This window comes from Peromyscus eremicus, chromosome X, assembly GCF_949786415.1.
Source record: "Peromyscus eremicus chromosome X, PerEre_H2_v1, whole genome shotgun sequence".
NCBI classification, from domain to species: Eukaryota; Metazoa; Chordata; class Mammalia; order Rodentia; family Cricetidae; genus Peromyscus; species Peromyscus eremicus.
In genome coordinates this window covers 72,265,399-72,409,577 of record NC_081439.1, presented here as the reverse complement: position 1 = coordinate 72,409,577, position 144,179 = coordinate 72,265,399, and positions in this window count along the sequence as shown.

Sequence of the window (144,179 nt, the reverse complement as noted above, 5' to 3'; positions counted from 1 at the left end):
TAAAAAAAAAAAAAAAGAAAGAAAAGAGAAAGTGCTATGGGATGGTCTGTATGTCAAATTGCTCTGATTGGTCAATAAATAAAACACTGATTGGCCAGTGGCTAGGCAGGAAGTATAGGCGGGACTAACAGAGAGGAGAAAAGAAAGAACAGGAAGGTGGAAGGAGTCACTGCCAGCTGCTGCCATGACAAGCAGCATGTGAAGATGCCGGTGAGCCATGAGCCACGTGGCAAGGTATAGATTTATAGAAATGGATTAATTTAAGATATAAGAACAATTAGCAAAGAGCCTGCCACGGCCATACAGTTTGTAAGCAATATAAGTCTCTGTGTTTACTTGGTTGAGTCTGAGTTGCTGTGGGACTGGCAGGTGACAGAGATTTGTCCTGACTGTGGGCCAGGTAGGAAAACTCTAGCTATAGTATGCCACAATTGTTAACACAGATGTCAAGTATATATTTCTTTCTAAGGCAAGAGATATAAGTTTATAAGTTCTGCTTTCAAAAAAAAAACAGGAACTACACCTTTATTCATTTATATGCATCATTAAGAAAATTAGCAACTCATCCACTGAAGTCAGAAAACCTTGAAAATTTCTGTGAATTATAGAAAATATATTTGTACACTAGGAATTACTCTAACAGGTAATCAGAATATCTCATCTCATATTTTATTGGAGAAAAATAATTGCTTTGGCCAATTATTTCTTTTCCTATTATAACAGGTAAGAAAAAATAAAGTCATTGTTATTGTTTAAATCTTAAAGACACCCACCCCACCCAACTATGGTACATCAAGGCTTGTTTGGTAAAGGTTTAGTCTCCCATTTGATACTATTGGGGCTGTGCATGAAAATATTAAGTTCTAGGACCTTATGAAAACTTTAATTGAGGGAAGGAGGAAGAAAGGGAAGGGGAGGGATAGAGGAGGCCTTGAAGCACAGCAGTATCTTAGCCACTTGTACTTTCTCTTTTACATTCCTGCCACAAGGTATTTTTCCTATGTTCCCTGCCATGATATGCTGCCTCACTGCAGTCCAAACATTGTGTCATAAAAAAATAAGTTTTCTATAAATTTAGTATAGGCGTTTTGTTGTATTAATGTAAGATTGACTAAGTTACCAAATATTGTGGAATCTTATGATACAAATAATTATGCTCATATAGCTCCATTCATATCATTAAAGAGTGGATGAGTGAAATAATGGGATATAATATGTAGCTTATGGAACTCTGAAAACAGGTAAAATTGCATGAGCAGAAGATTGATAGGTGTGGAGATATATTGTGTACCCTAATAAACTTATCTGAGGATCAGAGGACAGAGCCAGCCAGTAGATTAGACATACAAGCCAGACAGTGGTGGCACACATCCTTAATCCTATCACTTAGGAGGCAAAGATCTGTCTGGATCTCTGTGAGCTCAAGGCCACACTAGAAACAGAGTCAGGCAGTGGTGGCACATGCCTTTAATCCCAGCACTTGAGATCTCATGCCTTTGTTTGTAAAGCACACATGCCTTTAATTTCAGGAAGTGACATGGCTGGGTGGAGAACAGTATATAATGTGTGAGGAGACACAAACTAAACAGCTCAATTGAAATCTTCAGGGGTGAGGACTCAGAAGCTTTCAGTCTGAGGATTCATGGAAACAGGATCAGCTGAGGAGTTGGCAAGGTGTTGTTGGCTATGGATTGGTCTGCTTCTCTGATCTTTCAGTGTTCACCACAATATTTGGCTCTTTTTTATTATAAGACCTTTAAAGATTCATGTTACAAATAGGTATGATAAAGTTCTGTCCATCACAAGGTATAAAATCTTTATTTAGTTCTTCAGTTATTTTATGCATGCACTCTGTTCATCTTTGCTTATGAGTCTTTTCTCTGAAATTTAGCTTTCCAGCATCACTCTTTAAAGTACAGCTTCAATTGCATATTCTAGATTTTTGCAGATCTTTCTTTAACTACAGCAATCTAAATGACTATCTTTAAAAAATCCAACTAAGGGAAATTTCAGTCTGTACATAGGAGAGTATGCAATTTCATATTGCATATTTTTCATATTATTGCACAATCTAGCTTCATCTGCAGCTACAATGTAAACTGCTAAGGAATGTGCTTGAATAGTTTTATTATCATTGTCTTCTACAGCCACAAAAACAAAATCACAAAATGGGAGTTAAAGATATTTCCTAAGAAAAGTGTTTGCACTGTTTATTCTACCATGAAAACTCACTATTTTTAATTACTACTTTGAGACTTTATTTCACATGACAGACCACAGTGTCAAGAAGGACTTGCAGTAACAACATATAATGTCTACTTTTAGAGTTCATAAGTTTGTTAAGTACTTGCAGAGCTCTTACTCTGTTTCTGATCTTACATTAAATAATTAAAAGGGGACAAAGCAGATGTGGCTCATGGCTAAAGCACTTGAATAGAATGTGTGAGACCATGGTTTTAGTACTCAGAACTATAAAGATACTTGTGTTGAAAATAAAAAAAAAATGGCAAACAATCCAAGAAACCACAGTACCTACTGTAGCTGAAGGTTTTCTCTGGTCCCACCAGGCTCCCATGGCCCTGCAGTCCTACAGTTGCTCAGACCCAAATAAACACACAGAGGCTTATATTATTTTTCAAACTGTATGGTTTATGATAGGCCTCTTGCTAGCTAGCTCTTACATCTTAAACTAACCCATTTCTATTAATCTATGTTTTGCCACGTGTTATATGTCTTTACCAGTCTGTTGACATGTTGCTTCTCCTGTGGTGGTGGTTGGCGTAACTCTGCTTTCTTCCCATCCCTCTGGTTGGAATGTCCCGCCTAACCTTATTCTGCCTCACCATTGGCCAAACAGATTTATTTATCAACCAATCAGAGCAACACATATTCACAGCATATAGAAAGACATTCATAGCACTTCCCCTTTTCTTTTCTTTTTTTTAAATGCTGTAGGATAATGCACTTGTACACTGGTTTAATAAAACTCTGATTGGTCAGTAGCCAGACAGGAAGTATAGGTGGGGCCAGCAGAAGAGGAGAATGCTGGGAAGAGGAAGAGCAGAATCAGGAGTTGCCAGCCAGACACAGAGAAAGCAAGATGGGAAGGCAGAATTGAGAAAAGATATCAAGCCATGTAGCTAAACATAAATAAAAATTATGGGTTAATTTAAGTGTAAGAGCTAGTCAGTAATAAGCTTGAGCTAATGGCCAAGCAGCTATAATTAATATAAGCCTCTGTGTGTTTACTTGGGTCTGAGTGGCTGCTGACCAGGTGGGACACAGGAAAACTTCCAACTATAAATGATACCAAAACGTGGGGCAAGGGTTTCTACCTAAAACCCGAGAAAGCTAAAGATTCTAAAATGGAGCTAAAAACAGCTTCCTACTTGTCTTTCTCAGACCAGCCACAGCCTGTGTGCTTGAACTACTCTATGGTGGGTTCATGGCATGCAGATTTGACCTGAAGCATGGAAGATTCCTGCCAAGGTACAGAGAGGCATCTCCAAGCTGTATAGTATGGTATATGGTGGATTTAGCCTTTGCCAGTACAGACAAAAAAAAAAAAAGGTTTCTGGGCTACACGCTGCTTTAATGGAGGTATAGATCCACTGCTTCTGAGAGTTGGTGGTATATATAGCTTCCAGAGTCAGAGCTGATAGTAAATGTACCACTGCCATGTTGGAAAGCTGAGGTAGGCGGAGCCAGAAGCCAAAACTGACATTTCAGTCTTAGTAATGCTGCATTTTAAAGCAGTGGATTCACAATAAGACAGATTCAAATAGAATAAGAGTTTAAATGGTTTACAATGTATGTAAACATGTATGTAGGCTTGGAAGAGAGAAGAAAATAAATATAGACAGTTATATAAAGAAATAGTTTTAAAAATAAAGTCTTTAAAGAGACAGTAAAGGTAGTATAAAAATAAGTCATGTAAAGATGGATATTACACAGAGAAACTGGATTGTGTCATCTTTGATCATTTTAATTGCAGAAAGACATTTGATTGTAAAGGCTGCTCAGTTAAACCAATATGTATATTTTAAAGGTATTTTGACTTCAAAATTTGGATCTAAAGATATGTTGCTTTGGAAAGGAGGCTCTGTTTTTGTTTCCACAGGAAGCAAGAGGCTATGGATTTGTTCCAGGTTAAAATGAATCAGACTTGATCAGTCCAGACCTCCTGAACCCTAACAGATGGTAACTATCAACAAAGGTTATAGCTAGTATTCCCAGGACTAGACCATTATCTCAAATTTTCTTAGGATCCCCATAAGACTACCAGCATGCCCCATCAGCAGGAAGTAGCCTAGGACACTATGCCCACATTCCCAAAAAAATGGAATATGGATGTTTGTCTTTGTTTAGGTTGTTGGTTACAAATTGTTATTGGTCATAGTCAATCTCTTTCTAAAAGAAGAAAAGGGGAGATGATATAGAAATATAGGATATAGATATAATAGGATAAAAGGGTAGATTATTGAATCTACTTTTAAAGAGCAACAACTTGCTTAAAATATTTTACATTACTATGGATTTCAGTTTATTGATACAAAGTTAAATTTAATTTTTATACTACATGTATATTTTTACTCTTGTTTAAGATATTATATTTATACAACCCAATTAAAATTGGAATATATCATTAAGGAATATAGATTAATATTTAATCATCTATGATAACCAAACTTGTAGTCTTATTAGTTAAGTTTTCTAGATTATACATAGATATATTTCAGTTAGGTAGTTAATCTTCAAATACTTCAAAGACCAACAGAACATGGCATTTAAAATGTTTTTAGAACTTTGACTTCCTGGACATTGAGGCATGTCTGCTCCTGGCAGCACTAATCTACTTCAGAGAAGCTTATGGGCATTGAAGATACTCATTATGGAGTCTGGTTTCTTTGTGGCAAAAGTTAACCACTGGGCAAAAAAAGTGCCCTTTTGTCAACTGCTTGACAGTATATTGCATAAAATAGACATTCAGGACCCATAGGCAAGTGACCACTGAACTTTGCGAGATGAAATGGTTCTTTATGTTCCTGCTTCACAGAGGAGACTGTCAAATATTCTACAGGACACAAGGAGAAATGATTGAAAGACTCTATGCCTATAGGCTGAAGATGGATGCCCCCAAAATGGCAGAGGAACTTTGGGTGACTGTTCAGGCAGGCAGCGGTCTTCCATTCTAGATTTTTGGAAGTTGCTTATAATGAATTTCCTGTTCACTTAGGTAATAATATATCCTCCTGGGGTCTTTGATATGGTTGAAGACTAGATAGTTATAATAATTTTCCTTGGTTAAGGATATAAGATAAATTAGATATGAAACTTTAGACTCACAAATGTATGATCAATAGAATATTTTCTTTAATTTTGCCAATAACAAGTAGATTAGATATTATAACTATAATTCTTGCTTGATAATTGTTTTTTTGTATATAGTTTTACTATGTTAAAGTTAAAAACTTCCTTTTTGATTAGACAGAAAAGGGGAAGTGCTGTGGAATTTCTTTTTGTATGCTATGAATATGTGTTGCTCCCATTGGCTAATAAATAGTTTTGGCCTATGGCAAGGCAGCTTAGAGGCAGGTGGAAAATCTAAGGGGAGAGACAGGTAGAGAAAGGCAGAATGGGAGAGACACCAGCCAGCTGCCCAAGGAGCAAGATGGCAGCAGAGCAGTAAAACCATGGAACACATGGCAAAACACAGATTAATAGAAATGGGTTGATTTAAGATGAAAGAGCTAGCTAGTGAAAAGCCTGAGCCTTTAGGCCATACAGTATATACGTAATATAAGCCTCTGTGTACTTAGGTCTGAGCAGCTTTGGGACTGGGTGGGACAGAGGAAAACTTTTGACTACATATATACATACATATACTATTAATATCAACTAGAAACATATAAGTAGATTCAACTCCCAATTTTTGTTTTAATATTACATAAAACATAGGCTAGCTAAAATGTCCAGGCATAAAGTCTCTTTTTGAGATTATATTCAAATTACACATCACCATCATGGTACTGGGTGTATGTGACTTTGAATGCACATTTAGGGACTTTCTAACCACATAGAATTCTCCTCTTATCAAATTTATGAAATTATATCACTCTAGTGATATTCCACTCATTTTAACAGATATCACAAAGTTCCTAAAGTTCATCTTAAAATTTAAAAATATCTCAGAGTGCTAGTAGTACCCTACAGATATTTTCATGTTGCATTGTTGGCCATGAGCATTGAAATCTATAAATTTTGTTAAATAAAACTGCTAAAGGAAGTAGCTTGCTTATAGACAGAGGCAAGTTAAAAGACTGGCTTGGTTGACTTACCCACTTCAGATTGCCAAATATGTATTCATCAAATACTTGTTAATTGACACTTCAGAATAAATTTTACTATCAGTGAATAAGTTCTTGTATACCTCTTTTGTTTAGACTTTAAATTAAACTAACTTAAAGCATATGCTAAAGCTATCTACTTTAATATAGTAGCTTTCATTTTGTCACACAGCCTTTAGTTGACCAAAACCTATGTAGTGCAAAAGCTGATGCCTTAAATAAATTAAGTTTAAATGTTTCTATTTAGGATTTAATTGGACATCAATGTGGATCTCTTTCCTCATTGTTCTTCTTTTTATGTCTTTACACATAGTTCAGGGCTATTCAATCTTTTGTTAAAAGCAGAATATTCAAATTTTTTTCTCATTATGGTGGGGTTACATATTTCTCTCATGTTTTGAATTTTATAAATTCTTCCCCAGTGTACACATCGAGTGCATATAATCAGTATTACTCTGCTTGAAATACCTTAATGTCTCTAACATGAATTGCTAAACTGTCTTATTAATTAAAAAAAACCCTGGAGCCAGATATTGGGGTGAAAGCTGAAAGATCAGAAAAACAGAACAAGCCACAGCCAACCTCACCTCAACAACTCCTCAGCCAGTCCTGTTTCCATGAATCCTCAGGCTGAAAGCCTCTGAGTCCTCACCCCTGAGGGTTTCAGTTGAACTGATCAAAAGCCTCTAGTTCCTGGTCCTCATGCCTTGCATACTTTTCTGCTTCCTGCCATCACTTCCTGGGATTAAAGATGTGTGCTACCTGGTTCTGTTTCCAGTGTGACCTTGAACTTACAGAGTTCCAGATAGATCTCTGCCTCACAAGTGATAGGACTAAGGGTGTGTGCCACTACTGCCTGGCCTCTATGTCTAATTTAGTGGGTGGTTCTGTCCTCTGATCCCCAGGTAAGTTTTGTTACAGCACAAATAAAGTATCACCACAAATATCTTTGCACATCAGAATTAATGTTGATACTTTATTAGAAAGAAAAGGCAAGAATGCAAGAAAATTCTACTGAATATCATCAGATCTTTCAATAATTTTTGTCCTGTTTTTCCTTTAAAATGTATTGATAAAGATTAAAGATAGTGTTTTAAGATGAAAGAGCTAGCTAGTGAGAAGCCTGAGACTTTTTTTTTTTTTTTTTTTTTTGGTTTTTCGAGACAGGGTTTCTCTGTGTAGCTTTGCGCCTTTCCTGGAACTCACTTGGTAGCCCAGGCTGGCCTCGAACTCACAGAGATCCACCTGGCTCTGCCTCCTGAATGCTGGGATTAAAGGCGTGCACCACCACTGCCCGGCAGAGAAGCCTGAAACTTTAGGCCATACAGTTTATAAGAAATATAAGCCTCTGTGTGTTTACTTGGGTCTGAGCAGCAGATAGTGTTATATAATCTTTTAAAATTATAGCTGTTATAATGTTAAACATGCTATTATCATTTTATTCAAAATTTCAAAATCATATACAAGCAACATTAATATATTTGTGTTCCCAAATAACTCTAAATTGACATTTTTTTATTTTACCCTTTCTAAAATATATACTTAAACATTTTAGTAAATATAAAAAAGGTTCATTAGTTCTTATGGCTTTACTGTGCACACTAATGATGATAAGGTTGATAAGAAATTGAATTCCCTGATATACACAGCTGTATTTTATAAAAGCCCATTACTATGTCATAATTTACAATGTAGTAATATGAACATCATTAGAAGTTTTGAATTCATAATTTTGATACTGTTATTATGTATTTGTATTTAATTTGCGTACTCTAGTAACACAAAAATTGAAATACCAGAGCATAATTCAACTGTCAGGAAAATATGGTGGTTATTGAATGAAAAAATGAGGACATGACTGCTCCTAGGTATGATTAAGCATAAAGTTTACTGCAGATAGGAGGGAGAGAACAACCAGAGGCACCTGGAAGAATCTAGGATGAAACCAAGCCATGAGAGAATGTCAGGGGAGAGTGAGAAAGAAGAGAGGGGGCAAGTGGACCAAAAGAGATTGAGGAGTGGAATATGCCAGGATCAAAGAGAGCATATAATCTAAATAGCTGTGGTTATAAAGTGATCAGAGGGAAGTGGAAGCCCAACCCCTAGGAGGGAGAAGTTTAGGGTAGGGGCCTGGGTGAGAAGTGCTGGGAAGTGCTGGGAGGAACTAACATACTGGGTGAGACTTGTCCCAGGTTTCTTTGAGACCTAACAGTTATCCCAAGTGTATGAACAAAGATTCCAATTTTATTGAAAAGATTGCAGAAGAAATTCAGATACCGACAGCCTAACATTACACACACACACACACACACACACACACACACACACACACACATACACACAAACATAAAGAGATACAGATATATATATATATATATATATATATATATATATATATATATATATATATATATATATATAGAGAGAGAGAGAGAGAGAGAGAGAGAGAGAGAGAGAGATGAAGGAGGGAGAGGGGAGAGAGGAGCCTTGGAACCCATAGCTCTAAATGTGGTGTCTCCATCAAATCCCTCACTTCAGGGCTCAAGGAACACCTCTAAAGAGGAGGCAGAATGTCTGAGAGCCAGAGAAAATGGAGGAAAGCGGGAGTAGATGGCCCTCCGAATCAACTGAGAAACGCTCGTATGAACTCAAAGAATTTGATGCAGCATGCACAGGGCTGACATGGGTCTACACCAGGTCCTCTGCACATATATTAAAACTTTCACTTTAGTGTTTTATGAGACTTCTGACTATGAGAACCAGTGGGTCTCTGATTTTTATGCCTTCTCTTAACCTCTTTTCCTTATGTTGGTTTGCCTTCACTTAGAAGTGATGGTTTCTGCTTCATCTTACTATATTTCATTTTGTCGTGTTTGGGTATTATCCCTCAGAAGCCTGTTCTTTTCCAATGAGAGACAGAAAGGGAGTGGATCTGGAGAGGAGGTGGGGAAGAACTGCTGGGAGTAGAGGAAGGGGAAACTGTAATCAAGATACATTATATGAGAAAATAATTGATTTTCAATTAAAGGGGGTTGGCAGATAATACAAGTGAGACTAAAAATAAAAGAACTGTGCTATAAGTGATAAGGTTTTCTAAATTTTGTTTTGACCATTTGAAGCATGTAAGATCATGTCATTTATCTGTGAAAGATCTTCCAACAATTTTTCATTTTCACAAAAGTGAAAGCCTGAACAAGATTCTTCATTCTGAACCCCTTCAATTTTAAATTTTTTGCTCACTCTATCTTTACTGGATTCCTCGATTTTCTTTCACTGGCTATTCAAAGCTGATGTGCTTTCGGGAAATGCTGTTCCTGCAAATAACCATAAAACTCCCTTTCTTGCCTTCTGATCCTTTCTCAGATGGTATTATGTCAGTGAAATTTTCACTCACCGTGTTATAATTAAACACCCAATTCCTCTCTACTGCTTCATTTTGTTTTTTTCATACTTATACTTTCTAGTAGACTGTACATATATATGCATATATGTATATACAGTTTATATTATTTTCTTCAAGTATGTAATCTTCATAAAGACATGTTTTCTGGTCTATGTTTAGAAATATAGTAGGTGCTCATAAATATTTCTTATATGATTCAGTGAATCAGGATAAAAAAGACATAAGAAAATATTTCTATTTCACTAGAACTCTATTACCTTGAATGTTGCTTTCAGTGAAATATGTTCTTTTTACCTGCTCCTTCTTTATTTGACAGAGCTTCTTATTTAGGTTCTTAAAATGAAATGTGATATTAATATGCATTTTTCATTAGTGAAAAAATGAGAATGATTTTAAAGAGAAAAAATATTGTCATAAACAAAAGTGCATGTGAAACTCAAAATGTAAATAGCATTTCAGTATTCACTGATAAGAAACAATATTACGAGAACTAAAAGTTAAAGTATAGAAGCTCTTCCCTTCTTGTCATATAAGAATAAGTTTGAAAACTGAATATCATTTGAATTGTAAATGAAACTTCCAGGAAAATGCATGCATATTGAGGGAAGAGCAAATAATATAAAGGGATGATCTAAAAAATAATAGAGGCCATGACATCTGATCTGAGACCAATTATTTTTATTGCTATAATGTTTAATGTAGAATTTATATGAAATATTTACTTAGAAGTACAGCATTAGCAGATAGGGACTGGTAAGTAACGTAAATAATTAATTTATAACCACTTTCAACAAAAGCAAACTTTTTAGTCACTTGACCACTAGAGAACCGCTCAACATAGAATAATAGGTACCCCAGCCAGGCTGGAAAATGTCAGAGTATTTTTAAAAATATAGTTCCATCTTTGCCTACATTTTTTCAGTCAACAACTCCCATTCTGTCTTTGAAACCACTTCACCCACTATCAGTGACATTTGCTAATAGGAAGATTATAAAGTAATTGTATGAGTGAAAAGGGATTATCAGTAACACATGAATGAATATATTCCATGTTATTAAGGTGAATTATCCTAAATTGTAATAACATTTTTCATGATAAAACTTTATTATCCTATATACTATACTATTCAAAAGATGCTCCATGTTCCTACTAGGCAGCTAGCACTCTACCTAATAAATGAAATCCCCACCTATAGTTCTACTTTTTCCATAATTTTGAGATAGGGCATTGCTACTGCATAGCCTAGATTAATCTGGAATTGAGGAAGGAGGCTTGAGGGTCCCCTTTTTGCATAAGTCACTTTTTAAATTAATAATTTGTTGGATTTGGTTACTTGTTTTAATTGCTTCACCAGTAGGTTATGCTATACTGAACTACTACTCATACAATAAAATGGGCAGGAAGAGATTATAACTAATTTTCTATTTTGATATTCCAAATAAGACAGAAATTCAAACATATTGGAACTCCCTGGAGATGAAGTTCCAGGAAGTTGTGAATTACCCAGTATGAGTGCTGGGAAGTGAACTTGGGTTCTGTACAAGAGCAGTACTTTCCTTATGACCATTTCATTTCTTAACACATTTTTTTCACTGCTTCTCATTAATACCACTGCATTTAGAGAGTATGGAAAAATAGAAACTCTTAGTTTAAGTGTTGTATTGTCTATTTTTTTCTAACTCAGAGAATCAATGAATTCTGTGACTGAAAAGCTTCCAATCCCTATGGAAAAGTAGAAATAAAAAAAAATTGAATGGGCCAGTAAATGTAAAATATGGTAGAGACTCAAAAAAATGAGTGATCATTTCTACCTTAGGTCATTTCTCATTTCTTACTTATACTAGGAGAAGATTCAAAAATTAGTCCCTATAATATTTTACATTATAAAATAAAATGATCAGATGTCCATTGTATATTGTTTGCTTTGACGGATATATGAAGATTGAATAAGGTGATTAATTGTGTCTTTGAAGACTAGCCAGGAAATAATTGTCATAATTTAGGCAAATAAGTAGAAAAACGGCTGGCCAAAGGCGCCAGAAATGGAAAAGGGAAGAATGAAAAGAACGTTGGTTATATTGGAAATATGGAGCTGAGGCAAATTTATTTGGAATTTTTCCCAAACTTCTGACTCAAAAAAGTATAACTATTAACCAGGATATAAGATTAGAGTTTATAGGTATGGGGAAGAAGGATATAATGATCAATAATATCAATATTCTAACCACAAAGAACCTATAGGACACCCATGAGGAACAGAGATGAAATGGTTTTTATTCATATCATCTGAGAAAACAATTCTGTGTGGAAGGAGAATTTTGATTCCTGAGTACCAGTGTATTGCTGGTAATTGAACCACTGTTATACAGTAAAGAAAGCATAGTGCATGAAAAGAAAATAGAAGAGAAAATCTTATAAAGAATTCTTTAAACACATAAAGTAAAAATACAATAGTCATAAAGAGGAAACTTCACCTATATTATAAACTGTAGGAAAAGAACCATAGCAGTGGACTGTTTTGAAACATAGAACAGAACACTGAAGACAAAAAAGAACACTTAGTTTCATCAAATATCATAGGATGATAATATTCTATGTGATTTCATTCCATTAGAAGTTATACAGGGAAATTTGCACTTATTTTTTTTTCATAGCTCAGTTATCAAAAAGTGAAGTTAAAATAAAAAAAATATTAAGCCACAAGGTAATACCACCAACTTACATGAAAGGAGTGGAATTGGAACAATTTTCAAGCTGAATTGTAGTCAGGCATACGTTTTTCTCTATAGCATCTAGACTAATCACCCAACTCCAATTACATTAGAATCCACTGGAAACTTAAAATAATGTTCTCCAAACTATCATTTTCTCATTATTCTTTTTCACTTCTACAATCCAAGATTTTTTGTCTAGGTTGAATGCCATAAAGTGATATATTGGCATTAAAATGAGTTCATGAAACAGATAATATACTAGACCCATAGCAATGAAAGCCAGGAAGATTTGTAAGAATATTCCAATGTTAAGTCAAGTGACTTGATTAAAACAGGTTTTGAGAACATTTTTGCTTGTGGTTGTTTTCGTAACACTGGGGAATTTCATTTCTAATCTTGTAAATTATTCCTTGGTTAAACATCTGGAATTCCTTTTCTCTGTCTTGTGTTTCTGGCAGCCATCTATCCTTGCTATCTATCCCCTTAATTACTCATCTAGGGAAGTATTTTAGATCACTTCTGTAGAGGTTTTTACTCTATTATTTATTTCCATTGGATGTGATTTGGCAGACAGTGTTTCAAGGAGAAAGTTATTTTTATTTATTATGCCAAGGATTAAAAGGTGATTTTATTTCTGTATTGTTCAATGCACCATTTCCTTTAGAACATGGAAAAATAAAAGAGAATTAATATACATCCAGTTGCAGTTTAATATGAAACCATCTATAGCTTGAACATGGAGCTGTAAAAAGGGAAAAATAATCATTTAAATGAGGGTAAGTATAAATCAAGTAGGAAAATGAAGTTAACCATTATGCTACACCAAGGTAAAGGTAAAACTATCCATCCTTATATGGACAGTTTTAACCATATTTTTTTCATTTCTAGATATGCTTGTAAATTTGGGGAAAAACCTTTTTATAAAGAGTTTCAGCTATAATTTCCAAGCCTTTGAGGATAGAAAGAAAAAAAAAACTAGAGTTGGTGCATACTGAGAACATGAAGCAGGAGCACTGCTAATCATTACAGAGAATATTCAGTGTATTCTCAGAGGCTTGTTCCAATTGTCCTTCCAAATCCTCAGGAAGGGTGTTGGAGAGAGAGATTAATTGAATCCTGATTTCTACATGTTAGGAACTGTAAATCTATGTCTACAGTCTCAAGTGTCTACTTCACTTTTTTACTCAAAATATATTATATTCATTTATTTAAAACCTAGAAGCAATTATATTTTCTCATATGAGTTATGATAATTTTACATTAATGATAAGTATCATTAACACATATATTTATGTTTCTTTAATTGAAAAATCAGAATAGATAAACAAGTGATGTGTTGGAAAGAATAGTAAAATTTCATGCTTATTACTTTTATTGATGTGTGTATACGTGTGCTTGTGTTTGTGAAAATGTATGTATATACATAAAACTCTTATTAAATTTGTTAGGAATATCTACCCATCTTTTAACACTAACCATGTTATTTACAATGTCAGGAAAATGCTTGTCGCTTAATCACATATACTTTCAGAAGTAGTTAGATTACAATTAAATGTAAATATTTAAAATATAGCATCAGTAAGAATGATATTTTTATAAAATTAATTCTTAACTAATTCTGTTTGTTTTTAATTCAACTTAGAGTTCACTGTATTTACTTATTTCTCTTTAGACAATATGCAAGCCGTGTTCTGAAAATTAGGTCTTATTGCACTTGGTAATATTTATGTACTGAGTTTTTTGGTTTTCATACTGAACTATTCCTTTCATCCTTTCTTTGAGTAAGTCCTTGTAATTTGCAATTAAAGTAAAATTTCCTTGTGAAAACCTTCCTAACCAGGTAAAATTCTCATCGTTAGTTCTGAGCATACACCAGCTTTTCCTTGATTGTAATTTTATAGTTCTAATATTCCCATTATCAATGTGTTAATATTTACAATATCATTAGATGAAAGAGATTAATTGTTTGGTCTCCCTATTAATTACTTCTGCTTTTGCTTTTATAGCATGCAATAATAAGGAGGTATGCAATAGCTGTGGAAGAACTTGAGAAAAGAAAGAAGAGAGGAACAAGAAAGAAGTGGAGAGAGAGGGAAGAAAGAGACAGGGGGAGAAGAGGGAGGGAGGAAAGGATAGAATTGAGATATCAAAATGCCAGAATAAATCTTTCTGTTCAATTGAAACACAAGTGATCAAATTTCTTTTTCCTTTTTTGAAAATAGAGATTAACATTATAATGACTTTATTTCCCTTTGTAGGTATCATTGATTAATCTGTGTTAATCAGTAGAGTTGACCAGGTTCTCAGAGAGACTTAAGCTAAGTAATAAAAAATAGCTTACATCTTGAACTCAGAACTGCTTGAACAGGAATACAAATGAAGTTTTATATGTGTGGGTACATTTTAATAGAGTATACCAAGAGTGAAAATCATGTTCACATTTAGATGAAATTGATTATTTTTACATGAAATTGACTCGAGGTATAGAATTATACAATATTTCTAATACTCATTTAGTGCAAATATTATGGAAATTTATCAATGTAAACAGATAGATGAAAATGAGTTCTTTTGTACATATTTAGCAGTGCTTTTCCTTTGGTGTAGTTAATTGGTTGTTCTACTGGTAATCTCAATTCAGGTGAATATTGTATCATGTTATCTGTTATTTCTGAATGTTACTAAAGCACACTTATTGTTTAGAAGTTCTTACTCAATTTTTATCCTGACACTGTTATTTTGCTATTATTCTTTTCCTTATAGAAATTACAAATCCTATTGCAAGATGTACTTAAACATTTTTGGTTATATACTGTTTCTATTTGGATGCAAAGTTTCCTAACTTTGTTAATAATTACATCTTTATTTCTCTTAAAAATTATATTACAGGACTGATTAAATGCAAAGCTATTAAAAAGACAGTGGTGGCAGCAAAGATTAAAGTTGTATGGTGTATATGTAATTGATAATCTGATTAAATAGAACTTGAGACTGATGTGTCAAGATATGTAGCTCATTTCTTCATATGGTCCCTTTCTATTTTAGATATAATGTAACAGAGATGGTTGCAAATTGCAGGAAAGCAAAATCTCCCTGAGCAGAACCAAACCATATTGACTAAGTGTTGTGTCACGGGAAGCAGACATTCAGACTCCCTGATGTTTTAATTTTTGATTTAATTTTTTGATAATGCAGCACAGTTTCATCTCTGTCTCAGACAGGAAAGAAGAAAAAATGACAAACTAAACCATTAGGGATTTGTATCTACTTACCAGTTTTTTTTTAAATACTTTCTCCATTTTTATTATCCTAAATCTAGAAGCCTCCCTGGATAATAAGAGAAATGTGATTGGGTTATTATCTGTCAAAGATAAAATACAGTGACTCATACAAAATTAAATCAAAGAGACTTGTAAAGCCTAAAATGATATCATTCTCCCCACATTCTCATAACCAAGTTCACATTTACCTTGGGTATATAAATATGCAGTTAGATGTTAAATCTTTCCTATTTCCTGCATTCTTATCAATGTTTCTATGACCTACTGCTATGAGAGCATATCTACTTCATGAACATTTATAAGTTTTAAAATGAAACTTATAGAAAGGTTGTTTTATTCTAAAAGCATTCAGTTGGTCTTTTTTATTTGTATATGTTCACTGTAAATATAGTTAATCTTTATTGATACAATTTACATAAAGTATAACAGGTATTTTGACCACACTCACCTCATACCCTCTGCTTTCTTCTTCTTCCCATTGCCTAGTCCACTACTCTATTTTCTTCCCTTAGTCTTCCTTTCACTTTATGGTTTTATGTTACTTATCTAAAAGTTAGCATCCACTAACCAACTGTAAACCTTCTAATTGTCCTGCTTTAAAAAAAAATAGGGGCCAGCGGATGGCTCAGCAGATAAAGGTACTTTTTGTCTGGTTGAATAGTCCTGATTTTCAGGACCCACTCCAGAAAGGAGACAATGGATTTCTGTAAATATGCTGACTTCCATATGTGTGTTCATATGTAACTCCCCCCTCACAAACACATAAAAGAAATAAAAGCAATAAATGATTTAAGAAAGGCTGTTGAGATGGATCACTGGGTAAAGTCCTTGGCACCTAAGTTCATGACCTGAGTTGAATCCCTAGAATCCACCTGGTGGAAGGAAAGAATCAACTTCTTCAATGCTGTCCTCTGATATTCCTACTCATAGACACACAAATCCACACACAAAATAAATAAGTAAATGAAGTTCTGAAAATAAGGCCATGTTCAACTCCTCTCTACCTTGAAAATTTTAATTCTTTTTTATTTTGTTATCAATTTGAATCTCTTCAGTTTATAACTCACATTCTTAAAATGGTAAATTATATGCTTATGCTATTTTTATTTCTACCAATATTCATGGCATTAAGTATCAACTTCACAAGTATTAATCAAAATAACTCTAGTGGCTTTAGTACCATATCTACACAGTGATGAGAGGGAGATAGGAGATACAAAAAGGAATAATAGTTTCTTAAATATGTTTTTTTTTTGTTTTTGTTTTTGCTGTAAAAAGACACCATGACCATGGCAATACATGAGAAAAACATATAATTGCTTACATTTTCAGAGGTTCAGTCCATTTTTATCATTTTGTGAAGCATAGTAGGATGTGGGCAGACATGGTGCTGGAGGGATAGCTGAGAGCTCTAGATCTTGCAGGCAACAGGAAGTTGACTGATTCACTCCAAGAGAAGCTTGAGCAAAAGAAACCTTAAAGCTCACCCCCACAGTGCCACACTTCCTCCAAAGCCATAGCTCATAATAGTGCCACTCCCTTTGTGGGCTATTTACTTTCAAATCACCACAAACAGCCAATTATGAAATGTTCATGTACACAAAACAAAAATAAAAAAGCTTAGAATCATTTTTCTGCCTATAGCAACTGTAATCAACATTATTTAATGGTTATTGTACAGTATGTGTTGTATACTGAGTATCCAAATAGACATTTTTTATAGAACAAGGATCTAAGTAATTAGACTCCAAATCCTCCATTGAGCAACTGATTAAAATTAAACATTACAGATGTCAAAGCCCCTTTTATATTTTCTACTCTCATCTAGCATAATCAACTGTAAATTTACAATGTGTATAAAATCATCTTTCTTTGGATGGCATTGCATATTCTAGTGAAAGACTCTGCTCTACTAACACTCTATTAACATGTTCAATAGATCAGAGTACTTTTAGAGTTGGTGGATATAACAGCCTCCAACATCAAAGGAGTTTGTTTAAACCACTACAACACAGACCATATATGCATATATATCTGGGCTGTAACGATTCAAGAGGTTAGGATGGGATTTTTCTTACTAAGTTATAGAAATACTTTGCAGCATTCATGATCAGATGCCAAAGAATATAATATAATCTATGTAGCACATTACTCTTTGCTGTAAAATTAATGTTGCAGGAAAAGTTCAGAAACAACACACTGGGAGGGCTGTGCTTTTGGTGGCACTGAGTATGGAATTTGATATCTCCACCAACTTGCAAGTTATGTTTTATTAAGTAACACCTTAATAACTGTTAGTGACTTATGAGTACCTCAAGCCCCAAGGCATCTAGTAATCTATTAGGAAAAATAAGGGATAAGTGATGACTGACTCAATAAGAATTGAAAAGGAGAATGTACAAGGATTTTGGAAGACCTACATTAAGTTCTCCTATTTAGATTCTGTAATATCGCATGACTGTAGTAATGGTGATAAAGATGATTTCTGCTCTGTTATATCCCCAAACCAATGCAGAACTCATTCTGAAATTTCCTCAATAAAAGAAATTCAAATTTGGTTAAACTGGAACACTGTACTGTCTTAGTTAGGGTTCAACAAACCACCAGTACTAAAAAGCTAGTTGGGATGAAAGGTTTATTTGGCTTTCATCTCAACATTGCTGTTCATCACTGAAGAAAATCAGGACAGGAACACAAACAGGGAAGAATCCTAGAGGCAAGATCTGATGCAAAGGCCATGGAAGGGTGCTGCTTACTGGCTTGCTTCCCCTGGCTTGCTCAGCCCACCTTCTTAAAGAACCCAGAACCAGCAGCCCAGGCATGGCTCCAATCACCATGCACTGGATCCTCCCCCACTGATCACTAACTGAGTAAATGGCTTAAAGCTATATCTCATGGAGGCCTTTCCACAACTGAGGCTCTTTCCTCTCTGATGAGTCTAGCTCATGTCAGTTTGACACACAAAACCGTTCAGCACAACTGACCCTTTGTCAACTTGACAAACAAAGCCATCACTATTAAGCCACAACCCTCCCTTTCTTTTTCTTCCCTAAGATCTCACATTAAAATCATAATCTTAAAAGACCCACAGTCTTTACAAATTCAGACACATTAAAAATTTCAGTCTCTTTTAAATATCCACTCTCTTTTAAAAAAAATTTGATTCTTTCAGCTGTGGGCTCCTTTTAAAAATCAAAATTAAGTATCTTTTTCAAGAGGAAAGAACCAGGTTACTGTCACAATCTGATCCAAGCAAAGCCAAACTCCAACAGTATAAATAACTCAATGTTCAATTATTTGGGATCGACTCATGATCTTCTGGACTCCTCCAAAGGCTTGTGTTGCTTCTCTGGCTCTGCCTTCTGCAGCACACACAGCTTGTCCACTAGGCTCCAGCGAGGTCCATTCCACTGCTGCTGTTGTTCTTGGTGGTCTTCCCATGGTACTGTCATCTCTAAACTGCTGGATACTTTGCTGTAACTGGGCTGTATTTCACCAATAATCTCTCATAGGCTCTCTCCATGGAGCCAAACCTCAACTTCTTTGCATGACCCCTTCAGTCCTGGGCCTTCAAATGCTACTAGGCTTCACCTTTACCAATGGCCTCTCCTGGCCTCTCATAGTGTCAAGCCTCAGCTGCTCCTCATGAGCTCTTCATACCTTCAAAACCAGTACTACATGGGTGATGCTTACACATTGCCAAGTCCTGCTGCCAAAGCAAGGTAGAAACATGGACACCTGTGGTGGTAACAGCTTCTCTGTGCTCTTAGGAAACCCTTCCCAGAAGATTTCATCTCAGTGATGTTGGGTTCTTTTACTTTATTTAAAAAAAATTGTTTTTATTTTTCATACCAATCTCAGTTCTGCCTTCCTCTCCTTCTCCTGCCGCTGCACCTCCCCCTTCCCACCGCTATTCACTCCTCAAAGAGGTAAGGCTTCCCTTGGGGAGTCAACAAAGTCTGGCAAACTAAGCTGAGTAAGGATCAAGCCCTTCCTGCCTGTCAAGGCTGAGCAAAGTGTCCCACCCTAGGGAATATGTTCCAAAAAGCCATTTCATGCACCTGGGATAAGTCCTTATCCCACTGCCAGGGGCTCCCCAAACAGATATAGCCATATAAATGTCACCCACATTCAGAGGGCCTAGTTTGGTCTCATGCAGTTTCCCCAGCTATCAGTCCAGAGTCCGTGAGCTCCCACCAGCGTGGGTCAGCTGTCTCTATAGTTTTCCCTATCATGATCTTGACCTCACTTGCTCCTGTGATCTCACCTCCCTCTCTTCAACTGAAGTCTAAGTGCTCATTCCAGTGCTTGGTTGTGAATCACTGCATCTGTTTCCATCAGTTACTGGATGTAGGTTAGGGTAGTCATTAATCTGACTATAGGGGAAGGTAAGTTCATGTACTCTCTCCATTATTGCTAGGAGTTACTCTTAAATGGATATTAGACACAAAGCAAAGGATAACCAGGCTACAATCCACAATCCCAGAGGAGCTAGATAAAAATGAGGACCCTAAGAGGGACACACATGGAGGGCCCCATGAAGGGAAAAAAGTTAAGATCTCCTGGATAAACTTGGAGAGGTGTAGAAGGGAGGGGATGGGGGATGGAAACAGGAGGGACTGAGATGGCTGAGTGGAAGGAGAGACAAAGAGGGGGAGTAATGAAAGAGATATTTTGGTAGTGGGAACCATTAGGGGGTCAGGGAGAAACCTGGTGCTAGGGAAATCCCCAGGAATCCACAAGGATGCTGGTTTTTTTTTTTTTAAACATGGCTAATTTCTTAGTTCCAGCCAGCTAGTATCAACTATCCCAGCAACAAAGTTTTGCTTTAGTGATTCTGACATCTTGTTAATCGTAGCTGATTCTTCAACTATAGCTGACCAGGACCACAGAATCTTAATTCAAAATAACAAATGGCCCTGATAGAGTCTTTAAACTTCTCTCTGAAAATTCACAAGCCAGCCTCCATCCTCTATCCTGTTCTCAATATTTTTATCTTCCAAGTTCCCACAAAACATACCACAGAGCTCTTAACACTCAGTGGCTCTTCTAGCCCCAAAATTCCAAAATCCTACAGCAATCCTCCAAAAACATAGCCATGTCTGTCATAGCAAGACCCCACTATGCTGGTACCAACTTCTTAGTGTTTCTATTGCTGCAACAAAACACCTGACCAAAAAACAAGTTGAGAAAGAAAGGGTTTAGTTGGCTTACAACTCAACACTGATGTTAATCATTAAAAGAAGTCAGGACAGAAACTCAAACAGGGCAGGATCCTGGAGGCATGAGCTGATTCAGAGGCCATAGAGGGGAGATGTTTACTGGTTTGCTTTATACTTTTCATAAGAATTGCTTGGCCACAGAAGAAGCTGCCCATACTCTGCATGAAGAGTTAAAGGATCAGATCATCCAAGTAAGTGGTAGGAACAACAAACACGATTTTCCTGTGAAGCAGGATTTTTTGATCCACAGCATATGTTATTGAATAAAGGATTTTTTTTTTAAATTTTCTTGCACCAAGAGAACCAAGCAAACCAAAGAAAAGCACTAAGGACAGATTACCAAGCAATGAAGTTTGTCCTTCATGAGAACTTCTACTTCGGTGTCTAAATCCAGTCAAAATAAGTTTCTAAGAGTAACAAATACATAATCAGAACTTAAAAATCTCAATCAACAAGCACCTATTTGATAAAATATTAAGGCAACTCTACGTAGTTAAAAGGGAGGTTTATTTTGTGGGGTAACTTACAAGTGAAGGGATAGGTTACAGGGTCTGGGAAAGGTGTAGCACAGTCCAGTAGTGTTCTCTGGAGAACTCTGCTTGGTCTACCTCCAGCATCCAGGGTCCAGGAACCAAGAGAGCCAGCCCATCCGGATCCCGGGTCTTCAGGGGTCCTCTCTTGCCTCCGCCTTGTAGGTGTGACAGTTATTGAAGCCTCAATGGGGGTGGTACTTCCAGATCAAAGCTAGAACAGCTACCACTACAAGCACCACCCTAAAAAATAAATAAAATGTAGTAAAAAGAAAGGGTTCATTCTACTTTCAAAATGCACCAACATGATTTTTACAATCGGCCTCTTCTGCATTTTATGTTTCATTTTCTTTCACTTTCCTCAACATAGTAGAAACTATAGTATTGTTTTCTCAAATACTTTTCTTCCCCTCCTCCATTTTACATTTTGTTTTCTGCAATAGATGGATTATGAAACAATAAAGCTTTTGCAAGATTCCAAACCCCTCAATCTTGGACTTTTTAACCTTTAGAACTATGGGAGAGTAAATATTATTATTTTTATCATTATAAGTTACCTGACCTGTTGCATTCTGATATAGAAACGAACAAAGGATTTATACACTTGGTTTTGTAAAAGGGCTTTATTTAATGAAGAATGATCAGATTACTTGGGCTGCCTTGTGTAGCTAAATGAAGGTTAGAAAATGCTGGTTTTGGATCACTCTATTACTTTTCTAAATTATTAGAACAAATTTCCAAAAACACAGTGGTTTAAAGCAATAATGACTAATTATCTTACAGTTAGAGAAGAAAGAAATATAAAATGGATTACCTGGGCAGAGACCAAGGGATTGAAGATTTAGCTCCATGGCTAGATTGCCTGGCAAATAAGAGGCCCTGGGTTAAGTCTCCAGCACTGAGAGAAAGAAATTTTCAGAAAAAAAAATGTATATATAATAGAGGCTCTAAGAGACAGCATACTCCTCTATTTTGGAATCTAGAATTTCCCATATTCCTTGACACATTGCCCTACGTCTTTCCCATCTGTGTTTCTGTTGCTCCATCACCTTCTGTGTTTTGCCCACTTGCATCATTCCTATAGGGACTTTGTTGGAATCTTAATTTACTCACATCTGAAAACTTGTGCACAGCAACATAGTTACAGGTTCAGGGATTATTGTGAGAAAACATTTGAGGAGAACAGCTGAAAAAAATCTATTTATAATTCCTTTCTTTGGGTTAAAATCTTTATAAGTGCTTTGTCAGTCTGAAGTCTTTAACTACTTATCATCTTTCTACTTTGCATAGACATTTTGTTGTCTTTTTCCTTTGTATTTAATAGAGAAAAAGCATAGATAAAATGAGATAATACTATTTTATTCATATTAGAAAGAGCTCTATTATATTTTATCAATCTTGATTTACATTTATGGTGACTTAAGTCTGTGCAGTTTTTGGCTACTGTATATTTTATTACCTTCTATGCCAGTACTATAGACTAAATTACCCCTACTATGGCTTTGAGCACTTTGAAATGACAAAATTTTATCAAATAAAATAACCAAATGAAGTGTCCCTCATCTATTATGTGTCATACTAAATCAAAGGGGACCTTAACATTATTAACTGGCTTTATTGTTGAGGATTTAGAATGAGCTCTATAGGATATACTTCAATATATTTTTGTTTTCCTGTTACTTTATAATGTTTCCCTCTACACCTGGCCTATATTAGCCATGCTTTGTCCCTAGACATCTTTCATCATTATGCATTTGAATTTTGATCATATGCTTTTATCTTTATTTAGCAGAATAATATTTCTTATTTCTAAATCTATTATCCTACTTGTTTGTTGATTTATGACATCAATTTTTATAAACATGCATAAAAGTCTTTATGTCCTAAAAAACAAAACAAAAACAAAACAAAACAAAATAAAAACATTTTAGGATAGACAGAATGATAGGAGCTAAAGTAAAAAACCAAGGTTTGCTATAAACTATTTCTAACTTTGTAAATGCTGACTTTTAGTACACTGTTAGTACTTTGAAATATCCATGTTTTTATAGTCACTGCTTTCCACATTTGAAAATTTTTTATTTCTTTGTCTGTTATGGGAATTGAAAATGATCAAAACACATGGAATGTGTGTATGAAATTTTCAAAGAATTAATTATAATCTATAATTTAAAAAAATTACTAACTTCTCAAGGGTCAGCTCCAGTTATCACAATGATATCAACAGATTTTAATTAAATATTCATGAGTAATTTTTTTTATTATTAATTTTTTAAATTCATTTTACATACCAACCACAGTTTTTCCTCCCTCCTCTCCTTCTGTCCCTTCCCACCACCTTCCTTATAACCCAGTCCACTACTCAGAAAGGGTAAGGCCTCTAATTGGAGTCAACAATGCATGGCATATCAAGTTGAGGAAGAACTAAGCTCTTCCTGCATCAAGGGTGAGCGAGGTATCCCACCACAGGGAATAGGTTACAAAAAACAAGCTCATTTACCAGGGACAGGTCCTGGTCCCACTGCTAGGGGCCCCACAAACAGACCAAGCTACACTACTGTCAATCACATACAGAGGACCTAGGTTGTTCCCATGCAGGCTCCCTAGCTGTTGGTCTAGAGCCTGTGAGATCCTACAAGATCAGGTCAGCTGTCTCTGTGGGTTTCCCAGTCATGATCCTGACTCCTCTGGTTCTTATAATCCTTCCTCCCTCTCTTCAACAGGACTCCTGGGGCTCAGCCCAATGTTTGGCTGTAGATCTCTGCATCTGTTTCTGTGATTATAATTAGGGTAGTCACCACTCTGATTACAGGAGAAGGCCACCTCAGGCACTCTCCCCACTATTATGATGAGTCTTAGCTAGGGTCATCTTTGTGGATTGCTGGGATTTTCCTTGTCACCAGTTTTCTCCTTAACCCCATAATGGCTGCCTCTATCAAGATATCTCTTTCATTACTCTCCTTCTCTATCCCTCCCTCAACTCAACCTCCCAATCCCCCATGTTCCCATCCCCTATCCCCTCCCTTTCGCCCCTCCCCCCACCCCCAGTTTACCCAGGAGATCTCACCTATTTCCTCTTCCCAGGGTGATCCATGTGTCCCTCTTAGGGTCCTCTTTGTTACCTAGTTTCTCTAGGGCTGTGGATTGTAGTCTGGTTATCCTTTGCTTTACATCTACTATCCACCTATGAGTGAGTATAACCCTCAATCAAAGAATGGATGAAGAAAATGTAGTACATTTACACAGTAGAGTATTACTCAGTGGTACAAATCATTGACATCATGAAATTTGCAGGCAAATGGATGAAACAGGAAAAAATCATCCTGAGTGAGGTAATTCAGACCCAGAAAGACAAACATGGTATGTACTCACTCATAAGTGGATATGAGTAAGTTCATATATATATTGCTAACAGATTCTGGGAGAAAATAACTTCTGTTATGCAAGAATTTGTGTAGATCACCTTAAATTATTTACACATTCATAGCAGAAAGGGTTTAATCATTACCTAATTTTGATCATTCTGACTGATCAACCAAAGGAAACATTTTTGTTTTTTCAGCCAATAGGCCAATATCTGGTACAGAATCAAATACCTATGTATTAGATACTTTTAGGTTGCTGATACCAAACAATTAAGAGAAGCAAGTTAAGGAAGGAGATGTTTGATTTGGCCTAATTACACACAGTAAATTCTTCAACCTGGCAAGGAATCCCCGGTGGTAGAAGTGTGTGGCAGTTATAGTAACAGGAATGTAAAGTATTTTGTCACATGCAATTGCAAACAAATGCAGAAAGTTATCAGTCTAGGGGTAATGCCAGGATGAATATGTGTCTCAAACAAGCCACCTATGCCAGCCCGGCCTCATCTCCTAAAGTTTTCATAACTGCCAAAGGCTATGTCATAAGCTGATGATCAAGTTTTCAAACACACAAGATTTTAAGGCACATTTCTCTTTCAAATAATAACTTGTATTAATTGTGCCAGGAGTCTTCTCCTTAATAGACAAACTCTCAGTGATATTGTGGCAAAACTCTGCTTCTTATAAACACAAGAATTAGAAGCAAACATTGTTGTAGGCCTAAAGATCTTCCCGGAAAAAAGTTGTTGATAGTGGTGTAGAGACTTGATCTCATCTGTTCAGAAGGGCATGGCATTGTATTCAAAACTAGTCAGATAGTTGTCCTAAATGAGTCATCTCTTAACATGTATCTTGCCAAGACACATCATGCTCCTCCTCATCTTGTAATATGTGGTGCATCTGTTTCTAATGAACAAAAAATTTAAAAAAAAGTATCCGAATGTTTGAATTCCTGATTTAGTTCAGAATAATTCTAAGGATGATACTCCGTGCTCCATGAATATTTTGGATTATTGAGAGTTTGTTGCATGAATTTTCAGAGAGGTTTCTATAAGAACTTTGTTCTTAGTGTGTCAGATGACATGTCTTAAAGTAGAAGCATGGCAGCCAGTACATAGTATAGGAAATCATAGTATAATCAATGTGATTATAATTGTGTGAAAAATCTCACAATGAACAAACAACAAACATCCCATTATAAACTTGCAACATAGGCTAATTTGTAACATAAATGACACTTTTGTTATTGATACTAAGGCAATAAATAGCTAATATGGTCTTTTCCTTACTCCCAACTGTATTACAGCTACAGCTGTCTCAATTGCTTTTGCTATTTCACTGTCAGCCTATTGAACTATTGAATACACTGCATGATAGGAACAGCTGGACAACTGCTGGACTGTTGTGTATAATTATGCTAGCAGATGGCTCTGACATGACAATTAGTCTTGAAATATGCAACATGCTGAGGAAATAAATTTTATCCAATATTCTTTTGTAGTTCTACAAAAAGAAAAATAAAGAACAACTCAGACAGATAAATATGTGTTGAGGTAAAATAACAAAATATTCTGGTAATGCAATTATATTTTAAAATTTTTCTTGCTAATGATATCAATGTTATTACAACAGATCTAGCATATTACCATCTTTTACACCTCTAAGGTAGATTATCATGAAAATTATTTTCTGAAAAAATATATTTTCATACAAATAAAAGCTTCAATTTGAATTCATCAAGTAGATTAGCTTTTAGGAACAAAAAATAACAATAAAGACTTTCGGAAAAAGTAATATGAAAACTGACTACTGTAAAATCATTCATTGCTTTATCTTATAACTGCATTATATACCAGAGGCTGACAAATAAAAAGCCAGAAGTGGGTTACTTATATGTGTGGGCTGCTGTACAATAAGGTCCCATAGACCCCAAAATATTATAGGCTATTGTAACTTTCCATTCTCCAGAACTTGATGACAAGATTTTATTGATGAATAAAGCATGCACTTATGTCATAGAACATGGAAACATCAAACTGTTACTGACCTGGGAGCTTCATCTCTAAAGACTAACTTTCATAATGCTGAAAGGTGCTATGTATGCTATGAGAGGAGAAAAATAATTAATCATAACCAGCTGTGAAACCTGAGTACTACAATAATGAATCATCTGACAAGATAGGGCAACAACTGCTACAATAGTGGCACGAAAATGATGAGAGGAACCACTTTCTGTAATCTGCCATTTAATATTATTGGAGCAGTTCCTACCCTCAGCATATGACTGACCCTGAAACTGTTGCTTTAGGGAAAATTATTAAAGCAGTTAAATTTCAAAGCAATTGGCCCTTTGTTCTATATTAAGCACCATGATGAATTATATTGAAGATAAACATGTGAATTTCATTTTTACTTGCAGAAATAAAAACTACTTCCTTTGTCTACATATTGTTTCTGGATCTATGAACTGAGGATTTTTGGGGATGGTGCCTGATTCAAATATTATGTTGTTGAGTGAAGCGATGATCTATCTATGATGTAATCTGTTACTGGGTCTGAGGTCAGAAAATTCAGACACTCAGTCTTCTTCATTTGTTCTGTAGAAAATGGTGTGATGCCATGCTGCTGTGTTTTTCCTCCAGGTCTAGTGTCTCAAACCAATACATCTTCTCAAAACCGTTTCTTAGTTCTTTGACTGTCTCTTGTATTATATGTAGAGATAAGAGTTGTATGTATTGGAGGGAAAGTAAAAGAGATCCATATCATCTTAGCCAGACTTGAACATAATGTATTAGTTTGATTTTTATTTACTTTCTACTGTTAAAATTGTATGTTTATTATTATTAATTATTATTCTTCATTTGTGCTTCTCTGTGACTTGTTTGAACATTATGAGTTAGGCATCATTTCTGTGCACTTGGTCTAAAAGTACTATATCATGCTGTTTCATGATAAGATTATTTCTTTGAATAGTCCGCTGAAGACTTTACTGGCAGAAATTGTGTCTATTTTCCTTTTTAAGTTAAACCAACTTTTACACTAGTTCAGTGCTATCTTATATATTCATTATATTCTCTAAATATTTTGTCAATGAAACAATGTAATTAACAACAAAAAATCTCTATTATGCATTCATATTTTAATCACTACAGTACAAAAACCATATATACACTGAAATTGGGTAGTAGAAGTTATTTTGCGACAATTTGTTACATCAGAATTGGGAGCAGAGTGAATAGGAAAAATACAGTACTTCTGTGAAACAACAACTGGAACAACACAAATGATGTATAAAATTAGTACCCTATAATAATTGTCTGATAAAATAAGGGATAAGGTAAATCATGGAAGACAGGAGAAAGCACATGAATGTTTCAGGTACTCCCAATACATGCTACCATACTGATACCTTAAGCTCCTTAAACTCTGTTCTTTTGGAGTGGTATGGAAATTTTATTATGAATGTATTGTTATTTAAATAACTAATCATGTTGATCCACTTTACATCTGTGCCTCTATACTCTTGAAGGCATGGGGTCAGGACTGAAAGTTTTCACCTACTAGTTGTTGGTCCTCTTGACAGTAAACTCCATACTGAATTGCTCCAGGAACCCCCCAAAACTGTCTTATAATTAGCATGTAAAATATTCTTTAAAAGACAAGATTCTAAGCCTTTTAAGAGCATTGAAGTATGATGATTAAATACTTAAATTATTTCATTTCACATCTGTGTTTATGTTTATTTTTCCTTTGCTTTCCTTAGTTTGTGGTGCCTATGCATACTAGGACCTCATGAATACTAGTTCCATATATACCACTGAGCTGTCCCTGTAGTGCACATAACATCACATAGGTTCTTATATGTTAACAATATATAATAAATATATTATTTTGCAAATTAAAGAAAAAGGTAAGGCTTGCACCTTTCCTCATTTTAAGTCCATTGTAATAAAGCAATAAAGACAATACAATAAAAAATGAGATGCACAGCAATTTGATAAGTACATGTTTACTATCATGATGATCAAAACATACTGGTTTTTCCCTTTATCTACAGTGAAAATCATTAGTAAATAGGTTAACAATGCAAATGATAGCATGAGATGCTCAGCTTACTTACTCAAGTGCATTTTCATAAATTATTTAAATGTAATGTTATGTTTAATCTTTGTTGCCAATTTGGCTGAATTTAGAATGCCTTAGAAGGCATACCTTGGGTATGTCAGTAAGGGTATTTCCAGAAGAATGGTAGACAGAAGATATGGGCAGAATGTGAGTGGCACTATCAGACAAGCTAGAGTGTCAGACTGAAGGGAAATGGACGAGGGAGAAAGCCAGACGAATGTTTGCATTTATTTTTATTTGATAACTGATCTATTAGAAGTTGAGCAAGTTGTAGCTGGCATAGCTGGTAGCAGTTACTGGGTCCCTGGTTTCCTTGCTAGGATGGGCTGTGTCCCAGAATTATGTGACAAAATAAATCCTTCCTCCTTTAAGTTTTTTCTAATCAGATATTTGTCACATTGATTAGAAAGAAATTATGTATTTCTTAGATAATATACATAGATTGAGAGAGAGAGAGAGAGAGAGAGAGAGAGAGAGAGAGAGAGAGAGAGAAAGAGAGAGAGAGATTCATTTTAAGTCACTGGAAAGGATACCATGAGCAAATAGCAAATGAAAACATATCTACCTGAGAAAATAATTCTATTTTAAAAAGTCTGTAAATAGTGAAAGTATACTATATGTAAACCACAACTCATTTTCTATTCCTTTACTGTTGTTGAATGAGGCAGTAATTATGTTGTAAATGTCTACAGCAAAGAATCTTTGTTATCACTCCTCCCAATTGCCAGCTGAAGGTATTCTTCCCCAAAAAAACATGAACAGCATTTTTCATCCTGTCCTTGATGCTTGTTACTTAGATTAGATACCAAATGAATTTAGCAAAAGATGGTAGTTAGCCTTCTCTACCAATAGAACACAGGTTCTAACTTGGATAAGATCCACTGATCTTATCTGGCTTTGCTAGTGAAGTACTGACTTTATAGTAGGACTAAACTGAGAATTTCAAGCTTATGATTCTTATGATTCTTCAATCAACTGAACACTTTATCCCTATAGCTGAGAGATGGAGCAGGTTGACATTTTCCCCATCCCCAGCTCTGCAAGCCTGGCTTAGAGATTTTGCCTGGGGTGAAAGCAGGCTGTATATCAATTGATTCCTAATCCCTTCTCTGAGGATCTGACCTCATTTGCAACACAGTTTAGTGAAATTTAAACCTAAATGTGCTCTCCCTGAAGAATAGTGGAGGTGTGGTAAAAGCAATTTGAAGGAGATTCATGGACCTAATGACTCTAAATCAAAGACTGGAGGCCTAATTTTCAGTAGAACAGGAAAATAAGATAAGCAGGGTAAGCCCTCCTGGTGAGAGAACAATAGCAGCTCAGAAAATACCATGTAAGTCGAGTTTAGATTGGAACACTTCATTTTAGAATTTATATCTCTGAAAAACAGTAAAGTAAGTAGCCAGCATTTGATGCAGTAATGTAGTCAGGGGAGACTTAGAAAAAAGCCTAATCAGTACTACTGTCCTTGTCAGTATCATAAAGGTAAGTGTGAATATTCATGAATCTCTATGTTCCTGAGAGAAACATCAGGAATTTAACAGTCTGCCTAGGATGTGTTAGAAGAATTATGGTATGGATAAGTATCATTCTAAGTTCCAATAAATAAAGACTTTTTTTATGACAACTCACAAAGTAGTAGAATATTTAGGAGATGGAGCCTATGGATTCATACATAGGTCAGTAGAAGCATGTCCTTAAAGAAAATTGTAAGAGTCTGATGACTTTCTCTTCAGGCAAATAGTTTTGTTCCACCACAAGTTTCACCAGGATTTCTTGCTTCTCAAGAGGCATAATTGGTCACTTGACCTCTAGCTGTAATATATATTCTGAAATACATACACACACACACACACACACACACACACACACATATATATATATATATATATACAGCATGGCAGATTTGCATACTCTTGTCCCCTGTTTTTAGTAACCTGATAAATATTATTTTAGTAAAATGTCACAATTGATTATATTATGAAAAGTTACACACATATACCAGAAAAGTAGCAGGTAGCAGAAAATACATTTAAACAATCAAATTTCTCATATAATTTGAAAGTAGCTGCTATAAATATATTCACAGACTTAATGAAAGAATGAATAAAGTAAAAGGAAGTGTAAGAACAATGCTCAATCAATTACAAAAATCAATAAGTTATCAAAAAAGGGTCAGGTTTTGATTCTGGAGTTAAATTGTGTAATAAATATTCATTCAATGGAAAAGATAGCTATAAAGGAATGCTGTGTTACAGAGACTTTTTGGGGGGAGGTGCGGTAAAATACCAGATAGAAACCTATCTATACCAATAACATTGAGAATAAATGAAATAGTTAACTCAATCCAAAAGGAAACATTCCAACACCAATAAAAATAACATATATATTTTGTCTTGCTTAGAAGATACACATTTTATGTAAAAAAATACAAATACATTGAAAATAAGATGACAGAAAAGTATATTGTACCAAATACAATAATACACTTTGAAATACAAAATCTAACTAAAAAATAGACTGAATACTTTATAACAATAAAGATTAATATAACAATAAAGTAAAAATCATCATATGCATATAAGTGATGACAATATAGCTTTAAAATACATAAAACAAGTGCTGAGAAAAACGGGAGAAGCAACACACAATTTAATAGTACAGTTTGAAAACTCTACTACTTTCAGTAATGGATATAATAACAGGGAAAAAAGATTCATAAGTAAGTAAAAGACTTAAACAGGATAAAGGTTCAAGTAGATTCAAAAGACAGTTAAGCAACACAGCATCACTAAAAATATAATACACATTACTTCAATGCAAATATGGCACTCTCCATTATATGAAACATATTAGATGCTATAATAACCCTTATGTAGTATTACTTTCTACCAGCCCACAAATAATGACACACAGATATATTATTGGTTATGGAAGCTTAGCTTTAGCTTAGGCTTGTTCCTAACTAGTTCTCATAACTTAGGTAAGCCATATTATTTTAATCTATGTTCTTCTATGAGGCTCATTAATTTATCTCCATACAGCTCATCCTATTTCATCCACATCTGGCTGGGAACTCCACCTTTCTTCTCAGTATTCTTTCTCTGCTTGAAAGTCCCTCCTATACTCTCCTTCATAGCTATTGGCCATTCAGCTTTTTATTACAGCAATTACAGCAATACATCTTCACAGAGTTTAAAAATTTCCTATAACACCCTTACTAAATTAAAAAGATATAAATAATCAAATCTAATCACATAAGAACATAAAATTAAATACCATTTGTTGAATTTTTGGAAAACTCACAAATACATGGAAATTCTGTCACACATTGCCAAATAATATATGAAAGGGGAATTCAAACAGTTAACACAAAATATTTATGTCTAAGGATATGTTGATTTGCAAAAGAGGTTCTGCTTTTGTTTACACAGAAGAGAAGAACCTACAGATTGCTTCCAGACTAATATGGTTTGACCAGCCAAGACCCCATAAAAGGTCTCCAATGACACCATGGCCCAGATGACCCTAGATCCATAATGGCTTCAAGGCAATTATTCAGCCTCACAGACTATTCCCATCAGGACTTAACTATAGTTTTTAATTCTCTCAGGATCCCTATAAGACTACCAACATCTCTTATCAGCATGTAGTAGCCTAGAAAACTATGCCCACATTCCCAAAAACTGAACTATAGATGTTTGTCTTTCTTTGGGTTGTTGGTTACAAACTGTTATTAGTGATAGTCAATATCTTTCTCAAGAAAAAAAGGGGGCTAGGGTATAGATATGATCGAATGAAAGGGTAGATTATTGAATCTACTTTTAAAGAGCAAAAACTTGTTTAAAATGTTTACATTGCTTTGGATTTTAGCTTATTGATACAAATCTAAAGTTAATTTTGTTATAATGTATGTATATTTTTACTATTGTTTAAGGTATTATGTTTGTGCAGCTCATTTGAAATTGTAATGTTTAATTAAGAAATACAGATTAATTATTAGTCATCCATGATAATCAAACTTATAGTCATATTAGTTAAGTTTTCTAGGTATACATAGATATATGTCAGATAGATAGGTAATTGTTAAATACTTCAAAGACCTACAGAATATGGCATTAAAATGTTTTAAAAACTTAGAATTTTTGGACATTGAGGTACATCTGTTCCTGGCAGCACCAATTTACTTCAAAGAGGAAGATGGCCATTGAAGACACTCCATATGGAGTTTATCTTCTTCTTGGCAAAAATAGCCATTTTGGCAAGAACCTATTCTTGCCTGGACTGCTTGACAAAATGTTATATTGACTGGACTTGCAGGACCCATTGGAATATGACCACTGAACTTCACAAGATGAGATATTCCTTCAGGTTCCTTCTTCACAGAAGAAACTGCCAGACATTCTACAGGACACAGGAAGAAGCGACTGAGAGACTCTAGGCTTATGGGCTGAAAATGTATGCCCCAATGTTGCAGAAAAACTTTGGGTAATTATCCAGGTAGTCAGCTGTCTCTGTCATTCTAGATTTTTGGAAGTTGCTTACAATGCTCTTCCTATTTACTTAGGTATTATTATATCCTTCTGAGGTCTTTGGTGTATTTGAAGACTAGATAGTTATAATTATAATTTTTCTTGGTTATGATAAAAGATAAATTAGATATGAAAGTTTAGACTCACAAATACAGAATAAATAAAATATTTTTTTTTAATTTTGCCAAATACAAATAGGCTAGATATTATAATTGTAATTCTTGCTTGATAACTGTTTTGCTATGTGTAATTTTACTGTGTTAAAGTTAAAACTTTCCTTTTTGATTAGACAGAAAAGCAGAAATGATGGAGATGTCATTCTGTATGCTGTGAATATATGTGTTGCTCTGATTGGTTGATAAATAAAATGCTGATTGGCCAGTAGCCAGGTAGAAAGTATAGGTGGGATAAGCAGACAATGACAATTCTGGGAAGAGAAAGGCTGAGTCAGGAGTTGCCAGCCAGGCACAAAGGAAGCAAGATGTGAAGGCAGAACTGAAAGATGGTACCAAGCCACATGGCTAAACATAGATAAGAATTATGGGTTAATTTAAGTGTAACAGCTAGTCAGTAATAAGCTTGAGCAAATGGCCAAGCAGTTATAATTAAAAAAAAAAAAGGATAGTGGCTCAAATTAATGGAATACGAAATGAGAAGGCTAACATTATTACACCAATAAAAATAATTGTGAAGAAACACAATGAAAAATTTACCTTACCTAGAGAGATATCACTAGTCTTTGATTTCTAGGCACATGTAATATCATTATGTACAGGTAAGAGTATCTTAGTTTACCCAAAGACTTTTGCCACCACATAGTCTAGCATTATGCTTTACAATGTGAATTGTAATTTCAAAAGTTCTAGAATAATCATATTATGCTAAAACAACAAAAGGGGTTAGAACCTAAGAATGTGATAAGTGCGCATCATATGACCAACCTCTAATAAGAACTGAAAACCAAATATTAGTATGAGTTTCCTACTTGAAAATAAAGTATTTGCTGTCACAAGTTTGTTCAGAATGAATTAACTTCAAGACTCTTCACCAGTGGTTCTCAACTTTTCTAATGTTGTGACCCTTTAATACAGTTATTCATGTTGTGGTGACCACCATCCATAAAATTATTTTTGTTGCTACTTTGTAACTATTGTTTTGCTACTGTTATAAATAATAATATAAATATCTGATACACTGGATTTCTGACATATGACCCCTGTGAAAGAGCCATTTGGTCCCCCAAGGGTGTCAAGAACCATGGGTTGAGAACTGCAGCCCTATAGGGATATGATGGCCAAAAATCATGAGTTCAGAAATCTCCAGAACTCTGTAAAACAGTGCCGTAGTTTATCTACCTTTAAATTTTATTATTTCACTGCAGTAAATTCAAAGTATAACACTTCACTGAATTCCCTACATCATCCTAGTGAATTGTCAAACCTAAGGATGCTTGAGAAAAAAAAAAATAACTTTTTTCTTTGTCTTTATCTTTGTTTATCTTCTTGACCTTATTACTGTACAATTTTCTTAAATTTCTGTATAGCCATGAAGAAAATACTCACTACCCACATAGCTTTTGGATTGACCTGACTTGGGCAATAGGGAATGAAGAATGGACAGGCACACAGAGAGGAAAGCTTGGATTGGGTGGACAATGTTATTTATGATAGTGATGCATCAACAGCCCCAATACTCTGCACATTTATTATATACAGCTGAACAAGGAAGAAAGTGTTGAGTCTTTGAATGTGAACAGTCTCAGGATGCAGTTATCTAGAAGAAGGAAGCTGTAGTTAGTACTTTGTGCAACCTCTATCAATATCCATATTGGGACCAGGGGAAGTCTTGCCATTACCATGAGCCTGATCCAGTGAAGGTGTCCCCATTACCATTGGTCTGAGACCCTGGGATTCTTGACATGGCTTTCCTCGTGTTATGGATGCTCATTCATACAGGGTACACAGTCTCCACAACCAGATTGCTTCACAATGGCATTCTGTAGATGTTCAAAAGTTATTAATTCTTAACAAATGCATAATAGGAATATGTATTTCTGAACTTTTTTGAGCAGTTTTACTTTGGTTTAAAATAAAAAGGCATCACAGAATTATTCATATCAATCATTTCTATGAATGTGGATATAAAAATCCACAGCAAACCGAGATTAAATTGAATATGCTAAATAAATAATTAGACATGATACGGTAGATGAATTTATGGGAGAATGAAATGATGACTCTGTAGTTGCTGTTTTTTACTCTTTTGGCTCTTTGAGGGCCCTTTACTCTTGCCTGACACCCAGCTCCAAAGTAAATCACACACACAGAGGCTTATTCTATCTTATAAATCCACGACTTTAGCTTGGCTAATTTTTAGCCTGCTTTGCTTATCCCATCTATCTTTTTCCTCTAGGCTTTTACCTTTCTCTATTTCTGTATATCTTTTCTTTCCTTCTTATTCTGTGTCTAGCTGTGTAGCTGTGTGTCTGGACACTTATTTTCTTGCTCATTGATTTCCCTTCTTTTTTTCTTTTTCTCCTCCTGTCTTTCGGTCTAGCAGCCAGTCTGACCTTTCCTTTCTCTTGCCTTGCTATTGGCTATTCAGTTCTTTATTAGACCAATTAGGTGTTTTAGATAGGCAAAGTAACACAACTTCACAGAGTTAAACAAATGCAACACAAAAGAATGCAATATTTCTTTGTACCATTAAAGCAAATGTTCCACAGCATAAAAAAATATTCCACAACATGACTCTGCATCTGGAAATGACCTAGTAAAATATGCATGCCCATATGATTTAAAAACAAAATTCACAAGACATTGTCAAATTTAGAAAACTCTTTTTCATGAAAAAACACTAATCAAATTATCAAGAAGAAAATCTCCAAGTAACATCATATTTAGCTGTTAAAGACTAGATATTTCCCCCTAACGTCAAAAACACTACAAACATGTCCAATTCGTCCACCCATAGTAAATTTAATTACCTAGGCTAGTCATGGAAGTTAAACTGAAAACAGCATAAAATACATTAAGATTAGAAGGAAATACTATTTCTCTTAACATATGATAAGAAAATCATAAGGAAGTCACTAAAAATTTTAGCAGCTTAGGTAGGCTACAGGATACAAGAGCAGTATACAAAATAAGTTACATTCTTATATAATATCAATTTTAAAAGAGGAAAATTAAACTAAGGAAATATTTCAATTCACATTAACAACAAACCCCAAAATTAAAAAAGTACAAATTTCATATGATGAAAACTATGAAATATTACTGCTATAAATCAAGAAAGACCTAAACAAAAGGAAAACTATTCTATGTTCCTGGTTCAGAAGAATAAACAATGCTATAGTGACAATACTAAACCAAATTGTTCTACAGATACTGTAAATCAAGTTGCATTGCCATCTGGTTTCTTCAGAGAACCTAAAATCCTAACATTAAAATTACTAATAAAATGGCTTGAGACCCAGATTATTCTAGAACAAACCTGTAAAATAAAAGTTGGAGGAATGAGTTTTCCCTTTTCAAAAGTTCATGAGAATGCAATGATGATGGTGAAAGCATGATGTGGGCACAAGTACTGACACAGAATATTTATAAATGAGAATATTTATGACTGACTATTCATGAGGGTACCCAGACTATACAATATGATAAAAATGAACTTTTCAATAACAATAGGTAAAACTATAATGATGAAAATAAAAATATAAATCTATAAAAGAAAGTAATAGTAAATATTAAGGTGTAGCAAGGAATTGAAGCCTACTGTGTGATATAATATCAATAAATGTTTATAAAATAATGGCAAGTTAAAAAAGCCAGTTACATAAGAACATACATCAAATGAATCTTTTCTCCTCTATGAGATACAGTGTGCATTAATTATTATTTAAAGGTTAAGTGTAAGAGAGGGAAGATAAATTGGCATAACATAAAATGTTTATTTTGTCAAATATTCATTGAAAATTGTATAGTATTATATAAGTACAGTTCATATATACATATACACACACACACACACACACACACACATATATATATATATATAAAATGTTGAGCATATTTTTCCGTGCTACCTTATATTTCCCTTTCTCAACATTTTCTGCTCTTTCTAGTCTCCCTTTCCCCTTTGGTCAGTTTTGTTTCTGCTTTAGTGTCATATATATTTGTCTGAAAGTAGTTCAGCTACTGTGAAATTCAGTATGAATGTTCCTTAAAAAAATGTATCACTACATAACCCAGTGATAGTCACACCTGAGTATTTATCCATAATCCTCCAAATTAATATCTCACAGACATTGTAGCATAACAAAGTTTATTTTTACAATATAAACAATATAAGTGACCAGCATCGAAGGACTAAATAAAATCTGTTATATACAATGGAGTTTTTCTGGATAAAGAAGAACAGTATTAATTTCACGGCAATTGCTCTGTCTAAACACAGTCCAAAAATGGAGTCATATGAGATTTCTGAATGCTTGTGAGAAAACTCCAATAAACCAAGATAAGCCCCATGTGACCTCAGTTTCTTCAAAAATACAAAATCGTTCTTGGATTATGCATTTGTGACCTTCCTACATGTAGCAGATGGGAAATGAGTTTACTTCAGATTATTCATTACAATTGGCTATTGTTATATGTTTATATGCCTTTATGCAAAATTTTCTTTTTGCTACATGCAGCTACAGGCAGAGTTTACCTGTCCCAACTGCCTGCTCCAAGTAATCTACACAGAAGATTAATATTAATTGTAAATTAATAATTACAAAATTAATTATAAATTATAAATATAATTAATTATAAATTAAACATAAATTGAGTTAGCTGATAACTCAAGGTTATCACTACCCATGACTCATGGCTTGTTACCTCATTTTCTACATGCCCTGCTTCCTCCACAGCTGGCTGGCACCTGCTCTGTCTTCAACCTTCTTCAGTTTGGCTTTCCTGCCTACCTTTATCCTGTTCAGCTATTGGCCAGTCAGCTTTATTAGATCAATCATATCCAACATACATTAACACAGTATACAGAAGGATTATTCCATAGCATTTCCTCCTTTTTGTCTAATTAAAAAGGAAAATTTTAACTTTAATTTAGTCAAGTTACATATAAAAACAGTTATTCAGTAAGAAATATAGTTACAATATCCAGTCTATCCATATTTGGCACAATAAAAGACCATGATAAATGAAGACCACATGAGAATACGAAGAAGCAAAGTACTAGAGAGGACAACAGAAATCCACAAAGATACTCCCACAATAGACTGCTGGCAATGGTCGAGAGACAGCCTGAACAGACCTACTCTGGTGATGGGATGGCCAAACACCCTAATTGTCATGCTAGAAACCCCATCCAATGACTGAGGGAACCAGATGCAGAGATCCACGGCCACGCCCCAGGTGGAGCTCCAGGAGTCCAATTGGCAAGAAAGAGGAGGGTTTGTATGAGCGAGAATTGTTGAGACCAAGGTTGGATAAAGCACAGGGATAAATAGCCAAACGAATGGAAACACATGAACTATGAAGCAATAGCTGAGGAGCCCCCAACTGGATCAGGCCCTCTGGATAAGTGTGACAGTTGACTAGCTTGATCTTTTTGGGAGGCATCCCGGCAGTGGGACCGGGTCCTGTACTCATTGCATGAGTTGGCTGTTTGAAACCTGGGGCTTATACAGGGACACTTGGCTCAGCCTGGGAAAAGGGAACTGGACCTGCCTGGACTGAATCTACCAGGTTGAACTCAATCCTCAGGGGAGTCTTTTGCCCTGGAGGAGATGGGAATGGTGGATGGGCTGGGGGAAGGTGAGGGGTGGTGGGAGCGGGGAGAACAAGGGAATCCATGGCTGATATGTAAAATTAAATTAAATTAAATTATAAAATTAAAAAAAATAAATACTATATTAACTATCTTGTCTTGGTGAGCCTAAAGTTTTATAGTTAACCTGCTTTCTATCATAACTAAGGAAAACTATAAGTTTAACTATTTAGTCCTTAGCTCTATCAAAGACCCCAGAAGGATAAAAAATGCTACCTGATGACAGGTATATCAGACTGCCTGGACAGTCATGCAAAGTTTGTCTGTAATGTGGAGGCATCCAACAGTGCCCTACAGGCCTAGTACATCTGACAGACTTTCCTGTGAAGCAGGGAATTTTGAAGGACTATCGTACAAAGTTAAGCAGTCAACTTTCTTGTGTCTTGCTGGTCCAGTTTGGACAGTACGTTGTTAGCAATTGAGTCAAGGACAGTTTCTTTATCCATATGGCTAGCTTTTCCCATAAAGAAAACAAACTCCATATGGAATTTCTTTGATGCCCATCATCTTCTCTGAAGTAGATTGGTGCTGTTAGGAGCAGACATGTCCTTGTCATGAAAAGCCTTAGGTTATTAAACATTTTAAATGTCATATTCTGTAGGTCTTTGAAGTGTTTGAGGGTCATCTATCTATCTAAATATAGCTGTGTAGGACATTGAAAACATACCTAACATTACTTTAAGTTTACTACTATAAATTACTATTAATCTGTATTTGTTAATTGTTGGAGAGATTTAACAGAATCACTGTATGGGGTAGATATTAGAATGAATAGCTATGTTTAGAACTACTTTGACCATGAAAAATCCTAGGGGACAATAGTTTTGCTGAAGGGCCTTTGCAATCTCTTATGACTTTGGTCACAAGATGCCTCAGGCACACCTGAGGTTCTTGTATTATTGTGTATTGCAAACAATACATAATAAAGGACTAGAGTTTTGAGGGCTTGATGCTCTCCTTTAGTAAGACTTGTAAATTAAGATACAGAACTTGGTATGAGGAAATAACTTGGGTAACTTTCAGTAAATATGCATTTGTATGACTGTTTGAGGTTCAGCTCATCAAAAAAAAATGGACTTTTCTGCTGCCACATAAGTATTAAAATTTCATCTTGGAGTGCCTTCTTTCTTCAACTGGCTCATGCTACATGGTGCAACCTGATAATAATTATACATTACATTTTTAAATGAGCTGCTTAAATGTAATACTTAAACAAGAGTAGAAACATACATTTAACAAAATTAACTTTAAATTTGTGTAGCTGGAGAATTTTCTCTCTGGGTCCCGCCAAGCCCCGGCAGTCTGACAGCCCACTTATAAAATAAACACACAGACGCTTATATTATTTAAACTGTTTGGCCTAACGGCTCAGGCTTCTAGCTATCTATTTATTACATATTAGATTAATCCATTTCTATAAATCTATACCTTACCATGTGGCTCGTGGCTTACCGGCATCTTCACATGCTGTTTGTCATGCCGGCGGCTGGCAGTGTCTCCCTCTGCCTTCCTGTTCTCTCAGTTCTCCTCTCTGTTAGTCCCACCTATACTTCCTGCTTGGCTACTGGCCAATCAGTGTTTTATTTATTGACCAATCAGAGCAATACATTTGACATACAGACCATCCCACAGCAAATTTGTATCTATAAACCAAAATCCATACAAATGTAAACTATTTAAGATTAATAATTGTTTTTTTTTTTAATTTGGACAGGCAGAGATGAAGTTTATTGAACAAGAGTTTCAGACTCTAGTGACTCACAAAGGGACATGGAGTCTGAGGCTCTCTCTTCTTTTTCTTTCTTTCTCCCCCACTCCATAGCTTTTTTAAAAAAATTGTTTTTTTAAGATCTCCTGATCCCAAGTGAATGTAATAGATCCAGGAGTATAGTCCTGACAATGAGATTTTAAAGGGGGTACCAAGTCCCCAGGGCAGGAAAGAGAAGAACTTGGATAATCATCCCAAAGGACCTTTGAGGAAATCTTTTTTTTTTTTAATTTTTATTTTGCAATACAATTCAGTTCTACATATCAGCCACAGATTCCCTTGTTCTCCCCCCTCCCGCCCCCCTCACCTTCCCCCCAGCCCGCCCCCCATTCCAATCTCCTCCAGGGCAAAGCCTTCCCCACAGACTGAGATCAACCTGTTGGACTCAGTCCAGGTAGGTCCAGTCCCCTCCTCCCATGCCGAGCCAAGGGACACTGCATAGGCCCCAGGTTTCAAACAGCCAACTCATGCAATGAGCACAGGACCCGGTCCCACTGCCTGGATGCCTCCCAAACAGATCAGGCCAATCAACTGTCTCACCCACTCAGAGGGCCTGATCCAGTTGGTGACCCCTCAGCCATTGGTTCATATTTCATGTGTTTCCGTTTGTTTGGCTATTTGTCTCTGTGCTTTATCCGACCTTGGTCTCAACAATTCTCGCTCATATAAACCCTCCTCATTCTCGCTAATTGGACTCCCAGAGATCCACCTGGGGCCTAGTCATGGATCTCTGCATCCAGATCCCTCAGTAGTTGGATGAGGTTTCTAGCACAACAATTAGGGTGTTTGGCCATCCCATCACCAGAGTAGGTCAGTTCGGACTGTCTCTCGACCATTGCCAGCAGTCTGTTGTGGGGGTATCTTTGTGGATTTCTGTGGGCCTCTCTAGCACTTTGTTTCTTCCTATTCTCATGTGGTCTTCATTTACCATGGTCTCCTATTCCTTGTTCTCCCTCTCTGTTGTTGATCCAGCTGGGATCTCCCACTCACCCAAGCTCTCTTTCCCTCGACCCTCGCCCTTCACTACCCCCACTCCTGTCCAGGCTGTTCATGTAGATCTCATTCCATTTCTCTGTCATTGGGCGATCCCTGTGTCTTTCTTGGGGTCCTGTTTTCCAGGTAGCCTGCCTGGTGATGTGAGTAGCAGTCCAGTCATCCTTGTTCCACATCTAGTATCCTGTTATGAGTGAGTACATACCATGTTTGTCTTTCTGAGTCTGGGATACCTCACTCAGGATGATTTTTTCTAGATCCATCCATTTGTCTGCAAACCTCATGATGTCATTGTTTTTCTCTGCTGAGTAGTATTCCATTGTGTATATGTACCACATTTTGTTTATCCATTCTTCAGTTGAAGGGCATCTAGGTTGTTTCCATGTTCTGGCTATTACAAACAACGCTGATATGAACATAGCTGAACAAGTGCTCTTGTGGTGTGGTTGAGCATTCCTTGGGTATATGCCCAAGAGTGGTATAGCTGGATCTTGGGGGAGATGGATTCCCAATTTTCTAAGAAATCACCATATTGATTTCCAAAGTGGTTGTACAAGCTTGCATTCCCACCAGCAGTGGAGGAGAGTTCCCCTAGCTCCACATCCTCTCCAGCATAAGGTGTCTTCAGTGTTTTTGATCTTAGCCATTCTGACAGGCGTAAGGTGGTATCTCAGAGTTGTTTTGATTTGCATTTCCCTGATGATTAGGGATGTTGAGCAATTCCTTAAATGTCTTTCAGCCATTTGAGTTTCCTCTGTTGAGAATTCTCTGTTTAGTTCTATAGCCCATTTCTTAATTGGACTGTTGGGCATTTTGATGTCTAATTTCTTGAGTTCCTTATATATTCTGGATATCAGTCCTCTGTCAGATGTGGGATTGGTGAAGATCTTTTCCCATTCTGTAGGCTGTCGCTTTGCTTTGTTGACCGTATCCTTTGCCCTACAAAAGCTTCTCAGTTTCAAGAGGTCCCATTGATTGATTGTTTCTCTCAGTGTCTGTGCTACTGGTGTTCTATTTAGAAAGTGGTCTCCTATGCCAATGCATTCAAGACTACTTCCTACTTTCTCTTCTAGCAGGTTCAGAGTAGCTGGATTTATGTTGAGGTCCTTGATCCACTTCGACTTAAGTTTTGTGCACGGTGATAGATATGGATCTATTTGCAGCCTTCTACATGTTGATATCCAGTTTTGCCAGCACCATTTGTTGAAGATGCTTTCTTTTTTCCATTGTGCACTTTTGGCTTCTTTGTCAAAAATTATTTGTTCATAGGTGTGCGGATTAATGTCAGGGTCTTCAATTCGATTTCATTGGTCCACATGTCGGTTTTTATGCCAGTACCAAGCTGTTTTTATTACTGTAGCTCTATAGTAGAGCTTGAAGTCAGGGATCGTGATGCCTCCAGAGGTTGTTTTATTGTACAGGATTCTTTTGGCTATCCTGGGTTTTTTGTTTTTCCATATGAAGTTGAGTATTATTCTTTCCAGGTCTGTGAAGAATTGTGTTGGTATTTTGATGGGGATTGCATTGAATCTGTAGATTGCTTTTGGTAAGATTGCCATTTTTACTATGTTAGTTCTGCCTATCCATGAGCATGGGAGATCTTTCCATTTTCTGACATCTTCTTCAATTTCTTTTTTCAGGGACTTAAAGTTCTTGTCATATAGGTCCTTCACTTGTTTGGTTAGTATTACCCCAAGGTATTTTATGTCATTTGTGGCTATAGTAAAGGGTGATGTATCTCTGATTTCCTTCTCCGCTTTTTTGTCCATTGTATATAGGAGGGCTACTGATTTTTTGGAGTTGATCTTGTATCCTGCTATGTTGCTGAAGGTGTTTATAAGCTGTATCAGTTCCTTGGTGGAGTCTTTGGGGTTGCTCAAGTATACTATCATGTCATCTGCAAATAGGGAAAGCTTGACTTCTTCCTTTCCAATTTGTATCCCCTTAATCTCCTTATGTTGTCTTATTGCTCTGGCTAGAACTTCAAGTACTATATTGAATAAGTATGGGGAGAGCGGACAGCCTTGCCTCGTTCCTGATTTTAGTGGAATTGCTTTGAGTTTCTCTCCATTTAATTTGATGTTGGCTGTTGGCTTGCTGTAAATTGCCTTTATTATGTTTAGGTATGTTCCCTGTATTCCTGATAGCTCCAAGACCTTTATCATGAAGGGGTGTTGGATTTTGTCAAATGCCTTTTCAGCATCTAGTGAGATGATCATGTGGTTTTTTTCTTTGAGTTTGTTTATATGGTGTATCACATTGACAGACTTTCGTATGTTGAACCATCCTTGCATCCCTGGAATGAATCCTACTTGATCATGGTGGATAATTGTTTTGATGTGTTCTTGGAGTCTGTTTGCCAGTATTTTATTGAGTATTTTTGCATCAATGTTCATGAGGGAGATCGGTCTGTAGTTCTCTTTCTTTGTTGTATCCTTGTTTGGTTTGGGAATCAGGGTAATTGTAGCCTCATAGAAGGAGTTTGGTAATGTTCCTTCTGTTTCTATTGTATGGAACAATTTAGAGAGTATTGGTATTAACTCTTCTTTGAAGATCTGGTAGAATTCTGCACTGAAACCATCTGGTCCTGGGCTTTTTTTGGTTGGGAGACTTTTAATGACTGTTTCTATTTCGTTAGGGGTTATTGGACTATTTAAATAGTTTATCTGGTCTTGATTTAATTTAGGTATGTGGTACCTATCCAGAAAATTATCCATTTCTTTTAGGTTTTCCAGTTTTGTGGAATAGAGGTTTTTGAAGTATGACCTGATGATTCTCTGGATTTCCTCAATGTCTGTTGTTATGTCCCCCTTTTCATTTCTGATTTTGTTGATTTGGATGCTCTCTCTCTGTCTTTTGGTTAGTTTGGATAAGGGCTTGTCTATCTTGTTGATTTTCTCAAAGAACCAACTCTTTGTTTCATTAATTTTTTGTATTGTTCTCTTTGTTTCTATTTTATTGATTTCAGCTCTCACTTTGATAATTTCCTGGCATCTATTTTTCCTGGGAGACTTTGCTTCTTCCTGTTCTAGAACTTTCAGGTGTGCTGTTAAGTCACTAGTGTGAGATTTCTCCAGCTTATTTATGTGGGCGTTTAGTGCTATGAATTTCCCTCTTAGTACTGCTTTCATAGTGTCCCATAGGTTTGGATATGTGGTGTCTTCATTTTCGTTGATCTCTAGGAAGTCTTTAATTTCTTTCTTTATTTCTTCCTTAACCCATTGGTGATTCAGGTGGGTATTGTTCAGTTTCCATGAGATTGTAGGTTTTCTGTAGTTTTTGTTGTTGTTGAAATCCAACTTTAGACCATGGTGGTCTGATAGAACACAGGAGGTTATTCTAATTGTTTTGTATCTGTTTAGATTTGCTTTGTGACCAAGTATGTGGTCGATTTTAGAGAAGGTTCCATGGGGTGCTGAGAAGAAGGTATATTCTTTTTTGTTAGGATGGAATGTTCTGTAGATGTCGATTAAGTCCATTTGAGTCATGACATCAATTAAGTCCTTTATTTCTCTGTTAAGTTTCGATTTTGGGGATCTGTCCAGTGGTGAAAGTGGGGTGTTGAGGTCTCCCACTATTAATGTGTGGGGTTTTATATGTGATTTAAGCTTTAATAATGTTTCTTTTACATATGTGGGTGCCCTTGTGTTTGGGGCATAAATGTTCAGAATTGAGACTTCATCTTGGTGGATCTTTCCTGTGATGAATGTAATGCCCTTCTTGATCTCTTTTGATTGATTTTAGTTTGAAGTCTATTTTGCTGGATATCAGGATGGCTACACCCGCTTGTTTCTTAAGACCGTTTGATTGGAAAGTCTTTTCCCAGCCTTTTATTTTTAGGTAGTGTCTATCTTTGAATTTGAGATGTGTTTCTTGTATGCAGCAGAAAGATGGGTCATGCTTTTGTATCCATTCTGTAAGCCTATGTCTTTTTATAGGTGAATTAAGTCCATTGATATTGAGAGATATTAATGTCCACTGATTGTTCATTCCTGTTATTTTTTGGTGGTGATGTGTGTGTACTTTTCTTCGTTGGGGTCTACTGCTGTGGCTTTATCTATTGCCTGTGTTTTCGAGGTTGTATCTGACTTCCTTAGGTTGGAATTTTCCTTCTAGTGCTTTCTGTAGGGCTGGGTTTGTGGATAAATATTGTTTAAATCTGGCTTTGTCATGGAATGTCTTGTTCACTCCATCTATGAGGATTGAAAGTTTTGCTGGGTATATTAGTCTAGGCTGACATCCATGGTCTCTTAATGTCTGCATTACATCTGTCCAGGACCTTCTGGCTTTCAAAGTCTCCATTGAGAAATCGGGTGTTATTCTGATAGGTTTGCCTTTATATGTCACTTGGCCTTTTTCCTTTGCTGCTCTTAATATTCTTTCTTTATTCTGTACGTTTAATTGTTTAATTATTATGTGGCGAGGGGACTTTTTATGGGGGTCTAGTCTGTTTGGTGTTCTATAGGCTTCCTGTATCTTCATAGGCATTTCCTTCTTTAAGTTGGGAAAGTTTTCTTCTATGATCTTGTTGAATATATTTTCTGTGCCCTTGAGTTGGTATTCTTCTCCTTCTTCTACCCCTATTATTCGTAGGTTTGGTCTTTTCATGGTGTCCCAAATTTCTTGGACATTTTGGTTCATGACTTTGTTGACTTTAGTGTTTTCTTTGACTGATGAATCTATTTCTTCTATTGTATCTTCAACGCTAGAGATCCTCTCTTCCATCTCTTGCATTCTGTTGATTATACTTGCATCTGAAGTTCCCAATCGTTTTCTCAGATTTTCTATTTCCAGCATTCCCTCTGTTTGTGTCTTCTTCATTTTTTCTATTTCCCTTTTCAGGTCTTGGACTGTTTCCTTCATTTGTTTCATTGATTTTTCTTGATTTTCTTTCAGTATTTTATTGTTCTCTTCCAGGACTTTTTTGATTTCTTCTAATTTGTTTGCCCTTTCCTCTAGTTGTTTACAGCGTTCTTCACATTTTTTTGTCTTTTCCTCTACACGAGCCTCTAGCTTCTTCATGATGACATTCATAAGGCTATTTTCTTCTGCTTCTTCCAATTTCTGATGTTCAGGTCTAGGTGTTGGAGGAGGGCTAGGGCCTGGTGATGGTGTATTACTATTCATTTTGTTGTATGTGTTTCTGCCTTGACGTCTGCCCATCTCCTTGTGGTTCGTTCCTGGCCTTATCCGCACACTTGGTTCAGACAGAGCTGACAGATTCAGGAAGTCTCTCTCTCTTGTCCAGATGGGAGCTCTCTTGTTCAAATTGGAAGTCCGGGGCAGGATGGGAGCTCTTGTTCAGAAGGGAAGTCCGGGGGAGGATGGGTGCTCTCCTCTCTCTCTCTCTCTCTCTCTCTCTCTCTCTCTCTCTCTCTCTCTCCTCCAGATGGGAAATCCAGGGCAAGATGGGAGCTGGGGGGCCCGGCACTCACCTGTGCTTCAGAAGGGAAGTCCTGGGCAAGATGGGAGCTGGGGGCCAGCCTCTAAGTCTCAGGAAGAGGCTTGGGGCTCAGGCAGATGGGCATGGGGGCAGGGCGTGGAGACTGCAGGGTCTGCCAGGGGTCTTGGAGAAGGGGATCCTTCCCGGTTGGGGTAGAAGGGCACCTGCCCGGGGACCAGAACCTGGGGCCAAGTTGGGCAGGTCTTCCCCGGAGTGGCTGGTGCCCAGGGATGGGGTCGGGGGCAAGCTAGGGCACTCACCTGTGCTTCAGAAGGGAAGTCCGGGGCAAGATGGGAGCTGAGGTGCCGGCCTCTAAGTCTCAGGAAGAGGCTTGGGGCTCAGGCAGATGGGCGTGGGGGCAGGGCGTGGAGACTGCAGGGTCTGCCAAGGGTCTTGGAGAAGGGGATCCTTCCCGGTTGGGGTAGAAGGGCACCTGCCTGGGGACCAGAACCTGGGGCCAAGTTGGGCAGGTCTTCCCCGGAGTGGCTGGTGCCCAGGGATGGGGTCGGGGGCAAGCTAGGGCACTCACCTGTGCTTCAGAAGGGAAGTCCGGGACAAGATGGGAGCTGAGGTGCCGGCCTCTAAGTCTCAGGAAGAGGCTTGGGGCTCAGGTGGATGGGCATGGGGGCAGAGCGTGGAGACTGCAGGGTCTGCCAGGGGTCTTGGAGAAGGGGATCCTTCCCGGTGGGGCTAGAAGGGCACCTGCCCGGGGACCAGAACCTGGGGCCAAGTTGGGCAGGTCTTCCCCGGAGTGGCTGGTGCCCAGGGATGAGGCACCATTAATAATTGTTATTTGAATTAAAGTAGATTCAATAATCTACCTTTTCATCCTTTCATTTCTATATCATATGCTGCTTTTTACTTTAGAAAGAGATCTTTGAAGTTAACTTTTATGTTTAGCTTTTTTCTTGACCATGATCAATAACAAATTATAATCAACACCCCTAAAATAATAATAAACACCTATGACTCATTTTTGGGGAACATGGGTGTACTTCTCTAGACTACTTTCCTGTTGATTGGGGGAACTGACATCTTTGGGGAAACCTTAAGAAAATACAGATAATTGTTAAGTCTTGGTTATAATATTCTGTGAGGATGGATCATCTCAGTCAGCAGCCTTGAATCTGTTTTGGATGCTGCATTACCTAGGATGCTTTTATTGCTGTCTGGTCCCCTTGCTGTGAAAATACATAAACTTTTAATGGTAACATACTGTTAGAATTTAGGCATCTGTACTGGACTGCCCTTACGATTCTGACAGGATATATCTCAGCTGCAGCTACTAAGAACACCTCCTGTGTGCATTTGCTATGTTTTCTTGTAAGAGGTGAGCCTTGCCCACTTCCCGTCTCCTTTCTTTTTCTCTTCCTCATCCACAGGGACCAGTCCCTGTCCCCTTCTCTTTCCCCTTCCCCTCAACAAACATCCTACATGGGTCCTGCTGTATGGTGTGACTCCTTCCCACCATTTTTAAAATACAGCAATACATATCTGCATTAATACAAGTATAGACTATGCATTGTACACAAGTCAGCCAAAGGTGAATTTTTTGTTATATGTTTTAGCGTGTAAAATATACATCATGTGTCTTGTAGTTCTTCTAAATTTATTTCTTTATTCTATAGTCAGGGTTTCTGGTGGTCTTCATCAATCAAACCTGGAAATAAAGTCATAATCTCTCCCCCAAAGTAACACATCTTTTGACTTAAATTTTGAAGTCAAGATACATCTCAATTATTTAGGTTGGTTAAATATAGCAGTTTGTGCAATCCAGTCCAGTGTCTCTTAGCAACCAAAATATTCAAAGACAACAAAATAACATACAAGATTCAGACTCTCTGTGTATTTCCCATTTTTACATGGCTTATTATATTTTTATCACTCTATTTTTTAAGGACTTTTTTTCTACCCTTTTTCTTTTCTCCCCCAAGTCTACGTATATTTTAAAACACATTGTAACCCATTTAGAGTTTTTTTTTTCATTTCAATATGTCTTTAATGTACATTTCTAACCTTTTCTGTCTTCATGAGCAAAAGCCCTCAAGTCAGCAGGCAGTGGCTGGGAGAAACCTCTCTTTACTGTGGCCTGTGCGAGAGACTGCAGGAACCCACCATACCTCTTAGCTCATGGTGATTGGTGACCGGCTCCATTTCACAGATGATAGGTCTCTGCATTTTGTCTGCCATGAGACTGTCAGACTTAGAAGCTGCATCTGTCTCTGTTTTTGTGTGTTTAGAACCTTTTAAAAATATTTTTATGTTTTATGTGAATCTAAGCCAAATGGTGGGAGCCATTTGTAGATGAAGTTTTTTTCTGTCCTGACTACTTGCTCCCAAATACACAGAGGATTAATATTAATTATAAATGCTCAGCTGATAGCTTATTGGTACTACCTAACTCTTACAATTAAATTAATTCCTATTTATTTTCTATGCTTTGCAGAGGAAACTGCCAGACATTCTACAGGACACAGAGAGAAGTGACTGAGAGACTCTAGGCCTGTGGGCTCAAGACAGATGCCCCAATTTTACAAAGGAACATTAGGTGACTGTCCAGGCTGCCAACTCTCTCTGTCTACCCTGCAAAACTCCTGAAAGTTGCTTGAATCCTTCTCCTGTTTCTCAGGTAATAGTATATCCTTCTGGGATCTTTGATGTGGTTGAAGACTAGATAGCTTTAATTTCCTCAGTTATGATAAAAGATGGGTTAGATATAAAACCTTAGACTCACAAATATAAGATAGATAGGATATCTTCTTTAATATTGTAACTGTAATTCTTGCTTGATAATTGTTTTGTTATATGTAGTTTTACTATGTTAGAGTTATAACTTTCCTTTTTGAAAAAAAAGGAAAAGGGTAAGTGCTGTGGGTGATTGATTGATAAATAAAACACTAATTGGCCAGTAGCCAGGCAGGAAGTATAGGCAGGACTAGCAGAAAGAAGAATTGAAAGAACAGGAAGGCAGAGAGGAGGAGATGCCAGCCTGCTGTTGAAGGAACATCATGTAAAGGCAGCAGGTAAAGCCCCGGAACACATGGTGACATATAGATTAACAGAAATGGGCTGAGTATAAGAGTAAGAGCTAGACAATGGTAGGCCTGAGCTAATGGCTAAGAAATTTAAATAATATAAGCATCTGTATGTTTATTTTATAAGTGGGCTACAGGACTGCCCAGGCTTGGCGGAACCCAGAGAGAAAAACTCTAGCTACAATTATGCTTCAAAGTTTCCCATTCAGAGAAGTTAAATTGTTACAAACATGCTTCTGCTTAAAATTTGCTTAGAAAAAGGTGTTTGAAACAATGAAATGCATTTACTTTATCTCAGAGACGTAGCAATCAAAGAAACATACTCATAGTAAACTATAAAAATGTTCTTATTAACAAATCTATAAATTTTTTTTTTCATGAATACTTTAAAAACAGAAAGACTATGTGGTCACTAAGTTACTTTAAACATGTAAATTATATCTTTGGTACAGTCTTGATTTCTTTTCTTTTGAGATTCTCTTTCTTGGGTATGTTACAAGACCATGAAGCAATCTTGAAATGAAAAATTGATAGTTCCTAAAAATGTAATCAAAGTCTAATGTTTTGTACAATTTGTCTATTACAAAATGAACATAAGAGAAGGAAATATAATTTAGAAGTTTACAAAAACAAATTTGAATTGGATATATCACATGCATATGTATATATGTTTGTGTGTGTTTTTATATGTATATATATATGTGTGTGTATGCAGTTGTAATTATTTAAACATGAGTGTCTGAAAATAATGCAAAATAATTAAGACATTCTGACAATCAAAGGAAACAATGGAAAATTACTACTTTCAACAGCTTGGTGATTTTATGTCACCCACACCCCTAAACTACTAAATTAAACATAAAGTGTTAATTTTGCATGTAAAAGTATTCCTAGGAATTCTTGGTTTAAACATTAATAATGGGAAATTATAACTAACTAGGATATTTTTCAGATCTACTCAATATTCTAGTAAGAAAAGCTAGAGATTTTCAAGGACTTTTTTCTGTACATGAAAAAGTTATGTAATTCCAAATATATTAGTTATATTTAATTTAACACCACAATTATAGAACTTTTATTGATGACTTTTTAAAAAATGTATTGCCTCATTCATCTCTTCACTCTGAACATTGTACTGATCACTGCTCATAAATCTTAGTTTGTGGAGATACAATTACTACCAGAGTTCTAGTAAAAAGAATGTTACACTCTGAGTAATATAACACAACTTCCTGAGCAAGCAGGACATGAAGATGAATTAGGAGATAGAGAAGTGAAGAACTAGCACTTTGTGGAATTAAAGTATAATAAAAGCCACTCAACTGGGAGCCAAATTGTAGAACTAAAGATATGCCTATGGCCTAGGGTATATTTCTCATAACATGAACATTAACAATCTGCAAATGTTTATGTCTAAATTTAGAAGCCCAACCTCTTGCTGAGTCATAAAGGATACAATAAGTAGGATCTATTCTTGACTCTTGTGGCAGTTGAGATTTCAGAATCAACACTCTTTTAAGATAGATAGCTGAGAAAGTAGATTATAACTGATACATTAAGTATTATCCACACATAGCTCAGATCAAAGTGGTAATTGGCCTGGAGAGAGAGTATCCATTGAAGACAAATATGAGAAGACTACGTTATTATGTGTTCTTTTATGTGGGTTAATGAGGTGTTAATAGGATTCCATATGGCCTAGGCTATCCTCAAAATCTCTGTGTCACAAAATATTACCTGAACTCATGCTCTTCTTGTCTTTAGTTCCCAAAATTTTAGGAATGTGCTAGAATATTCAGCTTTCATTTTTTGTTGCTCGTTGCAAAATATTGATAGTAATACAAGTGTAAAAAAAAAGAGCCACAAGAATTCTAATGCTTTCATGACTTCCTCCCTTTTTGGGCCTCCTAACTTTAATGGAACAGATACATCTTTTCCTTGTTAACACATAAATATAAAAAATATGTAAAAATAAAAAATTTTAAATGAAATAACATTCACTTTATTTAATATTTCTGGAATCTACTGAGGAATTTTAAGCTGGACTGAAACTAGTCAGATAGTCAAATCAATTTATCTGTACTAGAAGATTTATCAAATCTAAGACATAATATATATTGCACCAGGAAGTTTGTCTGTAGGATGCAATATTGACAGAATGAATGCTTTCAGGCATTTTCATTTATAAAAAAGAATATCAAATCAATAAATGAATTTACAATCTTATCTCATATTCTTCCTTATACCAAGCCCAGAAAAATGACATTTAAGAACATTTCAGCAACTTGCATTCTGAAAAAAAAAATATTCAAAATAAAGAAATAGAGTTTAATGTAAGAAGAGAATTGCTGTGCTACATTAGCATATTTAACAATGATAAGAAATAAATTCTTGTGATATATATTTTTGACCGTTTCCCTGTTCAATCTTGACATTTGACATTTAAAAGAAAAGTAATCTAGTATGCCATTATCTTGGCCAACAGGGTTCATGAGCTACTATTATGGACTTTCATAGACATAAGAGAGGTGATATCTTCATAAAATTCACTATCAGTCTGTGTGAAATATTAAGAAGAGTGTCCTTGCTGTTTCTTGTGGTTTATTTGTTGAAATACTTCTTTAAAGTGTTCATAGCACATGTGAATTTTTTTTCCTGAGCCATATACATCACTCTATGTTGATCAATCATGCAAGAATCCAGTAACGTTTAATATCAATGTGTGATTTACACTGTAATGAGACTTTAGCTATTTTTCTGTGAAATGTATGGAGAAATATTCCTGTTTAATTTAAAGAATACAATCTATGTATTTGTTTTTAAATAAACAGTAATTTCCCTTTTATATTTTGCTTAGTAGGTCTATATGTATTTTAAATAAAAAAGACTTGGCTATACTTTATTGTATTATTTAATTATACATATCATAATCTTGGGAATATTTATCTCACATATCTAGATTCAAAGCCAAAAATGATTGTAGAGTACATGACCTCTATTCTTGTGGGCACAGAGGCCTTGCATTCACAGGGAAGCACTAAAGACCCAGGGATGTTAATCACTCCTTAATGGAGGAGATAAAAACCAAATACTTGCATTCCATCCAGAAAAGTGAGAGTGGAAGCTGTTTGTGACCTGGTAATCTTTTTGTTGTCTGTGGAGGGAGATCTCACCCACATTCTACTATGGAGATAGACCTTACCCAATTTCCCCAGAATGATTATCTCAGACTCTTCCCTCCCTACCCATCCTTAGGGGAGATTTCATGTGTACTTAATGCTTGCTGACCTCTATGCTATTAGTCAGAGACCATATTAGATTCTAGGCCCTCCTGGTCACACGTACATTATAAAAGAGGCTCTATGTAATCACATCTTCAGCTTTATTGTGAACCTGGATTGGACTGACTGTTGCCTGGTAACTTTTTTCCAAATTGTACTGTTTTAAATATGTTGGCAGTGAACCACCTGGCATTAAACTCCTGAAAGTCTGATCCAGGATGACAAAGTCAATATGCACTGGGCTTTCATGCTTATTTCTAAGTCATTCACTTCCTTGTCATACACTAGCAGGGACCCACTCATTCACTCTAACTGTGGTGGTTTTCATAAAAATGGCCCCAATATGTCCATAAGGAGTGTCACTCTTAGGAAGTGTGACCTTGTTGGAGTAGGTAAAGATTTTTATATGAAGTGTGTCACTAAGGGTAGCCTTTGAGATCCAGATATAGAACTCTCAGCTACCTCTCCAGCATTATGTCTGCTGGCATGCTGGCATGCTTTCTCCAAGACAGTAATGGACTAAGCCTCTGAATTGTAAATCAACCTTAATTGAATGTTTTCCTTTATAAGAGTTGCTGTGGTCATGGTATCTCTTCACAGCAATACATACATTAACTAAGATATAAGTTCGTACCAGAGACTGAGGTATTGTTGTGATAGGCCTGTCTGGTTTTTTTTTTTTTTTTTTGAGTAATGTGGGCCTTGGGTTTTAGTATTCAGAAAGCAGTTGAATGCTTAATGGGCTATCCTAGTAAGAGCACGAAAGATAATGGTGCTGAGGCTTTTGAACTATGGGACATTGGCCTAAGAAGTTTTAGAGAAGAATGTGATAGTATGTGAAGAAAGTTAGTATATGGCCTTGAGACTGTTCTTATGATATTTTGGTGAAGAATGTAGCTGCTTTTTGCCCTTGTCTGAAAAAGCTGGCTGAGGCTAAATTAAAATGTTTTGAATTAATTGCATTGACAGAGGAAATGTCAAACAGCCTAGTATAGACTCTTTTGTGTGGTTATCAGTGTTTACTCTTGTGCAGATCTATAATGAAAAGGAGCAAGCTGAGCAAGAAAAAAATACAAAATATATGATTTGAGGATAAAGCGGCACTATGAAATGAAACAGAGCTAAGTCCTGCATTCAAGAAGATAAACAGATTAAGGAATAGCATGGTGGCCGGGCGGTGGTGGCGCACGCCTTTAATCCCAGCACTCGGGAGGCAGAGCCAGGCGGATCTCTGTGAGTTCGAGGCTAGCCTGGGCTACCAAGTGAGTCCCAGGAAAGGCGCAAAGCTACACAGAGAAACCCTGTCTCGAAAAACAACAACAACAACAACAACAAAAAGGAATAGCATGGTGTTAAATGGAATAAAGAGAGTGGTGACCTCAGGGCAAGATCTCTCACAGCTAAGCTTCAATGTGTGAGAAGGTGTGCTAGAATCCCAGAACTCTGGAGACAGAGTCAGGCAGATCTCTAAGTTTTAGGCCAGCCTGGTCTACAGACTGAATTTCAGGACATCCAAATTAGGCAATGAAGGAAACAACTGAGATCAGAAAACTGGTGGAGATGTAATTGAATAGGGGGCCATGTCCCAGCCCCTGTAAGCAGCAGAACTTGGCAGCTTTAGCTACATAGTTCTGGTTTCAGAGTCAAGGATAGAAGAAAGGGGTTATAGAATCTGCCTCCATGACTAAGGAAAATCACTGAAGCCAGGCATATGTTAGGTGTGTCACTGAGTGGAAGCCTAGAGAGGCCATTATGTGAAGCTATGAAGGTGAAACATGGATTGCCTTGGAGATCCCAAGATGTTGGAGACACCACAGTTGTGGGACACCTATCAAGAAAAACTGGGGCTGGAGAGATGGCTCAGAGGTTAAGAACACTGCTTGCTCTTCCAAAGGTCCTGAGTTCAATTCCCAGCAACCACATAGTGGCTCACAACCATCTGTAATGAGATTTGGCACCCTCTTCCGGCCTTCAGGGATATGTGCAGACAGAACACTGTATATGTAATAAATAAATCTTTAAAAAAAATAAAAATAAAAATAAAGGTGCACATCACCACTGCCTGGCTAAAAAAAAAAAAAAAAAAAAAAAAAAAAATTTAAACCTTGCCGGGCGGTGGTAGTGCACACCTTTAATCCCAGCACTCGGGAGGCAGAGCCAGGCGGATCTCTGTGAGTTCGAGGCCAGCCTGGACTACCAAGTGAGTCCCAGGAAAGGCGCAAAGCTACACAGAGAAACCCTGTCTCAAAAAAAAAAAAAAAAAAAAAAAGAAAAACTGCTAAAAAGATGTTGGTCTAGCCAAAGAGATAAAAGTTTGCTGCAGTCAATAAAGCTGGGAGGAGTTGGAGATCTAAAAAGCACTTTGATATCAGACATGGGGATGCAGAGTTGGAGTTTGCCTAGCAGGTTTTTGGTCATGCTTTGGTCCAGTATTTCCACACTATGCTCCCTGGAATGGTTTTGTATGTCCTGTGCCATTATGTGTTGGAAGTATGTGATTTGCTTTCTTGATTTTGATTTATATAGGATTATATAAATTAAGAGGTTATATTTATTTATATATACAGATTATATACATATTTATATATAATTAACATGATATATCTTAATTATGTAAATTAACAAATTGCTTGAGTCTCAGAACAGACTTTGAACTTTGGACTTTTGAACAGTGCTGATATTGTAATAGACTATAGGGACTTTTGAAGTTGAACTAAAAGCAATATGCATTATGACATGGCTACAAGTCTATGGGGACCAGGGAGTGAAATGTGTTGTTTTGAATATAAATGTCCCCCATAGGACCATAGGAAGTGGAACTATTCGGAGGTATGGTCATGTTGGAGTAGGTGTTACATTTTTAGAGAAAGTGTGTCATTATGGGGGCAGGCTTTGAGGTCTCAGATGCTCAAATCAGGCCTAGTTTGGCAGTCTTATCCTGCTACCTGTGGATCAAGATGTAGAACTTCCAGGTACCTCTTTAGCACCATGTCTGCCTGCATGCCTCTATGCTTATCCCATGACGATAACGGACTGAACCTCTGAAAAGTAAGCCAGCACCAGTTAAATGTTTTCTTTTGTAAGTATTGCTATAGCTATAGTATATCTTCATAGCAATAGAGACTCTAAGACACTGACCAAGTATATATATAGTCAGTAACATTGTAGTTGCCATTTTCCTTAGGCCACCAACCAGCTCCCAAATAAAGACATGAAGACTTATTATTTTATGAATGCTCAGCCGTAGCTTAGCCTTGTCCCACTAGCTCTTTTAACTTAATTTTAACCTGTTTCTATTCATCTACACTATGCATCAAGGCTTTTTACCTTTCTTTCATTCTGAATGTCCTACATTCTTGCTTCCTCCATGTCTATCAGGCTGGCCCCTGGCATCTCTCTGGTGTCTCTTTTTCTTTATCCCCCAAACCTAAATTCTTCCTCCTACTTATTCTCCCTGCCTGTAAGTCCAGCTTGCTTATATCTTCTCCTGTGTTATTGGCCGTTCAACTTTTTATTAGACTAATCAGGTGCCTTAATCCAGTAGGGTAAAAGAGCAACACATCTTTACATAATTGAACAAATGCAATTGTGGTGATAATTTATCTGTATCCCCCAATAAAATTTATCTGAGGATCAGAGGATAAAGATCAGCCACTATTAGTAAAAATAGAAGTCATGTAATATTAGCACATTCCCTTAATCCGTCTGGATCTCTGTGTGTTCAAGGCCATACTAGGGAACAGAGCCAAGTGTGGTGACATGCCTTTAATCCCAGTACCAACCACAGAGTCCTGGAGGTCTGTACACACATGCAGTGGCAAGGAAGTAAGGTAGCTGGGCTAAGAGTCAATGAGAGGGCAGAACAGCAAGGCAATACAGGTGTGGGTAAGACAGGAAGTAGCTTGCACTTTGGAAGTTTTGGCATCGTGAGGTAAGGTTAGTTGCTGGCTGTTCCCGATTCCTCTGATCTCTGTCCGATTTTCACCCCTATTTCTGGCTCCATGTTTTTTTTTTTTTTTTTTACTTTAATAACTGCTTAGAAATTTGTCTACACACAACACATCTTTACATAGTTAAACAAATATTCCACACCATAAACAAATGTAACACATCTTCACATAGTTAAACAACTGCAACACATCTTTCCATAGTTAAACAAATATTCCGCAACACAACATCTGTGAAATATTTTGATGAAGAATCTTTTTCTAAATAAATTGTCCTAAAGTCTTCCTATCTTATTATGCTTTTTTGTCTCATGTCATTTTGAAAAACAAACCAGAGGTATCTGAAAGGAGGGAAAATTAATTGAGAAAATACCTCCCTAATTCTGGCTACAAAGCATTTTTAAATTAGTTATTGATAGTGGAGGGCAAAGCCCATTGTGGGTGGTTCCATCCCTGGTCTGGTGATCCTGGTTCTACAAGAAAGCAGGCTGATCAAACCATGGGAATCAATTCAATGAGCATCACCCCTCCATGTTTTCTGCCTTAGCTGCTGCCTTCGGGTTTCTGTCTTGTTTGAGTTACTATCTTGACTTCCTTAAATGATAAACAGCAGTATCAAAGTGGAAGTCAAATACCTTTTTCTCCCCAGTGTACTTTTTGGTCACAGTATTTTCAGTATAGCAATAGAAACCCTAAGTAAGACATTAATTAAATCTATTTTTCATAGTAACCCTGTAACAAAACATGAAATATAGCCATGCAATCAGAACAAAGGGACTTACACATTTTGAGCCCATAGTTTTAATGTCTAAAGGAATCCAGGTCTCCTATTATAGTCAAAGTAATAGTGACCTTTCTATCATTAGCATTACAAATATTTAGTCTATGCAACAGGAATGTCTCCTCTAATAAGCATTCCACTTGAACTTAAGAGTTTCTTATGTTCCATAAGTGAGTCAAGTTACATAATTTCAAATGCAGAGCTACATAGAATTTCTCCTGCTTAACTCAAGGCCACAAATATAACTTTTACTTGTAGTGTACCAAAATAATTGTTTTATTTTTTATTCTTAGAGTACTAATAACTCAAGAAATTTTCCACATTTTCATTATATTTCTCCTTCTTTTATTTTTACCCATTTAAAGTTATAACTGGAAAGTGAAGTACAATGATCATGTCTTCTCCTTATCTGAAAAATAAATTTCTACATAAACTTAATTTCCTCAGTTAGCTTGTATAACCTGTGAAATTATCATTAAAAACAATAAGTTAATGTGTTTATGCTTCATCTTAATTGAGTACAAAATAATTAAAGAATCCAAAAATTCCTCATCCTATTTTATGTAATTTATTCACAATTTAAACTTTAAATACTTAAAATATTGTACTGTAGTTAATGGAAATTTAAAAAGCATATTTTCCTTTTACAGGACTCTTGAGGACAAGATAAAGCAACATTCTTTCAATATTTTACAATTATATGTTCCAACTTCCATAATAACTTTCTAGCTTGCTGACCTCATAGCCTGAATTTCTTGCTTAATGATAAGAACAATTCCTTGGGTGACAATTTGTTCTAAGAGTCATTCTGACCGAACATTTGACCATGTACTTCTTTCTCCCGTGTAATTTATTGTGATTCAAATTGTTGGTCAAATTACTGTGCTTGTGAAGTACAGGTATATTATCATATAATATCCAAGAGGACATGGGTTTTAAATTTCTTATATAAGCAATATGTTCTTCAACATTTATTTTTATGTCATTTATTTTTGTTTTTAAAGATGTTTTTATTTTACATTTAATGGTAGATAATATAGGTTTTTATATTAAAAAATAAAAACACTTAATAAAACTTAAAAAAAGTATATTTCTTTTTTTAGTTAAGTATATATCTTAGAGTTTCTATTTGCTGTGAAGAGACACCATGACCACAATAACTCTTATAAGGGAAAACATTTAATTGAGTCTGGTTTATTGTTCAGAGATTTAGTCTATTATAATCATAGCAGGAAGAATGGTGGCATGCAGGTAGACATGGTGCTGGAGAGGTAGCTGAGAATTGTATACCTGGATCTTTAGGCAGCAAGAATAGACAGTCAGCCACTAGGCCTGGCTTGAGCATCTGAAATCTTAAATTCTACCTTTAGTGGTACACTTCCTCCAACAAGGTAACACCTCCAACAATGCTACTCCCTTTGTAGCTACAGGAGATATTTTTATTCAGACTAGACTGTATGTTTACTAATGAATAAAATGATTAATTATTTTTCCAAATTCTTGACTCTCTGTTATACTTTTCAAAATATATACAACACATAATTGCCACAGATTTTAAGCGTTAGAGGTATAAAAATAAAAATCATTATCTCAAAGGGTACAAATCCATCACAGAGTAATAGCATATCTAACATTACAAGAAATATGACTGAACAAAACATGCAGATACTCTGCATTTTGAAAGTAGAAAGTAAGTAATTAATAATTATATATATATATATATATATATATATATATATATATATATATATATATATATATATATATATATATATATACTGTCTAACAATGGTTAGCTGTAATGGAGCCAACAGAGGATTTAAGGCATTGTGAAAATTTGTCAAAGAAAATAGGTATATTGAAATGTGTGTACATATAAAAGATGTTTAATAATATTTTGTTATTTTAAATGCTCATAATCTTGGTATGTTTAGCTTGAATTCAAATTTTATAGGAAAAATAATATGACTAAGGGCTATTGAAGCAAAAGCCCTCTATTATTTTCATCCATGTGGTATTTTTTTCCACTTTCTTCCTAGATTGATAAATGAAAGAAATGAAGTTTAAATTGTTTAAAATAATTTTCTATTATCAGAAAAGCCTGAGAAGAGGAAATGACATTTGAATACATTGCTACCAATGATCTTTTCCTTGACTCATTAAGAGTTCAAGAAACCTCAACCTTGACACTAAGTGGCATTGTTTCAATGAACTAAGTACTTTCTCTGACTCTTAATCAGAAAAGTACAGTGAACAGAGATTAAATGATTTATGTTTATTGAGCACCTAGCTATTTTGAAGTCTTGAATGAGACACTCCAGTTTGTTTCCTACAACTTCTTGGAGCACAGAATCTATTAGAAAGGAAAGACTAACAAAATGAATATTAAAGCTGGAAGGTATGTAAGATAGAATAATAATAAGTATTGGGTATGAAATGAAAATATATACTAAAGGTTTGAATAGGGAGCTATTGAATAATGAGAGGAAGTGATATTTAAAAATAGATGAGAAAGAACTAGATGCAGGCAGTGCACATTTAGATATAAAGTTTGTGGGAGTCTCAAAAGGACTGAATAAGAGGATTATTGGACCATGCACCTGGGTACCAAGTATTTGTCAAGGCCTACACTTGGTTGTATCTAGCAAGGGAGAAGTTTTTTGCCTTACCCCTTGGCATTGCTATAAAAAGCCCATTCGAATAAAGTTCTGGGCCATTGGGTATTGACCCAGGTCCTCCCAAAGCTATCCTGTGTTTCTGTCATTCCTCTAGTCTAACTAGGCCTATCATTCTACCTAACTTTTCTTTTCCCTCTCCTCATAGGAACCCTGTAAAAAATGGGGGCAGGTCTCCCACAAAAACTCACTTTTTTATAGTCCTAACTCTGTCATGGTGGTTGATAAGCTCATGAATACATATTTGGGAGTGGTCGTAGTTTGAATGAGAAGTCCCCACACAGGCTAATATATTTCAATATTTGGGACTCACCTGGTGGACCTGTTTAGGACAGATTAGGAGGTATGGCCTTGTTGAAGGAGGTATGTAACAAGGATTGGTAATTGAGGTTTCAAAATCTCATGGAAGGCCCAATTCTGGTGTCTCTATACATCCTGTCTGTAGATCATAATATAAACCCTCAGCTACTGCTCCAGTGCCACGTCTGTCTGCCTACTGCAGTAACCCCTACCATGATGGTCATGGACTACACCTAAAGTGTAAGCAAATACCAATTAAATGCTTCCTTCTATAAATTTCCTTGGTCTTGGTGTCTTTTCACAACAACAGAACATTAACTAAGATAGAAGGCAAAGTATAAAATCAGATTTAAAGTTCCATACCTTCCAGTCTAAATAGGTGCTATAATTTTATTTAGATTCATTGAATTGAATATTTTGGATAATTTTTGTTTGCTATTTTTTATTTGCAACTCCTTTTTAATAATAAAGTTTTAAAATTAGAATATGTGACTGAGGATAGAGCGCATTGACTGAGCATGTACCTAGAATGCCTCAAGTCCCAAGTTCAATAATTGTATATACTATTTTCTGTGTCTGAATATTGACAAGGTAATCTGAAAAATATTTTATATCATAATAATTTTCAAATTTCATAAATAAGAAAACAAAGATTTACAATTAGCTTGAGGTAATCAATATGCAAATGAACCTTTGGATAATTTTGAACTCAGGTAGCAAAAACACTTAAACATATGCTCTATTGATTTTTATTAAGCTGAGAAATATAGCAAGAAAAATCCAGTTATACAAAGACCATAATGAAGAACATTTCAGGAGAAAGTAATCTATTCAAAATCAAGGAGGCAGAAATGATATCTATGTGTTTAATGAGCAAAGAAGCTGCAAGCAATAAAGGAGGAAAGTAGGAAAATAAGGTAACTAGTACCTACTTGGAGAGATAAGCCGAGTTGTATTATTTTCTTTATACATTGCTGCAACAAAATACATAAGCAGAAGCAACTTAATGGAGGAAGGATTTATCTGTTTCATAATGCAAGAGGATATATATAGCCAATCATAGTGGTAGTGATATGGTGGCATAAATTGAGCTGGTCACATTGTGTCCAAAATCAAGAAAAAAAAAAAAAAAGAAAGTGATGAAAGCTTCTACTCAGGTTGATTTGTTGATTTCTCTCTTTTTCTCAGTGTGGAAATCCAATCCATTGAACAGTTTTGTCCATATTTATGATGAGACTTTTCACATCAACTAACCATACATCAAAAATCCCTAAAATAAATGTCGAGAGATTTGTTTCCATAGTGATTCTAAACCCACTCCAGTTGACAATCAAGATTCACCATCATAAAGGCCTAAGACATGATGAATTTGTAATCTTACATTTAAATGATCTTCAATAGTTCAGAAAATGTTTTATGTAGATTGGCTCAAACAGTACATCCATAACTTTTATAAGTATTTTCTCTTAGTGTGTACTTAGGTATTATGAGATGCAATCAATCATACCTACTTACAAAACCAAGAATAGATACCTTGAGAAGCAAATCCAATTTGTCCTAAATTTGGGCTTAGTTAATTATAAATGAATACTGACTGCTTCGTATTTTATTAGATAGGTATAAAAGCCTCCTTCCAATTTACTATTTTACAGAAATCATTAAGGATATATAAAATGTTGGAGTTTTTAAAGTGTGAGAAATCTCAGGTGCAGTTTTGGAAAATTTAACTCAACTTTTCCAATGGTCACTATGAACAGAATAGCCTAAAACACTTCGTTTCATATATCTCTCTCCTATCTTAAATTCTAGTCCCTTTTGCCCCTCTCTAAACTCAAAAAGGAATGTGGAAGAATTGGAATAACTTCATGGGTAAGTCTGTGAATGGATATGTGAAAGGTTTCAAAGATGCTGATTTTTTCTGGTTCTTGCCATGATCCTATAAAGGCAGAAAAGACAATCTCCTTAGTATTATTTAGAACATTTTTAGAAAAGAAGCATTCAGTCTTAGATTTAAGTCAGGAAAAGTCCATGCCAACATAAATTAGTACTATAACTCATAGCAGTCTAATTGAAAGATGGTTAGGATGAACCCAGAAAAAGGTATATGTATACTTTGATAAACAAATCAATAAATAACTAGTAATTTTAATTTGCATGAAACAAAGTGTTTTCCTTGTGAAATCAGCTAAATATGGTCAAGAAAAAAATAATTTGTCTAAAAGTGACTAAATTTTTGTTTATACACTATATAGCGCTAGTAAATGTTGGAGAAACCCTTTCAGACACTATCACTTGTGAAACCCAAACTAGGAAAACATTTTGTTTCCATGGGAGAAGTCCTTGACTGTATGATGGTCACTTTTAATTTTCAACTTGGTAGGATCTAGAATCAACTAAGAGGCAAGTTTCTGGGCACATCTATGACATATTTTCAAATTTAGGTTAGCCTCTGAGAATGCCTGAGAGAGAACTCTTGACAAAATTTGTTGTGGTGGGAGATCCACCCTTTGAGTGGGTAGTATAATTTCACATGCTAGAATCCTGCACTGCGTAAAACGAAGAAAATGCACTGACATCAAGTATCCAATGATAGTTTTTACCTGTTGATGAATTGATATGGCAAGCTGTTTAAAGCTACTGTTGCTTTGACTTCTTCACAATGATGGACTGAACCTTGAACATATTCACTGAACACAGTACAATATCTCACAGCATTTAATTGGGAGGTTGCTTAAAGTTTCAGAGGGTTAGAGTCCATGATCATCATGGCAGGAAGCACACCAGTCAGGCATGTCACTGGAGCAATAGCTGAGAGCTTACATGTTATCTAAAAGCATAACACACACACACACACACACACACACACACACGCACACGCACACGCACACGCACATGCATACACACGCACGTACACACGCACGCACTGAGAGAGAGACAGACAGACACTAGGCTTTTTCTGGACTTTCAAAACCTCACAGCCCATGACCAGTGACACACCTCTTCCAAAAAGGCCATATCTCCTAATCCTTCCAAATCACTTCCATTAATTGGGGACCAATCATTCAAATATATGAGCCTATGGTTGTCATTTTCACTCAAACCAGGACAGTGTTTTGCTATTGTGATTAAATTTTTTAAATTACAGATAAGCAAATAGCATGCTTTCTGGAAAATATTGAAAATTATCATGACATTCAACTTTGGATTAAAGTTCTGTATACTACAAAATAATCTTTCTAAAATAAAAAGTATATCTGGAAGTGCTGCACAGCACAGAGGTAGAGTGCTTGCCTAGTATGTATAAATCCTTGGGTTTTATCTTGAGCTTAATTAATAACAATAATATTTTTAAATAAAATTAAAACAAAATGAAATATTCTCACAGGAAAGTCCATGTGAGATTTTATATTTTCACAGTTTGATAATTTAGTGTGTTTTAAAGTGATAGTTGAAATGAAGTTAGCAGCAATTTTCTTTACTTGAAGTTACTGCACACAGTGCCAAGAATTACTTTAAAGACAACCAGAAAATTGAAATTCTTCGGTTGCTTGATTTGAATGTGACCAGATTATTTCATGCTTATGAATTGAAATTCAGGCAACTTGTATTAGGTTTACCTGAGCCACTAGGAGAGAACGGTTTGGAAAACTACAATATACCTCTAGTAACACAATAACAAGTATCTATTTATCCAATTTCCCCTGAAGTATACTTTGTCAGTTTAGCAAACATGTGGCAGTAGTTGGTGAATACATTTTGTGAAGTAGAGAGAGAGGGAAGTACAAAGAAGTGAAGCCCCATGAAGGCGGGATATGGGAGAGTAAAATGTGACTAGTGGATCCTTTTCTGTTTTGCTTTGACAATGGAGAACCATTACAATTGATGTGTTCATTGTACCAATTTCTTTTTTTCCTCCTTTTTTTTTTTAATTAAGAGATTTTCTATTCATTTTACATAACAACCACGGATTCCCCTGTCCTCCCTCCTCCAACCCCCTAGCCTTTCTCCCTAACCCACCCCCGATTCCCACCTCCTCCAAGTAAAGGTCTCCCATGGGGAGTCAGTAGAGCCTGGTACATTGAGTTGAGGCAGGTCCAACCCCTCCTCCCTGCACCAAGGCTGAGCAAAGTGTCTCACTATAGGCACTAGGCTCCAAAAAGCCTGCTCATGCACTAGGGACAGACCCGAGTCCCACTGCCTGGAGGCCCCCTAAAAAGTTCAAGCTAAACAACTGTCTCGCTTATCCAGAGGATCTAGTCCAGTACCATGGAGGCTCCTCAACTATTGGTCCTCAGTTCATGTGTTTCCACTAGTTTGGCTAGTTGTCTCTGTACTTTTTCCAATCATGGTCTCAATATCTCTTGCTCATAGAATCCCTCCTCTCTCTCGTGGATTAGACTCCTGGAGCTCTGCCTGGGACCCGACCGTGAATCTCTACATCTGCTTCCATCAGTCACTGGATGAGGTTTCTATGATGACAATTAGGGTATTCAGTCATCTGATAACCAGAATAGGTCAGGTCAGGCACCCTCTCAGCCATTGCTAGTAGTGTATGGTGAAGTCATCTTTGTGGATTCCTAGGGACCATCCCTAGCACTCTGCTTCTCCCTATCCCCATGGTGCCTTCATTTATCATGGTATCTCTTTCCTTGTTCTTCCACTCTGTTCCTGATCCAGCTCGAACCTCCTGCTCCCCTAAGCTGTCACTTCCCAGTCCCTTGCCCTCAATTACTGCCACCCTTACCCCCAGTTTGCTCATGTAGATCTCATCCATGTCTCCATTGCTGGGCGATCCCTGTGTCTTTCCTAGGATCCTCCTTACTAGCTAACCTCCCTGGAGCTGTGGATTGCAGTCTGGTTATCATTTACTTTACATCTAGTATCCACTTATGAGTGAATACATACCATGTTTGTCTTTCTGAGTCTGGGTTATCTCACTCAGGTTGATATTTTCTAGTTCGATCCATTTGCCTGCAAACCTCATGATGTCATTGTTTTTCTCTGCTGAGTAATACTCCATTGTGTATATGTATTACATTTTCCTTGTCGATTCTTCAGTTGAGGGGCATCTAGGTTGTTTCCAGGTTCTGGCTATTACAAATAATACTGCTATGAACACAGTTGAGCCTGTGTCCTTCTGGTATGATTGGGCATTCCTTGGGTATATGCCTTGGATATAGCTGGGTCTTGAGGAAGACTGGTTCCCAATTTTCTGAGAAAACACAATACTGATTTCTAAAGTGGCTGTACAAGTTTGCATTCCTACCAACAGTGTAGGAGTATTCCCCTTGCTCTACATCCTCTCCAACATAAGCTGTCTTCAGTGCTTTGTGCTTTTGATCTTAGCCATTCTGACAGGTGTAAGATGGTATCTGAGAGTCATTTTGATTTGCATTTCCCTGATGACTTAAGGATATTGAGGAATTCCTTAAATGTCTTTCAGCCATTTGAGCTTCTTCTGTTGAGAATTCTCTGTTTAGCTCTATAGCCCAATTTTCAGTTGGACTGTTAGGTATTTCGATGTCTAGTTTCTTGAGTTCTTTATATATTCTGGAGATCAGCCCTCTGTCAGATGTGGGGTTGGTGAAGGTCTTTTCCCATTCTGTAGGCTGTCATTTTGTCTTATTGATCATGTCCTTTGCCCTACAAAGGCTTCTCAGTTTCTAGAGTTCCCATTTATTAACTGTTTCTCTCAGGATCTGTGCTACTGGTATTGTATTTAGGAAGTGATCTCTGGTGCCAATGCATTCAAGAATATTTCCTACTTTCTCTTCTATCAGGTTCAGAGTAACTGGATTTATGTTGAGGTCTTTGATCCACCTGTACTGAAGTTTTGTGCATGGTGACAGACAAGGATCTATTTGTAGTCTTCTATATGTTGACATTCAGTTATGCCAGCACCATTTGTTGAAGATGCTTTCTTTTTTCCATTGTGCACTTTTGGCTTCTTTGTCAAAAATTAGGTGTTCATACCTGTGCTGATTAATGTCAAGGTCTTCAATTTGATTCCATTGGTCCACATGTTGGTTTTTATGCCAGTACCAAGCTGTTTTTATTACTGTAGCTCTATAGTAGAGCTTGAAGTCAGGGATCGTGATGCCTCCAGAGGTTGTGTTATTGTACAGGATTCTTTTAGCTATCCTGGGTTTTTTGTTTTTCCAAATGAAGTTGAGTATTGTTCTTTCCAGGTCTGTGAAGAACTGTGTTGGGATTTTGATGGGGATTGCATTGAATTTGCAGATTGCTTTTGGTAAGATTGTCATTTTTACTACGTTAATCCTACCTATCCATGAGCATGGGAGACATTTCCATTTTCTGATATCTTCTTCAATTTCTTTCTTCAGAGACTTAAAGTTCTTGTCATACAAGTCCTTCACTTACTTAGAGTTACACCAAGGTATTTTATATTATCTGTGGCTATTGTAAAGGGTGATGTTTCTCTGATTTCTTTCTCAGCCTGTTTGTCATTCATATATAGGAGGGGTACTGATTTTCTTTTGTTTAATCTTGTTTTTCTGCCACATTACTGAAGATGTTTATCAGTTGTAGGAGTTCTTTGGTCGAATTTTTGGGGTCACTTGTTTATATTATATCATATCATCTGAAAATAGGGAAAGCTTGACTTCTTCCTTTCCAATTTGTATCCCCTTGATCTCCTTTTGTTGTCTTATTGCTCTAGATAGAACTTTAAGTACTGTATTGAACAAATATGGGGAGAGCAGACAGCCTTGTCTTGTTCCTGATTTTAGTGGAATTGCTTTGAGTTTCTCACCATTTAATTTGATGTTGGCTGTTGACTTGCTGTAAATTGCCTTTATTATGTTTAGATATGTTCCCTGTGTTCCTGATCTCTCCAAGACCTTCATCATAAAGGGGTGTTGGGTTTTGTCAAAGGCCTTTCCAGCATCTAATGAAATGATCATGTAGGTTTTTTTGTTTGTTTGTTTCAGTTTGTTTATATGGTATATTACATTGACAGACTTTCGTGTGTTGAAACAAACTTGAATCTTAGGGATGAAGCCTACTTGATCATGGTGGATAATTTTTTGATGTGTTCTTGGAGTCTCTTTGCTAATATTTTATTGAGTATTTTTGCATTCATATTAATGAGGGAAATTGGTCTGTAATTGTTTTTCCTTGTTACATCCTTGGCTTTGGAAGTAGAGTAGCTGTAGCTTCATAAAAGGAGTTTGGTAACATTCCTTCTGTTTCTATTTTGTGGAACAATTTAAAGAGTATTGGACTTAACTCTTCTTTGAAGATCTGGTAGAATTTTGTGTGGAAACCATCTGGTCCTGTACTTTTTTTTTTGAGGGGGGAGACTTTTAATGACTGTTTCTATTTCCTTAGGGGTTATTGGTCTATTTAAATAATTTATCTGGTTTTGACTTAACTTACATATGTGGTACTTATCCAGAAAATTGTCCATTTCTATTAGATTTTCCAATTTTGTGGAGTACAGGTTTTTGAAGTATGACCTGATGATTCTCTGGATTTCCTTCTTGTCAGTTGTTATGTCTCCCTTTGCATTTCTGATTTTGTTGATTTGGATGTTCTCTCTCTCTCTCTCTCTCTCTCTCTCTCTCTCTCTCTCTCTCTCTCTCTCTCTCTCCCTTTTTGTTAGTTTGGATAAGGGCTTGTCTATCTTGTTGATTTTCGAGTTGTTTCATTGATTCTTTGTATTGTTCTCTTTGTTTCTATTTTATTGATTTCAGCTCTCAATTTGATTATGTCCTGGCATCTATTCCTCCTAGGTGACTTTGCTTCTTCTTGTTCTAGAGCTTTCAGGTGTGCTGTTAAGTTACCAATGTGAGATTCCTCCAACTTCTTTATGTGGGCATTTAGAGCTATGAATTTTCCTTCTAGCAATGCATTCACAGTGTCCCATGAGTTTGAGTATGTAGTACATTCATTTTCATTGATTTCTTGGAAGTCTTTAATTTCTTTCTTTATTTCTTCCTTGACCCATTGGTGATTTAGTTGAGCATTATTCAGTTTCCATGAGATAGTGAGCTTTCTGTAATTTTTGTTGTTGTTGAAATTTAACTTTAAACCATGGTGATCTGATAGAATACGGGAGGTTTTTTCAGTTTTTTTGTATCTGTTGAGATTTGTTCTGTGTCTGAGTATGTGGTTGATTTTATAGGTGGTTCCATGGGGTGCTGAAAAGAAGTTATATTCTTTTTTGTGAGGGTGGAATGTTCTGTAGATATTGATTAAATCCATTTGAGTCATAACATCAGTTAAGTCCCATATTTCTCTGTAAGTTTTGATCTGGCAGATCTGTCCAGTGCTGAGAGTACAGTGCTGAAGTCTCCCACTATTACTGTATGGGGTTTTATGTGTGATTTAAGCTTTAGTAATGTTTCTTTTACACATGTAGGTGCCCTTGTGTTTGGGGCATAAATGTTCAGAATTGAAACTTCATCTTGGAAGATCTTTCCTGTGATGAGTATGTAATGTCCTTCTTGATCTCTTTTGATTTCAGTTTGAAGTCTATTTTGTTGGATAATAGGATAGCTACACCAGCTTGTTTTTAAGACCATTTGATTGGAAAGAATTTTCCCAGCCTTTTACTCTGAGGTAGTGTCTATCTTTGAAGTTGAGGTGTACTTCTTGTACGCAGCAGAAAGATGAGTCCTACTTTCCTACCCATTCTGTTAGCCTGTGTCTTTTTATAGGCGAATTAATTCCACTGATATTAAGGGATATTAATGACCAGTGACTGCTAATTCCTGTTATCTTTTGGTGGTAGTGTGTGTATATTTGTATTCTTTGGGATTTAGTAATGTGGGGTTATCTATTGTCTGTGTTTTTGTGGGTGTATCTGATTTTCTTAGGTTGTTATTTTCCTTCGAGTGCTTTCTGTAGGGCTGGATTTGTGGATAGGTACTGTTTAAATCTGGTTTTGTCTTGGAATGTTTTGTTCACTCCGTCTATGGTGATTGAAAGTTTTGCTGGGCATATTAGTCTAGGCTGGCATCCATGGTCTCTTAGTGTCTGCATTACTTCTGTCCAGGTCCTTCTGGCTTTCAAAGTCTCCATTGAGAAGTCATGTGGTATTCTGATGGGTCTGCCTTTATACGTCACTTGGCCTTTTTCCTTTGCTGCTCTTAATATTCTTTCTTTATTCTGTACGTTTAGTTGTTTAATTATTATGTGGCGGGGGGACTTTTTGGGGGAGTTTAGTCTGTTTGGTGTTCTATAGGCTTCTTGTATCTTCTTAGGTATTTCCTTTTTAAGTTGGGAAAGTTCTCTTCCATGATCTTGTTGAATATATTTTCTGTGCCTTTGAGTTGGTTTTCTTCTCCTTCTTCTATCCTTATTATTCTTAGGTTTAGTGTTTTCATGGTGTCCCAAATTTCCTGGACATTTTGTATTATGACTTTTATAGCTTTGGTATTTTCTTTGACTGATCAATACATTTTCTCTATTGTATCCTCTACACCAGAGATTCTCTCTTCCATCTCTTGTATTCTGTCGGTTATGCTTGCATCTGTGTTTCCTGTTCATTTACTCAGATTTTCTATTTCCAGCATTCTCTCTGTTTGCATCTTCTTCATTGTTTCTATTTCACTTTTCAGGTCGTGAACTGTTTCCCTCACATATTTAATTGCTTTTTCATGGTTTTCTTGGCTTTCTTTAAGGGATTTATTGATTTCTTTCAATTTTTATTTGTCTTTTCCTCAATTTCTTTGTTGATTTCTTCCAATTTTTTGTTTGTCTTTCTCTCAATTTCTTTATTGATTTCTCCCATTTCTTTGTTTGCCTTTTCCTCAACTTCTTTAAGGGAATTTTTCACCTTTTCTTGAAAGGCCTCTAGCATCTTCATCAAGCTGTTTTTAAGGCCACTTTCTTCTGCTTCTTCTATATTGTGATGTTCAGGTCTTGCTGTTGGAATAGAGCTAGGTTCTGGTGAAGCCATATTGCTCTTTATGTTGTTGTATGTATTTTTGCATTGGCATCTGCCCCTCTCTTCCTCTGATAGGTATAAGAGGTGTCTGTGTCTCAGCAAGTTACTGTTGGTCCACTCTATGCTTGTTGTGTCTGTGTCTCAGGGGGCCCATCTGGGCCCAATCTTAGCTCTTGGTCTAATTGGAGCTGCCAAATTCTGTATCTCAGGGAGCTGCTCTTGGCCCAAACCAAGCTAGTTGATTCTGTGACTCATGGAGCGGTTCTTGGTCTTATCAGGGCTCTTGGTCTAGTCAGAGCTGACAGTTTCTGTGTCTCAGGTATCCTCTGTTTGTCCAATGAGAGCTCTTGGTCTAATGAGAGCTGGCATTTCAGTTTCCATGTCTCAGGGATTTACTGGAGTCACAGGCAGATGGGTAGTAGGGCAGGGCATGGAACTTGTAGATTGCAGGGTCTGATGGGGGATTTTTGTGAGGGGCCTTCCCACAGGAGTTTTCCCTGCTGGCCAGCAACTGGGGTCAGAGTTGGTTAGGGGTTCCGAGGACTGGCTGTCTCCGAGGGCTTGGGTCCTAGGGGCAGGACTCTCTGGGTACGAGAAGAGTCACTCACCTCTTGGTTCAGTGAGAGTTAGGGGTTTGGATTCTGTGTCTCAGGAAGTTACTGGGGTCACAGATGGATGGTCCTGGGTTATAGGGGCCTCATTGTACCAATTTCTACTAATGCAGAATGCATTAAAGAACGAAATTCTGAAATTCCTCATCCTTACATAATTGTCCTCTTTGGATGCCTCTGTCATCTTGTACACTTCAGAATCTATATAGGATAGACTGACTTTTAAATGATTTGCAAACACAAAATACAATTAAGAAAGAAACCAGCACTTATACAGTGACCTCCTAATTAGTTTACAGACAATGTTAACACTAAGTGTATATTTTTCTCTCTATGTTACTACCAGTGAACTGAAACCCACAAAACTCAGAAAAATCTATTTACTTCTTATATGTATAAATGGAGAATTCACAGCAACCAGTAACTTTAATAGAGAACCGAGTCTCATAAATGTCTAATATGTACTGTTGTTTAATTAATCAGGGAAATGAATAGAAGTTTTCAATGTTGGTGATAAAATTGCATTAGAAATACTCTGATGATTAAACATTTACTTTTGAATTATTGAAACCACCAGGACAAGTATTATAGTTAAAGTAAAAAGAAGATGGTTGTAGAAATAGCATTATCAGTTGACAGGGAAGAGATAACACTAAAATGGAGTAAAGACTTCATGAGTCAATACAAAATACAGATATGTAAGATAAAACAATACTGCATTATCTACACATAATTATAATTTTGGTTGCCTGTAGAAACGGTTCTCAACATATTAAGCAATCATATGCAATTTAATTAAATTTTGTATTGCATACCTTCTTTAATCTTTACTGGATAATTAACTGGTTCCTTATATTATAGCACCCAGAGAAATGTCTAGATTTTAAATTAAAATGTTACAGAAGTTCATAAAAGATTCTAGAAGGCTAAGAGCATATAAAAAGAAAAGTATCCAGTACCGAGAGAAGTAGAATTGATTGTGCTTATTTTGATTTGTAAGGTTGCAAACAATTTGATTTTATTAAACTTCACTGGAATGTATCTTGCATTTTTGATAATTAAGAGACTATGCACGAAACTAAATTTATAAGTTTTATGAAATATCCAAGTACATGTGGAAAACATTTAAAATTTTCAATACAATATGGAACATAGATGTGTGCATAGTGTTAAATAGTTATATTCCAGAGAGAGCCACAAAATCAGTGTGTGTGTGTGTGTGTGTGTGTGTGTGTGTGTGTGTGTGTGTGTGTTCACAATGTCTCAAGTGACTATTAAATTTCTTTCTCTTATTTCCCTCAGAGGCACCTAATGCAAAATGACACAGATTTTTCATCATTTCAAATATTAGGCATACTCATGGTCATGTTTAAGTAAAACAACCACCTCCACATAATTTAAAAATGAAAACTTGATATTACCACTGTGTGCCTTTAAAAAAAGATGAAAATCCAATTACCACAAAAAAAGAAAAATTTCTTGAGTATAAATTAGGTGTCAGAAAATTCACTCTGTTTCATAAGCAGTTTAAGGCCAAAGGGTACCTCTGGGAAAAGAAAATCATAGAATATGAAAGCAACTTAAGGAAAGAGAAAGTCAAGCCTAATACCCCACAAAGAGCAATAGCCAAGCACATCAACACTTGCATTATATTTGCCTTTGTAAATACTGGAAAGCCCAAAAAAGATTTTTCCTCATAGTGGCTACAATATTGTAACAGGGAGTTGTTCTCTCTTTTTCTCATACTAATATATGTAGACAGTGTTGTCATACAGGGGAATAACATTTCTACACAATCTACATTTTTTTTCTATTATAATCTTTGAATGTATTCATTTGACAGGAATGTTGAGATTTTTCAGACTATTTTTGACCGTCAATTTTCTTTTAAACTAAAGTATGTGTTGCGTTTCCTTTTTGACACACAAAAATGGTTTAAGAAGCATTTCATTATGATATTTTCACATATACCTATTATTTATTTTGATCATAGTCACCCTCTCTATTATCTCCTCTTAACTCCTCCTCAGTTTCCCTTTTTTACTACATTAATAAGTATTTCTTGTTATACTTTTATGTCATTTTAAAAGTCTGTTGTGATGGTTTACGTGAGAATGGTCTATAGATTTATACCTTTGATATATGTGAATATTTGGTAACTAATTCGCAGAACTGACTTGGAAAGGAAGAGTATGTCTTTGTTGGAGGAGGTATGTCTTTGTGGAGGAGGTGTGTCACTAGCTTTGAGGTTTCAAAAGCCCATGCCAGGCCCTGTCTTACTTGCTCTCTCAGCCTACTGCTTGCATATCAGATGTAAGGTCTCAGCTACTGATACAGTACCATGCCTGATTGCCTGCTGCTCTCTCCCCTTTATGGTCATGGGCTCTAACCCACATGAACCAAAGCCCCCTAAACTTCCAATGCTGTCATTTCATTCTATCAAAGTCTAAAATATCTTGAAAATATCTATTTATTTATTTATTCATTTATTTATTTTGGTTTTCAAAATTTTTATTAAGTAAATATGTGCATACAGGTTACATGATTATTCAATATATCCTATCCTGGGGCATGTTGTAATATTTCTGTCTTAGAGTTTCTACTCCTGTGAAGGGGCATCATGATCATGGCAACTCTTATAAAAGAATTCATTTAATTGGGGCTTGTTTACAGTTCCAGAGGGTTACTACATTACCATCATAGTGGGAATATGGTAGCATGTATGGCAGGCATGGTGCTGAAGAAGTAGCTGAGAGCTAATCCTGCTCTGCAAACAGGTGCAGGGCAGGAGTGGGGAAGCTGGTATGGGTTTTTATTTTTTATTTATTTATTTTTTCCTTTATTTATTTATTTGTTTGTTTGTTTTTGTTTTTGTTTTTATTTTACTGTGCTGTAATTTGGCTTTTTTAAAAATGTCAAATGCCTTCTATTGAAGGAGGGAGGAGGTCTTAAATACAGGCTTACAGCATAATGGAGAACCCTGGAGGGCAGAATTTCGCTACAGATGTTTTACAATCTTGCATCTAAACTGTTAATGCCCAATATGCATGATAAACAGACAAGGAACTTCCCTTAAGCATTCAGGAGGGTGGAACCTGGCAGGGAATTAGCATAGTGAGGATATCAAGTTCAAGGTCAGCAAGCAAGGCAACAGTTACCCAAAACAGGGGCTAGGGCCCTACTGGTCAATATTTACCATCCAGTAAATTAAGAAAGAATGTAGAATCTTTTACAAAGTTTTAAATCTAACACAATAATTATTACAGAAAATACAATTACAATAAAATGTCATTGAATTCTTTCAGATATTATTTATTCACAATGAAGTTTTATCTGTTGGCCTATGCTTTATCAATGACATAAAAATGTGCTTTAAACAAAAACTAACATCATTGGGGATTATGAATGCTACTGGCTTATGTCTCTAAATAATCTTTATAACTCAGCAAATTCAATAATTGAGTTCTCCAGTTATTGTTCTCAAGCATTTTTGGACAGGAAAAATATGGATGTTAAACGATATAGGATATGTTTCTGTATGCTACCATAGAGAAGTGGTTGAAAATTAAGCATGGTCTGACCCTCTGGCCAACCTTTTGTTTTATACACACAGGATCTTATGAAATTAAATCCCATGTGATGGTGAAGTATAATTTGTAACACTGAATTTTATAGGTTTTGTCAGATAGATGACAAAAATGAGCATGTGGCATAAATAAAAATTGAAATAATTTATTATATTAATTTGTGAATAGATACACTGCAATTTAAAAGTCATCTTTTTATACTGGTTATGCACTTTCTAAAAATGTATAGGCAATATGTACTAACTCTTGAAAATAAGGAAAATAAAACTCCCACCAGTGAACATTTACTGCTACTTTTTAAAAAAGATTAACCATCCTAATCCTTTGTATAACTATTTTGCCTTTGGTGAGTTGGAGAATCTGTAAAGTTCTCTAAAGCAATACTATCAAAACTTTTAAATGAGCACACTAGATAGATGAACAGATGGAATACCAATTCATATTATATGGAGTGACTTTTAACAAAAATGAGAAAGTTGGTTTCCTTATCTAGTTGGGTGATGTTTATCTTTTCTTTTGTATACTATGTAACATGCAATTGAAAAACCTTTGCTGTCTGTTCTGAAATGTTTAAAGAACAATTAAACAACATTTGGAAGTTAAGAGAGTTGATTTTCTTAAACAATATTTCCATGAATGTGGTACAGTGGAAAATTTTGTTTTAAAATATGTGTATAGAGTTTGGCTCAATAGACAATGAAGTGCTATCCCCTTTTAAAGTGAAAATTAAGTCCTACCTACCACAAACACACAAACACACAGTCAAAGTTCATTATCAAGTAAGGAAAAAAGATTTTGCTCTCATTTAGAATTTGAAACATATTTCTTTTACTTATGATATAATCATATCATCAAATTAACCATTTATACAATTTCAACAAAGCAAAAAAGGTGTTCAAATTTAAATTTACTCATCCATTTTAAGGGGACATTTAGTTTCTTTCACTGACATGTAATTGTTTATACACCTTTATGGGTGTATAATAATTATCTATAATAATAACTATAATAATAATAATAGTATGATAATACATACATGTTCACAATAGACAATGACAATCAGAGTAATTAGCATTTTTGTCTCATCAAAATATCATCTTTTCTGATTTTGCAAATACTACACTCCTCTTTTTCAATTAATTTGGAATTTTAATGTGTCTTGTCTTGTTAACTAATCCCTCTACAAAAGAGTAGAATTAACTCTTGCTATCTATCAGTACTTCAGGTGAGCAGCACTATGATTTTACATTGAATGAATTTCTCATTCAGAGATTTCTTCTCACAAGTTTTTGTTTTAGCTACTCACACCTATTCCTAATATTTATCTTTCCTGTTTTCAAAGTATTTTAATTTTTCTATATTTTCCATAAAATTGTGCATTAATAAGGTTCACTAGACTCCAACTCTGGTCTGCTTTGAAACTGATTTTGATCTTGGCTGGTGTGATCAATTTTATATATACATGATATTAGTATTTTTTATAATTAGAAACAAAATATTAAGCAAAACACATGTTATATGACCCCAATTAAGAAATAAAATTTGTGAATGTAAAAGATGATCCTACAAAATTAATCAAAAAATCTAAACTCACATAATTCAATGACAATATTTTCCCCCAAATCTCCAAATGGTATTGTTTTGTTTTGTAATTTACACTGAAATAATCTCTTCATTGGAGGGGCATGCTTCAATACACAGATGTTCCAAGGGGAGGTAAAACATTCCATATTGCAAAGAAGATCCTTCAACTTGGGAAATAAACAATTAAAACTCTTCAGGAGGTCCTAGAAATTGACCACATTCAATTGGCTCTCCTTGCCACACCATATATATATGTTTGTGTGTGTGTGTGTACACATATATATGCACACACACACACACACACACACATATATATATATATTTGTGCATATATATATGCACAATAAAAAGTGGTGAGAGATACTCAGACAGAACAAGCAGAGACAAGCTTAGTAGGCTGAAACCAGAGGAATCCAGCAGAACTGCGTTGAAGAAGCTGAGACCATACATGATTAACTGGAAAGGACATTCTCCATTTCATTGAGCTGCCTACAATATTGTGCTTACAGGCCTAGAATATCGGACAGATTTTCCTGTGAAGCAGGAATTTTGAAGGGATATTCTGCCTTGTTTTGGCAAAGTTTGGAAGTATCTTTCCTTTGTGTGCTGCTTGTCCAATTTGGACAGCTTACTGTCAGCATTCAAGGCAAGGGCAGTTTTTTTGCCCAGTGGCTAACTTTTGCCACAAAGAAAGTGAACTTCATATAGAGATTCTTCAATGTGTACCACCTCTTCTGAAGTAGATTGGTGTTGCCAGGAGCAAATGTATCTCATTGTCATGAAAAGCTTTATGTTATTAAAATATGTAAAATGTCATATTCTGTAGATCTTTGAAGTATTTGAAGACCATCTGTCTGTCTATAATATATCCCTGTTTGACCTTGAAAACATATCTAACATGACTACAAGTATGATTGTAATAGGTGGCTAATAACTAACCAGCATTTTTTATTATCTCAAATAGTTTGTAATAACAATTTTCAAGGACTAGAAATTTACATAGAACTGTTAAATGACCTGCATGGGTGCAATACCTTAAACATGAGTAGAAACACATGCACAGTATGTTCTAACAAAAACAACTTTAAATTTGTATCAATATATAAAAATATCTTAAACAAGAGTAGAAGCATATACACAGTATAATAAAAATAACCTTAAATTTGTATCATTATACAAAAATACCTTAAACAAGTGTAGAAACATATAAATCCAGTTACACTGAACCTGATATAAGAGAAAGTAGGAATTAGTGTCAGACGCATTGGCACAGGAGACCACTTCCTAAATATAACACCAGTGGCACAGACACTGAGAGCAACAATTAATAAATAGGACCTCCTGAAACTGAGAAGCTTTTGTAGGGCAAAGGACATGGTCAATAAGACAAAATGACAGACTACAGAATAGGAAAAGATCTTCACCAACGCCACATCTGACATAGGGCTGATCTCTAAAATATATAAAGAATTCAAGAAACTAGACATCAAAATATCAAACAATCCAATTAAGAATGTGCTACAGATCTCAACAGAATTTTCAACAGAAGAATCTCAAATGGCTGAAAGGCATTTAAGTAATTGCTCAACATCCTTAGTCATCAGATAAATGCACATCAAAATGACTCTGAGACCCCATCTCATACCTGTCAGAATGGATATATTCAAAAACACTGATGACAGCTTATATTGAAGAGGATGTGGAGCAAAGGGAACACTCCTCCACTCTTGGTGGGAGTGCAAACTTGTACAGCCACTTTGGAAATAAGTATGGTGGTTTCTCAGAAAATTGGGAATCAATCTACCTCAAGACCCAGTTATACCACTCTTGGGCATATACCCAAGGAATGCTCAATCATACCACAAGGACACATGCTCAACTATGTTCATAACAACATTATTCATAATAGCCAGAACCTGGAAACATCCTAGATGCCCCTCAACCAAAGAATGGATTAAGAAAATGACATCATGAAATTTGCAGGTAAACAGATACAACTAGAAAATATCATCTGGAGTGAGGTAACCCAGTCTCAGAAGGAAAAACATGGTATGGAATCACTCATAAGTGGATTCTAGATGTAAAACAAATGATAACCAAACTACAACCCACAGTTCTAGAGAAGCTAGCTAACAAGGAGGACCCTAAGAGGGACGTGTGGATTGCCATGTGAAGGAGAAATAGATGAGATCTTCATGAGCAAACTGGGGGTTCGTGGGAAATAGAGGGTTGGGATGGGTGATGACAACATAAGGGAATGGGATATTTGGACTGGAAAAGGGACAGAGTGGAGGATCAAAGAAAGAGATACCATGAAAGATGGATTTATTATAGGAATAGGGAGAAACAGGATGCTAGGGAATTTCCCAGGAATCCACAAGGATGAACCAACCTTAGACTAATAGCAATAGTTCAGAGGATGCCTGAACTGGCCTACTCTGGTAACCAGACTTGAGGAATACCATAATTGCCATCATAGAGCCTTCATCCAGTAACTGATGGAAGCAGATGCAGAGATCCATGGCCAAGCATCAGGCAGAGCTCTAGGGGTCCAGTCAATTAGAGAAAGGAGGGATTCTATGAGCAAGGGACATAAAGTTCATGATGAGGAAATGTATAGAGATGGCCAGGCCAAACTAGTGGGAACTCATGAACTGTGGCTCAATAGCTGTGGAGCCCCCATGAGACTGGACTAGGCCCTCTGCATAGGCGAGACAGTTGTTTAGTGTGAACTGTTTAGGGGGCCCCTGGCAGTGGGATCAGGATCCATCCCTGGTGCATGAGTGGGCTTTTTGGAGCCCAGTGCCTATGGTGGGATACTTTGTGCAGCTTTGGTGCAGGAGGAGGAGCTTAGACCTGACTCAATTGAATTTTGCAGGTTCCGTTGACTCCCCATGGGAGGCCTTGCCCTGGAGGAGGTGGGAATTGGGGGTGGGTTGGGGGAAATGGTGGGGGCGTGAGGAGGTAGGAGAGGATGATCTGTGGTTGGCATGTAAAGTAAATAGAACATTTCTCAATAAGAAAATAAAAGAGTAGAAACATATATGTAGTATAACAAAAATAACCTTAACTTTGTATCAATATGCAAAAATCCATACCAATGTAAAATATTTAAAACTATTAGTTGTTTTTTTTATTTTAAAATTAGATTCAATGATTTACCCTTTTATCCTATCATTTCTATATACCCCCTTTTTCTTTTCAGAATGAGATTCCCGAATCTGATTTCCTTTGGTCAGTCTTTTTTTTTTTACGATTACCAATAACAATGTTTAACCAACCCCCCTACATGATGATGACAAGTATCCATAACCCATTGAATGACCAAAAACCACCCATCCCACCTCTTGGGAATGTGGTCATTGTTTTCTCTATATTGCTTTCTACTGTTGGGGGGGGGTTGACAGCATCTCTAGGGAACCCTGAGAAATTTGAGATAATGGAAAGCTAGCTGTGTAATTTGTTGCCAGTTTCTGTGTAATGGGAAAGTGTTTGGCTTATCTGAAGTTGTGGCTAGAGTAGTGCTTGAGGTTGAGCCATCTCAGCTACCCTCCTTGATATTGTCCTGAGCAGTTTGAGTCCAAACCTGATTCTTGGGTGATATATATTAACTTAGTAGCTTTAACATAATCCAGGTGGAATCGTTGTAGGGCCTCATCATCATTTTGAAGACTTCAAAAATCTTGGTGAGGAATAGTCATGGTTCAATGCAGAAAATTTAAACATTTTAAATGTCATATGCAGCAGATCTAGGAGATATTAAGGGACCACAATTTATTAAGTCTATCCGGTGTACACAAATTTAATTTCTAGTTACCTGATTCAGATTCAAGCCCCAAATCATGTACAGGAAGTTATATTAAGCCTTCTTCTAGAATTAGTGCTCTATATGACCATTAATATCACAACAGAAAGTTTAAATATATATATATATATATATTTAATAAATTTTGAGATAATATTTATACCTTATAGTTATATCAAAAATGTATACTTTAAGAAACATTTTAAAGAGTCAAAATAAAACCAAAAGAATATGAGATTAATGGTGAAAGAATAGTCACTTAATTTTGGTTTTCCTTATTTTCCATACCAGGTGGTTCTGTTGATATGAGACAGATATTTTGGATTTTCCTTTAAACAAGCATGCTTGAGTTTGGAGAAGAAGAAAGCCGTGCTCCAACTCCAAAGACAGCTTTAAATTTTACTTGAACTGGGACCGCATAAAGGCTGCATTCCCTATATGTCTGTAAAGAACAGCAATGAATACTTGGGAATATTTATGAAAATTATCCTGTTGGAAATATGCTATAACATTAGGCCAATTTAATCTATTTTGGGGACCTTTTCTCTGGATTAATAGTCCTTTTTCTTCAGATGCCTCATTTGTCTAGTACTCTTCAGATTCTTTAGTTGGATGATTTCATTCTCCTGGAAAGACAAAAACAAACCCTGCCCCAACACTAACTTTGGGGAGTTTCCTTTTTGGCAGGTAATATCTGATCAAATGAGAGGCATTAGTCTTACAAGTTAGATTAGATTGTTTGGACATGCTATTTGATTAACTATCACTTCTTGTAATCAAGAGATCTCCCTTGTTTGAATCTAATCTTTATCAATTTTGATGGTATACATAGCGTTTCTTCTCTCATGGAAACAAAAGCAAAACCTCTTCTCCAACAAAACACATATCCTGGTTTCCATTCTGAGGTCAAAACATCTTTAAAGAATATAGGCTGATTTGATTTAGCAGGTTTTTTTTCTATTATCCAGTGTCTCTCCACAGCTGTTGTTTTCTCATCAGCATTTCAAAAATTTAAAGTTAATAAAGCATTGTGCAATATAGACCTGGGGGTCTTTATTACCCCTTTTGATTTTTTAAGCATATCTTGTAAAGTGTGATTATATCCTTCCATAACTGCTTGCCCTGTGTGATTGTGTGATATACCTATAATATGCATTGTGTTGTAATATGCAAAAACTGTTTCATTTTACTAGAGACATATGCTGGAACATTGTTAGTCTTAATTTATACAAATATCTCTATGATGGCCATAATTCCTAATAAATTTGTAATTACAGAATGAGGCTTTTCAAAACTTAAAGCAATTGCCCATTGCAATCCTGAATTTGTATCTATGGTATGGCATACATATTTTAATTTTCCCAACTCTGAAAAATTAAACATAATCATTTGCCAAATTTCATTTCTTGGAATACCCTTTGGGTTACTTCCTTAAGGCTGTGAAGTTTGGTTGTAAAAAGAACAAGTAGGACATTTCCTTATAATTTCCTTGGCTTGTTTCAAACCCTTGCTATTAACATGGGGTTTCTTATTAAATTCTGAGGCTTCTAGCACATTTTCTACCAATAGCTGGTCAATTTCATCATTACCTTGTGAAAGAGGGCCTGGTAGACCCATATGAAATCTGATATGTGTTATATACAAGGAATAATTTCTATTTCTGATTATTTCTTGTAATTGAGTAAATAACAAAATTAATTCTGAATCATCTGGAATAACATCTCCAGTGTCAATATGTAAAAATAACTTGTAGCACAAATCTTAACAGGTCTTATTAATAAAATCAAATCTGAAGACAGGTATTGGGGTGAATGCTGAAAGATCAGAGAAGCAGAAAAAGCCACAGCTTCCTCACCTTGCCAATTCTTCAGCTGATCCTATTTCTTTAGACTGGAAGCTTCTGTGTCCTCATCCAAATGGATTTCAGCTGAACTGTTGCTCAAACGCCTAAAAGCTTAACCAGCCTAGTTCCTGGTTTTCACGCCTTATATACCTTTCTGCTTCCTGCCATCACTTCCTGGGATTAAAGGTGTGTGTCCCCATGCCTGGCTGTTGCCAATATGGCCTTGGACTCACAGAGATCCAGATGGATTTCTGCTTCCTGAGTTATAGGGTTAAAGGTGTGTGTGCCACCATTTTCTGGCCTCTGTGTATATCTAGTGGCTGTTCTGTTCCCTGATCCCAGATAAGTTTATTAGATCCACAATATATTGGGGGACACAATATATCACCACATTTCCCCTTTTTTTGTCTAAAATAATAAAAGAAGGTTACAGTCAAGAATTACATTAACAATGTCTAGTGCATTATCATTAGACAGATTCAGACAAAAAACTCCATTATATATTAACAATGTCAAGTCCATTAACATTTGATAAACTCAGACAAAAAATTTCATTACTTATCCTATTTAAAACAAATAGTTCCTTTTTAAAAGTAGGTTCAACAATCTCCCTTTTTTATCTTATCATATCCATATTCTCTTTTTTTAGTAGATCCAAAAATCTACCTTTTGTCAGGTCATTTCTATATCTTCTTCTTTTTTCAGAGTAGATCCAATGATCACCCCTTTTAATCTATTATTTCTTTTTTTTCTTTCAGAGTAGATTCAATGATCTACTTCATATCTGTATCCTCTTTTTTTTCTTTTTCTGTTCTTTTTCTTTAAAAAAAAACACTAAATCTAATCTCCTCATTTTCCCTGACCATTAACAATTAACAACTTATAACCAATAATCTTAAACAATGACATTATCCATAACTCATTTAACAACAACAACAAAAAAATCCACCCCACATCTTGGGAATGTGAGCGTCATTTTCTTAAAATTACTTCTTGCTTTCTGGGGGTGAAGACATCTTTAGGGAATCCTGAAAAGAAAATTTTGGGGTTAATTTTCAAGTCCTGTATCATTTGTCCAATTGCTGCATCCTTGTTCAAGTAGTCTGTCAGGCTGGATCATCTCAGGTAGTATTGAGAGCCACTGGTAGTAAAAGTCCATGAGAGTATACAGCAGTGACAACTAGTGTTCAGAAGGTCAAACTATCAGAACTAAGGGTTCTGTTAGAGGAAACCATCACACAAGGCATTATGGAATTACTGCCTTTTGAATGAACTGGCGTCTCTTGTTGTAAACTTCTTGTGCAATAACAGTCATGATTCTTCTCATTTACCGTGCATCTCCATGTTGTGTGTACATGTAATCTCACAATTGCATCTCAATCTTGGGCACAACTTTCCCTATACATTTGAGGTAATTGGATAACTGTCCCCAGCTGTGTTTATCTTTCATTAACATATATCTGGACAGGGTCATTCTCCAGACAAAAGTATTTCAGCAAAGATACATTTTTCCAAGGACAAAACTGCACATAGATAAACATTAGCTCATCTCACTCAGATAAAGAAAAGAACCACTAACAATTAAATCCTCAACCCCTTACCTTCACCCCAGGTTATTTACACAAGACCCTAATTTAAGAGATTTACTGCTCACATTCCTGGGATGAAGTTTTAGCCATTTGCTAGATACTGAGTTAAGGCAGTTACTTCCCACTGACCCAAGGAGATTGCCTCCAGGCCAGGCAGGCAATAGGTGCCAAGCTTCTTTCTTTGTGCAAATTAAGTTTTTATTCCTCCTCAGCCAGGTGCTATTCCTAGATTTTCTCCTCAGCAATTACTCTGAGTGAAAGTGCTTTTACTAACCAAATACTACACGCTCTGACAGAGGTTGCTTAGACACCTAACATATGTCCCCCTCCCTATCAGAAAGCAGCTGCAGCTGGGCTGAGTGGGAAAAGTGGCGCCAATGACAGTTTACTTTCTTGTGACTTACTGACCCTTAACATTTTACCTAGCCATTTCTAGATTATAGTTTGAGCACATAAATTCCCTAATTGGTCTTAGCCTTTAGTTGACCCTACCAGAGAACTCCCCTTTAGTCACTCCCCTTTTGGATTGTAATTGGAAGCTGACAATTAATTGCTTTATGTGTGGGTCCTTATCGCTTCTCTCTGAGACCCTGAAAACTTCAAGCCTCACATTGCTTTACCAAAGAATTACTGTGTGGGTATATATACTGGTTCTCTGAGAGCACTAGAATAGGACTGATGGAAAGGAACAAAAGTGTGGACAGAGATGGAAAGAACTAGGTAGAATGATGAGAGAACAGCAGGAGGGACTGAGAGCAGGAGGGACCAAGAGGAGCTAAGTAAGAGAGCAGAAAAGAAACTATGTAGGTAGAATCGCCATAGAAAAATAAAGTGAATGAACTAAAGACCTCAGTGTGCTTAGATTCATTGAATAGCCCTCAGATTAGAATCCTGAGCTGGTTGGTAGACTCTTCTGTGGACCCTGGGAGCAAACAATATAGGCTGGACCTATTATTGTTTGCATTAAGCTAGCTATCTCAAAATCATCCTGAGTAGTTTGTAGTCCAAAGTCGATCTGTGGAATCATCATTGTGGGATCCTGTCACCTTTTTGAAGATTTTAAAGTCTCTATTAGGTGTGGATATGGTTCCCAGAAGACTTTGTGTGTGTGTGTGTGTGTGTGTGTGTGTGTGCCTCCTCTGTGGTTTGGAGCAATCACAATCTGATAAATGTCTGTCTTTGGAACGATGAAAGTTCTTTCCTAGAAGAGAATATCTTCACTGCAATTTCTCCCCACTATTTGTCTTGCAAAACTTTTCCAAACTGACCTTTGCTGAGGCTTTCTTGTAACATGATGGTGCTGGCAATTGTTCTCTGAACAAGCATCAGTAAACCCTTCGTCCCAGGTAGCAGCATCACCACAGTCACCAACATGATAAGAAAGAGCCAGCAACTTGGAGCAGCAGCCACCGCCTCCATAGTCCCACCACCGTTTGTGGCTCAGTTCTGGTCACAGCTTCTCCTTAGCAAGCCTCATAGGCTGGCCGCAAACTCGGGATTCTCCTGACTCTGCCTCCTTCAGTAAATCCAACCAGTGTGCCACCACAACTGGCTGAATGTAGTGCATGCCTGAGCTGGGGCCTGCAACTCCACAGGCAAGCAGCTTTTTGGTGAATTCATACCACAAACATGGGCGCCAGATGTAGCATCATTTTTAACATATCTTATTAATAAAATTAAACCTGAAGCCAGGTATTGGGGTGAATGCTGAAAGATCAGAGAAGCAGAACAAGCCACAGCTTCCTCACCTTGCCAGTTCTTCAGCTGATCCTGGTTACTCAGACTGGAAGCTTCTGTGTCCTCATCCAAATGGATCTCAGCTGAACTGTTGCTCAAAAACCTAAAAGCTTAACCAGCCTAGTTCCTGTTTTTCACACCATATATAACTTTCTGCTTTCTGACATCACTTCCTGGGATTAAAGACATGAGTCACCATGCCTGGCTGTTTCCAGTGTAGCTTTGAACTCACAGAGATCTGGATGGATCTCTGCCTCCCAAGTGGTAGGATTAAAGGTGTGTGTGCCACTATTTTCTGGCCTCTATGTCTATCTAGTGGCTGTTTTGTCTTCTGACCCCAGATAAGTTTATTAGATGCACAAAATTTTTGGTACACAATATATCATGACAATAAATCTTTCTACATGTTGAAAGTCATAACTATATCAAGAGGTTCTGGAAAATTTAATAATTCCATGAGATTAGCATATAATTCTGATTTTGAACAGAACAATAAGGGCTTTGAGCCAATTTACTTAAGTTTTCTGACTTATATCCTGCATATCCTGATTTGTTTGCATCAGTATAGAATGTAGGTGCTTAAGAAATCAGTATTCCCCATACAATATGAGGAAGAATCCAATTAGTTCTTTTTATAAACTGAAGTCTCTTGCTTTTGGAATATCTGTTGCTAATCTCTCCAAAAATTACTGCAAACAATGTTCATTTTCTGTCCATAAATAGGATATTTCAGCATTAATAAAAGGTACTACAGTTTCTGCTGGGTCTATTTCTACTAATTGATGAAGTCTTAATTTTCCTTTCTGAATCAATTTACAAACCTCTTGTACATAAGTCTTTAATTTTTACTCTGTTGGTGGTAAAATATCCATTCTAAGATATTACCTTATTTCTGCATTAGAATTCCTACAAGAGAGTGTGTAGAGGGTAAAATAACCAGAATATACTCAAGCTCTGGATCCAAATGATCTATATATGCATTCTGTAATTTCTTTTCTAGAAAAGCCAATTCTCTCTCAGCCTCAGTTGATAATTTTCTTGGACTATTTAGGTCCTTTTCTTCTTGTAAGGTTTGAAATAAATTACTTAGTTAATGAATTGTCAGTCCAATTGTGGGCCATAGCTACTTAGTATCTTTCTGTAATTTTTGAAAATCATTAAGAGTTAGTATTGATCTATCTTGATTTATACTTTCTATGGCTGAATTTTTTGCAAACATATCTTATGTCCTAGGTAGTTAGTAAAGTCTCCTTTTTTTTCAGGAGCAATTTGTAATCCCAAACAAAGCAAATTTTTCTTTACTTCTTCGAACATTTTCTCTAAGGTATCTGGATCTGAATCAGCTAATAAGGCACCATCCATACAATGGTAAATTATAGATGCAGTAACTCATTATGAATTATTTCCAATGGCTGTTGTATAAATATTGACAAAAGGTAGGGCTGTGTGAAATTCTTTGTGCAAGAATCTTCCATTGATACCTTTTAACAAGCTGGCTTATATTATTATAAGTAGGCACCATAAAGGCAATTTAATTCTCTATCATGTACTTATAAAGGTATAGTAAAAAAGCAATCTTTTAAGTCAATCACTATAATAAACCATCCTTTAATTAATAGAGACAGCAAGAAATTCCAGGCTGTAAAGAGCCCACTGGTTGAATCACTTTATTAACAGCTCTTAGATCTGTTAATATTCTCCATTATCTAGATTCTTTTTAATGACAAATATAGGAGATGTCCAAGGATTGATCAATTCTTCAACATGTTGAGCACTTAGCTGCTCCTATACCAGCTGTTCTAATATCTGTAATTTTTTAATGTCAAAAGCCATTGTTCCAACAAGACAGATTTGTCACCTAACTATATTAAAGGTAGGCCTATTGATACCTTTGAAAGATCAACAACTGTTGTCCCCTGCTTATGTACAACCTGAATGTTTGTTGACTGTTCTTTATAATGACTTTTAATATTTTTCTCAGAAACACATATCACATCTCCATAAATTCATTTCTATGTTAGCCACATATGGCTTTTATGTTCCTCTCTGTTCTTCTGACTATACACTCAACCTATCTTGTGCTTTGGTTTACCTGAGATTAAGTTCCAATCCCAAAAGCTTAATGTTTACCCCCTGGAGAGGTCAGTTTGAATGCCAAGATTTTGGTGCAGTTATTGTTACATCTGCCACTATGTCTACCAAACCCTCAATTTCAATGCCAATAATTTATATTTTTAACTTTGGTCTTTGATCATTCATAGAAGTTTGCCAAAATATTTGACTTATGGTCTGTACTAAAAACTTTGTCTTATCTTCTAAAGCTGTTCTGTCATCCAGAACAGTACGTTTTTCACAACAGGCATTAAGTGTTTTAATTGCATTGTGGGGGAGTTTCCCCAATGGTGACAGGCAATAATTGAACCAAATTTGACATGGGGGCCTACAAGAGGCCTCCTAAGGCATTTCCCAATGACAAAGGATTACCTTGCCTTTCCCATGTTGATCTGCATTTGTTAGTCCACTGTCAGCCTTTGACACACTTTCAGCATATTTCAGAAGGCTGGGGCCTTCTGTTTGGATTACCTGTACAAAAAACATTGTTCCTAAGAATGCCTTACATACAATCTCATTTCAGATGATCTAGTTTATCACAATTAAAACAACTAACATTTTGATTTTTCTAAATTTTTTAGAAGTCACTTCTCCTATCTGTAGATGTAACCAACCATCTTATTAAATAAAAAACACAGAACCAATGCAAAGAAGAAAACCAAGAGGTCAGAGCTAAGAGGTAAAACCTTACCCTTCCTCCTGTGGTGGTCCTACCTCTCCGAAAGAGAGCTACTTCCTGTGTTAAAGTCTTTATGTAGACTTTCTGTTCTGACTTCTCATTGGTTGCAAACCCAACCAGATGACCACCTCGTCACTGCCTGTCTGTACAGACCTCCAGGTCTTCTATGGTTGGTATTGAGATTAAAGGCATGTGTATCCAATGCTGGCTGTATCCCTGAACACACAGAGACTTACCTAGCTCTGCCTACCAAGTGCTGGGATTACAAGTGTACACCACCACCGCCCGGCTTTCCTATGGCTTGCTAATAGCTCTGACCCCCAGGCAACTTTATTTATTAACATACAAATAACATTTTAATACAAATAAAATATCACCAAATTTCCCCTTTTCTATTTTAATAAAAAGAAAAAAGGAAAAATCTTATAACTAACATAAGAAAAACTATATACAAAAGTATAATAACTATATACAATATATACAAGTAATAAATACCTAAACAATGTCTAGTTCATTTGTATTTCACAACTTCAGAGAAAATAATTCCATTATCTATCCTATTGTATCTAATTCACTTTCTGTCCTAATTAATCTTCAACTATAACTAACTAATCTTCAACTCCCTCAGAGACCCAAGAAGGAAAAAATATTACCTAACAAAAATAAAAACAGGAAGTACATGCAAGCAACTTCCAAAAAATTGTGAGTTGACAGAAACAGCCAGCTGCTTGGACAGTCATCTGAGGTTTCTCCGCAGTGTGGGGCATCATCTTCAGCCTATAGGCTTAGCATATCTGACAGACTCATTTGTGAAGTAGGATGTACACAAGGTCAACAGTTTAACCTCACATTGGGTGAGAGCAGTCCATGTACCAGAAACACCTGAATTCCACTAGTGTCATGTCATGATTCAGGATTTTAAATTCTGAAAATTGTTGATGTTTTTTTCAATTCAGCTGTCCATTCTCCTTGGCTATGTGTGTATGTGGCTTCATCTCAGCATCCCGTTCTTCTCCACAACCCTCTATTAAATGGTATTCTACTATTGAGAGGCGTGAGCTTAATTACTCTTCAAGAATAACTGTTTCAGCTGCTGTTCCATTGCACATCAGAAGCCATCGGCCCACTGCCTGTTCAGCTGCCTTCGAAGAAAAGGGCACTGTACCTTTTCCGGACTGCGAAGGCCACTTCAGAGATGGTGCCATATTGTCCTGACCTCAGAAGATGTCTTTTGATAAAGCCATAACCACACTTGTTTTGGCAAGAATCGATAGTCCTTTGTTTCATGTCCTGTCTGTCGTGTTTGTCAGCAGTTGATTCGAGGATACTTTGTTTTCAGTGGCTAACGTTTGCCACAATGAAAGGTAACTCCATATGCAGTTTCTTCAATGCCCATATTCTCTCTGAAGTAGATTGGTACTGCCAGGAGCCGACATGTGTCACAGTCATAACAAAAAGAAAAATTTTCTAAGCTATTAAAACATTTTAAATGCCATATTCTGTAGATCTCTGAAGGGTTTAAAGATGACCTGTCTATCTAAAATATATCTGCTCAATCTTGAAAACATACCTAATATGACTACAAGTTCTATTATAATGTCTAAACTACTAACTCATTTCTTTATATACTAATAGTTGGTAATAACAACATTCAAGGATCAGAAAATTGCATTACATTGTTAAATGCACAGTATAAGTACAATTAGAAATATACATATAACATTTTCTAACAATATCAATTTCAATATATATAATTTTTATACAATATAAAACAATCCAATCCAATGTAAAATAGTTACATTTTTCTTTTCTTTTCTTTCTTTTTTTAAACAAGAACCTTAAATCTAATCTCCTTTGCTTAGCCCTTTTCCTAACCCTTGACAACAACTTGTAACCAACCCCCCTAATCAATAAAAATTATCCCAGACCCAAAACCCATTAAAAGACCAAAAAAAAAAAACCCACCCCACACCACCTCTTCTTTTCTTTCTTTTCCTATCCTATCATCATAAGCATGAGCTCCAATCTAACTTCTGGATCTTATATCATTCTATTTGCAGCTGAGGTCAGTCTTTGTAAAAAATTAATGAAGACTTCTTTTGGGTCTTGTATAATTTTTGTAAATGGCTAATTCCTCTTTTCTTCAATCTTGCCCAAACATTCAAAGCTTCTGTATGGCATAGAGCCAATGTGCAATCATCAAATGTAATTTATCTTTCCAATTCAGCATAATTACCCTAACTGCGGATTTGATGTTGGCAAATCTCATAGCCTCTAGCACAACCTTGCTGTTCTATGACCTTAGCTTTGTCTCTCTACCGTGTTTTTTACTGTAACTGAGGACCAGCTTCCAATGCTGCTATAGCTAAATTTTTCCAATCTGTGGAATAATTCTCTTCTGAGTGGCCCATGAATTTAACATCTGCTTCGCAAAAGGTAAGTGAGTACCATATTAAACTATCTCTGCCTTAAATCTCTCCAAATCAAACATTTCTATAGGATCCCAGTTAACTACTGAATAAACTTGAAGTTGTCTATCACTTGGTGGTCATTATTGAATGATAACTGGATAAATTAAGTTTGGTTTTCTGATACGTTTGGGAAGATCCTCTTCAGTATCATAATACAATGATGCAGTAGCTTCTCCTCTAAATTCCTCTGTCCATGTCTGAATATTTTGCTTAATTTCATTAGTATTTTTTCTAAAGATTATATCTTATCAGTCAATTTTTCACACTTGACACTAATATCAAATATCTTTTTTAGGGATTAAACAAGAATTACCAAACTGATAGTGATTATAATTGATATTATGTCAATCCAAGCTAAGTTGATTATCTCTTTATTTAATTGTTCCACTTTCAAACCATCCATTGTGGAACTATATAGAGACCTAAACTCATGTATTATAATATGTCCCATTTGTAACATAGGGAAAAGCTATTTTAAAATATCTAATCCCTGCAAGAATTCCCAGGTGTCTCACCAGATCTTCTGATGATGACAGTGAAGTCTAAAGCTGGCTGTGACTCTGTAGCATGGCTTGACAGAGAACATAGGCAGTGCACAGCCTGGCTGAGGGCAGTTTCTGCTGCTTTCACATACCTGGGAGATGAGAGTGTGTGGTGGCAAAAACAGAAGCCCCAACAAGTGTTGAGATGACTGACCTGGTGTGGCAGAGGCCTGAGGAAGGGGTGCCAGGGAAGCCTACAAGCATCAGGAAGAGGAAGCTAGCCACCTGAAAAGCAGACACTGGAACATGTTTGTGGAAGAAGCATATGAGGCAGGAAGTGAGGGCACAATGGCCACCTAAAGGCAGAGTGGGCCATCAGTGGATGGCTAACTCAGATGGCAATTGGAACACAGGCAACTGTTGAGTTTGGGGCCAGGAACCAGCAGCTCCTGGAGTCTGTTGTAAAGAGGCTGCAACTTGAAAATTCCAGACGCTTTCAGAGGGCTTGGAGTGAGGGAAGAAAAGCCAGTTGGTGGCGGTGGCTCCAGTGACTGCAAAGCCAGGGGTTGAGACCCTCTTTAAGTCCCACTCTACTACTTCCTGTTTCTCTATCTGTCTTTGGTCCTCCAAAACTTTGGTCCTCCAAAACCTCTACGGTTAATTTTGGTAAGCTAGTAGCTAGCAAATATATTGTCAGAATGCAATCAAAATACTACACAACAGAACTCCTAATATTGTGAGTCAGGGTGTCTGAATCTTTTGCCTGTTCCTGGAACTGTATTGTTCCTACTGAGTTGCCTATTCAGCCACAAAATGAGCACTTTTGCTGTATATAATTGTATCTTGCTTTGTCCTGTCTAGCTGTAGTCTCTTGAGGATCTAATCTTTTCTGCAGGGAAATGGAGGAATGGATATGGGGGAGAGGGGAGGTTGAGGGGCTAAGAGCAGTAGAGGGAGGGAAAACTGTGGTTGGGATGTAATATATGAGAGAAGTATCCATTTTCAATTAAAGTAGACACAGAAATATAGGTAGTAACAATATCGGTATCTTCATCTTCATTTTTCCGAATTTACAAAGAAAAAACAAAAAAAATATTGCTTAATTAAAATTTGAAAATGTTTCCAACTGCATAAAATTTAAAGAAGGCAAAATTAATATTTCATGTAATTTAAAACTTCATAATTTCCCTGTCTTATAATTTTTGTATTACAAGAATAAACAGTTGCATTTGATTTCTTTTCTTTTTTTTTTTTTTTTTGGTTTTTCGAGACAGGGTTTCTCTGTGTAGCTTTGTGCCTTTCCTGAATCTCGCTCTGTAGACCAGGCTGGCCTCGGACTCATAGAGATCCACCTGTCTCTGCCTCCCAAGTGCTAGGATTAAAGGCATGTGCCACCACCGCCCGGCTTGATTTCTTTTAAAGAATTTTCTTTGGAAGTCAAGCAATACATTTTTAAATCATTAACTACTTTGGGGTTATTTGAATTTTAAGATATAATCTTCATATAAATGTTTTGTGTGTTTATGGAAAAATTTGAGCACAATTAATAAAATATTACTTCATTTAGTTCACATTAACATACCAATGGCAACTTTCAACTTTTGACAAATGTACAACTCAATGTTAAAACTTTAACAATAGGAAAAAGAATAGTGGATGTCCAAGACCTATACTAGGTATACGCCTTTTCTACAGACTGAATTTTTTTTGACAAATGAAAGGACTATTAATATTTATTCATACAAATGAAAATTCTTATTTTCAAAAAGTGGTATTTCTTCTTAAAAGAAATTTTCTAACTGTATTAACTTGGAATTATGTAGCAAATCAGCATTACATGATAATTTTAGGCTGTTTGTTTCAGAAATATGAAGCAAAATATGGAGAAATAGACAAATCTTTTAAGCACACTCAAAATATATGGAGCCCACACAGATCCAAGGCATCTGCTCTCACAGTACAGTATAAAACTAATCTTGTAACAGTATTGACTTTGATAAAACTGTTTCTCACTCTCATTACTATATCATTATAACTGAACCATAGTCTACTAATTTTGTTTTTATATTTAAATATTGGTAATAATGCTGTTTAGTCCATGTGAAAAACAACTTTAGCATAAGTCTACCTTACTTTACCTTAATTCATAATTATTCCCTATGTAACTTATGGATTGTTTTCTTTGATGTTGGGTTAAAAATTTTGTTTTCTATAGACAAGGCTATGTTATATAGCGCAGGCTCATCTTGAACTCACAATATCTCATAGCTAAACCTCCCAAATCCAGGAATCACATATTATCACCAAATCCAGCTCAAATACTGCATTGCATTCCAATCACTCTAATTTTTAATGATTCATCCTAGAAATACTTAAATATATCATTGTTAATAAATTTATGATTTAAATTTGCATAATGTTACAATCTCAATGCATATTTTGGTGCTTACCATGTGTCAGACACTGTTATATGTGCTGAAGTTCCAAATGTCTGTGTGCTCAATGAATTTTACATTATAATCCTATTGATTTTTTTCTTTTCTTTTTCATTAGTAATATTCATAATAAAAAAATCTTGATTATGTGCATTTAAGTCGTACAACTTGATGTTTTAATACTTATATGAACAGTAGAGAAACTCATCAAGTTATTAAGCCTAACCACATCTATTAATCATAATCATCACCTTGCTTATCATCACCTTGCTTATGTGTATTTTACATATATAAAAACATATATTTATATTTTGTTTGTGTAGAAAATCTAAAATATATGAACATGAGAAAATGTATGAGTTATTTTTGTGTCTTTAATTCCAGCACTTGGGAGGCAGAGGCAGGAGGATCTCTGTGATTTTGAGGCCAGTCTGATCTACAGAGTGAGTTCAATGGGAGGCAAAGCTACACAGAGAAAACCTAACTCCAACAACCAAAAAAAAAAAAAAAGGAAAATAGTGTTATTTTTTAGTCTAGTTATTTTATTTAATATTGTGATATTCTATTGAATAAGTTCTCTTAAGAATGACAGAAATTTATTTTTTCATGCTTGACTAAAATTTCATTTGTACATACAGCATATTTTCTTTTTCAGTTAACCTGTTGATGAATAACTAGGATTATGCCATTACATGGCTACTGTGAATAGTACTGCATTAAGCATATACCCATGAGGAGTATAGTTTGGGCATATAATAGCTTTAGTTGTTAACTGTAACTCTTTGAAGTATTTTTATTCTGACTTCCATAGTGGCTGAAGCATTTAAGATTCTGAACAGAAGCACACGAGGTTTACATTTCCTCATATTCACCATTCACACCATCTTTTATTGCCACTTATTTTCTTGTCAGCAGAAACTCTTAGTGCAGTAAAATGGTGTTACAATTTTATTTTACTCCATTAAAAATATTTTTAGTAGAGATAGAATAACATCACTCCCCTATAGCTGAAAGTTTTCCTGGTCCCTCCTGGCTCTTGCACCCCATAGTCCTGCAGCCACTCAGACCCAAATGATCATGCAGAAGCTTATGTTAATTACAAAGTGTATGGTCTAATGGCTCAGACTTCTCTCTATCTAGTTCTTACATCTTAAATTAACCCATTTTTATAAATCTATATTTTATGGCTTACCAGTTCCTTTATATCTTGCTTATTCTGGTGGTGGCTAGCAGAGTCTCCTCTGCTCTCTCTCTTTCCTTTCTCTCTAGTTGGAATATCCCACCTAACCTTATTCTGCCTCACCATTGGCCAAACAGCTTTATTTATCAACCGATCAGATCAACACATATTCACAGCATACAGAATGACATCACCCATCACTCCATTCTTCCCTTTTTTCCTCAATTCCCTTTCAGGTATCCTCCTGTACAGCTCTCCCATATGCACCAATTCTCAGTTGATATCCTCTTTTATTTTGATTGAATTTGTTACATGTGTGTGTGTGAAGGATATGTACATGTCTATACACACACACATATACATACATACATACATACATACACACACACACACACACACACACATATATATATATATATATATATATATATATATATATATATATATATATTGCTCAGTCATTTTTGTCTTTGTTGTATTAATTGTTTTAAAGCTGGCCAGTCTGTGTGACATAACTAATGGCAGGGATTATACTGAGACACACTATTTTTCCTTCAACTAGCAGTCAGTAGTTGTTAGTACTCCTTTGTCTAGGGTTGAGAACCAACAAAAATTCTATCTTTCCTTGTCAACATATCCATTGTTACTACTATTTTTACAGTATTCTTTATGCAGCCATTTCTAAGAGAAGCTGTGTGGGATGACTCATCCCTAAAAGGATTGAGGGCCAGCCGGCCCAAACAAGTAAAAAAGATACTTTCTGAGAACCAACCTGGGTCTGCCTAAGGACCTTAGCAACAGCAGCTGAAACATGATCTGGAGATGACCTGGAAAAATAAGAGGAAACCATGTCACGCTAGCAGATGTATATTCATCAGACTTTCCCCCAGGGTGGGGTAGAGGGTATATAAGGCTAGCCTCTTCCTGAATAAACTGAGCTTGTTGTTTGAAAATTCCCCCAGAGACTGTATTGTTGACTCTGCGCCTACTTGATCCCCTCCCCCAAAGGAAATAACACCACAGGACCCTGCTACAAAGCTGTTTCACAGCAGACTTCCCAGTATTCTAGCTATTAATATTTTTCTCCCTCCTTTTCTGTCATAAACCCTGTGCTATAAATGCAAGAGTTCTGATTTACATGTACTTGTTGGGGCTGGGCTCCCCACAGTCTGTTGACCTCTGCATTTTATCTAGGTTTGCTTTTCTGTCATGATATCCATTTGCTGTTAAGAGAAGCTTCTTTGAGGAGGGGTGATAGCTAAACCTGTGGGTACAGGATCAGTTGATTTAAGCTGAATCTGACTGGAAGCACTCTTTTCTGCAATCTAGCTTCCATGGTTCAAAAAAATCCTATGCAAGCTGCCAAGAGAGGGGAGCAATTAAATAGTCCTACCCAGGTATAAAACCTATGAACCATAGTTACCAGCATGGTAAGATACACATAAAGATGCAATCAGTGTCACTTACTTGGGGGTGGCAACAAATAGCTGTGTAATTGGACTTAAGGACCACTCAGCAGTAGGTAAATGATTGTTGGTAGTGAAAAACTTGGGCCTAGTGAGGTCATGGACCTTAGAAAATAATCTAATACTGCTAAGTTTATAGATCAACATTATAACTTAATGCATTCTAAACTAACACTGAATGTATTTTTATATATTTATTGGCCATTTGTACTTCATTATTTGAGAACTAGTTGTTCCTTTTAGTTACCTATTCTTATTATTGAATAGATTATTAGGTCTTTTTCTGGTATATATATGTCTAGTACATATCTAGCAAATAATTCTCATCTGTAGGCTTTTTCTTGATTTAACTCTATCACTGCAAAGTTGGTATTATTTTCTGAGCTACTAGAGTTCCATTTCCATCATATATTTTTAGTCATTTAAAGTAATGGTAAAATTTACTAGAAAATGAAATTATTTAAAAATTATTTTTAAAATTTACTCAGATAGAGGTCTTAGCATCTTTGTGGACATACTGAAGTATAAACAGTTTGTTATTTTTCAATGTTAAGAAACACCTTATTGTACCACTGCAGTGAATGACACTTAGAAGTAGCCCATGTTACACAACAATGATATCTGATGAAATAGTTTTATTGCTAAGTTCTCTTTCCATGTGCAGAATGCTGATTAAAAATAAACCCTCTAAACTATTAGTCTTTTAGATCACCCATACACTTGCCCATAATGTTTGGGGTCTTGTTTCTTTTGAATATTTAACATTAAATTTTTGACACTAAAACTGGAGGATAGATTATCAAAATATGAGTCCCTTACATTTTGGGAAAATATGTTTTTGAAAACTTTCTACCACGTCTCATTCAATTGTGGGTTTTAATATTTCTTATAATGCAAATTACATTGATAAATTGCCATGTGCTTTTTTTTAATTAAATAAAAATTCATTTTAATTTCCATAAAGACAACTAAGAAGTTGGATCGAGGATCAGCATTGCCCTAATACAGACTTACTATGAAAAATGTTATTTTATATTTTCGAGACTTGGTCTGAAAATATAGCTCTAGCTTACCTGGGCCTCACAATGTAACCAGGCTGCCTCTGAAATCACAGTGATCTTTCTGTTTCTGCTGGGGTAAATGGTGCATGCCATCACACCCAATAAACTAAAAATTAAAAAAAAAAAAAACAGAAAAAGAAAAAAAGAGTTTTTTGAATCTCAGTCTTATTATGAATTTTTTTCACATTGTTCTACTAGCTCATGTTTTAATTAGTCACCTGCTACCAGCTAAATAGGTTCATTTAAGAAAACATGAGCAGGAAAAGAAAAATACAAAAGAACAAAATGATTATTAGGAATTTTGTACAATTTACTTAGAATTTTTGTTTGTCTTTTTGTTTGTTTAGTTATGCTTTTGGATTTTTTGGTCACTTTAAAATCTGTTTTATTTTAAATTAGTGCCACACATAACCCTAGATGTCCCCAAACTCACTGTGTAGCTGACAAAATCCTTAGCTCATGATTACCCTTCATTACCCTCCAAAATGCTGGGTTACACATATGTACTACAAGAATAAATGGGCCTTAAGATGTTTCTGTACTGGAACAATGAAAATGGGCCACACATACAGTGAACCTCACTTGATGTCCATACAGTTGGTAATCTAAAATAAGTGTATTTATACTCTCATATATAAGGAAATAAAACTTGAACAATCATAGCAATAGATCCCTTAGTGAATTACAGGATGATGTATTAAAATTACTCCCATGTAAAGAATTGACAAATGTCTCCAGTTAGATGATCTCTGTCTTTTTTATTTCTCTGATTAGAAGTAGCTTCATCACATTAAAGGAAGAAAGATTGTGAACTGTCCTATTATAAAATGTTTCTTGTTTCTACAGCAACATATTTTGGCAAATAAATATTAATTTTACCAAATTTCTTTATAAAAATAACAACAAATTTTATAAATATTAACTGTCTTAAAAATTACTTTGGATTGCGACAGTTTTCAAGTTCTTCAAAGGGTTAAGTACAATATTGTATATAGCCAAAAATTTATATATATACCAAATATATGCCAAGATAGAGATACAACAAATATATATATAAGATATACTGCATTATCAGATATAAATATCAGATAATATATGTATATATATGCAAGATAACTGAAAACATAAATCAATACAAAAGTTTGTCCATTTATGCTCATAGAAATATTAATCAACATTCAAGAGCAGAAATATTCTAATGTCCATCAAGTAATGAATGGATAAATAAATGGAATATCTGTGTAATGGAATTTTATTCAGTATTTAAAAAGAAGAGAGTACTCATGCTGTATAGACATCTTGAAAACCTTATGTTAAGTGAGAGAAGCTCAAAAGGAATGATTCTATAAATTATAAAACTAGTTATATAAATGTCTGGATAAATTATTTACAGATATAGAAGTTAAATTAGTGGTAAACAATGACTAAGAGAATGAAGAACTAGGGAATGAATTTACATGATTCAGATTCTCATAAAAATATTCTGGAATTAAATAGCATTTCATAACTTTGGAAATATATGTAAATATGCAGAATAGTACACTCTGAAAGGATAAATTTTAAGGTATTAAAATTATATTTCAATATTTGGAGAATGAAGTTCTCAAAAACCACAACTTACAGGCATTGGGTTCCATTATTTACTAGTTGTGTACAATTAAGCAGCATACTAAAACTCAATCAACTTCAAAATTTGGTATCTGCCCAATAAGGTGAATAATACCAAAATGCACAGTCACTATGACACAAAAAAATGAAACATGAGAAACCTAAAGTTGAGTGAGTAATTAACCAGCTATTTTGTGATCAATTTTTTTTTAATATTTTTAATTCAATATACAGTAAGATGCTCAGAAACCCTCAATTTCTTCACTAACTAATATCTTAAGTAACACACAATTTAAACTTCCTGACATGTTATATTTATACCCATATATTTATATTTATATTTGTAAGAATATCTAAGAATATCTAAATAATATTTTCCATCAAATACATATAGTCACTTACAAGTGGTTTCACAGTGATACGTTAATATCTCAAATATTATTATAATGCAAGCAACCAATCTGCATATTCTGAGATTTCTGTGATTGTTGTTTTTTTATTTTAGGTGGCAACACTGATCTATATTTCCTTATTGAAATAAGAAATATAGGTGTACTTTTATCTGTCTACACTTAAGCATGGTTATCCTAATTTTTAACTTTAAGTCAGATAAGTAGTTTCATTCTGCAGACATTGACTTCTCTAAAAATATTACTATTGTATTTAAAGTAATATAGCTGTTTTTTTTCTCAGAGCAACATGGATCAGGAGATGTTCCATTTATAATTTGATTTTCTCTAACCAGCTGTAATATTCTTTTATTTTTACAATAGTAGTTACTACAAATATTTCATGTCTACTAGTGGTTTCCAGATAAAATTATTGTCTGCATTTTAAAAAAATTAAAAAGGGGTTGGATTGTTGGCTCTGTAGTTAAGAGTACTTGCTGTTCCTGTACAGGACTGAGTTTTGTTCCCAGCAAACATATGGTATCATAAAGACAATTATAAATCAGTTCCAATGGATTCAACAAACTCTCTGGCCTCTGTTTGTAATATATATGTTCCTGCATATAAAATAAAAATAGATAAATCATTTTATTTATTGTGCTATTATGTCATTATTTTTCTTGAGTAAAATTAACATAAATTTACTGTATATCGTTTTGTTAAACACTTGAAATGAGATAACATATGCTATACAATTAGCCAGACTCTTAATACTACACTATGCCTTTATGATAATACCTTTGATGTGCAGAGTGTTCTATTAGTTTCGGTTGTGAAAGTAATTTTTTAATAATTCTTCATATGAGATTTAATTTCTTAACTAAAATTTTATTTTAATAATAAACCACAATAATGTTAACCTAAGTATAGAGAAACCATGTCTTGAAAAACCATAATAATAATAATAATAATAATAATAATAATAATAATAATAATAATAATGAAACTAAGAAGCTATCAGATATTTTTTATAAGAAGTCAAATACTGATCCATATGCAGATGATTTGCAGTAATTTCCTATAATATGAAACATCCATGGTGGGAGAGAGGAGACTTATGGGCCTAAAGAAATAAATGACTCAAAAGTTTGAGGGAATTCCTGAAACTAACCTGACTCACAATAATACAAGTTTACAGGAGCAGTAAAGAATTTGGAGGAAAGGAGACTTCTCAGCAGAGTTACCTGGAAGAGACTGCCCAATTTGTCAGGCTGTCAGCCAATCATACTGGGGGCCCCGGGAGTACAGATTTTATGTGTTGTCACCCATAACAGGTGTGAGGGGGGATATTTGGTGATGCCACTGCCCTTGTGTCACACATGCTCCTGTAAGCAACCCTTCACCTATACTCCTATAAGTAACTCTAGTATATTAATTAGTTAATTAAGTTGGACTTTGATGGAATTTTTTCTTTGGTTCATAAAGGTGGTGGCGCACGCCTTTAATCCCAGCACTCGGGAGGCAGAGCCAGGCGGATCTCTGTGAGTTCGAGGCCAGCCTGGGCTACCAAGTGAGTTCCAGGAAAGGTGCAAAGCTACACAGAGAAACCTTGTCTCGAAAAACAAAAAAAAAATAAAAATAAAAATAAATAAATAAATAAATTCTCTATATGAGATGAGTAGACTTCTTTATGTCTCCGGAAAAGTTCCAAACACAGATGCCAATAGCATTGTATTCTGATGGAATATAAAATTCTCTAGAAAATTCACAGGTGAAAAACACTGGTTTATGAAATTGTACTTAATGACTAAAATGTTATGAAGTCACATATAAGCTGTGTTTTGGTTGTGACAAATTAGGATAAAAGTGATAATTGTTTCACTAATAATTCTATTCAGAGATTCATCTCTTTAGATTCCAGTTCATATTCCTTTGAAACTCACTATGATAAAAGGGCAAGGGTACTTGTTATAGGGAAGAGCATGAGAGGAGACAAATGGATCTTGGTAGCAGAAGCTAACTGAACTATATACTATATGGAGGGGAGAGATGGAATGATACTAAAAATATAGTTTAGGGCTGTATATTAATCTACTTTCTGTTTATAATAATACAGTGATGCCAACAGGGTAAAATGTTCACATTTTCTTTCAGCTGCAATGATGAAAGACCATAAAGATCATGGCCTAAAAGAAAGTCTGAGGAAGAAGGGGTTTATTTGTCCTAGGCTTCCACATTGCAATCCATCACTGGGGAAAGGTGGGACAGGAACTCTAGCACAACCTGGAGGCAGGACCTAGAGCAGAGACCATGGATGATCACTGCTTACTGGCTCACTCCCCTTGCCTTTTTCAGCTACCTTTCTTACAAGCCAGGGCCACCTATTCAGTAGTGTCACTGTTCATAGTGAGCTGGATCCTGTGACATCAATCATTATTCAATAAAATGTCTCACAGTCCTGCCTACAGACCAATCTGATAGAGGCAATTGCTTGGTTGAGATTCCCTCTTCCCAGATGATTCAGGTTTGTTTCAAGATTAGAAAAAAAAAATAAGCAGCATAGTTAATTATAAAGAAAGGAGGCTTGTTTAGGTAGTAGATATCAAAGTAAAGAAAGTAATGTTATTTGTCTTAGGAAGTATAGAACATTATGTTCTGAGATACATAGAATATTCAAGAGAACTAAGAAAACTGGCTTTTACAACAATCTCACACCTGACAAATCCCATGGACCAAATGACTGCACAGTTATTCTATTCAAGTGGTAGAGCCCTAATCAATGGGTCTTGAAATGATTTTCTTCACAGTTGCCCTATATTTGTTAGATTTCTGCAGTTTCCTGCTCAGTTCTGTATTGCACGAACATATAAATCATTTTGAGCCAATGCTCCTCACTTAAATATGAAAACTAGTGAAACCTCTGACTTACACCTTTCTAGACACTCTTGGTTTTAAAAAAGACAATTTCTTTTACTTTTGTGAGATTATAATAGAAGTGCATCATTTTCTGCCCTCTCTTTCCCCCAGTCCAAATCTTCCTATATACCACATTCTTACCTTTTAATAAACTAGTTTTCTGTTTGAATTTCTGTCTTTTTTAAATACTTGTGGTAATATTATTTTATAATTAAGTATATGATGACAGATTCTGCTAGCCTGTTTAGATGAGGATTATGAGACTTACAGAAGCTAATTCACTAGTCCAAAGTTATAGATATGTAGCAGCTCTAATGGCAATAATGTTGATCAGAAGACAAAAAATATCATGTACTCAAGCTACAAAAAGAATACAATTTATTCTCCATTTTAAATCATTTGGAATATACTGCAATTGTAAGAAGACCCTTTAATCCACATTTATATTTTCTGTGATTTCAGTTTTCTGTAGTTACCACAGGCCTAGAATATTACCAAGAAAATTCTGGAAATAAAAAATTCATAAAGTTTTAAATTCCCTATAATTATAAAAGTATGATGTCATCTCCTTTTATGGTACTTTATCTCACAAAACACGTACATTATTATTCTTCCCAGAATATTCATATATTTTGCTCTACCCACACATAACCCTGTGAAAATGCCTCAGGCTGCATGTACAGCTTATATTTCAATATCCTTTCTTTATTATGAATGGCCCACGGACACACCAATTGTGATGAGCCAGATTTGGGTGTACGGTAGAAAGGTCATAAACAATTCTTTTAAGTGAAAAGGTGAAAATACACTAAGATATATTGAGAGAGAAAATTTACACAACTATTATTACAATATTTATTTTTACAATTATTTTATTTCACCGTAGTTACTGTTGTAAATTTCTTTTTAATTTTTTGGACTTAATTATTTAAAAATTGCAAATAAACATCACAAACCATAATTAACCAAACCAAAATTCTACACATGAACTTTTATCTAGTTAAAATGGCAGTTTTAGCGGTGAATAAACATGTAAAGCTCTAACTGATAATAAAAAATGGATAATTTCTTGTAGTTAATTTATAGATTAAAATTTATCATATCTATATGTTTGGATTCTTTATGTAATTACAGACATCCACTGTGGTTTTATAGCATACTCCAGGGAGATAAAGAATGATTACATTAATTTCTTGCATATATACTGAACTCCTTGATCTTTTTCATGCCTGTATAATAGTCACATGACTAAATCTAGCCATCTGCCTGTTTTGTAAACAACCTTGAATAGAGAGATTCAAGAAAGAAAAAATACATCATTTTGATTATTTCTATTGAATATTTAAGATTATACACCTTAAGAGATTCTTTATCACAGCCTAATAATTATACTTCATTTCCTTTTCCAATGGACTCTAAACTCTGATCTGACCATTTTTCATTTCTCAAGTCTCCATAAAACTATACCAGTTCCGTTTTCTTAATCACAATTAAATATCTCTGTTTCTTGTTTCTCTGATATTAAACAGGTTAAGGACTCCTCTCAGAAGAAATAAATCACTAACAAAAAACCCCAAAGTTAGGTGTGGAATACCTAATTTGGAGCTGTTGATCAGAGTTGGCACTGAGATCCACAAAACAATACAAAATATTGGCTTTGGTTTTTGTTGTTCACCAGAACTTGATGGAAGTTGTGTTAATTTTCTTGATTAGTGAGGTCCATGGTAGACCATCCTCTAGTAGATGGCTCTGTACTCACATACGTACAGAGAACACTAATTGAATTCAGTGAGGAAAGAAAGAGAGAGAAAGAAAAGCAAGGATGGATTGAGGAATGGACAAGATGTTGGGAGATAGATGTGGAGAGGGTGTTGCATGAACCTAGAGAGGAAAGTGGGGAATAGATATGATTTAAATACATTCTGTAGGTAAATGAAATCATCAAATGAATAAAACAACAGACAAAAGAGATTATCATTTTCCATGAAGATATTATGTCTGCTTTGGCTCTTCTCAATTCTCTGCTATATGACCCAAACTAATAAATAGTTGTGGTTATTATTTCCCATCTTTTACAAAACTTCTGTTGAGAAAAAAAGTAGTCATGTAAACTTGTTATTTCCTTTATGTTTAGTGTGCCAGGAAGACTTCTTTGCAGAGATAGTGTCTCAGAGCCTGTGCTGAGCTTTAAGAATGACTTTCCCTATTCCAGGCTTGCTTTGTACTGCCTGATATATGTAATTTTGTTTCAGTTGCGAACTAGCCAACAGTACCCATATATTCTGACTTTAAGTGCTAAGGAATTGGGTCCTTCTACTGCATTATGATATAGGATACGTGCAGCCACAGGAACCACATACTCTACATAGTAGATTCACTGACCAAGAAGTATTAATCCCTTAAAAGGAGGAGGCTTTTGTGTCTCTTTCTTTTCTCTTGCTTTAAGTAAATGGTTTACATGTTTAATTTTGTATATGTGTAAGCCCTCCATTACCTTGAATCACAATCTGGCCTTCCTACTGTGTGTTATTTTTCTAAATTTAGTTTTGACCACACTGTATTATATTCTATCCCGTGGTACATTTTGACCACCCAGTGAGTAGTGAAACATTTTTTATTGGTTCCAGAATTCAGAGCCACAATCTTTTTTTTTCTTATCTATACATACAAATAACTGTTCCCAGTACTTCATTTGAGAAGTAGCTTAATATAACCTTTAATATCTTTTTCAGGGAAAAGAGATTAACCATCTCAGATACATTGCATGCTCAATAAAACCTTAAGGTCTGCAATAACGGGAATACCAGTACTAAAAACACTATTTAATGTTATTGCATATCAGATACTGCATGTTGAAGATGACATGTAGATATTAAGATACAGAGTTTAGATTTAAACTCAAACATATGACTCCAGATTATTCTCTTCAGCCACATTTCCTGTATTGTGAATGCCGAATAACTTGGTCACCTTTCCTTGTTCCAGCTGAGTTTGGAATTTCTTCAGATTTAGCAGAACCTAATATAGCTCATCTCTGCCAAACAATAAGGTACCTACATTACCAGCTGAAAATGCAGCTTCATCTACAATTAAGGTATAGGACAAACTTCATATTTGAACCAACTAATCTTCCAATTTAAAAAAAAAAACAAGATAGAAAATAAAAAAAAAAAACACAAGGCTGAAAGTCTGTGGGACATTTGGAAGTGGGGAAAATACATGTAAAATCAAGGCAGTTATTCACAACTTAACAGTGATCCATTTTGAACAAGAATCTCATGGATTGTATCCAAATAGAGTTCTGCAGTCTTCCTTCACAGAGGCCTTCAAAGTTCTATTTAAAGAGTGTGCTGTTCATATGCTGAAGCTGAATGTTCAGATTAAAAACAATTCCATTTTATCAACCCTCAAGATAATCTCTTCTCACTTGTGCCTCACTAAAATTTCTCTGAACTAGCTTTATAGTTTCATATTTTCTTCCTAATGTTTACAAAACAAATTGTAAGGCAAATCATTAAGGAAACAAATTTAACTTGGAAGAAGTATTACACCTAAAACAAATGCAAGTTAAATAAAATGTATACTCTTGATAGGGATAGTTCCGTATTGAGCTATAATTTTGAGTATTTGGGGTATATGAGCTTTAGACATTAGCTTTCTGTATCACTCAAATATTGGTTACTGATTAGAAAGTGAAATATCTATTTTAGATAAATAATTATGAAGCATTTTATAACTGTTGACAAAGGAAGCCTGTTAGCAGAAATACTAACTTTTAAAGTACAAGAGGCTTGTTTATAAAATCAATGTTTGGTCTGCAGCCAGAACCTTGCCTTATCTTTACCCTCTACTTGAAATACAACTGGGAAATGTGGGTTTTATCACAAAATACTCCATTGCTACAATAACACACACAAACACACACACAACATTACATAATAGTACTTTGTTATGAATATACTTTTTATTTTAAAGGTTGTATTAGACATCAATACACAACCTGGTTATTTACAGAACATTGCTCTTATGTAGTAAGAACAATAGCTTGGGATGCTAATGAATCCAGGTGTTGTATACACACTTTCTAGCATTTAGCTAAAGAAACAAAAGAGAGTGAGCATGACTCTAGAACTCTCACTTTAAGAATATTACTATTATAATTTCAAGAAAAATTTACACAGACTTCTTAATTAATATCATCTGGAGAGACTCTAACTAGCCTCTTAGGAGATATCAAACATTACATTTGGACTATTTTATGCCTATAACTATTCTCTAGTTTAATAATTTTTTGATTATTTATAATAATGTAAATTTTTATTTTGGTTTTCAAGTTTGAGAGTAACAGTGGGGTTATCACCATGCCTCTTTCTATGTTTCTATCCTCAAAATAATATTATCTTAAATAACAGAATGTAATAACTAAATGTATCCTAGAGAAAACATGTCATGCTTTGAGAACTAAGAGAATTAAATTGACATCTATATGAAAGAAATAAGTGGTAGAAGTTTTCAATTTGCATATTGTAATCAGTTTTATCTTTGTACAGAAAATTTAGTTAAAACACAAGTTTTGAAATAGCACACACACACACACACACACACACACACCACAAAAACACACTTGGTCAAAGAGAGATAAAACATCACTTTTTCCCTCCCTTTTCTCACTTCGACTCCTCCCAGGTACTCTCTTTAAATTGTTTCCAAGTTCATCCACATTCTCAATTTAATAGCTATAATTTAATCTCTATAATGTAATTGTTTCACACATATGTGTGTTTGTGTGTGTGTTTAAGTTTGTATGCATTTGTATGCACAAATAAATATACAAATACAATTTGCTGAGTCTGGTTTTGTGGTTTGTCTATATATAGTTTCAAAGCTGACCACTGTGCATTGGACATCTAATAACAGAGCTTATACCCAAGAGAGGCTAGTATTTCTGCTTCTCCCAGCAGACATTAGTTGATTGTAGTTCTTTGTTTTATGATGGGATCTTGCAAATATCCCCCTTCTATGGTGATATTTTATTTGTACTAAAATGTTATTTGTATGTTAATAAATAAAGTTGCCTGGGGGTCAGAGCTATTAGCAAGCCACAGGAAAGCCAGGCGGTAGTGACACATGCCTTTAGTCTCAGCACTTGGTAGGCAGAGCTAGGTAAGTCTCTGTGTGTTCAGGGATACAGCCAGCATTAGATACACATGCCTTTAATTTCAATACCAACCATAGAAGACCTGGAGGTCTGTACAGACAGGCAATGACAAGGTAGTCATGTGGTTGGGTTTACAACCAATGAGAAGGCTGAACAGAAAGTCTACATAAAGACTTTAACACAGGAAGTAGCTCTCTTTTGGAGAGGTAGGACCACCACAGGAGGAAGGGTAAGGTTTTAGCGATTAGCTCTGACCTCTTGGCTTTCTTCTTTGCATTGGTTCTGTGTTTCTTATTTAATAAGACGGTTGGTTACATCTACAGCCTTCCATATTAATAAGTGTATTTATATTGCCATTTTTCTAGTTTTGTTCATGCAGTCATTTCGAGGAGAAGTCTCTTCCACAGAAGACTTTATGGTATCCTGCTCTTACAATGTTCCTGCTCCTTCTGTTTTCCTGCCATTAGAAATGGAGAGCTTGGGGGAGCGGGAGATCCCAGATGGATCAACAACAGAGAGGAAGAACAAGGAATAGGAAACCATGGTAAATGAAGACCACATGAGAATAGGAAGAAGCAAAGTGCTAGAGAGGCCCACAGAAATCCACAAAGATACCCCCACAACACACTGCTGGCAATGGTCGAGATACAGCCCGAACTGACCTACTCTGGTGATGGGATGGCCAAACACCCTAATTGTTGTGCTAGAAACCTCATCTAACTACTGAGGGATCTGGATGCAGAGATCCATGGTAGGCCCCAGGTGGATCTCTGGGAGTCCAATTAGGGAGAATGAGGAGGGTTTATATGAGCGAGAATTGTTGAGACCAAGGTTGAGTAAAGCACAGGGACAAATAGCCAAACGAATGGAAACACATGAACTATGAACCAATGGCTGAGGGATAAGCAACCGGATCAGGCTCTCTGAATGGGTGAGACAATTAATTGGCTTGATCTGTTTGGGAGGCATCCAGGCAGTGGGACCGGGTCCTGTGCTCATTGCATGAGTTGGCTGTTTGAAACCTGGGGCTTATGCAGGATCCCTTGGCTCGGTCTGGGAGGAGGGGACTGGACCTACCTGGACTGAGTCTACCAAGTTGATCTCAGTCCCTGGGGAAGGCTTTGCCCTGGAGGAGGTGGGAATGGGGGGTGGGCTGGGGGGAAGGTGAGGGGGGCGGGAGGGAGGAGAACAAGGGAATCTGTGGCTGATATGTAGAACTGAATTGTATTGCAAAATAAAAATAAAAAAAAATAAAAAAAAAAGAAATGTGGGAGCTGTGTTGAAATTGTGTCCGTTGGGACTGTATTTTCCACATTCTGTTGATCTCTGCATTGTGTCAAGTTGTGGTTATCTGTGATGGTCTCCATTTGCTGTGAAGAGAGGCTTCTTTGATGACACTTATCTATGGTTATATGCATAAAATTTAGAATGTCATAATGGATTGTGCCGGTCTAGCTCAATGGAGGTTGTATATTCTTTTCTAAGGTCCGTAGCCTCACTTTACCTGTGAAAGTTGGCTAGGTTTCCAGGTGTAGACCTTACTTCTCTCCTGTTGTGTGACCCTGAAGTCACATTAGAAAGCTGTTGATTACCATCAACATGTAAATGCCTATTATTGCATCTTTATGCATATCTTAATGCTTATAATTTTTGCAGTTCACAGGTTTTTGTAGATTGGTAGTTCTCTTTGATTGCTCTCTTCCCTTGACAGCTTGCATAGTATTTTCTGAAGCCATGGCATTTAGACCACAAGAAAGAGGACTATATGTCAGATTCAACTTGAATCATTTGAGTCTTGAGTGGTAACTATACAGTAGCTTTTTTTGTGGTTAAACTGGGGTGAAATCACATATATTTATAGGCTGGCCTCAAACCCAAATATAACAGAGTATCTAGTACTTCTGAGTGCCCTGGTCCCACTTCTTTGCACACATTTTGTGGAATGCTGGGGCATGAGCCCAAGACTTTGTGCATGATAGGAACGCACTATATGATCTGAGTAACAGTTCTAGCCTACATACTTTGAATTTTCAATTTTATTTTTGTATTTGTGTTTTTCTCCTGGCTAAAGACCCAGCCTTCAGACACTTAATACATTTTGTTATGAGGTAAGTGGCTTTTATCTATTTCTGGTCTAAATGCTTGAATGTTTTGTCTTTCTTTTTTTAAAATTCTGATGAATCAATCTCAGGATATGGCAATGCTAGACCAGCCCTCTACTATTGAGCTACTTTTCTTATGCTTCACTTTTATTGCTCACCATGCAGCTCAGTTGCCCTTGAACTCTCTACATAGCCAAGTATGACCACCAATTGAACACCTTCTGCCACTTCCTTCCATGTGCTGGAATTATAGGCATGTTGCACCATATTCTTAGGAACAGTGTAACCGTGTCATAAAGACATATAATGATTTTTCAATGGCATTATGTGTCAGAATAGAAACTGTGTCTAGGCTTACTTTTTTATTTTGTTAGCCTTTCTTTTCCATTGCTTTGTTCCCTACATTTATTTGTTTGTTTATTCATTCATTCATTTATCTATTTATTTAGTGTTTGTTTCTTTGTTTGTTTGTTGAGTGGAAGGATGGATCATAACATCATATGCATATGGAGATCAGAGGATAACTTGAAGGAATAGTCTTGGTCACTAACTGTTTCTCCACTCTCAACTCATTTATGAGGTTAAAAAAAACAGTGGAGATGTAAGGTACATTTCTGGGAAACCTGACAGATTTAAATTCAATCCCTACAATGTTTTCTCTTTATTAGTTGTAAGCCAGACCTTATTTTTCCTTCCTTAATTTCTTTCTTTTTTTTAAGACATAAATTTGCAGTTTAATGTTGATAACATGAACTTTTGTTGATAGGAACAAAATAATGAATAGAAATTAGTTACTGACAATAATACAATATTTTAACTTAAATATGTTACAAAGCTGTGTGGATTTTAGTGTCTCCATAAAGGAAATTTGGAAAATGAATCATGACAGCTAAGTGCAGCTAGTAGAGACCTGAGACAGGTCTCTTGATGATTTCTTAGACTATTTTAGCTGTCCTTCCTTTCTTTCTTTCTTTCTTTCTTTCTTTCTTTCTTTCTTTCTTTCTTTCTTTCTTTCTCTCTCTCTCTCTCTCTCTCTCTCTCTCTCTCTCTCTCTCTCTCTCTCTCTCTGCCTTTCTCTCTCTCTCTCATTTTTCTTTCTTTTTGTTTGTGTTTTTTGTTTTTTTGAAACTTAAGCTTTCTCTATAGACCATGATGGCCTCAGTTCACTCTAGTTAGCCCTACTTGGTATCAAAACTGAGGTAGTTTAGTTTTTTTTGCTCTTAGCCTCTGAAGTTCTGAGGAATATAAGTGAGGTAGCACACCTGGCTCACAGCTTATCTTCTTAATTACAGTGATAGACCACAAATGAAAACAAAAATTGCAAATCACAGCTTGCACTTTATATTTTCACATTTCTAGCTGGATATTTTAATCACCAATTCTGGAAAAGCACTGCCGAGTATTTGAGTATACTTAAACAACATTGTAAACTCAATAAACACTACAACAATAAACCTATCAGTACTTTAGTTCTAAGCAACTGTATTTTTCCATGTGTAAGTTACTACAATAGCAAGAGTTAAACTGTATTAGTCATCAAAAAGATTTTTACTACAGTCTGTTTTTTAATAGGATTATTTCCTGAGCTGATAATTAAATAATTTTGTGACATAAAATAAGAAATTATAACAAATTAAAAAGCAAATTATAAATAATGAGCACACAACAAAATACATAATTTTATTTGGATTTTCAAATATTTTTTGATACTTTGTGAGGTCTCATCTCATCTATGCATAAGCAATAATTTGATTATTATTGCAAACTTCTGTCACACATATGTGAGTTGAGCCAAGTCCTTAATTATAAAGTGTTTATATTCACAGGAATCTGACAGAAGAACCAATTTTCCCAGATAGACTATTTACGCAGAATTATACTAGTTTGCCCAAATGATGAGACACAGAATCTTACAAGGTTGACTGAATTTTCTGATTTTCAGCACATGTCTAGAGTACTAATCATTAAGGATGAGGTGTACTTAGTGAAATGGGTAATTATTACCAAATTTTAAAAAATCAGACTTGAAAATTTTATTTATGCATGAATGGAGGATGACTATTGCAATAAAGGGAAAATTATGAAAGACTGAAACTTCAAATGCCAAACACAGGGACTTTTCTTTTACAAAGGTGAGAAAACAATACTGGATATAATCTAATGTGAGGTTGTCAAACAAACTGGTGAATTGATTTCACAGTGTAGGAGGCAATCATTTGACTGTGGTTGCCTTGGAAAGGACTGTTAAAGAGATGGTTATGCCAAAATCAGATGCTCACTCAGACAGATACTAGGTGTCTTAGTTAAGGTTTCTATTGTTTTTAGGAAGCATTATAAGCAAAAGAAACTTGGGGAGTAAAAAAAAAATACTTCATCTTACAGGTCAAACTCCTTCTACGGGAAGCTGGAGTAGGAAACCTAGTCAAAAACCTGGATTAAAGAACTGAATCAGAAGCCATGGTGAAGTTCTGCTTACTGACTTGCTCTCCCTGGATGTATCACATAGCTTTCTTATAGACCTTAAGATTACCTAGCCAGTATTGATACCACAAACAGTGGGTTAGGCTCCCCCAATATCAATTATTGATCAAGATAACACACTATAGACATGCTTAACAGGACAATCTGAAGGAATTTTCTCAATTAAGATTATATTTCCCCAGATAACCCTAGCTTGCATCAGTGACAAAAATCTTACCAAGAGAGTGGTCCAAAATTCAGTTGCATCATGAGAGGAGTCACACCACATAAGTGAGTTTTTGTGTAAATTTTTCTGTAGAGAGACACATATCAGATGATCATTTACAGCAGAAAGTGTGGGGAATAGAGTCAATAGGTTATGTGTTACAAGAGGGATTTATTAGATTGGCTCATGCAGTGCATGGTAGATAGTCCAACAGTGGCTCTCCTCACCCTGGAGATACTGAAATCTCAGTAGCTGTCTCTTAGTTGATATGAGATCCAATCAACAAAGATTAACCATCACCAATAGGAATTGGAGTCTATGTTTGTCTTTGTCATAGGTAAACAAATACTCATCTATGAGTTTTTTCTCCAAATTGTGTGGTGAATATATTTATTTGTGGTAAACTCTTTCATAGAATGCAAAATATTGATGGATTTCTTTCTGTTTTCCAGGAATGTATGCCTTTGGTAACTTCTACTTGGTCACCATTTTTTCCAAGTTGCTACTTGTATATAGTGAACAGGACTCTGAAAGGGTAATAAAGTTCTTGAAAATCAGACTTGGAGTGATTTATTTCTTTGGAATAATTGTTTAGGATCATTTGATATTAAATTTAAAATATTTGTCATGCTCCTCTAGACTGTTTCTTCTAACATTCTAACTCTAATTTCATAGAAACTCTCTAAAGAAGAGCAAAAATCTCTATATTATTACATTGTATTCAATGTACTTTCAAGAGAACATTCAATATAGGAGTAAGAACGTTATTTTGCCATAAATTTCTGATCCAGGTAGAAGAAACATGGAATGTCATATACTTAATATAATTGTAAAGTTCTGGATTCATAACTCAGTGTGGAGACTTATGAAATATAAAATATTGATTAGGTATCCTTGTTCTTTCTATGAAAGAATATGAGTTTGGAGTGGTATATAGAATGAAAGTAGCTGTTGTTCAATAATCTCTTTCCATTTTCATTATCTCTATGTAGTTTGGTCATAATTTCATAATATTTTAAATTTCAGTATTCTATGGGACATTAAGACAGCTCACTGTGAGCTGAAGATATCTCAGAAGTTAAGAGCAATCATTACTCTTGCAAAGGCTCTAGGATTGGTTTGCCACTCCTACAACCAATAGTGACTGTCATAATCCTAGAGACACTGAAAGCTATATGGGGCTCATAACCATCTGTAACTTCACTTCCAGATAATCTAATGCCCTCCTCTGACCTCTGTGGGAACCAGGCATGAACAGACAAAGCACTCAGCCCTGGGTGGATCTCTGGGAGTCCAATTAGCGAGAATGAGGAGGGTTTATATGAGCGAGAATTGTTGAGACCAAGGTTGGATAAAGCACAGAGACAAATAGCCAAACGAACGGAAACACATGAAATATGAACCAATGGCTGAGGGGTCACCAACTGGATCAGGCCCTCTGAGTGGGTGAGACAGTTGATTGGCCTGATCTGTTTGGGAGGCATCCAGGCAGTGGCACCGGGTCCTGTGCTCATTGTATGAGTTGGCTGTTTGAAACCTGGGGCCTATGCAGGGTCCCTTGGCTCGGCCTGGGAGGAGGGGACTGGACCTACCTGGACTGAGTCCACCAGGTTGATCTCAGTCTGTGGGGAAGGCTTTGCCCTGGAGGAGATTGGAATGGGGGGCGGGCTGGGGGGAAGGTGAGGGGGGCGGGAGGGGGGAGAACAAGGGAATCTGTGGCTGATATGTAGAACTGAATTGTATTGCAAAATAAAAATTTAAAAAAAAATTAAAAAAAAAAAAAAAAAAAAAAAAAAAAAAAAAAAAAAAAAAAAATATAATAAATATAAAATCGTTTGCTTCTAAAGATAGCTCAATAATTGATTGTGCTTTATAGTCAAGCCTGATGGCCTGAGTTTAATCTATGAGACCTAGATGGTGAAAGCAGAGAATCAACTGACTCCTAAAAGCTGTACTCTGATTTTCACATCCATATTGTGGCAAGATTGTGCCCTTCCCCGCACATGCACAATTCACACATACAGAGAGAGAGAGAGAGAGAGAGAGAGAGAGAGAGAGAGAGAGAGAGAGAGAGAGAGAGAGAGAGAGAGAGAGAATAAGTAAATAACAAAAATACAACTAAAAACCAGCAGATTATCTCTGTCATAATTTTTATTTCGACTTGCCCTAGTGATCCAAGGTTCATTATCTCCTCAGGGTAGACTGTGAAGAATGCATTTGTATCAGAGTGCATGTTGTGTCAACTTTGATTTAGAAGGAAAAACACATGATGGAAACTTTAATAAGTTAAAGCAGATAGGTCTGAGTCTGAGCATTTTGTTTCACTGTGAAATATTCCTTTATTCAGTAGGGTTGATATGTATATTGGTTTAAATTCTTCATAGCTCTTATATTAATTAATGTAACCCATAAGATAATGCATTTTGCATTACAGTCTGTCTAACTTTTCTGAGTCCCTCCATTAACATTCTAGTTAAACACTTCTCTTACCAGAAGTTTAACAGTGGGAACAAATGTTTCCTTTGGTATACTTTAAATGTTCTAAATAAATAGCCCAGTAGTTAGGTCCCACAAGGTTTTCTTTCTCATGTTCTGACCTACAAACATGGGTAGATGCTAATATCTGCTTGCTAAGGAACCTTGCATAGCAAACAATGTATTTTGAATTATGAAAGTTCAGTTAAATATCAGGCAATGTTTTGGTGAGTGACGCATAATCTTACTCCATTTCCTTATAAAATTATTTAATCACAGAATGCTGATTAAAAGAAACCCCTACATGTACTCCTTATTAAATCAGAGTATCTAGAAAAAAGAATTGAGTAGACATCACTTTAAAAGCAAACCATTGAAGACAGGAAATTTATGACCTGCTGTAAATGATTTAGATTGTTAATTACATGAGTTGGAAGTTTTTCTATGTCCTGCCTGGTCCTTCAGCCTCTCAGACCCAAATAAGCACACAGAGGCTTATATTAGTTTTAAACTATGGCCATGACAGGCTTCTTGCTAGCTAGCTCTTATATCTTAAATAACCCCATTTCTGTAAATCTATACCTTGCCACATGGCTTGTACCTTACCTGTACTTTACATCTTGTTTTTCTCCTGGTGGCAGCTAGCAGAGTCTACTTCACACCCCTTTCTCCTCTCATTATTTCTCTTGGATTTTCCCACTTTGCTTCATCCTGCCCTGCCATAGGCCAGTGCAGCTTTATTTATCAAACAATCAGAGCAACACATATTCACAGCATACAGAAAGATATCTCACAGCAATTACATTCATTCTGATCTTGTTGGTAAATTCTTTAAAACATATGATTAACAATTAATACATTAGTAAGTTAGCACATCCCTAAAATAAAATTTATTTACTTTACTATAGAACCACTTAGGTAATATAACCATGAACATACTTCAACTAGGAGAGTTAAAATTGCATTTTTTTACCATTAATAATGAATTTTACTGTGGTTAATTTATCTTGTAAATTTATACATCTGGTAATATATCATTTTTTTCAAAGTAATAAAATTTTCCTTCTGTCTTTGCTTTGAATCACTTTTAGATAAAATCTATGGCCGGGCGGTGGTGGCGCACGCCTTTAATCCCAGCACTCGGGAGGCAGAGGCAGGCGGATCTCTGTGAGTTCGAGGCCAGCCTGGGCTACCAAGTGAGTTCCAGGAAAGGCGCAAAGCTACACAGAGAAACCCTGTCTCGAAAAACCAAAAAAAAAAAAAAAAAAAAAGAAAAAGAAAAAGAAAAATCTATTAAAACACAAAATTTATTTTTGGTACATATAAAATGTTACTATTTTGTCAAGAAGGCCACAATAAAAATAAAACCAGTATTACTCGTGTCAATACAATGTAGATATTATTTTCAAATCACTCCCCTCTGTATCAATCTTTATGTATACACACAGATGTATATGCTCAAGAGCTCTATTAGAGAAAGATTTTAATAGAATAAGAATGATGAACATTTTAGCAGCTACAGAATTGTACTTTATTTTTATAAAACACTAATTGCAGCATGATTTTCACTGTCAATTTGTAAACAAATTCTGTGATATTGTTTTATCATGGGATGGTTCATTTAATAAAGTGGATATGCAATTTATTTATAAATAAATAATCTTGAGTGATGTGGATTGAAAAGCTACCTGTATTGTTCTTTACTTGTTCCCATTTCAGATATCAAATTGGATATACATGTTTGGATATCGTCAGAAGACACAATGAAAGTGGTAACTGGGATTCGGCTCTAATCATTGACAAAAATAAAAGCTACTAGTTTGTATCTATTTATAATTTTTCAGGAAAGCAAAATGTAGAGAATTGTAGAAGTAAATATGTAAAATCTAAAATTCAACCATGGATTGTGACTACTAAAATATGATATCATTCTCAGATACACTTCATACTTAGGAATAACAAAACAGAAATCAAAAGTGTATAACTTTTTCTGTTATTAGGTATTAACATTTGCAAACATTGTAAAAAATAGTTCTTCAACACAAAGCAACTGAAACCATTTTGGGGAAAGATATTCTTTAGTCCAAGATAGTAACAAAGAATCTCCAAACTGAAATCTACTTGTTTCCAGAAATAACATTTCATTACAATTTCATTACAATCCTGAATATAATTTAAAGACAGTAATAGAAGACTACCTAAAATCTAATATACATATGTTATCTAATAAAATTTTCCTTTATCATGTTTTTATTGCTAGGACTGCCCTCATGGGTAATTGGATCCTCTAGCATATATATATATATATATATATATATATATATATATATATATATATTTCAAACATTGCTTGGAGAAATAGAAACAATGGAGGTAAGCTTAGCTTAGCTTCCTTCATAAGTACAAATATACATTAAAACAGCAGCACTAATTTCTCATTGTCATCTGAGGGTTAACTGGGGGTACTTTCTGTTTTCTCCCAATTCTTTCTTATTCTTTACTTTGCTTATTTCCTATGCATTTTGATTTAAAATTATACATTCTTATATTAATCATCAAGTCATTGGCTCTTGTTTTCTTTTACCTCGTACAGTTATCAACCCTAGACAGTAATCATCAACCATTTAAACTCTTCTATAACCCAGAAAAATGAGAAGCCAGTAGGGCTACTTTGTGAGTATATTGAGCAAAAGAAGTTTGATTAGTTTCCTGTGCTCAGAGTACTTCTAAAGCCAATGGGAGGAGCAAACATACATTTTACTTCTTGGCCAATGTTTATTTCTATCTTCTTTTTCCTCAGGCAATGTTCCTCAGATTTATTCTTCAATTTTTATATTCTCCAATGTTTATGCTACCATTGAACAGAAATAAGGAACATTTACAATATAAAGGCTAAGAGTAAATAGAATACTGAATATCATTTGTGACTCAGGTGTTTAAGGTAAAGGACACATAGAAAACAAACAGAAATATATAAATGCAAAATAATATCAAACATTCAAATTAAGAAAATCTTAGAAAAAATCCGAAAATATCTTCTATTTCTTCATGTATTCTAAAAAATATTAGCAGATTATGACTTCACTTCATATTTATGTATTTGAAATAGAAATTGTCAAGAAGATTGACATGTGCTTTACTGTTCTCTTAATTACCAAAGCATTTTATTTTCACATGCACTTAGGAAGTTTACTCTTAAAAATTGTTTACTGTTAAGAATAATGTCAGCATGTCAATTTTAAAGTATTACTATTTCTGATAATCAGTAAAAAATAATTTCATGTATCTTTTTGGCATTTATTAGTAGGTAATTAATAACATAAATGTGACAGTGTGAATGGTGTAATTACCCTGAGTTTCTAGAAGTGTTGGAAATAAATGATCCTTCCCTAGTAAGAAGAGGCCCATTGGCTCTGCTGCAGTAATTATTGCATTTATGTGTATGGCAGAGATAATATGGTATTTAGCCAAAATTTGGGGAGTTCTTTTTGTCTTAAAAATAGGAAAATATCCCAGTGGCCCATTTTCTGAGGTGTGGGAGGCCCAAGAGGTCAGTCAAGCACTGTAGAGATCTGTGTAAGAGATGTATGTGACCACCGGGAGCTATTGGGGAATCAGTTTAGCATAGAATTTGTGAGCGATTTATTCAAGACCTTATTCTCATTCACACAAGACTGGTCTGAAAGACACCTTTGATTTCCCGAAATCAAAAGATGAACAGCATGTGAATGACATCTAGTGCTTATGTAGTCTGTCCTCTTGAATTCTCTACGTCCATGTATTTGACTAATATGTAGGAAAAACATAGAAAAGCATGTTTATACACAGTCGATGTTTTTAAATAATGTAGGAAACTGGTTAATTTCTGATTTAGTTACACTTATCCACTTTAAAAATTACTTTTCTTTATTTTTAAGTTTTGATACTACAGAAATATTCTAATGCTTATATCATAAAGCCACTTTTTAAAGGGACTTTAATGGCTTTATAAGGGAAAACCAATAAATTCTTTAAAGGAAAGATTTTTAACACATACAATCCTCTATTATAAGAGCCCACTCTGTTCCATGTGTCCTTTTGCAAGTGATTGCAGCCATATACCAAAAAAATCAGAATGTTACTCTATTCTTAGATGTGAAATACAAAAGAGGGATATTAGCAACTGTCCTGAGATGAGTTAATATGCATTTGGTTTGAGCTTGTTGTATCATGCTGAAATTTAGAACTTTTTTGATAATCATTTATTTTATTAATATTTTGTGGTGATGTGAACTAGAATTATCAAGATGAATTTGCCATTGTCAATGAACTCAAAATTCAAAACCTAGTTGGGGGAAGAACAGGAAATATAAACACACTGTAATAAAAATTAATGCAAAAAGCCTCAGGGACCCAAACAAAAACAGTGGCATATTCTTGTGAAGGCAGTAGCTCAGTAGACTCCCTATACATCAATCTGTAATCCACCAGAAGGGCATAATTGTAAACTATAAGAAGATTGGCAAATCACTCGTCAAAAAGAAAATTAAATGCATAAAGTCTCAAATATAGGATCAATAAGATGTCTCAGTAGAAAAAAGTTATTTCCACCAAGCCTGATGAATTTTTAGAAAATTTTTCATTTTACTCTTTAAAAATTTGAAATAGGTACTATGGCTTTTTTTTATCATTGACTTAATGGCTAATGTCTATCCACATATGTGAATTCATGTCATATTTTTCTTTCTGGATCTGAGATACCTCACTCGGGATGAGTGATTATTTTCTAGTTGCATCCATTTGCCTACAAGTTTCATGATGTCATTTTTTAAACTGTTGAGAAATACTCTATTGTATAAATGTACCACATTTTCTTTATCCATTTTTCTGTTGATGGACATATAAATGGTTTCCAGGTTACGTCTATTATGAATAAAGCAGCAATGAACATGGTTGAGTAAATGTCCTTGTGGTAAGATCAAGCATCCTTTGAGTTTATGCCCAACAGTAGTATAACTGAAACTTGAGGTAGATAGATTTTCATCTTTCTGAGGAACCACCTTACTGATTGCCATAGTGGTTGAACAAGTATGCACTCCCACCCCCAGTGTATGACTGTTCCTCTTACTTGATATCCTAGTCAGCATGATATGTCACTTGTTTTGTTAATCTTAGCCATTCTGACAGTTAGAAGATGAGTTCTCAAAGTAGTTTTGATTTGAATTTTCTTGATGATTATGGATGTTGAACATTTGATTAAGGGACTAGAGGGAATTGATAGATCTTGTTAGGAACGGGAAATATAATAGATGGGTATGGATGGAAGGAGGGTTGAATTTGAAGATAAAGTGGAGATGGAGTAGGGAGAGAGAGACTATCTAGCCAGAGACTAGACAGACCAGAGACCTAAGGTAAAACAAAATATTATTGGTCTTAAAAAGAAAAAAAGTGTATGGATTAAATGACCCTTAATGTTATTCCGCTATACTCATAGATCAGTGTCTTATTCAGCTGTCATCAAAGAAGCCTCCTCCTGGAGCAACATACAGAGGGAACAATATACAGAGACCCACAATAGAATATTACACAAGGAAAGAGAGACCTTGGAACACAGCTCTAATGGGGATGTCTCCACAAGAGTTCTTCCTGCAGAGCTCATGGAACCAAACAGAAGAGGAAGGAGAAAGATAGTAAAGGCCAGAGGGGATGGAGGATGCCAAAAAAACCCAAGACACTCTAAATCAACATGAACAAAGCTCATATGAACTTCCAGAGACAGAAGCAGAATGCACAGGGCCTGCAGTGCTCTGTAATGTGTCTTCTGCACATATATTATGGCTTCCATTTTCATACCTTTATAGGATTCTTGAATGTGTGAGCAAGTGGGACTTTTATTCTTGTGCATTCTCTTGGGCTCTTTTCCTTCTGTTAGTTTGTCTTCTCAAACTGTGATGTGATAGTTTCTGTTTTATTCCATTTTATTTTATTTTGATTTATTTTTTTTTAAAGAAAAATGAATGAATAAATTAAAATTTAGTCACTAGTGTAAAGGCTAACAATTAAAGTGTCATTTATGCCTGCTGGATATAGCAACCACTCCAGGATATGCCTCATGTTTAGGAGTGGTTGGCCAGTGTATTGTGATCTCCACAGTTATTTTATGCTTTTATTTGGTACATTTTGGTATATTTGTTGTTGTTTGTTTCTTTCATTTTGAGGGGTGGGTTTATTTTGTTTTCTTGGTGTTGAGTGGTCTTGTTGTTGCTTTGGTCTTTGTGTTGAGAAAGAACTTAAAGTTGGGTGGGTAGGGAGGGGAGATCTGGAAGGATTTTGAGGAGGGGAAGAATATACTCAAAATATATTTACCTTTTAAAATTGTATTAAATAACAAAAAATATATATACAGGTACATATTGTATCTTTATAATAGTCACTTCTACTCCTTATTAAACTCCCTCTGTGACTTCTCAAAACATCTTTTTTAACCATGAGTACCATTTCTTATCCCACTATTTTTAATTAGTGCTGTGTGTGTGTGTGTGTGTGTGTGTGTGTGTGTGTGTGTGTGTGTGTTGTCATCCACTGAGGTTAATAGCCACACTTAAAAAGGTAAATCTAACCTCTCTTACCTAAGTAGCCCCAAACTCCCGATTGTTGCTCAGAAATCCTTAAACTTGCAGTCTTTGAGGCTGAAAGTACAGGACCAAACAGCTTCATTTATTTGGATTTCTGTAAGAGTTTCACAGTGGATGAAATTACAATTAACCATTGGAGATAATATGCTGGTCTGATAACACGGGATAAATCTCTATCATCATATGGATAGTATGTTCATGCTTGCATTTATTTTTTCAGTAAATATTCATTGACCATCAATTACATACCAAGTGGGCCAATCTCCTTTTTAGGAATGCTCCAAATATTTTATACCAAGTGATTAATGTGATACATGAAAGAGCAATTCTTTAAGGTTGTTTTATTTGTTGTAGCAGTGACAAATGGATATATTAAAATAAAAGACATTTTGTAAAGTAGTGATTTTTACCAGATTTTTTGCAATTTCTTGTCCTATAAAAATAGTTACTTTCATCTTGTTTTCATAGCCAACAATATGCTAAAATATCTTATATATAAATTCTCTTTTAGTAAATCTATTGTAGTATGGGAGAAATCAGCATTTTCTCACAGGGACCATGGATGTTGCAAATGTTCTTGGCTAATCCTTTGAATCTGTTAGTTACCTTATTTTAATCACAATATAAAATATTCTACAAAGAATTATGCCAACAATAAGTTTTTTAAATATTCCAATTATTTATAATACTCCAAATGAAAGCATTTAAAGAGTTCAGGGTTGCAGTAGGACCATGGACCCAGACAAGGCCCTCTGATGGAACTGGGATTAAGTATATCAACCTAGCTTCAGGCCTTTGCATAGACAACAGACATCCCTCTGGACTTTGGTGGCAACAGGACCCCCAGAGATAAACAGACCAAACTACGGTAAGACCAGTGACCCCTGAAAACCAAAAAGCCGACATAAGACTGACCTAGGTACTCTGCATATATGTGACAGTTGTGTAAGTTGGTACTCTTGTGGGACTTGTAACAATGGGTGTAGGGGCTGTCTCTGACTCCTTTACTGGCTTTTGGGACCTTACTCCTCATACTGGTTCACTTTGTCCAGACTTAATATATGGTAATGTGCTTAGTATTACTGCAATTTGATATGACATATTTGTTGATATCCATGGGAGACCTCCCCTTTCCTCAACAGAAAGGGAGGAGGAACAGATTGGGGGGGTGTTAGGAACAGAGGGGGAGGAACTGGAAGGAGAGCAGGGAGTGGAGACTACCATAGGGGTATAAAAAAAAAGACCACTGACCCAGTGAGATCAACATAGACTGGGCTGCATTAAGACCATGGACATAGACATAGTTGTCTGCAGTAGCATGGGCTGGGACATCAACATGGTTTCAGGTGGCAGCACAGGGCACTCATATCAGTATGGTCCCCAGGGGCATCATGGCCCATGAACATTGACATAGATTCAGGCTATAGTGCAGGCAATGAACATCTGCATGGTGTTAGGTGGTAATATGATCCTTGGACATCAACCAGACCCTGGCCACATCAGGGCCACTGACCCATATGTGACCTTCAGCTGCATCATGTGGCATGTTGGTTCTTCCAAGAGGTCCCATCTAGAAAGTGGACTATTCCTTATCTCAGGCCTCAGTCATTGTTCAGAGCTAGTGTGATGCAGCATCAGGGAAGCTTGTTGAGGGGGTGAAGATGGGGAGCTGAGTCTGCATCTGCTTAAGCTCTGGGCTACTCCACACCATCCGATAGACCCCGCTGATCAATGGCATGATTCACCATCAACCTCAGCCCTCTTTTGTTCCTGTCACCACTGTCACATCACCAATCCCACCTCTTTCCACAGCAAACACACAGCTCTACTCCTCCATTACTCCCATCTACCATCACCTCTTCCCTCCTTGCAGTGACACCCACTGGAGTCCACTACGATTTGGGGGAGGCATTTTAGCCCTGCAGGCTTCCGTTGGAGAGGAGAGTGTTTGTTTTTTATTATTTATTTAATTTTTTAAGTATTTTTTTTTTCATTTTACGTACCAACCACAGTTCCCCTTCCCTTCCTTCCTCCTGCTAACCTCCCACGTTCCCCGCTACTCCACCACCGCATCAGCTCCTCAGAGAGGCTAAGGCCTCCCATGGGGAATCAACAAAGTCTGCTATATCAAGTTGAGGCAGGATCAAGCACCTCCCACCTGTATGAAGGCTGTGCAAGGTATTATTCCATAGGTAATGGGTTCCAAAAGGCTAGTTCATGTCCTAGGGGTAAATTCTGGTCCCACTCCCAGTAGCCCCACAAACTGCCCTTGTGATGGGGGAATGTCTTTCTGTATGTGCGAATATGTGTTGCTCTGATTGGTTTATAAATAAAGCCATTTGGCCTACTGCAAGGCAGCTTAGAGGTAAGTGGGAAGTTCAAAGAGAGAGACAGAAAGAAGGCAAAGAGAGACGCCAGTGAGCCGCCCAAGGAGCAACATGTAATGGGACGCAGGTAAAGCTGTGGAACATGTGGTGATACATAGATTAACAGTTATGGGCTAATTTAAGATATAAGAGCTAGCTAGCAAAAAACTTGAGCCATGGCCATGAAGTTATAATTAATGTAAGTCTCTGTGTGTTTAATTGGGGGACGCGAGTAGGAGAGATTTGTCCCGACTGCCAGCAGGCTGGGACACAGGAAATATTCTGGTTACACCCTTGACCATAGGCATTATTATTATTAGACATGATTTTATTATCATAGGAGAAACAAGCTAGTTAAAAAAATTACTACATGAAAAGCAAATACATAGCTTGTAGTTTTGACCATTTTATTGTTTCTACAAGTTGATTTTGAATGTATGAAAGAGCTAATTTTGAATCATACCAGTGTATACACAATTAGTTCATATGAAACTCATAGAACTTGGAGATATTCAACCTTCACAGGGACTTTCATTTTCAAATTCTTTCGGTGTTTTTGTATACTTAAATTATTATAATAAAATACTGGTACAATATGAGAAATGAAAGCAGTAACACTTTCAAATTGAATGTCTTTTTTGTAAATGAAGATATGCTGTAATATTCTCTACCACAAAAGGCAGATGCATGCAATGAACCATTCCCATCATGCCAACACAAGTTTCCAGTCTTCTTTTGCTGCTTAGTGGGTTCCAGGCAAGCATGACAACATAGTAAGGTATCCAAAAGAAAAAAAATTAATTTTATGAGAAATGAAGGAAATTTTCCAATCAGTGACATCAATGTCTTCTTTGGGAAAGTATAAGGTATCCAAAAGAAAAAAATTAATTTTATGAGAAATGAAGGAAATTTTCCAATCAGTGACATCAATGTCTTCTTTGGGAAAGTAAAAGATAGCATGAAGGTGATTGAGTCAGTAAAGGTTTTTATGCTAAGCTTTAAGTCCTGGCTTTAATCCCTGGGACACATATGGTGGAAGGAGAGAAACAACTTTTGTAAATCCCTCCTTGACCTACTATGTGTGCCATGGCTTGTGCCACAAACACATACATATACAAATGCAATGAATAAATAAATGAATTTAGAAGATTTAACAAACAACTAGAAGAGCTACGTGTGGAACTAGAAGTGTACAAAGACAGTAGACCAGAGTCTGAAGAAGGAGAATCACAAACTCCAGACCAGTTGAAGATACAGACGGAGAATCTGTTTCAAAACACACACACATATAAATGATTAAATTAGTTAACAGATAAGTAAATAAATAAAACAATGCTCTAAGTAATAACTGAAAAGTAATCTAAAATTTTAAATAAATGGTAGAAGATATTCATGTTTATTGCTTTTCACAAAATGTTTTATTAGTTTAAAAATCATAAAATATGTTTTGATCATATTCACTCCCCAACTCTTCCCAGATTCATCTTCCTTTCCCACCCACGTATCTTTGTGTTCCTTTTCCCCCATCAGGATCAATATTTGTAGGCCTGAGTTTTCATAGATGTGTGGCATTTCCCGGGAGTGTGATCAACTTACTAAAGACTAGACTCTTAGAGAAATCTGACTCTTCCTCTTCCACAGCATCTAACAACTGACAATAGATCCAAAGCTAAGTGTGAGATTTTTCATGAAACTCTCCTCTTTATGCTAGGATTTTTGTCTGTTTTGGGATTATGGAGAAGTTGTATAGGATGCTACAACCTCTGTAAGTTCATATGCTTAACTGAACTGATATGTACAGAAGACACTGTGTACTTATAATGACGCCCTACTTCTGGTCTTACAGTGCTTCTGAACTCTGTTCCACAAGGATCCCTGAGTCTTTGAAGGAGGCGGTGTGGAATATGTGATATATCAATTTTTAGAGTATGATTTATGGACTAGGATACAGCTCAGTGCTATAGTATTAGTGTGTCACATATGAGGTTCTGAGAATGATCCCTGGAACAAAAAACAAACAAACAAAAAACAGTTCAACAAAAGATTCTCTCTCCATCTATGACAGCAGAGGTACCAGTGCAATATTATGTCATTTCATCCTCAACTAGGACTGCAACAAGAATCTATGTTCTAATATTTCCCAAAGTGGTTGATATTCTGATATCTCTCTTGTGGTATTTCCATTTCCAACATATCTCTTGTCATGCCCTGCTTGCAGTTCAATACATTCAGTTTGAAATTAAACATAATCAGGCCCTGCCTGAACTGAATCTACCAGGTTGAACTCAATCCCCAGGGGAGTTTTTGCCCTGCAGGAGATGGGAAGGGGGGATTGGGGGGAGGGGGGCTGGGGAAGGACAAGGGAATCCGTGGCTGATATGTAAAATTAAATTAAATGATAAAATAAAAAATACAACATAAAAAAAGAAATGGAGGAAATGGCAAAGAAAAAAAAAGCTCAAATCATATTTGAGTACTTGTGTCTGAGTTTTATATATTAAAATAACTTTTAAACAGAAAGTTTGATGAAATGGTAATCAAGAACATCTCATGTCAACAATTTATGAAAAGAGCCTGTCAGAATGGCTAAGATCAAAAACACTGAAGACAGCTTACGGTGGAGAGGATGTGGAGTTAGGGGAACTCTCCTCCACTGCTGGTGGGAATGCAAGCTTGTACAAACACTTTGGAAATCAATATGGTGCTTTCTTAGAAAATTGGGAATCCATCTCCCCCAAGATTCAGCTATACCACTCTTGGGCATATACCCAAGGAATGCTCAACCACACCACAAGAGCACTTGTTCAGCTATGTTCATATCAGCATTGTTTGTAATAGCCGGAACATGGAAACAACCTAGATGCCCTTCAACTGAAGAATGGATAAACAAAATGTGGTACATATACACAATGGAATACTACTCAGCAGAGAAAAAAAATGACATCATGAGGTTTGCAGACAAATGGATGGATCTAGAAAAAATCATCCTGAGTGAGGTATCCCAGACTCAGAAAGACAAACATGGTATGTACTCACTCATAGCAGGATACTAGATGTGGAACAAGGATGACTGGACTGCTACTCACATCACCAGGGAGGCTACCTGGAAAACAGAACCCCAAGAAAGACACGGGGATCGCCCAATGACAGAGAAATGGAATGAGATCTACATGAACAGCCTGGACATGAGTGGGGGTAGTGAAGGGCTAGGGTCGAGGGAAAGAGAGCTTGGGGGAGCAGGAGATCCCAGCTGGATCAACAACAGAGAGGGAGAATGTAGATGTAACCAACCTTCTTATTAAATAAGAAACACAGAACCAATGCAAAGAAGAAAGCCAAGAGGTCAGAGCTAAGACCTAAAACCTTACCCTTCCTCCTGCAGTGGTCCTACCTCTCAGAACTCACTACCCCTGTGTTAATGTCTTTATATAGTGTCCCTGTTCTGCCTTCTCATTGGTTGTAAACCCAACCACATGACTGCCTCGTCACGGCCTGTCTGTATAGGCCTCCATGTTTTCCTTGCTTGGTATTGAGATTAAAGGCATGTGTGTCCAATAATGGCTGTATCCCTGAACACACAGAGATTTACCCAGCTCTGCTTACCAAGTGCTGGGATTACAAGTATACACCACCACTGCCCTGCTTTCCTATGGCTTGCTAATAGCTCTGACCCCCGGGCAACTTTATTTATTAACATACAAATAACATTTTAATACAAATAAAATATCACCATAGGAGAACAAGGAATAGGAGACCATGGTAAATGAAGACCACATGAGAATAGGAAGAAGCAAAGTGCTAGAGAGGCCCACAGAAATCCACAAAGATACCCCCACAACACACTGCTGGCAATGGTCGAGAGACAGTCCGAACTGACCTACTCTGGTGATGGGATGGCCAAACACCCTACTTGTCGTGCTAGAAACCTCATCCAACTACTGAGGGATATGGATGCAGAGATCCATGACTAGGCCCCAGGTGGATCTCAGGGAGTCCAATTAGTGAGAATGAGGAGGGTTTATATGAGCGAGAATTGTTGAGACCAAGGTTGGATAAAGCACAGAGACAAATAGCCAAACGAATGGAAACACATGAAATATGAACCAATGGCTGAGGGGTCACCAACTGGATGAGGCCCTCTGAGTGGGTGACACAGTTGATTGGCCTGATCTGTTTGGGAGGCATCCAGGCAGTGGGACCGGGTCCTGTGCTCATTGCATGAGTTGGCTGTTTGAAACCTGGGGCCTATGCAGGGTCCCTTGGCTCGGCCTGGGAGGAGGGGACTGGACCTACCTGGACTGAGTCTACCAGGTTGATCTCAGTCTGTGGGGAAGGCTTTGCCCTGGAGGAGATGGGAATGGGGGGTGGGCTGGGGGGAAGGTGAGGGGGGCAGGAGGGGGGAGAACAAGGGAATCTGTGGCTGATATGTAGAACTGAATTGTATTGCAAAATAAAAATTAAAAAAAAAAAAGAAAAAAAGAAAAAAAAAGGATTCTCTAGTATATTATTCTTCTTGGAAAAACAGACTTTTCTAAAGAAAATATATGTGTGATAGTCAATAAATGACACACAACTGTATATAGGAAGCTAACTAAAACTTCAACTTTCAGTTGAAATTTCAATCTTTAAACTCTCAGAGGGAAAAAAAAACATTCCAACACAATAAATCATTTTCAGTTCTACATGATGAATATTTGTGGCAAAAACCCCTCATCTTTATATGGGAAGAATGCAAGATGAAATTTAGTACTGAAAAGGAATTAAGTAAATATTAGATAATCTCAAGGTGAGAAGATCTCATTAATTAGGAGAGCAGATAAACAGCAGGTTGTACAGATGAAACAAGAAAAAGCAGATGTATGTAACAATCTCTATAAAAAGTCAACATTAATTGACAAGATTCTAAATGTTAGAATAGTGGCATATTTTTGAAAATATAAATTGAAACATTTTTTGGAAAAGGCTGACCTTGTATATCTTAGATGTCAACAACATCATTTTCTGTTCACTTTTTTTTCTCATCAGTCTTCTGTAAAGGTATCCTTAAGCAATAATTTTATTTTAACTATTTATGTCTATAATACTACAAACATGGCCCATTTTTATATTAATACATTTTCAATGGAATTAAAATCATTTCATACAAAATGTTATATTCAAGAAACCAAATGTATTCCAAAATGTTTATGTCCATGAACAACACCAGAGAGCAGTTTAGAGGATGTGAATATAACTGTTATGGTATGTAAAATTTGAGCTATGTCTCATTACCTGCAGTAAATACTTTATGTTAAAACTATATGGCTATACTTTACCAATTATTCCAACACATATTTACAAGATCCATGATTTTCATTAAGTGTTAATAAAATTGTTTTAAGTGACATTCAGTTATTAGTATTAATAGTACTAAAGAAATCTTGTAAGAGCAGATAATTTAAAATCTTATTCTTTTAAAAGCCCTATTTTTCATACTATAATCTTTCCCAGGTCCTGCCAACTAAGGGAGGTCATGTCACATGAAAAAGCTGTCAAGAACTGATATCTGTTTAAGCTACTAATTCCATGTCAATAAAATTATTTTCAGAAAATTGCATTTTCATGTTGTTAGGCTTAAATTCTAATCAATATACTACTGTGTTCAGAATAGATCCCTTTGCCCAGCATGCTCAAGAACTTGGCTTCAAGCCTCAACACTGTAAACTAATAATAATTTCTTCAAACTTAATTATTGTTAATTCTATGCTTGCGGCAGTTTCTCCTACTTAGAGGATTGTGCCCTATATTGGCTCACAGACCCTGGGTCAGAAGTTGATTATGAGATGATAATGTGAACAAGAAAGGTAGAGTCAAATATTTCAAATGTGCAATTTGCTTTCATTGGACAATGTAAAGGAATGGCTGGTTACCTTTTTTATTTTCAAAGAATGATTATAAATAATCCACCTATGTATACTTGAAATAAAACACCTTCACACTGATATTATTTAAAAAATGTACTTTATCATGATCATGATATTATCATATATAGCCTATAAAACATGCAAATTAAAGTAGTCAGGTATATAGTGGACTGTTTTCCAGCTAGCATTTTTACTCCCTAGTGTTTACTTAGGAATTGCACTTAGATTTTTCTTTCAAATTAATGTTGAATCATGAACTGTAAATGTAGATTAAAATACTTAGAAAACAAATTACCAGAAATTAGTAATACAACCCACTATGCACACAACTATTTATTGAAACTTCAGATTTAACTAGAACAAAGTAAATTGAGTAATGAATCTAGTACAGTGTTAATATATTCTTACAGGAAATTTTAACAATTCAAAGAGAACTTGTATTATCATCATATTTAGAACCTCAAAGCTAAGACAGACCAAAATGTTTTCCCTTCTAATGCTTTCCTTTTGCCAGGGTCATGCTAATTTTATTTGCACTTGAGTTGGAATGACATATGTGCAGATATCTTTCCTTTTTATATGTTAATTGAATGGATATGTGGAAGAAAATAATATGTTTAGCTGGGTAATATCTTAACCATGTAGTATAGTGCCAGATTTTAATAGAAACTCTCAGCTTTGCTAATGTTTTTGTAATAATTCGCCTGATTTTTTATTCTATTAAACATTCAATCTCTTTGGGAATAATGTCTATATTCTAAGAGCTTGAATGTTTATGGTATAAACACTATATTTATTTGCTGACTCTAGTAGGACTATGAAAGTAGGCTTGTGGTCTAGATTGTACAAGGCACTGAACTTGATAGTTAGATCTATGCAGGAAAAAAATCAGAGCCTACCTTCAACAAGTAAGATTTTTTTTGTTTTCATTAAGTCATAATTTCTTTATACCTTGTCTTGTTTTTATTGGTGAGGATACTGAGTTGAATAATCACCCAAATATGGCTCTAGACTTTAAAGTTTATTTAGTGGGGCTCACATAAACATATTATGTCTAAATTAGTAGAGGAAGCAAGAATACATTGTGGTAGTGAATAAATGGTCTTAAAGAGTGAATAAAAAATAAATTGATAAACATTCGTTAAGAGAATCAGTGAAACAATTCTTTAAAAGTTGAAATTTGTGAAGTGTCCTAGAATATAAGCATTCACATTATGCCTCATTTACGAAGTAATCATATTAATTTAATCATAGGATGGTTTGCTTTTTCAGCCTAGTCACTATTTTAAAAGACTTCTCATAAAAATTCCAGATAAAAGAGACAGTTGATTAGCTTGAACTGTTTGGGAGGCCCCCAGGCAGTGGAGCTGGGACCTGTCCTTGGTGCACAGGCTGGCTTTTTGGATCCTGGGGCCTATGCGGGGACACTTTGCTCAGCCTTGGTGTAGGGAGAAGGAGAGTGGACCTGCCTTGCCTGAATCTTCCAGGCTGGGCTGACTCCCCAGGGGGGACCTTGCCTTCGAGGAGATGGGAATGGGGGGGGTGTATTGGGGGAGGGCTGGGGAGTGGGAGGAGGGAGGATGGGGGAATCCATAGCTGATTTGTGAAATTAAGTTAATTATAAAATAAAAATATTAAATTAAAAAATTATTAAAAAAAATGAAAGTAACATTTTCATACCAGGTAAATGAAAGCAGCACTAATACAGCTATTCAAACAAATGCAGCTTCTAAAACAATTGATGCTATCAGGGGAGAACTGTTTCAATTAATTGTTATTTTGAGGCAGCTTGCCATGAGAAGGCAAGTTGACATGCGTATCATTGTGTCTAGAGGCAGCAGACATGTCAGATACATTTTCTTCCTTCACTTTTCTATTTAGTTTTACAGCATTCAACAAATGATAATTTTCCTACTCTGAGAGAACTGTTTAGTATGGACAAAAGTGATCCTCAGCAACAACAGCACCTGCATGGAAATACAAATATATAGCTTTATTCCATCATATTCTTTAGCAGGTCAGATCCAGGCTGAGATTCTCCCCTTCTGAAGTAAGGGTACTTGTACCTCTGGATACACATTGAGTCAATATCATAAAAGCCATGAGAATACATCTGACCAAGTATGCAACATCTATTTGCAATAGATAGAAGTGTCTTTTTGTCTAATTCTTAATATTCCTAACAATATTAATATAGCATATACTTTGATATACTATAACTAATGATGCTGAGTCAATTTCTCCAGATATGAGTTAGAAAAGCAATAGCATAAAATTGTTGTTATTGACAAAATGTAGAGTAAAGCAATACGTGTTGAAGTTTCAGTACAATGAAGTTTTCTTCATCAGTAGAAACAAATCATCTACATACTATATCATCAGTCCACAGTCATTTCTTACTCACTAACAAGTTTAATTTGTGCTATTTAGAAATACATCCATTTATTTGTTGGTAATTTTCTTCTCAAATAAATCTATGTTCAAATAGGATACACATAAATGTTTTAAACATATGTAATAAACAATGTAAAAATAGGAAATATTAAACACTTAATTTTAATCATAGAATGTAATTATTTACTATTTGTGTAAGCCCCAAGATTTTGTAAACACAGGAAATATAAAACACTATTTTAATCACAGAATGCAATTATTTATTATTTGTGTAAGTCTCAAGATTTTATATAACATGGATTGATGAAATGAAAACAATGTTAAAACCATGCCTATAACTATAGATATGTATCCAACACTTTCTGAAACTTTTGTATAGCTTTTAAAACACAGTAAATAGAAGCTTAAGGACTCAGAAGGTACCTCACTCAGTAAAGTGTCTGCAATACAAGCATGAGTTAAAATCCACATGATGTACATAACCAGTCAGAGAGAACAATGCTGTCCTTCATCCTTAATGCTGGAAAGGTGGAGATGGGAGGATTCCAGAAACTTATTGTCCAGCCAACCTAAACAGTTGGTGCACTCTAGATTCAGTGAGAGACCTTTTATCATATATATGGTGAAGACAATGAAGGAGATGCCTGGCCTTGACCTCTGGCCTCCATAGGCATTCACACTCACACTCATACATGTGATCACATACACATACAAGAAAAAGTAAAATAAGAATATAGCATTTGACTTGTTCAGGGCAGCTAAACATAAAAACTATGGGTTAATTTAAGTGTAAGAGCTAGTTAGCAATAAGCCTGAGATGCCAGCTGAGCGTTTACACGTAATATTAAATCTCTGAGTCAATTATTTGGGAAGCAGCTTCTGGGTATTTGGGAAGAGGCAGGTGGAAGAGAAATTTCTGCCTACTCCAAGATAAGATAGATAAATTAAGTATTTTCTCTAAGTTTATGAAATGCGAATAGATTGGATATTGTTACTATAATTCATACTTATGGTTTTGTTGTACATAGTTTTACTATATACAGGTTAAAACCTTCCATTTTAATTAGACAAATAGAGGGAAATACTGTGGAGCAATCCTTTTCTACATTATGAATATGTATTGCTCTCAACAGTTAATAAAAAGCTGACAAATATCTGGGCAGGAAGTCAGGCAGGAAAGCCAAACTAAGAATGATTGGAAGGAAAGTGGAGTCAGGGAGATGCCAGCCAGCCACCAAAAAAAAAGGACATATAGAAATGAGGTAACAAGTCATGATCCATGTGGTAATGCATAGATTAAGAGAAATGGGTTAATTTAAATGCGAGAGTTAGCTAGTAAAATGCCTGACCTATCAACCAAGTATTTATGAGTAATATTAGGCCTCTGAGTGATTATTTGGGACCAGGCAGTTGGGACAAGAAAACTCTACCTACATACATCAATTTTGTGCCAGTATTGCACCAGTATATTTTGTAGGCAGGTCACTGTTGCATGTCACAGGATTCATAGCTCTGATTATTTTTCTCCTCTAGTAGCATTTAAAATATCTTTCACTTCTGTGAATGCTAACTAGTAAAGATGCTTCTAGTTAGGCACCAGCTTGATTTCCCTATATTTAATTACATTAGTAAGTACTGTCTTCAGCAATAGGGTCTCTTAATAATGTTGTGTATGGTAATCAATTGAACTGGCAATGGTCACTAATGTTTAGGGGACACGTACAGAACCACTGTATCCAGCTACTCCCAAAATAGCATCCATTTCAAGTACTGGGGGTTTTACTTGGTAATATATTGTATCTAGTTGGAGAATTGTTTCCCCATGTTACTACATGATAACTTCATTTAAATGCCTTCTATATGTTTTAGGAAGCTTCCATATGGCTTTTCAAAACATCTTTAATGTTTTTTAATCCCTCTTGATATTCTGTCCTTTCACTTGACCTCCCTTTGTGGGATACCCACTCATACTTTTTCCCCAAGGTACTCTTGAGGAGAGAGGGATGAGAAATATTTAGGTAAAAAAAAAAAATATAGGGGAGAGAAACAGAAAGAAACACAGGAAGGCTTTGGGAGGACCTGGATCAATATCCACCAGACCCTTCTGTCTCTTCTAAAGGGCGTTTCATAGGAATGACAAGGGGTGGAGCAAAAGACCTTCCCCTAGCACATCCAAGTACAAACCCTCCCAATCACCTGGTAACCACGCGCATGGTGAAGCTATCTCTTAATGCAGCCCTGCTGGGTAAAGCAAGCTCAGATCTCACTAGGAAACCTCTGTGGGCCTCCATACCACTTTTCTCTTATCTCTTAATATTTTTATTTACCTGTTTTCTTTATCCCTTTAGAGCACTATATTCTTTTTCACCTTCCTTGTAAGAGCCCTTCTTCCTCTCTAGTCCCTTACAAAAAAATCTAACATCTGTGGATATTCTAGATGAAACACACTTTTCTAATTCTTAAAACTGAAAATCCACATATAAGCAAAACCAGGTGTTATTTTAATAGTAAAAAGAAAATATTAATTTTACAATGTATGTCAGCTACAGAAATTAACCAGACAATTTCTTTTTATTGTACATTTTCTGATGTCCAGATACGAGCAAATCCTTTAATCTTTCCCATGGTACCCACTTAGAAACATTTCAATTATGTTTAAGGTCATTTGAAAACATTAAAACCCCTGAATATCAAGGTGACACTTAGCAAAAACTTATTGAATTAGTCTAGTGAAATAAATATACCATAAGAATCAACAGTGACAACAAGGCAAGACTTATCATCTTGACTGTATTGAGTATTCTGTGCTTGTGTATTTTCATTTATTTTTTCTTTACTTTGAAATTATTTAAAATGTTACTATACTGTAGCATCACTTAATGCCACTACAACTGAGATTTTTCAACTCATTAATCAGTATTACATGCAGAAAACATCATTTTTAGTGACTTTCTAAGAACAAAAAATTGTTTTAGAAGTAAAGACGATCAAAATAGCTTCATTAGCCAGGTATTGTGAATCTTACCAGCAATTGTAGCACTCAAGAGACTGAGACATGAAGGTGATGAGTCTGAGTCTATATTTAGCCTCATCCACATAGTAAGTTCAAGGCAGGCCTGTGCTACAGATTGAGATCATTCAACACAAAATAAGAAAAATAAATAAACAACAACATACAAATAAAAACAACTACTATACATAAATTTAAGTTTCTTCAATTACTCATGTGGTATACAAGACTAAGTAAGGGAGATAATAAAATATAAATTTCAGAGCTTTGATTTGAATAAAAATTGCCCTCATAGGTTTGTATCTTTGGACACTTATTGTTTAAAACTATTTTAAAAGTTTAAGATGTATGACCTTGTTGGAGAAAGTATGTCACTAGATGTTTGCTTTGAAGTTTCAAAAGCATGAGCATGGGAGATCTGTCCATTTTCTGACATCTTCTTCAATTTCTTTTTTCAGGGACTTAACGTTCTTGTCATATAGGTCCTTCACTTGCTTAGTTATAGTTACCCCAAGGTATTTTATATCATTTGTGGCTATTGTAAAGGGTGATGTATCTCTGACTTCCTTCTCAGCCTGTTTGTTTGTCAATTGTATAGAGGAGGGATACTGATTTTTTTGAGTTGATCTTGTATCCTGCTATGTTGCCGAAGGTGTTTATAAGCTGTATCAGTTCCTTGGTCAAAGTTTTGGGGTCACTCATGTATACTATAATGTCATCTGCAAATAACAAAAGCTTGACTTCTTCCTTTCCAATTTATATCCCCTTGATCTCCTTATGTTGTCTTATTGCTCTGGCTAGAACTTCAAGTACTATATTGAATAAGTATGAGGAGCACGGAAAGCCTTGCCTCATTCCTGATTTTAGTGGAATTGTTTGAGTTTCTCTCCATTTAATTTGATGTTGGCTGTTGGCTTGTGTAAATTGCCTTTATTATGTTTAGGCAAGTTCCCTGTATTCCTGATCGCTCCAAGACCTTTATCATGAAGGGGTGTTGGATTTTGTCAAATGCCTTTTCAGCATCTAGAATGGCTCTTTCTTTCTGGTGCCTTCTGATCCATCTGTAGTACTCTCAGCTACTTTTAAATCATCAAGTGTACGTGCTTGCCACAATGCTCCCTGCCATTATGATGATGATGTACTAAACCTCTGAAACTTTGTCTTTTTAAAATAAGAATTGCCTTTATCATTGTGTCTCTTCACAGCAACAGAAACCATAACTAAGACAGAAGTTAGTACCAGGGAATGGGTATTACTGTGACAGGCCTGATCATATAACTTAGTGGCAGAATGTGGACTTTTAGGAAATGTGGATTAGGAAAGTCATGAAACTATTTAAGCAGGACTTCATGGGCCATACCAGTAGAAGCAGAGAAGACAATACTGAGGACAATTTGAAATGTATATGGGGAAGTTTTAGAGGGGAAAATATTAGTAAATGACACAGAAACCATTGAACTTGGCTGCTTTCTGACCTTGTCCAAAATATCTGCCTGAGACTAAATTGATGAGTTGTATTAATGGCATTGGCAGAGCAGATTTTAAGACTAATATTGACTATGTCTTGTGGTTCTTAGAGGCTAGTCTTAAGTAGATCTCTAATGAAAAGTTGCCAACAAGCAAGGGAAAAATTCAAATGTACAGTTTGAGGAGAAAAAGAACAACAGAAAGTGTCATGGAGCTAAGTCACATGCTCAGAAAAATAAAAACATTTAAAGAAAAGCTGAATGATGAATGCAACAAAGGAAGGAGTTACCTAATGGCAAGACCTTACATACAAATATGCTTCCAACTTGTGAGAAAGAATTGAAGAAAACCAAGCAGTGAAGAAAACCATCAAAACCAGAATTAAAAATAGAATTGAATGAGAGGGCCATGTTCCAGTTCCAAACAAGGAGCAGAACTTGGCAGATTTGGCTACCTGGTTTTGGCTTTAGAGTCAAGGATAATGAAAGGGGGTTGTCAAATCTCCCTCCTTTTATAATGAATTCCCCTAAGACCAGGCATGGATCAGGGATGTCGCTGCATGGAGGCTAAGAAAGGCTTTTGTGTGAAGCTGTGAAGATGAAGGCTGGACTGTTTTGAAGACCTCAAGATGCTAAAACCATGGGATACCTGACAAAGAGAGATGTTCACAGGTGTGGAACCAGCCCAATAAAGAGAAGTGTGCTGTAGTCAACAAACCTGAAAGAAGTTGTAGATCTGAAGAGCGCTTTGACATCAGACACAGAGATGCAGAAGGAGAAAGAGAGAGGGGGAAGAGTGAGAAAAGGAGAAGGAGAAAAAGATATGAGGGGCCCGCTGTAGCACTAATCTTAAATGGTCTTATTAATAAAAACAAACCCAGGAGTCAGGTATTTGGGTAAATTCTGAAAGATTAGAGAGACAGAACCAGCCACAGCTAACCTCACCTTGTCAACCTCTCAGTCGATCCTGTTTCTTCAGACTGGAAGCCTCTGAGTCCTCATCCAAACGGATCTCAGCTGAAATGCGGCTAAAAGCCTAAAAGCTTAACAAAGGCTCTAGTTCCTGGTCCTCATTCCTTGTATACCTTTCTGCTTCCTGCCATCACTTCCTTGGATTAAAGGCATGTGTCACCATGCCTGGGTGTTTCCAGTGTGGCTTTAAACTCACAGAGATCCAGACAGATCTCTGCCCCCTGAATGCTAGAATTAAAGGCATGTGCTACTACTGCCTAAACCTATGTTTAATATAGTGGCTGTTCTGTTCTCTGACCTCCAGATAAGTTTATTGGGGTGCACAATATATCAATCACAGCCAGACACCTAGCCACACAGCCACACAGCACAGAGTAAGACAGAAAGTGAGGTATATAGAATAGAGAATGATAAAAGCCCAGAGGCAAAAGATAGACAAGATAATTTAAAAAAAACTGGCTAGAAATAAGCAAAGTGGAGTCCAGACATTTATAAGTAAGGATAAGACTGTGTATTTATTAGGCAGCTAGAGGACAGGTCCTCAAAGGCCAAAGAGCTAAAAACAACCTACTACAGATCCAGATGTAGAACTCTCAGCTACTTCTTGAGCGTCATGTCTCCCTGCAAGCTCCTCAATATAATGGCAATGAACTAAATTTCTGAACTATAAGCAAGTCCCAATTAAATGCTTTCTTTTATAAGTGTTACCTTGGTTTTATATATTTGTTCCCAAATGTAGTAGTTAGAGATAAAATGGAGTGGCACTGTTAGGAGATGTGGCCTTGGTAGAGTACGTGTGGCCTTTTTGGAGGAAGTGTGTCACTTTGGAGACAGGCTTTGAAGTCTCATATATGCTCAAGCCATGTGCACTAAGACAGACCCCTTCCTGTTTCCTGCACAAGGTATAGAACTTTCAACTACCTCTCAAGCACCATGTCTGCCTGTACCATTCCATATCTCACCATGTTGGTATTGGATTGAAACACTGAACCCCAAGCAACTCAATAAAATATTTTCCTTTATAAAAGTTGCTGTGGTCATGGTGTCTCTTCACAGCAATAAAAACCCTAAATAAGATAACAAATATATAGAAAATTTACAAGTGTAGTTCACCAAATTTTTATTGACTCATTTGAGGCTGGGAGGCAAACACAATTTCTATAATTACCTTTAATACTAATTTAGTATATGCTACTTAAAATTAAATCAAACACTAACATACTGAGCTTTGTTCCCAATCATCTGTCTTCTTTTTATGTGCCATTTGGTGGTTATTTTACTGTGTAGTGTTTGGTAATCACCTCTGTCCATTTTTAGGATCTTTTTACTTCTGTTTTGATCCATAATAGTTTTTTTATACATAAGTTAAAAAAGTTAGCCTTTGACAGTTGTATTGGAGAAATAAAATTGAAGATGTTCTTTGGGTATATTAAATAGATTATTATTTACTTATAAAGGTGAACAAAATTATGAGATTTTTTTCAGGAACTATAAAACAAAAATAAGCAAATAAGCTAGACTCAGAGGGACAAATACTTTAGAATCTACATGTTTTAAAAATTGTCATGAAAGTAGAAGGTGGGTATGTAGGAAAGTGGGAGAATGAGAATATGGTGGACAAACATATGTGTGTGTGTGTTAAAAATATTTGCTAATCAAAATTAAAATTCATTTGTGTTTCTACTGTTGGATGTTTGGTATATACATCATGCTTCAAGCAAAATTAACTATTATACTTGTCACTTATATACCTTCATTACTACTAGTTTAAACTATGAATTCCTTAAAAATGACACATTCTTTACAGAATTAATCTACTTTCCCAAGTATCCTCAGGCATAACGTGCTTCAAAAGTATTTTGATCTCTAGGACTATGTCTTAACAGGTAACTGAGCTTGTTGTAAAGCATGAAAACCTTACTCTGATTCCTGGAAAACACATGGAAGATTTGACGTGACTTACACAAACATCCCCATGTCCACACACATATGAAAATAAATATGTAATAAAAAGCCATCAAACCAATTTTATGTTACTTAAAAAAATCTGCCCATTTTTACATTGTAGATGTTTTCATGAACTTTTTTTTATAGTTCATTGATTTACAAACAGCTGGAGGACACAATATCACATCTTGAAATTTCTTTCCCCTTTAAACCAATCTAAACTATCTTTAAAAAATAAACATTTAATACATATACATTGATTCAATTTCCATTACATGGGTGCAAGAAGACTTGTATTCAGTGACAAACTATATTGGTTTGTGTCAAACAAACTGGAAATTTTCCTCATGTAATGGACTATGCTCACTTTATAGTAGAAATGGTGCATGATGAGCAGATGTTCTAATTAGTTAACACACCTAAATGTGGACTGCTCCATTCCGCATTGTGTCTGGACTTTGAAATTGTCATATTTTACTTTATGATGAGCAAGAAAATTCAGTGAGAACAGATGTTGTTCCTTTCACTAACAAGGAGAGGAAGAAATAAGAGTATGTAAGATTAAGGAAAAGAAGAATGCTCATTCTTAATGGTGTCCTAGAAAGGGAACCTTGAAAAAGATGAAGGCATAATATGGAAATATCAAGAGTAGTTTTTTTATTCTTATTTTCAGGTCACTAATATGCTTCACCTATAGCTTTGTCCCTTACAAAATATTGAGTTCATTGGATAACACTGCTCTAGTAGTAACAGTAGAACTTTATATTTATAAATAGGATGTATGTTTTGTAAGTAAATACAAGATCAGAGTGCTTTATTCAATAAGATACTTCAGCTGCAGTATTTTTTGAAGAGAAGGGTGTCTCTTTTTGTGTTCAGAGTACTCAAAAGAGGAAAATAATACTCTGTTGAATGTCAGTAATAACGCATCCCAAATGTCAACACTTTATATTCAGAAAGTCAAGTTATTTTTCTAGTTACACATACCAACTATATATTTCATTACATATCTATATTTCATCTATCTCTGCATGATCAAGGAAAGATAATGACATTCACATAAATTGTATGGAAAGGCCTTAAGATTTAAATAGTTGCCGGGCGGTGGTGGCGCACGCCTTTAATCCCAGCACTCGGGAGGCAGAGCCAGGCGGATCTCTGTGAGTTCGAGGCCAGCCTGGCCTCCCAAGCGAGTTCCAGGAAAGGCGCAAAGCTACACAGAGAAACCCTGTCTCGAAAAACAAAAAAAAAAAAAAAAAAAAAAAAAAAAAGATTTAAATAGTTAACTGTGTTTTCCATTTCGTAAATGAATCTTTGATGATTTAATTCAAGTGGAATAGAGTAGTAACCTACTATGTCTTACCCTATATAGATAACCAAAATGATAACACTTAATTTCTTTCTTTTTTTTGAGACAGGGTTTCTCTGTGTAGCTTTGTGCCTTTCCTGGAACTCACTCTGTAGCCCAGGCTGGCCTCAAACTCACAGATATCTGCCTGGTTCTGCCTCCGGAGTGCTAGGAATAAAGGTGTGTGCCGCCACTGCCCGCATAACACTTAATTTCTTATATTTTAAGAAATAGAGTAGAATTAATGTAATTCTCCATAATATGATATCCAGTGTTTTATGAAATGAAATATGGAACATGTATGCGATTTTGTTTAGGAATACTAAAATGCTTTTTTTTCTCAAACTAGAGAAAAATATTTAATGTTTCACTTTCTCATTTTGTTATACTTCCTTTCTTGTAAGCAAGTGTGAGTGAACATGGGAAAGAGATGAAATAATTAAAGAATCTGAATACTTTAATAATTCAATAGTCAGATTTCTAATAGCGAAATTTTGAGGGTAAAAGTGGATAATTGTTCATTGTAAAGAGATACCATGATAAATGAAGACCCCATGGGAATAGGAAGAAGCAGAATGCTAGAGAGGTCCCCAGAAATCCACAAAGATACCTCCACTATAGACTACTGGCAATGGTCAAGAGAATGCCTGAGCTGACCTACTCTAGGGATTGGATGGTCCAACACCCTTACTGTCATGATAGAACTCTCATCCAGTTACTGATGGAATGAGATGCAGAGATCCACGGCCAAACCCCAGGTGGAGCTCCTGGAGTCCAATCGATGGGAGAGAAGAGGGATTAGATGAGCAAGAGATATCGAGACCATGATTGGAAAAGCACAGGGACAAATAGCCAAACTAGTGGAAACACATAAACTGTGAACCAATAGCTTTGGAGCCCCAATGGAACTGGACCAGGCCCTCTGGATAAGTGAGACAGTTGATTAGCTTGAACTGTTTAGGAGGTCCCCAGGCAGTAGGACTGGGACCTTGGTGCATGAGCTGGCTTTTGGGAATCTAGGGTCTATTCTGAGACAATTTGCTCAGCCTTGGTGTAGGGAGGAGGGAACTGGATCCTCCTCAACTGAATCTACCAGGCTGAGCTGACACCCCAGGGGAGACCTCGCCTTGGAGGAGGTGGGAATGGAGGGTGGATTGGGGGAGAGAGCTGGAGGGTGGGAGGAGGGAGGACAGGGGAATCCTTGGGTGATATGTAAAATTAAATTAATTATAAAATAAAAATATTTTAAAAAGTGAATAATTGTTTAAAATATAGGAAATATAATTTCATAAATTACCCCCAGATATACAAATATAAAAGCGATAGACTAGGGCTATGGAGATGGTTCAGTGGTTGAGAGAACTGGCTGCTTATTCAGAGGACTTAGGCTCAATTCCCATAGCCCACATGGTGGCTTTAGAACTGTGTGTAACTCCAGTTCCATGGGGTGCAATGTCCTCTTCTGGTTTCTTGAGGTACAAGACATTGATTGCATGTGATACATAGACATATATACAGGTAAAATACTCATACACATAAAATGTTAAAATTATATATGAGCATGGGTATTCATACTGTGTATGAGAAATGATGCTAGGGAAAAATCTATGAGAATATTCTTAAAAAATAATGGTACAGAAAAGACAGATTCAGTATTGTATATAGTTTTTCCTCTAATTAATAAAATTGAAGTTATAAATTTGTAGAATCTAACATGTATTCACATTTCTATATTATTATTCATCTCATTTTAATTTATATTGATGTATTAAAATAATTATATGACTACCAGAAACTCTAATATATAGTGAAGTTCCTAACAACTTCTCTAATCCTGAGATGGATCCACTAAACCACAAACATGGAATAAAATAAAACATATCACTAGATGTTCAATTCCATTATGTATATGAGAAGTACTAATTGGAACTGTTATTGTCCAGTCAATACAATGGATGGAATATAAGAGAGCTACTGGTTCATGTTGACAATACTGTGTCATAACTAACACATAACTAACACATAACTAACACAAATCACTATAAACAACACAAAATGTTACAGTCACTTTTGAAAGGAGTTTGATGCCTGCCAGGGTCTCCAACCTCTTCCTATATAACAGGATAGATGAATATGCCAGCTAGAGTAACACTGAAAAAGCAAAGTGTCCATCTCCCATGTCCTTTTATCTAGGATACTACCAAAAGGTATCACCCACATTTAGTGTGGGTCCTCTTGCTTAATATAATCTGATCATGAAAATTTCTTAAAGGAATGCCCAACAGCTTGTATTTTAATCAGTCAAAGATGTTATCAAGTTTACAACCAAGATTATCCATCACCCATTACCTTTCTAAATGAGCAAATTTATAATTTCTATATAATATTTATTTTGTTTTCACCAAATGTATTATTCTTGTAAAATAATTCACATTAAACAAAATCTCTATTTCTGCATTCATTCCCTGTTTGAATCGGATATCTTAATTCCTTTAAGCAAAAGTTGGATAACCACAGAGTAGAGCCAGACTAATGTGTACTTAGCTAACTTCTAGGATCCCTCCTGATTTTCAGGTCTATTATCCTATTAAGAGAAAGGAAAGAAAACTAAGGAATGCAGAGGTATGAATGATGATTATGATGATTAGTAGACAACTAAATATATTATAAATACATTCATACATAGTCAGAATCTAAT